The sequence below is a fragment of the Nyctereutes procyonoides genome, unplaced genomic scaffold (assembly GCF_905146905.1).
Source record: "Nyctereutes procyonoides isolate TBG_1078 unplaced genomic scaffold, NYPRO_anot_genome, whole genome shotgun sequence".
Taxonomy (NCBI): Eukaryota; Metazoa; Chordata; class Mammalia; order Carnivora; family Canidae; genus Nyctereutes; species Nyctereutes procyonoides.
This window is the reverse complement of record NW_026575033.1, coordinates 10319000-10463178: the sequence shown is the minus strand read 5'-3', so window position 1 is coordinate 10463178 and position 144179 is coordinate 10319000. Positions and strand designations below refer to the sequence as shown.

The following is a 144179-nucleotide window of genomic DNA, read 5'->3' as shown; positions in this document are numbered from 1 at the left end:
GGTAATCTCTCTGTTATGACTCCTTCTCCATGAGAACATCCTCCTGGAGCTGTCTTCCTCCTCCAAACTCAGTGCTGGTTCCTCCTGGGCCCATTGTACTTACCAATTTGAGAGCCTCGCTTCAGCATCATCCTGGGATTTCTCCTTCCTTCTTTTCTATGTTGGATCCCCTGTTCTCTGGAGCTCCTGTCTTCTATCTTGGTCAATCCTTGGAGCATATCTTCCAATAGCTTCCTGAAAAGGGCCTGTGGCAGGTAAAGGTTTGGAGACCTTATAAATGTCTTTATTCTGTTCTTACACTTGAAAACTTGTCTGGTTATATTACTTGACCTTGGAAGGAATTTTTCTTCATGTTTGAAGCTTCCCCCCAATGTCAGGCGATTTACTGCTGGCACTAAAAGGATGCGTGCATGGGTGAAGTTTGTTGACCAGTGGGCTCCCTGTCAGTGCTTATGCAGGAATTTGGATGTCTGGGGTGGGGTGGGGTGGGGGGAATCCTGCTGGGTCAGTCTCTGTAAGTCTTCTCTGTTGGAATGGTCGGCTTCTCTAGAGCTGAATCATCTGTTCTTCGCCTGTGGGGTGTAAGCCTCATGACCAATATTCTGGGAGCCAAGAGTGAAGGGGACCGTGGGATCTTGCAATCCAAAATGCAGACTCATTTAATCCTGTCTCAGTACTGTGTCACGTGCTAGCTGTCAGCTGTTGTACTGTCCAGATGATCTCAGATTTAACCTATTCTCCCAGGACTGGGTGGGGGTAGTGGCCTGGCTGCACAGGTGCAGGAAGAAACATGGGGAGTCTCACTGCCCCTTGCACAAATTTCAGCACACCTGCACCCACGTTCTGCCCAGAGGGAACCAATTTCAGTTTCTAAGGTTTTGTGGTGTAGCTTGTTTGCTTCTTATAGGCTTCCTTTTCTGTGGGCTAGGTTTTGGCTTTATCTTCTCTGCTAAATTATTTAGCTCTTATTCATCTGCTTCTTTAGTTTTGAGAATATTGTTGATGTTTTTTGTTTGCTGTTGTTTTTGTTCCTGTCTTCTCTTTGTCCTTATGGGTCTAGACAGGGTGTACTAGTAAATGTTTGGCAACTGGCTTTTGGGGGAAGCGGGAGCCCTGATTTGTAGCAGTCCACTTTCTGTGGTATAAATAACTCCTAATGTGGCTAATTGCAAGCTACCAAAAGGACATCACTGAACATGCAGATGGGAAGAAATGCAAAGTAGTGCATTCTTGTATAATACAGATCTTTCTTGACTTATCATTGGGTTACAGCCTGATAAACCCATTGTAAGTTGAAAATATTGTAAGTTGAAAATGCATTTAATACACCTAACCTGGGCAGCCCCGGTGACTTAACGGTTTAGCACCACCTTCGGCCCAGGGTGTGATCCTGGAGACCCGGGATCCAGTCTGCGTAGGGCTCCCTGCATGGAGCCTGCTTCTCTCTCTCTGTCTCAAATAAATAAATAAATAGATAAATAAATAAATAAATAAATAAATAAATAAATAAATAAATAAATAAAAATACACCTAACCTACTGATCCTCATAGCTTAGCTTAGCCTATCTTAAATGTGCTCAGAACTCTTACTTTAGCCTACAGTGGACAAAATCATTTAACACAGAGCCGATTTTATAATAAAGTATTGAATATCTCATGTAATTTGTTAAATATACTGATAGTGAAAATCAGAATGCTTGAATGGGGCAGAATGTTTGTCGGTTGTGCAGGTTGTTGCCCCTCTTGATCACGTGGTTGGCTGTGAGCGTCAGCTGCTGCCCAGCATCACAGACAGAATCACACTGTATGCATATCACTCCCTGGGAAAAGATCAAAATTCAAAATTTGAAGTCTCACTTCTATTAAATGAGAATTGCTTTCACACCATCATAAAGCCAGAAAATCTTAAATTGAAACATCCTCACTTGGGAACTACATTTCTACCATATAGATACAATAGCCATAAACAGTAGACATAAATGACCTCAAGAGAGTACATAATTGTAAAATTGTTACAAATGATAAGTTTTGAGAATTCATTAGCTTTGTTTTTAATATAATTTTAAAAATTTTAGGTGCATACAAGTTAATTTTTAAAATGGCTATATTTAGGGGCACCTGGCGGCTCTGTGGTTGAGCGTCTGCCTTTGGCTCAGATTGTGATCCTGGGATCCTGGGATACTGGGATCGAGTCCTGCATCAGGCTCCCCGCAGGGAGTCTGCTTCTTCCTCTGCCTATGTCTCTGCTTCTCTGTGTCTCTCATGAATAAATAGATAAAATCTTAAAAAAATAAATAAAATGGCTGTATTTAACAACTAGCTCAAAAAATTCCTAAAAATTTCACCATCGGTTTTCACAAGGCACTGTCAGCTTTCCCTAGTATACCACTGGGGAAATGCCTTTTTAATGATTTGTCATTTCAGTATAGTATTAAAAATCTGTTTTTCAGTTTGCTGCTCTACAGCATATAATTACCTTTCCTCATATTTTGGGGTTTCCTCTCAGTTTTATTGAGATATAATTGACATATAACTCATGCATTAACACAATGGTTATCCATCTAGAATTCACATTATGGATGACACTTCAGGGAAATGAGACGATACTTGATTTGAGGGGTAAAAAGAGTTTAGAGGGGCACCTAGGTATCTCAGTCAGTTAAGTGTCAGACTTTTCGTTTCAGCTGGGGTCATGATCTTGGGGCACTGGGATCAAGCCCTGTGTATGGCTGCCCACTTGCTGCAGAGTCTGCTTGTACCTCTCCTTCCTCCTCTGGGCCTCCCCTTGCTTGTGCTTGTGTGCACACACAAACGCGTGCGCGTGCACTCTCTCTCTCTCCCTCAAATAAAATCTTAAAAAAAAAAAAGATGATAAAATAAGGTGTGGGTAGGTCATCAGTACCCATGGGTGGTACTCAAAGGGAAGTGATGTCGACACCATTAGGCACGAGGTCTTACTAGGACAAGGCAGTAACTGGGCCAACCTTTCTGTTGTGATTTAATTTTAGTTTTGAAGAAGACCATTTAGTATATCTACATTTCTTAGCAGTTCTATGAAGTAGCGCCAAACAACTTATTCCAAATACACATGGCGTGAAGGGTCCATGTAATAATGTGAGCGCTTGCACAGAGCTTTCATTAGTTGAGCTTAAAACATCTTACCAACAGTACCTCATTAAATCCCACCACACCTCAGTGTGGGAGTAGAAGGGAAATATCATTATCCCCATTTTACAGATGGAAGAAACAGAGGCTTTAAAGCGAATCCACAATTGTGAAACTAGCTAGTCAGCCTGCATATCCAGTGTGAAATCTTTTCATGACAACGGGATTCAGGCACTAATTTATATTTCCTGCCTCTATCTAGCCAGGTGAGGGTACAGTTTTATTATCTAAAATATTAGAGTTCTTTTAAGTCTTAAATTATGATTCTGGTTTCAGCTTCTGTTGGCCCTCCACACCTTTGTGGATGCGTGGTTTTATAGTATGTTATGTACATTATTTGACACAACTCCATTCTGGCAGGAGAATGTTGGCAAGAATAGAAGACCAGGTATTGTGGTTTGGTCTCCACGTTGAGCAGATCACAGAGCATTGATGCTTGCCACATAGACAATGGACTTTTAGAATTCAGTATTTTATACACACCATCTCATTTAAATTATTTTAATCATCACAACAATTTGTGGTTGGTATTAATATTATCCCTGCTTTGCAGATGAGGGAAATGAAGCTTAGGAAATCTAAGTAAACAGAGCTGGGCTCTTGGCTATAATGATTGGTATAGAGAGGGACCTGTCACCTAAAAGAGTCCTAATGTAGGACACTCCTAGTAGGACCTAGCAGAAAAACCCTTTCTTCTCTGGACACAAATCATTTGACTGTGAATCCAGTGAGGTGGGCTCCCATGTCCACTGTTGTGTGAAGAAAGCTCTGGGCAGCCCTGGTGGCTCAGTGGTTTAGCGCCGCCTTCAGCTCAGGTCCTGATCCTGGTGACCCGAGATCGAGTCCCGCATCGGGCTCCCTGCATGGAGCCTGCTTCTCCCTCTGCCTGTGTCTCTGCCTCTCTGTGTGTGTGTGTGTGTGTCTCATGAATAAATAAATAAAATCTTAAAAAAAAAAAAAAAAGAAAGCTCTCTGTAGGAGGAGAGAATGAAATCCACACACAGAGAAAAGCAGATCCAAGGATGGGGAGAAAGAATTCTAATGACATTCAGATACTTGCCTCCCAGTCCCAGCCTCCCTTATTTAAGCTAATTTTTGAGTTCAGCTTTTGTTACTTGGCCACTGGGGGAGTCCTGGTCAATATAGTGTTTACACATCATGCTATCCTGCTGCTAGACATTGCCATGTTAACCCACATAGGATACCACTGAGTCCCTTGGACTTACCCAGAACAGTAAGCAGGTAAACTTTCTCCATTACACAAGTCTTCTTCCAATTCTAGATACATTCTGTATCTCATCCATAAGATTCTTCTTTCTTCTTATTTGTCTCAGACCTTCTGATGTGGATATGTTAGAGTTCAAATGCATTACTTGGTTTTCTGCCCTCAAGGGGCAAAAGAACAGTCTTGGTACCAACAATACAAACAATGATGGCTCTACTGGCCCCAACTATGGGTCTCTAGGCTGCACAATTTCACAGTCAGATTTTTTTGTTTTGTTTTGTTTTGATGGGGCAGAAGTAGGGGAAAACATCAAGAGTTGCTGACTTTGTATTCTGTCAAACTGGGACAAGTAGGCTAAAATGTATCCTCCAACTCTTAATTCATTTATTTGTTAATGAGGGTAGTAAATACTCTGCTGTAAGCCTTGAGGGTATATAGCAATCTTCTGTTCAATTCACTAGAAGACTCTAAAGGGTCACACTAATTTTTCTAAAAATTCTACTCTTCACTTTACTTGATACCTTTGATTGTGGTCTAGAATTTGGGGGTTGGTATGTGGGGATTGTGGCTTTTGTTGGCAATAATCTAAACAATGAGTTGGAAACAAGAAATGGAAAAGGAGGTGAAGAGGAAGCCATGACAGTAGAAGTGAATGTAGGGCAGCCTTGGGGCAGATGTGAAGAACAAGGCAGGGAAGGGGCACAGCCTGCGCTGCAGGGACCAGCAGCCCAGGGCACTTAGGGAGGTGTGAGGCCTTAGGCAGGTGAGGGTGATCTTCAGGCTTCCTAACCCTGATGTTAGGCCTTGAGGCACTGAAATCTCCCTCACCTCCCTGTAACTGACCGGTAAGCTACATTGGCCCAATGCTATGCCTTTAAGGTTATAACCAGAGCAAGACTCAGAGTAAATCAATGAGAGAGGCACTCACATTGCACATAGGATCAGACACAGAGGAAACAACCTTCTTGATGTGTGTAGTATCTGCAGCTGAGCAAAATAAATTTATAAAAATCTCCTTGAAATTGCTGGCAAAGAAAACTAAAAACCGTTTTTAGTAAAGCAAAGCATAAAGAAATGGAAATTAATTGTATGGTACCTGTTACCTCTAATTTAATGCCATTTTTAAAAAAATTTTTATTCATTTATTCATGAGAGACACAGAGACAGGCAGAGACACAGGCAGAGGGAGAAGCAGGCTCCCTGCAGTGAGCTCCATGAGGGACTCGATCCCCGCCAGGAGTCCCTAATTTAATGACATTGATAAGCTCTTTATTTACTGTATTGTCTGTTATTTTATTTGAATGAAAGTAAAAATTTATCTATTAGGACTCTGGTAGATTCATTTGTAAACCATGGTTCTCCAATTTTCTTGCTGAGGGGATTTCAGCAATGGCTGGGGAGGATGGTAGACTGCCTCCAAGATGACCCCTCCTGGTTCCTGCTACCTGGTGCTCTCAACTGTGCATAGTCCCCTCCCACACTGTCAGAGTTGGTCTGTGTGACCCACAGGAAACACCAGAAATGATTGGATTTTATTTCCAAGATTAGGTTTCAAAAGACACTGTGACTTCCACATCAGGTGCTTTATCTCTCACTCCATCTTGATCACTCATTCAGGAAATCAGCTGTCATGTCACAAGAACACACAGATAGTCTGTGGAGAGGCCCATGAGGCAAGCAGGTGAGGCTCCTGCCTGGTAGCCAGTGAAACCCCTACCCACTGTGTGGGTGTGCTTGAGATGGATCCTCCAGCCCCAGTCGAGCCTTCAGATGAATGTGGTCCTTACTTGACTGCAATCTCATGAGACACCTGAGTCAGAACCACCCAATAGAGTTGTTCCCAAAATCCCTGACCCACACCAACTGTGAGATCACACATGTTTGTTATTTTAAGCTACTCAGTCCTAGGGTAACTTATCATACAGCAATAGATAACTAATGCAGGGCAAGCAGCAGCTCTTCCTTGTCAGCCTTACTCTTTTCTCCCCCATTACTTCTGCAGGGAGAAGTGTCTAGGTCCTTGGTCAGAGGGGTTGAGTCACCCTCACTTCCTTTGCTGGACTGGGGGGTTGGGGTGGTACTGGAGTTTTGAATGAGATATAGAAGGATATTTCCCCTACATTCATCATCATACACTTCTAATCCGTTGTCTATGCGCTTGATATTTGCATGTATGGATGATAAAACACACATAGAATCTAGATGATGAGGCAGATACTGCTCTTTTTCTCTGTCCCAGCTGAGGGAGTAGGAAATTTTTTGTGTGCATGCAAGCTTTAGAAACTGGTCTAATTAAGGAAAAAAAAAAAAAAAACCCACCTTTTAAAAAAAATCAAAAAAGCAATAATATCTGTGGGATAAAAAATAAAAAGGCAAAACCATTCAACAACCAGATAGTAACCTTACTATCTGGATACAAATATTTTTAACAACTGGAGCATTTCTACAACTATTTCTATCTATTTTATACAAGTAAGTAATATAATAAGTGCTGTTTTGTGACTTGTTTCTTCATTAAGTATATCATGAGCCTGTGTTTATGTCATTAATGTGTTATATCACCTATAATTATAATTTTATTTATTTATTTATTTATTAAACATTTCTTTAAAGTTATCTCTACACCCAACATGGAGCTTAAACTTACAACCCTGAGATCAAGGGTTGCAGGCTCCACTGACTGAGCCAGCCAGGTGCCCTCATCTACAACTATAATTTTAAATGGTTGCATCATAGCTCATTATACAGATATGTCATAATTTTTTAAAGCCAATTCTGTTTTTTTTGACGTACATTTATTTCCCTTTTTGCCATAATAAGAAATGCTATAAAGAAATGCTATAGATTAGCAAGGAAACAATCAACAAAACTAAAAGGCAGCTTACCTAATGGGAGAAGGTATTTGCAAATGACATATCTGGTAAAGGGTAAGTATCCAAAATCAATAAAGAATTGATCAAACTTGGGACCCTTGGGTGGCTCAGTGGTTGAGCATCTACCTTTGGCTCAGGTTGTAATCCCAGGGTCCTGAGATTGAGTCCCACATTGAGCTCCCTGCAGGGAGTCTGCTTCTGCCCCTACCTCTTTCTGTGTGTCTCTCATGAATAAATAAATAAAATCTTTTTTTTTTTTCCTTTTTTTAAATTTTTTATTTATTTATGATAGTCACACAGAGAGAGACGGAGAGAGAGGCAGAGACACAGGCAGAGGGAGAAGCAGGCTCCATGCACCGGGAGCCCGACGTGGGATTCGATCCCGGGTCTCCAGGATCGCGCCCTGGGCCAAAGGCAGGCGCCACACCGCTGCGCCACCCAGGGATCCCTAAATAAATAAAATCTTAAAAAAAAAAACCACATCAAATTCAAGAGCCAAAACCCACAAAATCTGATTAAGAAATGGGCAGAAGACATGAAGATATTTTTCCGAAGAAGACATCCAGATGGCTAATAGACACATGAAAAGGTGCTCAGTATCACTTGTCATCAGGGAAATGCAAAATCAAAACCATGATGAGATATCACTTCACATGGGTCAGAATGGCTAAAATTAACAACACAGGAGACAACAGGTGTTGACAAGGATGTGGAGAAAGGGGAACCCTCTTATACTATTGGTGGGAATGTAAACTGGTGCAGCCACTCTGGAGAATAGTATGGTGGTTCCTCAAAAAGCTAAAAATAGAACCACCCTATGATCCTGGCAATTGCACTGCTAGGTATCTACCCAAAGGATACAAAGATACAGATTTTTTTAAAAATTTTTATTTATTTATGATAGTCACACACACACACACACACACACACACAGAGGCAGAGACATAGGCAGAGGGAGAAGCAGGCTCCATGCACCGGGAGCCCGACGTGGGATTCGATCCCGGGTCTCCAGGATCGCACCCTGGGCCAAAGGCAGGCGCTAAACCTCTGCGCCACCCAGGGATCCCTAAAGATACAGATTTGAAGGGGTACATGCACCCCAATGGTTATAGCAGCATTATCAAAAATAGGCAAATATGGAAAGAGCCCAAATGCTCATCCATAAATGGATAAAGAGGATGTGGGGTGTGTGTATGTGTGTGTGTGTATATATATGAATATTACTCAGCCATCAAAAGAATGAAATCTTGCCATTTGCAGTGATGATGTAGATGGAGCTAGAGTGTATTATGTTAAGTGAAATAAGTCAATCAGAGAAAGACAAATATATGATTTTACTCATATGTGGAATTTAAGAAACAAAACAGACTAACATTTGGGAGGGGGAAAAAGTGAGAGAGGAAAACAAATCATGATAAACTTTTCTTTTAAAGATTTTTATTTATTTATTTATTTGAGGGAGACAGGAGAAACTAGGGGAAGGGTAGAGGTAGAAGGAGAAGTGGACTCCCAGCTGTCAAGGAGCCCAATGTAGGGCTCAATTCCAGGGATCGATGACCTGAGCTGAAGGCAGGTGCTTAACCTACTGACCCACCCAGGTGCCCCTTATGATAGACTCTCTTTTTTTTTTTAAAGGAAAAGTTCTTTTTCTTTCTTTCTTTCTTTCTTTCTTTCTTTCTTTCTTTCTTTCTTTCTTTCTTTCTTTCTTTCTTTCTTTCTTTCTTTCTTTCTTTCAGATTTATTTATTTATTCATGAGAGACACACACAGAGAGAAGCAGAGACATAGGTACAGGGAGAAGCAGACTCCTCAAAGGGAGCTGGATGCAGGACTCTGATCCCGGATACTGGGATCACGCCCTGGGCTGAAGGCAGACGCTCAACCACTGAGCCACCCAGGAATCCCAATATGACAGACTGTTTAACGATAGAGAACAAACTGAGGGGATCCCTGGGTGGCGCAGCGGTTTGGCGCCTGCCTTTGGCTCAGGGCGCGATCCTGGAGACCCGGGATCGAATCCCATATTGGGCTCCCGGTTCATGGAGCCTGCTTCTCCCTCTGCCTGTGTCTCTGCCTCTCTCTCTTTGTCTCTCTGTGACTATCATAAATAAATAAATTAAAAAAAAAAACAGGGATGGTGGAGGGAGGTGGGTAGGGGATGGGCTAGACTGGTGATGGGTATTAAGTAGGACACTTGTTACAATGAGCACTGGGTGTTATATGTAAGTGATGAACCACTGGACTCTACTCCTGAAATCAATATTGAACTCTGTGTTAACTAAATAGAACTTATATAAGTAAAAAAAAATTTTTTAAAGATTTTGTTTATTTATTCATGAGAGACACAGAGACACAGGCAGCGGGAGAAGCTGGCTCCATGCAGGGAGCTGATGTGGGACTCGATCCTGGGATCCCAGGATCACACCCTGGGCCAAAGGCAGGTGCCAAACCGCTGAGCCACCCCCAGGTGTCCCTATATAAGTAAATTTACAAAAGAAATGCTATAGATTTAGCTTGCAGCTAAATGTTTATACCTATCACTGACTTTTCCCCTTTAGAATAAATTATTAAGATAGAATGGTTAGATTAGGAGATATATAGATTTTTAGAGCTTTTTCTATGTATTACCAAATTGCCTTCCAGAGAAGTTATACCAGTTTATACTCAGTGAAATTTATTAGTGTGTCCATTTCTTCATATCTCGCCAGCACAAGAATATGAAGTAATTATTTTTTATCTTTTTGGCCTAGTATCTGGATGGGAAACACAAGAATTTTTTAAGAAGTTCAGCTTACATTCAGAAATTGGCTGCAGCTTTGAGTGTGAGCAAGCTCCACTTTAACCCAATGCCCAATCAAATGTGAGGGAAATGAAGCTACAAATTGAATCTGACTTTCACAGATTATGCTTATAAGACAAGGAGAAGAAGGTTGAAAATCTTGTGTTCAAGATTTAGAAATAGGGGTCAAACATAAAACAGTCAAACCCTTTGGTCCTGCAATTATATTTTTGGGAATTTAGTCTAAAGAAAATTCCCAGTAAAAGGAAAAAGCATATATATGTGAAAAAAGTTTATTGTAGGGACACTTGGCTGACTCAGTTGGTGGAGTGTGTGACTCCTGATCTCCGGGTTACAGGTTCTAGCCTCATGTCTGGTGTAGAGATTACTTAAAAATAAAAATCTTTTTAAAAAAAAAGTTTATTGTGACATTACTTATATTAGGGAAACATTATCAACAATTTGACATAGGAGAAATGGTTTAAGAAGTTGAGGGGGTGCCTGGGTGGCTCAGTGATTGAGTGTCTGCCTTTGGCTCAGGTCGTGATCCTGGAGTCCTGGGATCGAGTCCCATGTCGGGCTTCCTGCATGGAGCCTGCTTCTCCCTCTGCCTATGTCTCTGCCTTTCTCTGTGTCTCTCATGAATAAATAAATGACATCTTTAAAAAAAAAAGAAATTGAGGTATGTCAACCTGATGGAATTTTATGTGCTTGTTAAATCAATAATTATAATGCTATATAAACACAGGAATACGTTCACAGTGTAACGTTGAATGCAAAAAGAAGGGTATATACAATTTTTAGCATTGATAACGATGTACTAGTTCAATCCCCAAGAATGAAGACTGGAAGAAAACACAAAAAACTTAAACTAGTTGTGAAAGAGAGTGACACCCCCAGCTTGAGAATTTCCTTTAAAGTCATCCTTGTGCAATTACAATGAAAAGTAACAATTTTGGAAGAGGTGGGAAGAGGTTCCTATAAAGAGGCAAATCAATGTGCTGGAGGGACAGTCACAGAAAATGCTCGGTCAGCCCCGGGTAGTTACTGAGGGAGGCGTTGTGGAAGAGTGGAAAGAACGAGGCGCTGGAGGCAAATAGAGCCGGGCTGGAAGCCAACCTCCACTTCATACCAGAAGTATGAGCCCAGACAAGTTATTTAACTTCCTGCAGTTTAGTTTACATAGCTGTAAAAATGGATGAATAATGCCTGCCTGTGCAGTTGTTGGGGGAGCAGAGGGAGTGTGCTTGGCAGCAGGTATGCAGTCGGTGCCTAATGAGCGGGAGGCTCATCTAAGCGATGCTGCTCTTTTCCTGTATTTATCTTTTCATAATTATGGATCTGACAGTAGAGAGAAGGACATTCAGCTAAGAGAAAATATTTGCAAGCGTGTTTCTCACAAATGTAAACCAAGCGATTCTGCCCAGGAAAGAAGGGAGTGAGTGAACGAAGACTCTTTTCTCAGCTGGATGGTTATTTGGGTATTGAGCCGGCTTAATGCATCTCTGCTGCCTTTCTGTTAGTAATTTATCTGGACATCTTGAATGATAATGACACAGCATAAAAAATATCATAGCTGCAAGACTCCTGCTGTACATGACAGAAACAAAATTGGACATCGAAAGGTGATAGCCAGAAAAAAATGTTGGAAAACGGAACATTTTACATAATATCTGTCCCTATGTTATTTTTAAAAATCAGTTATAAAGTATAATTGGGGGTGAAAATTCAGTGTTGGCTCTCGTTAATCCAGCGACTTGCACTCAGGCCAGGAAGAGCAAACGGCACCGATTCTTGCCCTCGGTGACATCAGCACAATTTGCCAGTTACACACAGATGTTGGGATTCTCTAGCACTAGGGAAAACTCAGCTAGAGAGGAAATGTCCTGACTTACAGGTCCTGAGCACAGAGACTCAGTGGCCACCCGATGCAGAGAAAACTGTGATCTAAAAAAGTCTGTGTCTCTTCAGGGTCTGCAGGCCAAGAGGATGGAGATAATTTCTCAGTTACACCCACCTCTTTCTTTTTTTTTTTTTAAATTTTTATTTTATTTTATTTATTTATGATAGGCACACAGTGAGAGAGAGAGAGAGGCAGAGACACAGGCAGAGGGAGAAGCAGGCTCCATGCACCAGGAGCCCGATGTGGGACTCGATCCCAGATCTCCAGGATCGCGCCCTGGGCCAAAGGCAGGCACTAAACCGCTGCACCACCCAGGGATCCCCCACCCACCTCTTTCATAGGGGAAAGCATCCGCACCTTGTTTGTGCCCAGTCCTTTCTGACACATTCCTTGTCATATTTAGAGGCGTTTTTCTTTTTCCTCTTCAAAAATCTTTTAGCAGGAAAGGCAGCTCAAACAACTGCAGTTATTTCAGCACTAAAATGCAGGTTCTGTGGACCTCTTCTGCAGGCAGATGTCATTTCAAAGGAAACTTCTTTTGCTGGATATTCAGTGTTACTTGGGGGGTTTGGGGAGTTAGTCTTCACTGACCCTGCTGTCAGAGAAAAGGAAAGAAGAGCTGCTCTTTCTAACCACTCTTCCTTGTGGGCATCTGTCTCCTTTTGTACCCTGGAATCATGGAGACGGAGGAAATTCCAAGTGGATATCCCACCTAGCTTCCAGAGGCGGGCTGAGCTCCCCTAAAACCTCTGAAACAGATGCTCATTGGTCATCGTTGCAAGGCTCTCAGGATAGGCATTCTGTGTCCCTTCTCGTTAACTGGTATCAGTGCTTAACCTTCTTTCATTTGAATAAAATTTTTTAAAAATTACACCAACAGTAGTAGAAATTTAAAAATGAATACTCCAAACACCCATGCAAAACCTCTGCATCCCAATAAATCATCTGTAACCTTGTTGCTACATTTTAAGTTTACTGCAGAAAGAGCTGGAATTTAGGAGACACCATTTTATAAAAATACAGTATTTTCAAGAGATAGTTACAAGTAAAATCAGTTCTGTTCCTCTCGGGGCAGGTGTGGCTTCATAAGGGTCTTGTCTTCAGAAACCCTAGCTAAGAAGCAGGCCTGGCCTTCTGCTCCCAGGTACTCCCAGCTTCCAGAAGAAAATACCTCCATTGCCCTCTCCCCACACTCTGTTCTACCCAGGACAGGATTGCAGTCCATGGTTCATCAGCTATGTCTCCCGAGGAGCGAGGTGTCACTGTTCCCTTTTGGCAGGTCCTTACAGTATCTGCAAGTGTCTCTCTTGGATTCTGGGTTGGCAAACTACAGACAAGAGGCCAAACCTGGCCTGCTGCCTGTTTTTGTACAGCTTGTGAGCTAAGAATTTTTTTTTTAACTCTTTTAAGTGGTTGAAAAAAATGAAAAAAAGATGTGAAAATCATATGGGTTTCAAATTTGTGTCCATAAATAGTTTTATTGGAACGCAGGCTTGCTCATTCATGTTATCGTCTATGGCCGCTTTCATGCCAGGATGGTTGTGTTCAGTGTTTGGGAGACACTGGACAGGCAGCAGATCCAATATTTACCATCTGGCCCTTGGCAGAGAAAGTTCACTAGCCTCTGTTGTAGAGCCTCCCATCACTTTGGAATCCATTTCTTCTCTTTCCCCACAAGGAGGGTTGGTAATCTCTACTCACAAATATTGCAGTCCTCACTCCCAAGGTGATAGACCCCAAAGACTGTTTTGTCTTCCTCAGTCTTCTTCATGTGGGGTGGGTCGAGATAGGGCTGGTTCAGGCAAGATCATATCTGGAGGTCAGGAGTAAGGGGCGGGAGAAGGCATGGGGCAGGAAGGAGGAAGGGGTCTTTTTGTTGTTTTTTGCTTTTTGTTGTTTGTTTGTTTTTAAAGATTTTATTTATTTATTCATGAGAGACACAGAGAGAGAGGCAGAGACATAGATCAAGGGAGAAGCAGGCTCCCTACAAGGAGCCCGATGTGGGACTCCATCCCATATCCCGGGATCACGCCCTGGGCCAAAGGCAGACACTCAACCGCTGAGCCACCCAGGTGTCCCAGAAGGGGTCTTTTTTGTTCCTGGTTGTTGGCAGTAGTCTTTGGAATGTGAAATAATTAGGTCCTGCTGTTTTTCAGCTGTGAGATCTAGTTCTAATTCTGGAGAATTAGAAGCAACGGGACATGGGATGCAGGAACCGAGGACAAGTCCTCTGTTTGGGCTGAGTTGGGTGCTGTGTACACAGATTGGAAAGACGGGAAGGGACAGATTTGGGCAGGACAGAGAAGACTCCAGATTCCACTTCCTATGAACCAAGTTTGTGATTTGTTGAGAAGACAAGTAGACGACTGGCCACCCAAGTCTGGGATGGAAGTCTGAATTGTGAGTCATCAGCAGATGGGTGGTATGGAAAGCCTTGGTACTGGATGACATCGCCAAAGGAGTGAGTACAGATGGAGAGAGAAGACGTCTAAGGACTCATAATAGAATCTTCAACATTTAGAAGTCAGGTAGAAGAAGAACTCCCGGGGGCAGGATCTGGATACAGTGCCTGGCACACACTGTGCGCTCTAGATAATTCCAATTACCTAAGATCTCCCACTCTGAACATAAATTACAGCAATTCTAACATCACGCTTGCCTATCATTTCTCCCTTTCTTTGTTTCTCATTCTGCCTGTCTGTCTCTTTTCTTCTGCCTTCTTCTGTCATTTGTTAAGCCCATCAGGGTCACTGAGGCACCCTTACCATGCTTGAGCATTGCTTACCTGCCTACACCTCTGGGTGAAACTGGTTGATAATCCTGTGAACTAGTCAATCTATAGCCTTCTTTCTGTCTATATAATTTGTTTCAAAATACATTACTCTTGTTCCTATCGCACCTTGCCCACATTATCAACTATTTCTTTTGTCAATTAATGGTATTTTGACTGCTATTCCTAATCCTTTTACCAATGCCTCACAACTCAGCATCATCTGTGATTTATTTAGGAAGTTCTCAGTTACATCACTGGGGTAAAGATAGAGATGCTCAGCATCAGCTCCAGCTCTGACACCAGTGAGATCACACAGGATACTTCCAGGTTAAGCTGAGTCATTGATAAGCCACCTTTTGGGTGATATTATTCAGTTCTTGGTACCTGCACCTAAGAAGTAAGAGTCTCTCTTCTTTCTTTCTGTCTCGTTGATGAAAAGTCACTGGCAGTGGAATCTGAGGTCATACTCCAGAAGAGCGAGATTATATCTCTTACTCATTCCTTATCGACGTGGCCTATCTATTCATCGAAGAAAATTAAATTGGTCTGCCAAGATTTGATCTTTACATACCGTTGAGGTGAGTGTAAATGGATTGTGGGCCACTGTTGGCCTCATTCTCTACCTGAGAAGTGGACTCATGCGATGGCTTGCTTGTGAGCTGTGTGGGGTGGGGCTGGGGAAATCAGAGACCTAGCAAGACTCTAGGCCACACATAGCACCAGGCAGTGTGCCAGGTGCTTTACCAAGATTTGCTTGCTTATTATTCGCACCAGTTCAGAGACGTTGGTGTGATAGTTCCTGTTATCCAGAGAAGGAAACTGAGGCTCAGGAGGTAGAGCATCTGGTACAAGGCCACATAGCTGATTGGCAGCAGAGGTGGGGCTTGAACTTTGGGTTGTTCGTGTGGACTCCCAGCAGTTATAAATGTGTGATACGTTGGACACTATGGCAATCTGGGAAAGACACTTCAACTCCTAAGGCTTCAAACATCGTATAAAGTACTTCAAAATTTGTAACTCTGCCCTCTGAGACCCAGTCTCCATCTCCAGCCTTCTCCTGGACATTTCTACTTGGACCTCAAGCCAAAAACTATAGGTCTGTGTGTAAATTCCAACAATCATCTTCCCTCAGGGACCCAGGATCCCCACTCCTCCCATCACTATCCCATGTTTCTCGTGGCACGACATTCTTTCAAACTTCTCAAAATCTTAGTTATGTTAAGTTGCTCAAAAATAATTCTCTGCCTCTCTCTGTGTGTCCTTATGAATAAATAAATAAAGTCTAAAAAAAATAGTTCTTGCCTCATCTCCCATTTTCTATCTCTGCCACCTTTAGTCTGTGTCACCTAGGGTGTAGATTACTGCAGCTAATAAATACATCTTTTGCTGACTGTCACTGTTTAGACACCACTTCTTCAAGTCAGCTCCTGAGATGTATGGCCCTCAGTTTTGTCCGCACATCAGAATTACCCGGGAATGTAAAAAGTACTAGCTAAAGTTTGGGGTCTCACTTTTCCAGCATTATAGGAGCCACAGCAGGATTGTTTATATCTCTGAGACCAGTGATGTTGTCCTAAGGCTCTGGGCATCAGATGCAGTCTCCAGGAATTAAGGAGGGGTGACTTTAGCCCTACTCCTGTTTTTTTTGGACTGGGCAAAGGCAAGCAGGCTTGACTGCCAATAAAAAGAGTTAGGTAGTAGAATTCAGCATTCCTGTACCCTCTGCTTCCCAAAAATTCACTGTGAAGGGATCTGCTCTATTTTCCAGTGACTAACTCAGGTGAATGGTGCTTCTAGGACTTCTTTGACCCCCCACCCCCTTGCTAAAGGGCCATTCTTCAGATTTACCAGTTTCACAGTTTACATATTTTCTGATCAACTTTTTCAAAATTCTCTTGCAGAGGACAGTTGGTTGGCACATCTGATTAATTAATCCAGAATAGAATGGTCTAATGCAGTGTTCTCAAACTTACATTCCATATAACACTAGTACCATAAGACATCAAACAAAAAAAGAGAATCGCATGGCCAAAAAATTTTTAACAAATCTCTTAAGATGCACTTTAGCATGTTAAAGCCTCTGAGAAGGCCTGCATTAAAAACTTCTGTTTAATTTAGTTTATTTGATTACTAGGTTTTCTTTTTTTAAAAGATTTTATTTCTTTATTCAAGAGAGACACAGAAAGAGAAGAGGAGACATAGGCAGAGGGGGAAGCAGTCTCCATGCAGGGAGCCCAATGTGGGACTTGATCCCAGGACCCTGGGATCATGACCTAAGCTGAAGGCAGACGCTCAACCACTGAGCCACCCAGGCATCCCCTGATTACTAAGTTTTCTAAACTTAGCTGACTATCGAACCAATATATTTCCAAGCACCTATTCCAACAAAACTAAAATGCCAGTACCTTTAAGTCATGTTATGATTTCAGAGATAGTAAAGTAAGAGAAAAATGGTCATTAAAAATGTGAAAAGATGTGCATCTTAGTTTTAATTAAATCCAGTAACTTCCTATAAGATTTTGTGTAACATCCAGTGGGGAACCACTGGGCGAGATAGCTGTGTTTGAACAGTGATGTTCTGATGCTCTCCACTGGTAGGAAATGAGCAAATGGCAGTAAGGAGAGGAGAAGGGATTCCAGGAGCTGCCACTGGTCTTTTTGGAGAGGAAGGGACAATGTCCTCATTGCCTGCAGCCGAGGCTCTGACTGGTTGAGAAATATGCTGATGTAGTACTGGGGAGAAGGCCAGACTCTGGAGAAGGAAAAGTGCTTATTCCACTGGGCGTTCCAATGCTGAGGAAAAGCCTGTGACTTGCTTGATGAGAGGTATCATGGAAGACTAAAAGATTCATGTATTTTGTAAGTAAGTGTCAGGGGACAAATATGTGTTCAATATCAGCTGTGCCCTATTCTGGCTGTGTGAAGTCAACTGAGTTTCTAACCTACCTGAACTTTAGTATCTTCATACATAAGTAGAATTACCATAATAATAACAACAACAGGGATCCCTGGGTGGCGCAGCGGTTTGGCGCCTGCCTTTGGCCCAGGGCGCGATCCTGGGGACCCGGGATCGAATCCCACGTCGGGCTCCCTGCATGGAGCCTGCTTTTCCCTCTGCCTGTGTCTCTGCCTCTCTCTCTCTCTCTCTCTCTGTGTGACTATCATAAATAAATAATAAAAAAAAAAATAAGAGCGTGGTTGCTGGGGCGGCGGCGCCACGTCGGGCCGGGCCGGGGCCGGGGCCCGGGCCGGGGCGGGCGGCGGGGGGCCCGGGAGGCGTGACCCCGCGTGCTGGGGGCGCCGCGTGTGCGCTCCGGGGGCAGCAGCGGGACGGCCCGACCCGAAGCTGACCCCCTTCGCGTCTCGGGCGCCTCCCCGAGGACCCGGAGCCCGGAGCCACCGGCGTGCGCCCCCCACCCCCCACCCCGACCTCCCAGACGGGGGCGCGCGGCGCTCCGGCAGCTCCGGGGTGCAGGGCCCGGCTCCCCGTCCTGCAAGCGCCAGCCCAGCGCCACGTCAGCTCTGTGCCCTGGGCCGCCAGGTGCCCCCGGAGGAGCGGGGCGGAGAGCAGGGACACAGACCCTGAAGCCAGGGGGCAGGACCCGCAGGGGGGCAGGGGGCAGGGGGGTCTCCGAAGGTGACAGCTGTCAGGCCACAGGCATGCACAGATAAGGCGCCTCCCCCGGGCGGAGGGAAGGACAAGTGCAAAGGCCCTGAGGCTGGAGCTCCGTGTTTAGGGAGCAGCAAAGGCCTCTACCTTCCTGTGTGTAAGGGGAGAAAGGTGCGAAGAAGAGCAAGGCCATGATGGGAATGAGGAGTTTGTTCTATGTGGCCTGAGAGCCCCTCCAGGAATCTGAATTCGGATTGCCATAATCTTGATTTGCATTCTAGACAGTTCTCTTGGGCCACTGTGCAGAGACTAGGGTCATAGGAGGGACAGGACCAGGAACAAGGAGGCTAGCCGAGTGGCTCTCACAGTGGCTACGGGGATGTGGACTTACACATCAGCTATGCTGGGAGCCTGGGTGGCTCGGTGGCTCAAGGCATGACCCCGGGGTCCTGGGATCCAGTCCCCCATGGGGCTCCCCGCAGGGAGCCTGCTTCTCCCTCTGCCTGGGTCTTTGCCTCTCTTGTGTGTCTCTCATGAATATATAAAATAAAATAAAATAAAAAATAAAATAAAATAAAAATAAAATAAAATAAAATAAGTAAATCTCTTTAAAAAAATAATAATAACAACTACCAGATAGACTATATTTGGACTGCATGTAACAGCTGATTATGATGGGCTAACCATGTAAGACTTTCTTTTTTCACACTTTTTGGGAATTCTAGAAGTAGGTATTGTGGGGAGGGTTAGTGACACCAGGAGGGTAACTTGTAAGTTCCTGCTGTGTGATCCCCAGTGTGAGGCTTTTGTCTTCGTGTTGGTCTCCTTGTGGTCACAAGATGGTTTCTCTGCCTCCCACTAAATTCTGCATTCTAGGCAGAAAGGCAAAGGAAGGAAAGGAAGAAAGAGAAACCCCAAATCTTTCCCAGAGGTCCTTAGCCAGCTTGCAGCTAGAACCCATTGGTGAGCATCATTCTGCATGGTCACTCTTAGCTATGAGGGAGTCCCAGTAGGCAAGTGTTAGCAGGTACTTGGCAACGGTGATCAAAACTGGGGTTCTGTTGGAGAAAACGAAGGAAAATGTAGATACTGGGTGAGAACCTAGGTACTCAGTGCTGTGAGGGCTATGAATGAGATAACACACAGGAATGTGCCCAGCTCTGTGTCTGGCAGAGACAGAGTAGTCGTGCAACAGTTTCCTTGTCTCTACACTTCCCACAGCAGATAATGACTGATCTCCCCCTTCTTCAGTGAGAAAATGTGTTGTTAACTTGTGGTCATACCAAGTGGCATGGAACCAAGAGGCAGCCAGAAATCTGGCAATGAAAGCTTTGGCCCAACACACAGTGGAGAAGAATGGACAGGACATCTTGTGACAGGAAGTCGGGCTGGACACAGGTAGATGCCAACTTGTAACTGGGAATACGTAGCAGTCATCCATATAATATTCTGTGTTTGGGTTAAAGTCCTTCCCTGACTGTCCCTGCTAATGGGTCTCTTCCGCTATGCACTCCCAGGGGGGTGCACCGCACAAGTCAGTTGTACAACATAATGACCCCTCTTTTATTGTTATTTTCATGTGTTTTCAACTCCCATGCTATGAACTCCTTTAGGACAAGTCTTGCACCTTGTTTATCTTTGTGATGTTACCAGGCCTAATCCTTCCAACGGTTCAGTGCCTTTGGGAGCCTGCCAAGTAAACTATGAAGTGTGGAGTGGGCCTGGGTAAAGATGAGGCAGCACCCCGCAATGTATGCAACACCTGCCTCAGGCACTCACATTTAAATAACACCCCAGCAAACACTGGCATACAAAGGATCTTAGTAATGATCACACAGTAGCTACTATCATTGTCAACTTTCTCTCTCTCTCTCTCACACACACACACACACACACACACACACACACACACACACACACACACTTTATCTTGTGCCTCCTGATAAAGTACGCACCCAAGAAGAACTATTGTCAAAAAGCAAACCCGAATCTGATCAAGCTTCTGGCTCTAATCACCAATTTACATGAGAGAAGGAGAGAGAGGAACATGTTAAATGATACCACAGGAATGCAATCAGCAAGATCCAAACTGCGGGAAACCCTAGTGGACAAAATGACCCAGTTCTTTCAACAAATCAATCATAAGGAAAAGAAAAAATTTGGAGGGCAAACCTATACGCTACAAGAGACTGAAACACCAGAATTACAAGTTGCAACATATGCTTTATTTGGTTCCTTATTCAAGCAAACTATAAAAACATATTTGAGACAACTAGAGAAATTTGAACTGACTTGATTTAGAGATTTATTATTTTAGGTGTAATAATGATATCGTGGTTCTGTTTTTGAAAGGGTCCTTATCTTTTAGGGATGCATACTGAAATATTTCAGAGATGAAATGATAGCAGAGATTTGCTTCAGGATATCACACAGTATGTGTGGAGGGGAGTGGACAGAGTAGAGGGTAAAACTCACCCAAGACTGATGTGAAAGCTGGGTGACAGGTGCAGAGAAGGTTGTGGAATAATCTTGAATTTTTGCTCATATTTAAAATGATCATAATAATATAAGAAGGGGAAATCACTGTGGTGCCCAAACTCAACCCGTGGCAGACAGAGAAGGGTTACCATGGAGCTGATGAAGTTCAAGCATCAGGACCTTTCACTACATAGACCTCTTCCAAGAGAATTTTGTATTCATGATTTTTCTTAAAAAGGGCTCCCAAATTGTAAAAGTTTCAGGCATCACAGAAATTGGATATAACCCTAATGTCAGGCAGAAGGCTGACTCCCACTTTAGGCACTAATATTTGTTAAAAACACTTTTTAAGGGATCCCTGGGTAGCGCAGCGGTTTGGCGCCTGCCTTTGGCCCAGGGCGCGATTCTGGAGACCCCGGATCGAATCCCACGTCGGGCTCCCAGTGCATGGAGCCTGCTTCTCCCTCTGCCTATGTCTCTGCCTCTTTCTCTCTCTCTCTCTCTCTCTCTCTCTGTGTGTGTGTGACTATCATAAAATAAATAAAAATTAAAAAAATTAAAAAAAAAACACTTTTTAAAAATGAAGATTTTTTTCAAGCTTACACAAAAGTAGACATAAAGTATAATGAATCTCATGTACCCTTCCCCCAGTTCAAGTTATGAATGTTTTGCAATATGTGGTTCATATTTTCCTTTTTCTTTCCTCCTCCTCCTCCTTTTTTACTCTGAAATGGTTTTATATGTTTCTCTATTTTCTTTCATAACCACAATATCATTATCAGATTAAATAAAATTAACAATAATTCTGGGCAGTCTGGGTGGCTCAGCGGTTTAGTGCTGCCTTCGGCCCAGGATGTGATCCTGGAGATCCGGGATCGAGTGCCACATTGGGCTCCCTGCATGGAACCTGCTTCTCCCTCTGCCTATGTCTCTGCCTCTCTCTCTCTCTCTCTCAAATAAATAAATAAATAAATAAATAAATATTTTAAAAATTAACCATAATTCTTCAACATTATCTAAGACACAACCAATTTCCCAAGTTTTCTCAAAATGACTGGTTCTTAAGCAAAAATCTCTAATCAATGCCAGGAAGTGGAAATCAGAGCCATTAATGGAGTGTGTGCCTTTTTGTGTTTAATGTTAAAGTCACATTTTCCCCACCATCACAGGTGGTACTTTATGAAAATATTGATTGAGCCTGCTCTTTTTGTAAAATGTACTTGTACTTGTAAAATTTAAGTCATTATTTTGGGGGCACCGAGAGGGCTCAGGCCATGATCTCAGGATCCTGGGATCAAACTCCACATTGGAATCTCTCTCAGCAGGGAGCCTACTTCTCCCTCTCCCTCTGCCCTTCCCCTGCTTATGTTCTCTTTCTCCAATAAATAAATAGATAATCTTTAAAAAAAAATCATTGTATTTCATGATGGCCACTGACAGGAGTAAACAAGATAGCAGCATGTTAGCCAGAATATATTTAAATATATTTAAAATATAAATAAAACAGGGTCACCTGGGTAGTTCAGTCTGTTAAGAGTCCGACTTGATTTCAGCTCAGGTTATGATCTCAGGGTCATTGAGAGCCTTGTGTCGAGCTCTGCACTCAACGGAAGTCTGCTTGGGAATCTCTATCTTCCCCTCCCTCTGCCCTTCCTCCCTCTGCTCCCCCCCTCAACTCAAGCACACAGTAAGTAAATTAAACCTGTGTATTTGCTATCTGCTCCTTGTTTCTACAGATAATAGCTAGCATTCTGCCATTAGCTATGACCTTTATTTTTAGCCTTGCCACTCCGTAATTATTTTATGTGTGTTTTGCATCCTATTGTTTTAAACCAAACTGTGTCTCTCTAAATTCATGTTTTAAAGTCCTAAACCCAAACGTGACTATATGTGGAGATGGGGCCTTGGGAGTAATGAGGGTTAAAAAAAGGTCATATAGGTGGAGCCCTAACTCTTATTGGACCCCAACCCTGCCGGCACCTTGATCTTCAACTTCTTGGTCTCCAGAACTGTGAGGAAATAAATTTCTATTGTATATGCCTCTAGTCTGTGGGTTTGTTGTTTTTTTTTTTTTTTAAGATTTTATTTATTTATTTGAGAGAGAGAGAGAAAGAGAGCACAAGCAGGAGGAGAGGCAGAGGGAGAGGGAGAAGCAGGCTCCACGCTGAACAGAGAGCCCCACACAGGGCCCTGGGATCATGACCTGAGCTGAAGGCAGACAGTTAACTGACTGAGCCACCCAGGTGCCCCTGTGGTTTTTTGGTATGGTAGCCCGAGAGGCTAATACACTAGGTAGACTATATTATGTACAATAGAACACATATTCTGCACAAACTGCTTTTTAGTAGTTTATTAGGTGTAAGAAGGTTAAGGGCCAATATATTGCATGTGGGTGCATTTGTGTATGTGGACACACACACACCCCCTCAGATAAATGAGGAAGAGGGAGGGGAAATACTCATCAGATTTGAAATGAGTGGGTCTTTAGGGACCATATTAACAACACTGCTTCTGTGGTCATACAGAGATAAAGTATATCTTGGAAATTATTTAGAAACAAATTTACTTGTACTAGACCCTTAGGAGGTTGTATTAGAAGGGGAAGGGGGTGCCTGGGTGGCCCAGTGATTAAGCATCTGCCTTCAGCTCAGGTTGTATCCCGGAGTCCTGGGATTGAGTCTCACATTGGGCTCCCCACGGGGAGCCTGCTTCTCCCTCTGCCTGTGTCTCTGCCTCTCTCTCTGGGTTTTTCATGAATAAATAAATAAAATCTTTAAAAAATATATAAGGGGAAGGACATGTAGAGTCAATGTCAATTTGGGGTGGTATGTGTCTATTCCAAGGGGAGTGAATAAATGAATGGGGACCACTGAATGATAGATACTGGATGTGGAAGGAATCTCACGAAATCGTCTGGTTCAGTGGTGGAAGATGAGAGTGAATGCAGATGAAACAGAGGGTCACTGAGTTCACAGTAGGGAAGGGGATTGTTCCCAACAGTGGGTGAAACTGGTTCTTCAGAGGAAGGTATAAGGGAAAGTCATGATTTTAGAGGTGAGGAAGTTGACATGACAATGGTAGTGGTTGTAGGGAGCACTCCTATGATTTCAATCATTTCCAAAGATGAGTTCAATGAAAAGTAACTAGAACATAGGTGAAGGTGACTTGTGGGCAGTGAGGGTTGTGATTAAAGAGGCCGAGAGTCTTCCTGAATTCTTTGGCTAGGATGACTAATTTACTCTCCAAATGGGGAGCAACAGGTATAAACCTGGCAAGTTGGAAATGAGGGTGCCTGCCTCTGACCTCTGCTTCTAGCTGGAGATTTACGGGTTCCCCAACCATTTGCTGTGTGGAGGGACCTTTGTCCTCCTTTCAGAAGACACGAGGACTTATGCACTCTTCAGGGCATCTGTGGGAGCCATAAGCCAGTCACCCTTGGACACTGAAGAAGTGGGAGAGCCCCCTTGGCCTTGGGCAATGCTAGTGATTTCAGCAGCTGAAGCTGAGTTTCATTCCCTTCTTTGCGATACAGAATCAGAGACGAAACTTTTAGTGTGTGGGTTCCTAGAATGGATTATCTTTTCCCAACTGGTGCTAGCAAAATAACTTTCTTTTCTTTTTTAAGATTTTATTTATTTATTTGAAGAGAGAGTACAAGTAGGGTGAGGAACAGAGGGAGAAGCAGACTCCTTGCTGAGCAAGGAGCCTGATGTAGGGCTCCATCCCAGGACTCCAGGTTCATGACCTGAGCAGACACTTAGCCCACTAAGCCACTCAAGTGCCGTGCAAAATAACTTTCTAAAAAGTAACAGAAAATACTTTCCCCAGAACCCCTAAGTTTAGAAAAAACATTTTTTAAAGATTTTATTTATTTATTCATGAGAGACCCAGAAAGAGAGGCAGAGATACAGGCAGAGAGAGAAGCAGGCTCCCTGTAGGGATCCCAGGACCCTGGGACCATGCCCTGAGCCGAAGGCAGATGCTCAATCATTGAGCCATCCAGGCGCCTCCCTAAGTTTAGAAATTAACAGCAAATTAAGAAATCCTTGGGGCGCCTGGGTGGTTCAGTTGGTTAGGCATCTGCCTTTAGCTCAGGTCATGATCCCAAGGTCCTGAGATTGAGCCCAGAGTTGGGCTTCCTGCTCAGTGGGGAGTCTGCTTCTCTCTCTCCCTCTGCCTGTTGCTCCCCCTGCTTGTGCTCTCTCAAATAAATAAGAAATAAATAAAACCTGTCAAGTAAATAAAATTTGTCAAAATCTTAAAACAAAGAAATCCTTGAATTTTTCTTTTTAAAAATTTTCGGATTTTAGAATTGATTCCCCTTGTTTATAAATTATGTTGGTTTTGTTTTATTTTGTTTTAGAGAGGGAGAGAGAAGTGGGGAGGGGCAGAGGGAGAGAGGGAATCCTAAGTGAAACTCAACTCAGGGCTTGATCTCACAACTCTGGGATCATGACCCGAGCTGATAGCAAAAGTCTGACACTTAGCTGACTGAGTTACCCAGGTGCCCCCCCCCCTTTTTATAAATGAAACTTTGGAAGTGTGGAGGAAGAATTTTTGCTACTGTTGTTCAAGAAGTTCACGTGCAATGATTAAGAATTTTGAAGGGACCGGGATGCCTGGATGGTTCAGTGGTTGAGTGTCTGCCTTTAGCTCAGGGCGTGATCCCGGGATCCCTTTTTATAAATGAAACTTTGGAAGTGTGGAGGAAGAATTTTTGCTACTGTTGTTCAAGAAGTTCACGTGCAATGATTAAGAATTTTGAAGGGACCGGGATGCCTGGATGGTTCAGTGGTTGAGTGTCTGCCTTTAGCTCAGGGCGTGATCCCGGGATCCAGAATCGAGTCCCACATCAGGCTCCCTGCATGGAGCCTGCTTCTCCCTCTGCCTATGTTTCTGTTTCTCTCTGTGTGTCTCTCATGAATAAGTAAGTAAGTAAGTAAATAAATAAATAAATCTTAAAAAAAGAATTTCGAAGGGACGAATATTTTATCCTATGTCACACTTAAAAGTTGACCTGCTACAGTTTCATGGCTACAGGTGAAGACATGAGTCTGCTGGGTCAGAGAAGGACAGTTATTACTCACAGCCATAGCAGTAGACAGATGATCAGCATTTTTTTTCGAACTGATTTCACAAACCTCAACTTCCAGAGGGCAATGCAAAGAAGGGTGGATTATACCCACACATGCAGCAAATCACATTTCAGGAGAGGAATCCTGAGTTTAGGAAACCCAAATCATTTATAAAGGACAATACACATATGTGCCTTTTGCCTCAGAGGTAGACATAATCTCTATCTTCCAAGAATGTAAGCAAATCTGCATGTTGCTCCAGAAGGAGGTACTGTCTCTTTTTTATAAAGGCTGGTCATTATATAAAAATTCTCCAAAAAAAAAGAATCCAAAATAAAGTGCAGTCAGTTTTTCTGCACAAGATGTGCAGAAATTTGAAAAATCTATGGAGAATTGTATCCCTACAGTAATATGTCCTTATAAGCTTAAATTCTTCATAAGTGGAGTTAAAAGGAGTAAAATGATACTGTGCCTTATTTTTACTTACAGCCCCAAATTGTCTATGCAATCACCCTCCTCCCACCACCTTTTTAAAGAAATGTTGAAGAGTTTTCTTAATATCTTGCCATCAGTGATGTCCTTGGACCTGATAAACTTGTTAAACAGTGTAGGAGTCTCTGTACACCATTGTACCTGCTTTAATTATTTCTAACCTTGGTCTCTCAGAGTCCCTCTGGCTTAAAAATCTCTTTTTCATTCCTCTGTCCAGATGATTGCCTGCAAGCACCTCTTCCCCATTCACTGGATTCAGTGCTGTCTTCTCTTTTTCTACTCCCAAGCTTTTAAATTCTGGCCATCCTGCGTTTTACCTCTTTGGCTTTTGCCTACTAGATATATACAGAAAAGGCAAAATGGCTCCACTTTTGAATGGCGTGGCTATTTTCTCATCACATAAAGTTAGGAGGAATCTGAAAAGTTGTCTAACCCTATCTGCTCATTTTACAGATGTTGTGCGAAGAGGGTGGATTCTGTGGTCAAATGAATACAGGAAGTACTAAGTTAAAAAAGTCAAACAGGTGCAATCACTTTAGAGAACTCTTTGGCAGTTTTTATAAAGTTAACTATGCCTGCCTGCCCTGTGGTTCAACAATTCCTTTCTTAGGTATTTATCCAAGAAAATGAAAACACATATCCATGAAAAGACTTGCACAAGAATGTTCATACCTGCCTTATTTATGATAGTCAAAACTTGGAAACAACCCAAATGGCCATTGCAAGGAGAATTGATAAACAAATCGTGAGATGTATACACACACATATACACATAAACAAAATGGAATACAGCTGGGCAATTTTTTAAAAATGAATGAACTACTGATATACACAAAAGCTCAAAAATCTTATACTGGGGACGCCTGGGTGGCTCAATCGGTTGGGTGTCTGCCTTCACCTCGGGTCATTATCCTGAAATCCTGGGACTGAGCCCTGCATGGGGCTCCCTGCTTGGTGGGGAGCCTGCTTCTCCCTCTACCTCTATCTGCTGCTCCCCCCTCCTTGTGCTCTCTGTTTCTCTCTGTCAAATAAATAAATAAATAAATAAATAAATAAATAAATAAAATCTTTAAAAAACCCTCACACTGAGCAAAAGAAGTCAGACACACCCCGCCTCCCAAAATCCATACAATATGATTCAGGCTTTTTGACGTCCAAGAAGTAGCAAAACCAAACTATAGTGATGAGAAATCAGGCACTGGTTGTTGCTGGACAGGGATGGGTATTCATAGGAATGGGGAAATTGCCTGGGGTTTTGGAAATGTTTTATATTTTCCTTGGCATGGCAGATAGCTTGGATATTCAACTCTCAATACTCAATGAACTGAACACTTAATGGACTGTGCATATGTTAATTATATCTCAATTAAATCTTTGAAAAAGTTAAGCATATTTCTTTACTATGGGACTTTTCAGAGGTGTTAATCAAGCAACTATACATGGTACATCTTTAAGCAGGAGACAATATATAATGTTTCTTAAACATATTTGAAGACAGGCCAGTCTTTGAAGGAACACCAGGGAACAGAAAATGTTTTAGAGAATGTTTTGGCTTGCACATTGACTTTAGTGCATTTCACTATGCTATTTCCTGTTGCTTATTTCCTTCCTTCTGATTGACATAGGGATGGACTGCTCATGCCAATCCATCCGGCAGGATGCTAAGCCACCTACAGTGGCCCAATTCTCCTGCCTTCCCATTGGCAGCTTGGGTCCCCCAGTTGGCATTCTTGTCCATCCTAAGCCATTGCATCACCACAGCCCATTGCCTTCAGTAGCAGGAGATACAGCTGAACAGGGGGGAGTGTGATCATCTTAAGTATTTGCTGGACTTTTTGCCTATATTAGTCACAGAGGTCAATTATTCAGCCATGAATGCATACATTCACTTGTTTGCAACCTACATTTATGTGACCACCTCTATGTGTCCATCACTGTGCAGGTCCCTGGAGACATAAAACTAAGTAAAGCACACTGCTTGCCTTAAGTGGAAGAGAGCCACATACACACTACTTTTAAACAATGCAAAACTGCTCAAAGTCTCGTGTTTATCTTATTCTTTCCCCTCTAGATGTGTGGATCCTTTTTCCTTCTATGGGTCAGCCAAAGGCAAAAATAGCAATAGTAAGCACTGGACACCAAAGGAGAATTATCACTTTGACCAAAGGCTATCTGTTATAACAGAAACAGTCTACAAGTCGGTCAAATGTTAGAGTGTTGCAGAGGCTCCAGGACCTGCTGGGGTTTGCTGCACTTTTGTGGGTGCAACAGCTAGGAAGGAAACTTGGAAGCTGGTGCTCTAATGATAGGGTGACATATAAATATCTAAGCCCTGCTTTTGATGAGTCCAATGGATTTTTTCTTGTTTGCAAGGAGGGCTTTACAGTTTTTGTAGAACAAGAGGGCTGTCACACAAAATGACTCCTCACTTTGTAGTCATTGTTCAGCTCAAGCGCATAATGTATTCTTTGCTTGAACTGGTAGTGGGGGGGTGAAGAGGGTGAATTCAGGGATTAGTTGCACTCAAGGGTAGCAGAAGCAGCCTGATATTGACTATGGCCGTGGCTCTAGTGATTGCTCTCACAAGCAGGCATCCAAGGAAGATGGTAAAACTTCACATGTTGTTCAAAGGCAAGAAATTTCTTTTTTTTTTTTTTAAAAAGACTTTATCCATTTATTCATGAGAGACACGGGGGGGGAGAGAGAGAGAGAGAGAGGCAGAGACAGAGACAGAGGCAGAAAGAGAAGCAGGCTCCATGCAAGGAGCCTGATGTGGGACTCGATCCAGGGACTCCAGGATCAGGCCCTGGGCTGAAGGCGGCGCTAAACTGCTGAGCCAGGGATCCCCAAAGGCAAGAAATTTCTTACGGACCAGCATCTCTGTTTGTCTACTTAAAAAAAAAAAAAATAGGTAGCAATTCTGACTTTGTGTATATGTCTGTAGTGTTCTATGCATTTTACTATATGCAGAGATTCGTAAAACCATCATCACAATCAGCATAGACATCTTCAACCCTCCAGAATTCTCTCATGCTATCCAACTTGACTCACATCATCATCCCACCTGTCTCCTAACAACTAGTGATCTGTTCTCCATCACCATTGTTCTATCTTTCTGCATCATATAAATGAAATTGTGATAGTACATAACTTTTTGAGTCTGGCTTCTTTCATGCAGGGTAATTTTATCTGAAGATTTTTTTTAAGTAACCTCTACACCTATGTGGGGCTCGAACTCACAACCCCGAGATCAAGAATCACACCCTCTCCTGACTGAGCCAGCAAGTGCCCCTGTCTGAAGATGTTTCTCTAGCAATTCTTCTAGCACATGTCTGCTGCCAAAAAAAAAAGAAAGAAAAAAAGAAAAGAAATCCTCTTATTTTAATTCACCTAGGAATGTTTTTATTTTACCTTTACTCCTGAAAGATATTTCCTTAGGATATAGGATTGTAGGATGCCAATTTTTTTCTTTTAGCACATTTACACTGTCGTTCAACTGCTTTCTCACCCTCAACTATTTTAGATGAAAATCCCACAGTCGTTTGACTGTGGCTCCCCCATAAATAATGTTATCTTTTTCTGATTATTTTCATGATTTTTGTTCATTTTTAGTCTTCAGCAGTTTGATTATGATGTGTTGAGGTATGGATTTTTTAGGTTTATCCTATTTGAAATTTGCTGGGCTTCTTGATTCTACAGGGTTATGCCTTTTGCTAAATTTGGGAAGTTTTTTTTTTTTTAAAGTTTTTATTTATAAAAAAAATAAATAAAATAAAGTTTTTATTTATCTATTCCTGAAAGACACACAGACACAGAGAGGCAGAGACATGGGCAGAGGGGGAAGCAGGCTTCATGTAGGAAGCCTGATGTGGGACTTGATCCCAGGACTCCGGGATCATGCCCTGGGCCAAAGTTTCAACCACTGAGCCACCCAGGCATCCCAAATTTGGGAAGTTTTTTAGTCTTTATTTTTCAAGTATTCTTCTACAGCCTGCTCTTTCTTTTGTCCTTCTGGGACTCTGATGACAGGAACGTTAGATTTTGTAGAATTGTTCCATAGGAGCCTGAGGTCATATTCTTTTTTTTTTTTTCCCAAACCTTTAATCTCTCTTCTTAAGATTAGATTCTTTCTTTCTTTCTTTCTTTCTTTCTTTCTTTCTTTCTTTCTTTTCTTTCTCTTTCTTCTTTCTTCTTTCGATTTCATTTATTCATGAGAGACACACAGAGAGAGGCAGAGACACAGGCAGAGGGAGAAGCAGGCTCCTCCTGCTCCTGTAGGGAGCGGGATGCGGGACTCAATGCCAGGAACCCTGGGATTACAACCTGATCACAGCCTGGTCCCAGCGGTTGAGCCAAAGGCAGACACTCAACCACCGAGCCACCCAGGCATCCCAAGATTGGATGATTTCTATTGTTCTATGTTCAAGTTGACTGACTCTTCTGTTGTCTCCATTTTGTTTTGAGCCCTGTGAGTTTTAAATTTTTATTATTGTATTTTCAGTTCTAAATTTTCTATTTGGTTTGTCTGGTATGTCTTCTGAATTTCTTTTAAAGATCCTTTCTAGAGTGTTTATTTTTACTTGAAACATTCTTTGTAATAATTGCTTTAAAGTGTTTTTCAGGTAACTTCCTGTCAGTATCATCTTGGCATTGACATCCTATTAATTGTATTTTCCATGTGAGATGAGATTTTCCTAGTTTATGCCATGCATGTTTTGATCATATCATGGACTTTTTTTTAATGGAACTGTTCACATATTAAATAGTTTTTTAAAAAAGATTTTATTTTTAAGTAATCTCTACATCCAACATGGGGCTTGAACTCACAACTCCAAGACCAACTCACAACTCCAAGAGTTGCATGTTCTAGGGACTGAACCAGTCAGGCATCCCTATTCAATGGGAGCTTTATTTAAAGATTTTTTTTTTCTTTATTCATGAGAGACACAGAAAGAGAGGCAGAGACACAAGCAGAGCAAGAAGCAGGCTCCATGCAGGGAGCCTGATGTGGGACTCCATCAGGGAATTCCAGGATCACACCCTGAGCCAAATGCAAATGCTCAACCGCTAAGCCACCTAGGCGTCCCTCAATGGGAACTTTAAAAGAAATATTACTACATTTAAAATGGTTCCAAACTGAATCTGTAAATGGTGATATAAATTTAAAAATACAATCTTAAAGCAAATAAGTTTAACATTACATATCATGGACATTTTGAATATTACGTTGTGAAATACTGGATCTTGTTTAAATCCTGTAGAAAATGTTGATTTTTTTTTTTTTAAACAGACAATTGACATAATTGTGCTTGGGCTGCAAGTTCTAAACAGATTTCTGCGGGTTGTGGTTCCAATGTCAGTTCCATTTTCAAAGTCTTTGCAGTGCTACTTAGATTTCTCCTGAATGCACACCATCATCTCATGGTTGGTCCAGATGGTGATGTATCTGTTAGCTCAGTTCTCATTCTCTTTGTATGCTGTTTGTGGTCAAATTTAAGCATACACAGCTTGGGGTGAGACCCCAAATTAGCAAAGAACTTTGTGGGCTTGTTTTCCCAACCTCCTTTCTACCCCTGATCTTTCTGGTGTTTTTCAGTTTTTCCTGGTGGTTCTCCTTTTCATTCATCCATCTAGAAGCCTAGGGTTTTTGTTTTAGAAGCCTAGGGTTTTATTTACCCTGCTTTTCTGTGTAATTCCTGTGACTCTGCCCATGTCCTGGCCCAAGTGGTAAGTGCACACAGAAAGGAAAAAAAGCATGGCCTTTGTATGAGCCTTTCCTTTAATTGGAGAGGAAGATTCCCTTTTCATGGCATTTCTATGCTGTGGAACTTCCATGCTGTTGCCATTACCACCAGAAGACTTCTTTCTCACATCTTGAGCCAGAACTAGCAGGCTTTTGCTAGAGCTCTCTATGTTCACACTGGTGCCCACTTCTGGGTTTCAGACTGCCTTGAGTCCTGTCCAGGGATCACCAAAGGGAAAAAAAATGGTAAATCCACAGCCAAGTTAAAGGTTCTTTGAATTCTTGTTTTCTTCCCCATTTGGCCTGCTACTTTTGACTTTTTAAAAAGTTCTCAAATAGCAGCTTTGTGCATTGTGCCCAGCTTTTATAGCTGTATTCAATGGGAGAAACAAGTAGAGTGTGTTTATTCCATCTTCCCCTGAAATAGAAACTGTACATTGACTTTCCCTGAACCACTTCTCCACTATCCTTTGGGCTCAGGACTTCAGACACTTTTCTAGTTACAAAGGTAAAATGGATATGTCATTATAGGATAGGCGTTTATGATGGCAATTGTCAAATATGTGAGTTTGTATGTTTGGGTGTATGTGGTGCTATTTGAGTGCTGAAAAAAAGTGTGGCTGGCTATCATAGGCAACACAAAAGGGGCCAAATCCTTATCTTAGACTGAAGTGGAGGTCACCATGCTCTTGTTCCCAGCCACTGCTGATGGGATCACAGTCCTCTTGTCCTGTTCAGCAATTATAGTATTGCAGGTAACAGTGGGTCTGCAGCCCTATTCCTAAATGGCCTTTGGGCACATCGACTATTCTAGAGGTGTTGCTGTTAGCCCCAAATTTCTTTGCAGGTCCTTTTTAAACTTCCTTTTCAACTTTTTTCCTTTTATCCGTTTCTTCTACCTGCCCCTTTTATGGAGTAATAAGACTTTAGGGAAAAAATGATTGGAGCCAAACAACAGAAGGAAATGGTAGAGCGTTTATATGATGAAATGAGATTCTTATACATTGTGCATGCTGTGATCTAGGCTGGGACAGTCTTTGGTGAGGAAAAAAGCTGCAGTGCAGAAAAGTCTTAGCTAATAAAGATATAGTTGTTCTTACCAATGTCACCCAAGGGATAAACAGCTTGCCTGCCATAAAATCTCATTAGTCCTGCCACGTGAATGAAGAAATGTAAAGATTTGTAGCCTCAGTCTAACTAAGCCATTATCCCAGGAATGTCTCAGCTATGTGTTATGGGTCTATTTGAGGATTTCAATTTACCTGTAGTAGGTTTGTTTTCTTTTCTTCTACTGGAGAAAAACATTCAGTTGGTTTTGTTTTGGATTTATTTTCAGGGGACTGAAACTGTCATAGCAGTCCCTCCAAAAAAGTAAAAAATACCAACCACTTGCCTATTGCCCCCGACTCCCACCCCCACCAACACACCACAGTCATAAAGATTTCTGCTTATGGAATGACAGGGGTCAGTTTGGTGAGCTCACAAGTTGAATGATATGGTTGAGGCGTTTGTGAATCCCTGTGGTTGAAAAACACACAAAGAATCTAAGAAAAACTCAGAGAGTCTCTGAAAAAGAGACATTGTATGTATTGTAATATTTCCCTTTTTATATATTTGATGAATCTAAGAAACATTAATTCACTCAACGAATGTTCCCTAAGTACTGCAGGGTATACAGTAAATGTAGTGAAAGGAACACACTAAGATCTTGCTGTCTCAGAGCTCTTGTAATCTGCCTCAGAGGACAAGATAACACTCGTGGGTGGTGGTGTCTGAGCCTTCACTCAGTCACCAGGTCGGAAAGCTTAGGTCAATCTTCAGCTGGAGGGGTTCCTCGTTCCCTACATTTGGTTGGTTGCCAAGTGCTCTTGATTCTATTTCCAAAATGCTTCTCAAGTTTCCTTTCTTTGTTTCACTGTTGCTGCTCTTTATCAGGCTATTACTATCATTGCCTGGACCACAGCAATTTCCTCCCAACCAAGCTCCAGTCAAGTTACATATCTGATCACATGCCTCCCCTATTCAGGGTTTCTTCATGGTCTTCGTTATGGCCAGAATCAGGCTTCAACTCCTCAGTACATTATCCTGGTCCTAGCAACAGCCCCAGCTTCTTCTCTATAACGTCTGTCTGCTACTGGACCTATGGTATTAGTTGCTCTCTAGGAAGGCCGTTTAATTTTCCCACCCTCATGACTTTGTTCATGCCATTCTTCTGTTTAGAATTCTTTTCTCCTCTTCCTTCCTAGTAAAATCAGATTTGGTCTTCAATACTCAGCTCAAGGGGCACCTGGATAGCTCAATGGTTGAGCATCTGCCTTCAGCTCAGGTCATGACCCTGGGGTCCTGGTATCAAGTCCTGCATCAGGCTCCCCCCAAGGAGTCTGTTTCTCTCTCTGCCTATGTCTCTGCCTCTCTCTGTGTGTCTCTCAGGAGTAAATAGCATCTCTAAATATATATATATACCCAGCTCAAATGCTATCTCTTTGATGTGGCTAGCTAGTGGGTAGAACTGCCATTTCCCTGCTTCTGTGGAACTTTGTTTAGATTTAATTCATTCATTCATTCACTCACTCATTCATTTGATTGTTTATGTGATGTATTCATTAAACAATACTTTGTTATGGGGCCGTAAACCAGCGGCTGAGAATGCAAAGGTAAGACATCATTCCTGTCCTTAAGGGACAGAGTCCAATGGAGAGTTGAATTTGAGTATAAACATATGCAACGAGAGAAAATATAGTGGCTATAATGGATTTGTGTACAAAGGGGTGCAAATATCTGTGTGCATGTGTGTAGTCCAGAAGAAGCCCTTAATCTGCCAGGGGGATTCTGGAAGAGCTTCCAGAAAGCAAAGCATCTGAGCTGACACTCAACAGAGGGGTAAGGTTTTGCCTAATAGACAAGTGGCAGGTAGGAATTTCAGGTAGAAGAAAGGCACTGAATTGTGATAGAGCAAGGCACCCATGGGGCAGGAGAGCCCTCATTAACAGAATGCACACTGTGAGATGTGGCCGGAGGTTTGGTTGAAAATGGGCTGCTAGGAAGGTAGTGTGCCTGACAATCACAGATACCAAAGCTGTGGCTGCAGGGTTCCTGCACTAGGTGGGGGGTGAGAGTATATGCCCTGATTAGATTCCAGGAGCAAAGTGTTTTAGGAAGATGTATGCTTTTTAAGAGGCAAATAAGAATGCCAATTCATGGTCAAGTCTGTTTAAGCCATCATTTTAAAGAATTATTTATTTTAGAGAGAGAAGGAGAGAGAGAGAGAGCACAAGTGGGGGGAGAGGCAGAGGGAGAGGGAGAAGCAGACTCCCCGCTGAGCAAGGAACCTGATGTGGGGCTTGATCCCAGGACCCCGGAATCATGACCTGAACCGAAGGCAGCTGCATAACCAACTGAGCCACCCAGGGACTCCTGTTTAAACCATTTTTAATCTGAAGTGTGCTCTCACTCCCTCAAGTGATTGCAGTGTTAGTAAGACAGTGAGGTATGTATTTCTCAGTCCTTGGACCAGTATATAATTAGATGTTCCCACTCACTTTCTCTTCTTCCTTGTCTTCCTGGAATTTGCCAGAAGATAGTACTTAAGGTATAAAAAGTGTTCTTGAATGTTGACTGGAAATAGTAAATTCTAGAATTTAAAAATAATTAAGGGCAGCCTGGGTGGCTCAGCAGTTTAGGGCCGCCTTTAGCCCAGGGCGTGATCCTGGAGTCCTGGGATCGAGTCCCACATCAGGCTCCCTGCATGGAGCCTGCTTCTCCCTCTGCCTGTGTCTCTGCCTCTCTCTCTCTCTCTCTCTGTGTCTCTCATGAATAAATAAATAAAATCTTTAAAAAATAAATAAAAAATAAAAATATTTGAAAGAATAATCTATAGAGATATATAACTATAAAACATATATCTATAATATATGTAAATGGTTATATAACTATATATAAAATATATTTTATAGTTATATAAGTATATATAACCATATGTTTATAGTTATAAAAATATACCTATGAAACAACTACATTTACTTTATATTTAGCCATGTGGCTCTTCATTATGTTTGTACTTCCCACCTGCTGTGTGGACCATGGCTCACACACACAAACACAAACAGCTTTCTCCCATTCCTTTTTTTATCTTTTTTTTTTTAAAGATTTTATTTATTCATTCATGAGAGACACAGAGAGAGAGAGAGGCAGAGACACAGGCAGAGGGAGAAGCAGGTTCCATGCAGGGAGCCCGATGTGGGACTTGATCCTGGGACTCCAGGAACACAACCTGGGCTGAAGGCGGCGCTAAACCGCTAAGCCACCTGGGCTGCCCGAGCTTTCCCATTCCTGATATAAAACATGGTTGCTGGATCTGGATGCCACCTGCACTGGCTCAGAAGGTGTTAGGTGGGGCTTGAGCTTCTGTACTTCTAGCCAGTTGTAACACAAGCCCCCAGGTGGACGCTGATGCTGCCCATCAGGAGATCACTCCGAGTGAGGCTGCTCCACATGTCCCTATCTCCATCATTAAATTCAACACAGAAAACACTAATCCACATGTTACTCACTGAGTTGAAAGGCATTTCAAGAGATTATCGAGACTAATCATCATTTTAAACTACTATCCAGGGCATGACTGTATCTCCTCCATTGAGGTGTTAAGCAAAAGCAGATGATTGCAATTTCATGTCCTGATACAGAAAAAAGAAATTGGATATTCTGGTTTTTACATTTTGTTAATCTTATATAAGAATGATTCCATAATACAATACAGGATATATGGCCCTACACATAACTAATGCACAACCTTCTAAACCAATAGTGAATGCTCTGGGACTAAAGTAACCAGTCAGTTAAGCTTTTTAACTTGACCTTCAATCTGTACTGTCACTGTTCTATTTGTTCAATAAGCTTATTGTTTTCCTTTAAACTTTATCAAGGAATAATTTAGGGATGATAAACTTCATTCATTTAAAAAGCATACTCTTCTAACCTTTTAAACTATGTACTAATTCATTAATTGAAAAATATTCAAATATGCAAATTAATTGAAAAATATGTGAATAAAAAATAGTCTAAAAAGCCCTACACAGTTGGGAATACTGTATGACTTTTGGAGGGAGCAAGAAAGGAATATGATTTTATCTTACTGCCTAAAATCTATTGCACACAGTATAGGAGGCAAGAGACTGCAAAAGGGAATCAGCATGGGAGGGTCCACCAGGACATTGGAATAGCTTCCTGGAGGCCGGTGGGGCCTCTGTCCTCTAGCACCTAAGAAATGCAGAGGAGGAAGCACCCAAGCCCAGACATCCTTGGAAACCTTGAGAATGCATCTGGTGCTCCTGAATTTGGCCTCATGTGCTCAGGTAACAAAGAGTTAGTCTAGGGACCATTTTGACAATGAGAATGGAGTGAAGGCGATGAATCCTTGTCATGCCTCTCCTGCTTGTCATTTCTTGTTCCCAATGTCCCCACCGTGGTCCAGGACTTCATCACCTCATACCTGGATTGTTACTAAAAGTCACCCAACTTTTCTCCTTTCTTCTGGTCTCTCCCTACATGAACCTGTTTTGCATGTAACTGTGTTGGTGCCAAACATCCAAACCTCAGGAACTCTCAGGGCAAAATAAAACTCTTGAGCCTGGCATTTGAAGCCCTTGACCACGTAATCTGTACCTCCTGGAGGAGCTTTGTTCATCTCTCTCATCTGATTTCAAACACAGATCATCTGTTCCAGATGAATGATCCTGCTTACTTGCCATACCTTCCTGTCTCCCCTACATGCCAGAACATTCCTTCGTTTAACTTAGCTGCATTTTGTGGTCTGTGTGCAGTTCTCTATCAACTTTATGTACACAGTAAAGACCTGATTTCCTCAGTTTTTGTAGCTTTTATGGTCTGAACTACTTACTTTATACATAATCATGAAGCTTTGGATTTGCAATTAATGTTTCGTGAACGTATATTCTGTCTCTCAAAGGCAGTATAAACAGGTTGAGGTCAGGGACCACATTGTAGAATACTTCCTGGTTGTAGGATTGGATGTAATAAAAAGCAATACCCTAAGTGTGTAACTCAATGGCTTTTGCACATAAACAAACACACAAATCTGAAAAACAATCCTTTGTTGGACCACGTGTCTTGTTTTTTATTTTTAAAATACACTAAGTATTTTAAAAGGCACTAAGGCAAATGCCATATGCATTGTTAGTTACCGTGGATATTTTTTGAGTTCTTACTGTGTGTCAGGCACAATGGGTCTGGCTGGTATTATTGTTATCCCCATTATACAGCAGAGGAAACCAAGGCACAAAGAGGGGAAGTCATAGCCAAGGTCAGACAGCTTGGGTCATGCAGCTGGGCCTGGTGCCCAAGAGCTTACCCACAGCACACACTACATGTCATTCATATAAGGAGCATGGAGCATGTGAGATGTAGGCTGTGTTGAGGAATAAATAGCAGAATTGTAATTAAAGGCCATAGAAAAAGATCTTGAAGATCATGTCAAGATTTATGCCTGACAGATGGTGAGATGGAACCTATCTTCTGTATAATGAAGGTGTTGTAGCCTAACGAACTCAGGAAAGAGAAGAGTTCATTATCTGCCGAGCCTATTTTTAGATGCTTCTTCATATGTCATTAGAAAGAAAATGTAAAGTCTCTAGTTTGATTACTCTGTCTATGATAGGTATGACCTTAATTATTATTTTTTAAGATCTTTACCCAAAGTCTGTACATTTTGCTGAGTGTTTCATTAAAAATCTTCTTTTTGGACTTAGCAAATGCTCAGTCTTTTCCACTTCAATAGTTGGAAATTCTCCCTTGGGGGTCTTAAGCTCTTTAAATATTTTTAGGCTGCCACTTTCTTCTGTTGGCTCTCCAGGAAGCCAATTTGGTTCCAAAGCCCCTGAGAGTAGCCCAGCCCCATGTTTTGCACACCCATTGCATCACAATAAAATGCCTCCTTATTACTGCCTTTGCGGGGTCCCAGAGGCTGGGTATCTTTCTACAGGCTATGCTGTGGACTATAAACTCTTCTCAGATGAGAGATAAACCTCTTCATTATTTAAATCTCCAGATTTTGTAACAAGAGTTTATTCCCACCAAATTGCTTTCCAGTCTTGGGAGCCAGCTGATCAAACGAGACAATGTGATTCATCATGAGATATTTTCTAAGGGAATGTCCCTTTCTATTGGCGCTCAGATCTAAAGAGGGATCCCAAAAATATCAAATCCTTTTATTTATCTTGTTTCTTCTTTTCTGGTATGAGAAGTTCAGAAGTGAATAGTTGAGAAAGTGTTACTTTGTTTCCTATGAAGAGTCAAAGTCAAAGGTCTAATCATAGTCCTACTCAGGACTGTTGCTGGATATTTTCTTCCTATAAAGACTTCTTTAAGAAATTTGAGGCAATAGCTAAACCTATGTTTTTACTGGAAACGAAATACTTTTAATAGACATGAAATATATCACACTGAAAAGGTAAGTTATGCTTCTTTGTTTAACCCTAAATGAAACAAATGGAGCATGATTTACAAAGGCACTGGAATTAAATGGAAGATTACTTCCTTATTATCAGTGGGAAAAATTATAGAATTGGCCTTTGGTAGATTCCATGTTTCTGAGTTTTTTTTATTTTTGTTTTTATAAAGGCATTCAGTTTGGAATGCCTATGATGTAGGAATTTACTGGGGAATGTTTTTGAGAAGCAGATTTTAGTAGATTAACAGTGACAAGGAACGGGGCTCTGTGCTGCTCAGGCTTCTCCACCATATTCACCATCTTTTCCATCATACACTTAGTGCTTGCAACTTCCTCTGATACTAGCTCCAGAAAGGAGGTTGTCTACATATGTGGTGGAAGGACTTTAGGATCTTTGTGATTCAAGGTCCAACGCCTGGACCTCTTTCCCAAGCGACCTCAAACATACTGGGCTTATGTACTGCCATCTCTGGAACAAATCTGTAGACTCTATAGCAGGAGTTCCCAATCTTAGCTGCACATTAGAACCTCTTGGAGAACATAAAAAAAATACTGATGCCCGGGCCCTTCCCTGTTTCCACCCACTCCCACTAAAATTTTAATTGGTCACGATGAGGGTCTAGGCAACTGTGTTTTTTTTTTTTTTTTTTTTTTGGCAACTGTGTTTTTAAAGTAAATCCAGGTGACGCTAACATGCTACAACATTGAGAATATGCTGCTCTAAGGTCACTCTGAGAAGAAAGAGCTTCCTCCTCCATCACAACAGGGGTATCACAAAGGCAATAATTTGCTGTAAAATTATTGAATGACTGCAGCAAAAGACACTGTCAAAGAGATGGTAACAAGCATTATTCTCATTATTTTGCTGAAAAAGATTGCTAAAATCAGACAGCTGTGTATTATCATCTCAGTTACAAAGGACTTTTGCCAATCAATACCCTTGGGTTCTGTCCCCATAAGCACCCTGAGGCAGATAGGGAAGGTATTACTATGCGCATTTTTTATAGGTGAGAAAATGTAGCTAAGAAAGGCTGAATGAAGGTCCAAGATGACACAGCTAAGTCATTAGCAGTGCTGGGGTTAGAATCCAGGTTTCTGATTGCTGTTCCCTTATGACAAATCAACAGTATTATAAATTAGAATCCCATACAAATCTAGTAGTTACTTACCGTATGACCCATAGGCAGTCACTTAAACTCTCAGTATCCTCATCTATAAAATGGGCATAGAGGTGCCTGAGTGGCTCAGTCTATTAGGCATCTGCCTTTGGCTCAAGTCATGATCCCAGGATCAAGCCCCACATGGGGATCCCTGATCAGCGGGGAGTCTGCTTCTTCTTCTGACCCTCCCTCCTCTACTGCTCTCTCTCTCACACTCATTCTTTCTCAAATAAATAAAATGTGGCTACCTCATGGGGCTGCTCTGGAATCAAATGACATAATGCTTCTTATAGAAGCAATAAAACAGTATCAATATAAGCCATTGCTATTATTATGAACAAGAGAGAGAAAGAAATAGTTTGAGAGAGGTTAGGTAATTTCTAATGCTGTTTTCCAGTATCTGGAATTTTAAATTATCACCAAAGTGTATGCTGTTGCCTTGTCATATTTTATTCTTTCCAATATCATCTGCATATGTCCTTGGCCTGATTTATTCATGAATTTATCAGCCAGGATTGCAGAATTGACCTGAGAAGATTAGGTTTCCCAGGGTCAAAGAAGTGTCTGAAAGTGAGACACTGAATCCATTTTGAATTCACACTTCCCTTTCTGCTGAACTCCTGAATTTCCTGGCTCATGATGGCATCTGAGCAGCTGCCATGCATACCCTTAACCACGCTTGAAGTCTGTAACATGTCATATTACTTCATTTTAGCCCCCTGGGCCCATTTTGGAAGGCCCTGAATCTGTCATGTGGGGTACTTGATCCAAAAATCAGTTGAACAGCTCTGTCCCTTTGCTCTATATTGGGCCTTGGTGCTGGAGAGTAGACCCAGGTTAGGAGAGAGATGTCTGAGGGATGTCTGAGGTTTTTCTCATAGGAGATGAAATAGGGGGACGCCTGGGTGGCTCAGTGGTTGAGCCTCTGCCTTCTGCTCAGGGCATGGTCCTGGAGTTCCGGGATCAAGTCCTGCATTGGGCTCCTTGCAGGGAGCCTGCTTCTCCCTCTGCCTATGTCTCTGCCTTCTCTCTGTGTCTCTCATGAATAAATAAAAAAAAAGAAAAGAAAAAGAAATGGGAAATCAGTTAAGAGAAGGGATGTAAGAAATGAGTTCTTTCAATCCCACTTAACATCATTTGGTACACTGTCAGTGAGACACCTCATGGTAGTTAGAGTTATAAAGACACTCCTTATTTATGAACACAGGTCATTTATACCTTTTTACAAAATTTATCACTGTCAACCTCTGCTTCTTATTTCATGATTCTCTCTACCACAATGCTCTACATACAATAGATTTTCAGTAAATGTTGTCAGGCACTCCTTTTCCTATGACATTCATTCATTTGTTTATTCATATAAGAAAAATTTATGAGGTTTTGACTTTATGTCAGGCACTCTGGAAGGGCTGAAAGTACACAACCTTAGTCGTGGTCCTAGTTCTCAGGGGAACTGATTTAGGGGAAAACAGGGATGCAAGAAGATGACTGGAATCAGCATAAATGTTATGATGGTTGGGGGTGGGGGTGCAGAGGCAGAGTTCCACAGAGCTCAAGGAGAGGGACTGGGGCCAGGGAATGGGTTCCAGAAGGAATGCTTGGGTTGATTCTTGAAAAACAAGGAGGAGGGCACCTGGGTGGCTCAATGGTTGAGCATCTGGCTTTGGCTCAGGTCTTGATCCTGGGGTCCTGGGATTGAGTCCTGCATTGGGTTCCCTGCATGGAGCCTACTTCTCCCTCTATGTCTCTGCCTCTCTTTGTGTGTCTCTCATCAATAAATGAATAATATGTTAAAAAAAAAAAGAAAATCAAGGAGTTGCTGGGGAGGTGAGAAGGACAATTGGGGAAGGTGGTTTTAGGCAGAAGGAGGAGTTATATAGGCACCAAGGTCTGGAAGCATGAGGAGGTTGGAGTCAAAAGAGGAAGCAAAAACAAGCACAACCAGGTCACCGTATACTCTGAACTGTTCTGTAGGCCAGTGTTTTCCCATATTCATTAGTACTTCATGAATTCAATGTAAAAGAAATCGGGAATATTAGAGTAGCAGTAAGAGTGAACTTTGTTTCATGAAACTTGCATGTGTTTGAGATCTGTGTTTGAGTGTGCATGTGTGTATGTGTATGTGATGTGTACATATATATAGGTCTGTACTGAGTATAGGGTTTTATGATTAAAAAAAAGTTTGAGAAACTGCTGTAGCCTGGGAATGTCACTGGTTTTCACTCTAAGGAGTGACACAATTAGATTTTCATCTTAGCACAATTATTTTGGCTGCAGTATGCAGAATGGATTTCAGTGACTGGAGTGCAGCATGGTGGCAAGCTCTGGAGCAGCCATCTTGTAGGATGAGAGGATCCACATGTTGTGAATGGCAGATAAACGAGATAGAAGGAGCATGAGTCACTTGTGACTATAAACTGCCATATCAGCCCTGCACCACCTATTCAGATTTCCAAATGAGGGAGAAATAGATCTTTAGTCTACTTGAGCCCACAATATTTGGGTTTGAAATGATAGGCTAACCAAAATCCTTAACTCTTATGCCTGTCTATGACAGATGGACTTAAGATGCCCCGTAATAATCCCTACTTCCCAATAGTCACACTTCTGGGTAATCCCCTCAAGTATGGGTGGAATCTGTGACTTGCTTCTAATTAGTAGAATATGCAAGATAAATAGATTACTAGACATTATCCATGAATAGATTACTGAAGATTTTGTCAAGTTTTGCTATCCAAGTCTTGCCTTTGCTGGTTTTGATGAAGCAAGTTGGCATGTTATGAGCTATCCTGTGAAGAGGTTCAGATAGCAGAGAACTGAAGGTAGACTCTGGCTGACAGCCAGTAAGGAACTAAGGCCCTCAGTACAACCATCTGCAAGACTTAAATCTTGCCAGTGACCATGTGAACTTGAAAGTGGGTCCTTCCCAATCAAGCTTTCAGATGAGACCCCAGACCTGGCCAACACCTTGACTGCAACCTTGTGAGACACCCTAAAGTAGAGGACCCTTCTGAACTGTGCCTGGATTCCTGACCCATTGAAACTGAGATAAGAAAAGTGTGTTGTCTTGAGCCCATAAGATTGTGGTAATTTGTTATAATAGATAACTAATATACTACCTAATTTATATCTGACTTCCTCTGCTTCTGTCTCATTTTCTTGACTTGACAATACTCATACAATGACATCCATATTAAACTCAAATACATCTTGTGCTTTTTGTACTTGTCAGACCAGCAAAAACTAAAATGTTGGATAATTCCAAGATATGGAGAAGTAGAAATTCTCTTGTTCTGTTTGGAGTATAAATGGATACAATCAGTTTAGGAAATACTTAGTAAAATCTAGGAAAATTGAAGATGAACATGTTTTGCTATTATTGTCCTTCTTGGCATAAATCCTATTAAGTCCTTTGCACATATGTACAAAGTAACATCCACGGATATTCATTGTACAACCTTTAGATTAGTGAAGTATCAGGAATGTGGAGCTGCTCAAATACTTAAAAATGTGGAATGGGGGGCACCTGGGTGGCTCAGTCTGTTGAGCATCTGACTCTTGGTTTTGGCTCAGGTCATGATCTTGTAGTCATGAGATTAAGCCCTGTGTCAGGCTCTGTGCTCAGTATAGAGTCTGCTTCAAATTCTTTCTTTCTCTCTCTCTCTCTCTCTCTCTCTCCCTCTCTCAAACAAGCAAAAAAATCTTTAAAAAATGTGGAATGGCTTTGGAACTGGGTAATGGGTAGAGGTTGGAAGCGTTTTGAGGTGCATGCTAGAAAAGGCTGACATTGCTGTGAACAGACCATTAAGGGTGATTCTGGTGAGAACTCAGAGGAGAGCTGTAGGGAAAGCCTCAATCTTCTTTTTTTTTTTTTTAATTTTTTTAAAAATTTTTTTATTTAGTTATGATAGTCACAGAGAGAGAGAGAGGCAGAGACACAGGCAGAGGGAGAAGCAGGCTCCATGCACCGGAAGCCCGACGTGGGACTCGATCCCGGGTCTCCAGGATTGCGCCCTGGGCCAAAGGCAGGCGCCAAACCACTGCGCCACCGAGGGATCCCCAGCCTCAATCTTCTTAATACTGAACAGAATGGTGGTAGAAAGGGAATGGTAAAGGCCATTCTGATGTGGTCTTAAATGGAAGTGAGGAACATTTTATTGGAGAATGGAGGAATGGCCATCATTTTTATAAACTGGCAAACAATTTTGCCATGAATTTTGTTCATGTTCTAGTGTTTTGTGGAAGTTAGAACTAGCAAGTGTCAGCCTCAATAAAGTGGTCAACTGAGGCTGTGGAGGCCGAGAAAAATTAAGGCCATCCCACCTAAAGTTTAGCATTAGCACAAGTACAGCCATCTTAGGCCCCTGTGAATAAGAGCTGAACTTTATGGGAAAAACTGCAGAATGTCCTCAATGTCCTCGGCAGGTAATCCCATATCAGAAAGACAACAGAGCTCAGAATTGCCTTCAGCAGAGAATCCCATATCAGAAAGACAACAGAGCCGACGCCCGTGGTAGAATGTCCCATATTAGAATGAGAACAGAGCTCAATGCCCTTGAAAGCACCACATCAGAATGTAAACAGAACTTGAGAAATTCCTCCACCCCTTCTGAAAATCCCCTAGACCAGCCTATAAAAAACCCAGCTGTAAACCACTTCGGGGTTCAAGTCCCTGCTCCGCTGTGTCAGGTATACTTGGACCCAAGCTCAAGCTTGCTAATAAACCCTCGTGCACTTGCATCCGTGTTGGCTCCTTGGTGGTTTCTCGGATTCGCAATCTTGGGCACAAGAAGGCAAGCTCAAATTACCTAAAGTTGAGTTTATTCAGGAATAGCAGAGGAATACAACTTGGGAAATGCAAGCTACAGGCCAGTTCATTCAGTGTCTAGGGTGTTTATGGGCAAGGAATGCAATGAAAGGCGGGGGGGGGGGGGGGGGTTGTTGAGCCAGAGTCCAAGCAGTGAGTTCATTGTTTTAAGGATGGGATGAGATTCGTTTTGGATGTTCATTGATCAGGCAGTAAATATGGGTTTTGGGTGAGTCAGGCATTTACTGGAAATTAGTCTTTTGAGGGTGCATTTTTTTTTTTAAGATTGTATTTATTTGAGAGAGAGAGAGAGCACAAGCAGGAGAAGGGAAAGAGGAAGAAGCGGACTCCTCACTGAGCAGGGAGCCTGAGGGTAGGGTGGGGGTGGGGTGGGGTGGGGGTGCTCAATCCCAGGATTCTGGGGCCATGACCTGAGTTGAAGGCAGCTGCTTAGCTGATTGAGTCTTGAAGGCACCCCTGGAGGCACATTCTTGAGATTCTCCGTTTCATATCCTTGGTTCCATTTGAGATTGAAATCCTTTCACACCAACAATGAAATTGGATATTTAGCTGAAGCAATTTCTAAGCAAAGTGTTGAAAGAGCAGCCCGGTTCTTCCTGACTCCTTATAGTAAAATTCAAGAAGAGAGAAATGACTTAAAGATGGAATTTTTAATCACAAAGGAACCAGAACTTAAATATTTGGAAAATTCTCAGTCTGTCTCCAATGAAAGGAAGGAGAAAGCCTATTTGGGAGAGAACACTAAGGGTGTGGCTAAGTGACCATCTGATAAGGAGATTAGTATGGATCAGTGACTTTGGCAGAAGCCAAGTGCTATTCTCCAAGACAATGGAGGAATGACCAAAGATTCCTCAGGGTGATTTAAAGATCATCAGGCCTACCATTCCCACATAGGCCCAGAGTGGGAAGGCAGGGAAGAGGAGTTTGAAGAGGGGTTGCTGGCACTTGCAGGAGCTCAGTGCGAACTGCTGGGCACTGCCTCACCTCACACCCCATGACTGCAACCACATACCCTAGCCATGCTCCTAGCCGGGCCCAAATGAGATGTCAGTGACCCAGGTACAGTGCGGGCTGCAGTGGTTGACCCCCGAGAGAGTGCAGGCAGCAAACTGGTGGTATCTGCATTGCCTACAGAGTATACAATCCCTGGGGACATGGCTTCCTTCACTTAAATTTCAAAGGATGGGACCTTGGAGCCTAAGAGTGGTGCCCAAGGGGAGTCACAGCAGTTGAGACCACCCAAAGCCATGGGGACAGGGCTGTTGGGAGCCCTAGGGCCTAATTTCTGCCTGACAAAGCTGGGAAAGCAAGACCACTACCCCAGTGTGTCTGGAAGGTGGAACGTCTACCCCAGTGCACCTGGAGGGCAGAGCATCGAGCCAAAGAGGATTAGTCTTCAGCCTTAAGGTCTAATGGAATTTGCCTTCTTGGGTTTGGGTCTTAACTTTGGACCTCACTCCTTTCTTTCCTGTTTCTAACTTTGGAATAGGAAAATTAGTCCTGTGCCTATCTCACCATTTTGTGTTTTGGAAGTACATGGCATGTTTTGTTTCACCAGCTTACAGCTGAAGAGGAATTTGCCTTAGAGTGAATATTGATTAACTAATTTAGATGAGATTTTGGATGTTAGAGTTGATGACATATGAAAAGGACATGGATTTTGAGGGGCCAAGGGTAGAATGCTGCAGACCAAATGATTGTGTACCCTCCAAATTCATATGTTCAAACTCTACCCCCCAATGCGATGGTATTTGGAAGTGGGATCTTTGGGATATTTGATTAGGTAATGAGGGTGGAGCTGTCATGAGTGGGAATTAGTGTTTTTATGAAAGACCTCAGAGAGTTCCCTCTTTCCTTCTGCCATGTGAGGGCATAGCAAGAAGACTACTGTCAATGAGGTAGGAAGCTGGCTCTTACCAGACATCGAATCTGCCAGTGACTTGACCTTGAACTGCTCAGGTTCCAGAAATGTGAGAAATAAATTTCTGTTTATAAGCCCTCCAGTCTATGTTTTTTTTTTTTTTTTTTTTTTGTTACAGTAGCCCAGACACACCAAGACATGAAGGTTGGAAAGAAACTGTACTTTATGGTTGCAGCAGTTAAAAATGAGTGAACTAACTTTCCAGGTATAAACTTGGGCAAACCTCACTGTTGTCTTGCTTTGAGAAATTGGCACAGCCACCCCAACCTCCAGCAACTACCACCCTGATCAGTCAACAGCCATCAACAGTGAGGCAAGATCCTTCACCAGCTGAAAACCCATCTTTTAGCAATAAAGGGTCTTTGTATTAAGGTATGTACATCATATTTATTAATTTATATTTTTAAGATTTTTTAAGGATTTTTCTTTTTAAGCAATCTCTACAACAGAACATGGGGCTCAAACTCACAACCCTGAGATCAAGAGTCACACTCTGGGACACCTGCATGGCTCAGTGGTTGAGCGTCTGCCGTTGACTCAGGGTGTGATCCCGGGGTCCTGGGATGGAGTCCCACATCAGGCTCCCTACAGGGAGCCTGCTTCTCTCTCTGCCGATATCTCTACCTCTCTCTGTGTCTCTCATGAATAAATAAGATCTTAAAAAAAAAAAAAAAAAGTCACACGCTCCACCAACTGGGCCAGCCAGATGCGCCAGTACATCGTTTTTTAGACATAATGCTATTACACAGTTAAAGGTTATAGTATAGTGTATACATAACTTTTATATGCACTGGGAAACCCAAAAATTCATTTGACTTGCTTCACTGTGATATTTGTTTAAAAAACAACATGCTTATTTGTTATGAAGGCATAATTCCATCCACAGAGCAAGGAGGAAGAAAAAGCACAAAACTTAGGAGATTGCTGTCCTTTATTTCATTGTGACTTCACTGTCAGATAATGACAACAGTTAACCGGAGAGCTGGGGGAAAGGGACAGAGACAAGGATGAATAAAGGCTGTTAGAAGTCTTCATTGTAGCTATCAGCAAGGGCTTCTTGAAGACGTGAAATTTGTGGTGGGATTTGAGAAAGGAGGAAGCAGCCTGGTGAACATAAGGCAAGGGTATCGCAGAGAACTGGATGATGAACAGTTTGCTTCAATAGTTAACCATTTAGGAATGATTCATGTAAGTCACATCATTTACACACATAAATCACAAAGAAGACCTAAAATGTAGCAGAAAAACCAGAGGGAAGAGAGGAAATGGAATTTACCTCTTAAACCCATCCCTTTCAATTCCCTACAGGTCAAACTAAAATAGGACACAGAAAAAAAACAGGCAAAGGATTCCGGTACCAGGAGTAGCCCCCTAGAGTGGCTTATATCTTCTTGGAAGGGGAAATGGGATCCCAGCCGTACCGCTCCTTTTTTCATTCAGACTTAAAATGTTTTGTGCTTGTGGTTGCTTGGCACAACACTGCCTTTTACAAATAGAAAACCTGATCACAAACTGCTTTTCCTCTGTGACATGCCACCTACATTGTAATGTGTTTCACTGGTGAAATCACAAGGTGACATGCTTTTCAGTTCGCTAGAAAATGTTCTACACGTCACAAATGAAGTAACTTGCCAACATTTGCCTGAGCAATTCACATTCAGTTATGTATTCCTCTACTAAATGTAAGGTCCTAAAACAGGTGAAAGATGTGTTGCTAATGTATTAGCAGCTTGCTGAATACACACGATGACTTACTGCAGTGCTCAATGAAAGTACTATTACTTCAGCTATCACAGAGGGCTGTACATTCATTCATTGAGTTACATACCCACAACACTCCAGACTGTTACAAATCCACTTAACAGCCCCGAGTCCTGGGTTTTCTGTTCATATTTCTAAATTAGCATAAAGAAATACAAAATCATAAGCAAGGAGAATCCCCACAGGCGACTGCCAAGAGGTTCTGTTGTTTATTTTGGCATACACAAGAAATATTTGGAATTCCCCAAATGTAAAGCAGTTCTTTTCATTAAGACTATGTGATTAAATGAGGCTGGCCTAATAGTTCTGGTCTTTAAAGAGTGTCTCCCTTCTAATGGGAGCATTGAAGCAGAAGCATAGTAAGTTCATGAATAAAATAGAGCAAAAGACTCATTTGGGCTGGATATGGCAGAAACATAGGGAAAAGGTTCTCCCCTTCCTTTTCTTGGCTATTACCTCCTCATATCACCTGTGAGAAAAGGCAGCATCAGAGAAAAATATGCACCCTGAAATCCTTTTCATCCTTCTCTTTGACTCACCAAGTCCCACTTAATGAGGTCTCTGGTACCACTTCTTTGCTTTTTTCTTTTCTTTTTTTTCCTTGTTTTTTCATCGTTAACTTTTGTTTTCCTTCACTTGCTAAAAAGTGTAGAAGGGCAACTTTAAAAAGCTGAGTTTTCGACATATCCAAGAGAGGTCAGACTCCAGATGAAGCATGGGGTTCCATCCAAACTGTGGTAGAGAACTGTAGGCTCACCAGCAGTGATTTTTATGGGCCAAGCTAGCTAGGCCTGGCATCCAATGGTGAGAGCTGCTATGGCAGGCCTGGGTCTCTGTGTCTCTGCTCTTCACATACCTGAGATGCAGAGCACCTGTGTGTGGTAGGACTGGCCCTTCAGCACTTAGGGCAACTGTCTATTGAAGAACTCTCCCCCTCATCTAAGGTAGTGTTTCTTAAACCTTTTGGACTGACATTCACAGCAGGAGCTATGTTTTATTTCACAATTCATATTTGTCAGGGTCCACCACTCAGGAAAAAAAAGAAACCAAGGCAAGTATTTCAGCAGAGAGAATTTAGCAGAGGGAATTGATTAAATAGATGTTGGAGCGGCTGTAAAATTTTAAAAAGAACACTGGAGTAACATGTCAACAATAATAGCAAGAAGCAGATAACTGCCTTTGGGGCGAGAGATCAATGAGTGGAGGGGAGGGTGGGTTCTCAGAACCCAGCAGCTTAGAAGAGAAGGAACATGGTTGTGGGACCCAGACCTCTCCAGAAACACACTGCCTGACTCATGCTGCTAAGTCTGGGGTGGAGGGAGAAGTGGTGCTGTGAGGCTGGTTCTGGAAGTGCCACTAGAAGCCTGAGACAGAAAAAAAAAAAAAAAAAAAAAAAAAAAAGTATGTTGGTAAATTGAACACCAATAAAAATTAATTTATATTAAAAAAAAAAAAAAAAAAGAAGCCTGAGACAGAAATTACTGCCTCCAGGCTAAAAGGCCATTGCTAGAGTGATGCTGATAGGAATAGCAAGCTAACAGGAAGTGACCATGTCAGCAAGTTGGCTTCCTCTTCTTCCAGCCTTGTGCTCTTCCCTACTATATCCAGGAGCTAGAAGACAAAGGAGATATGTGGGTTGCCTAGTTCCAGCTCTACCAATACCAGCGGTAGAGGGAGGGTAGATTTGAAGCCCAAAGTCCAATGACTGTTGTACTTGACTAGAACTATGTGCATACACTCTGCATTTCATTCCTATTGCTTCTGTTTGATTCTACCTTACCCCACTCTATCTTACCCTATCACATTTTAAACATTAAAAAGCTGGATAGGATGCATGAAATTGATTTCATGACCTATTAAACTTTGCTCTAGGACCTAGTAGTGACTTTGAGCATTGGAATTCAGTGTCCCTTACCTCCCAAACTCCTTCCACACCAAAAGTGACTTAGGGGAACTGCCTCTTAAGGTACTCACTCATCCACTGAACACATATGGGGGCCCACACTTTTCCACAGGCCTCAGGGATATTTATATTAGGAGTCTATGAATGTCCTCTATAGCATCAGAAGGGGGAAAGCAAGAGAGAGGAGGTTTAACTCAAGAGAGAAGGAGCCATGAATCAAAAATATTGTGTCCTTATATGAAAGGTATTATAAAGATGTATTGGAAATACCCAGAAATGTATGTCAGAGGAGTTTGAAATCCAGTGAGGAGAAAAGACAAAAACCAATGAGTAAACAATGCGTGAGCTGCCACTAGATGGTACGTTGTCTAAGTGGGTAATACAGGCAGGAAATTTTGTGAGTACAGAGCAGGAATAGGATTGTGAGCAGGAATGATCAGGAGAGGCTTCATGTAGAGGCCTGAGGCAGTTTTTGCATAATAGGTAGAATTTAGGGTAGGGGGATAGCATTCCAGGTGAAGAGATTATCATATAGAACAAGGTAAGGAAGTGCACAACATGCTTGAGGCAGTATTGGAGCTTGTGGATCAGAACTAGTAAGGGAAATCTGAGTGTCAACCAGAGCCAAGAGGTGAAACCCTATAAATGGAGAGGGTGTATTGATTCAATGTTGGGAGCTATTTCCACTTAAGAAGCTGGTAGAAGAGCTGGTGAATAACACAATGAAGCATGCTTTGAGGAGAACCAAGGTCATGAACGGCTAAGGAGGGTGGCCAGCAAAGTCAAATGCTATAGAGGCCAAGACTGAGAACTGAGGAAAAATGTCTGACTTTGAACCAGATGTGCTAAATCTTTTTTTAAGATTTTTATTTGAGAGAGAGCATGCACAAGCGGGGAGGAGGGGCAGAAGGTGAGTGAGGCAGACTCTTTCGCTGAGCAGGACCCTGAGATCATGACCCGGGTGAAGTAGATGCTTAACTGAGCCACCTAGTCGCCCCTAGATGTGCTAAGTCTCTTTAATGAGGGCAATGGCTCATGACCATATTGTCCATGTAGATTAATCCGTTATTACTTTCAGATTTGCACAGTGTGTTTAACTATTACTTGAACTAATCCAAAGTTTCCAGTGAAAAGAATATACTATTGTCAGTTCTCATTCCTTCCCAACTGTCCACAGCCATGCTAGGTTTTCTAAGGCTATGCTTCAGGAGCTCATGTTCTTCCTCTGTGACCATCCTCCTTCAGCTTACTTCAAGGCAGCTGCTGCCTTTCACTGCTGTCATCATTCTCCTTAAGTGGCTTGTCCTGCTGAGCTGCTTCTCTGGGGATTCTGACTTCAAAAAAAACAAGGAGGGTTATGCATTGGGGCCTTGCATTTGCAGACTTCTTCATGGCTGTAGACTGCACTACAACCCTGGCCAGCTGCCTTGTAAATGCAAGTGACTGGTCACAAGGGAAATCAGATGAGGGCTAGATGGATCAGGTGAACCTATCATCTCTACTACAAAAACATGTGTTCAGCTGATAGCAGATCAGTATCATCTTCTCCAGGAGTAAAGGAGACTCTATTTATATGTTCATTATATATGCAGAGTTGTGATCAAATTGCTAGAGGTGACAAGCCCAGGTGTTGCTTCTATAAGGATGTCATTATTGCTACTAAGCATTAACTCAGGTTTTGTTCTGGATTTTATTGCTTGAATGCTGTCATTACTTCTGCACAATATAAGCTATGATGATGGAGATTTTAGGTTCTTTTCTTTCTCTTCGACATCAGGTTCCAGCTACTATCAACTGCTTCCTCATTTACACTGAATAGTTTTCTTTCTTTCCTTTTTTTTAAAAGATTTTATTTATTCATGAGAGACACAGAGAGAAGGCAGAGACATAGACAGAGAGAGAAGCAAGCTCTTGGCAGGGAGCCCAATTTGGGACTCAATCCCAGAACTCTGGGATCACGCCCTGAGCCGAAGGCAGACGCTCAACTGCTGAGCCATCCAGGTGTCCCTGCATTGAAAAGTTTTCATAACTGAACCCCCTATGCAGGTAGCCTAGATAGGTCATGTGCATAAGCTTAATATTTACTGAGTATACTCTGGGCTGAATCAAATAGAATATGCAGATACATACCGAGTTGAAACACGATTTTGATAGCTGGCACTACAGTTCCTCTTGGGCCAAGTACTTTCTTTGTGTAGGAAAATACTTTGATAAACAGTTGAGGAGTGGAAGGTGGTCCTGAAGGTATAGGTTAGGAAACAGAGATAAGTAAAAGTATTATATAAAGAGAGAAGAGAGAGAGAGGGCCAGGGAGATGTTGGTTAGCGCAGGGTTGCAGTTTCTGCTGAAAAAGGATATGGGTTGGTGGATACCAATGCCATTAGGATACTGAGGTCCTTCCAAGACCAGGGAATTCTAACTTTAGGTTATCTGCATCCTTCATTTAAAACCCTTCAGCTGCTCCAAACCTTCAGCGGAACCTGTTATACAAATGAACAACCAAAGAAAAGGGCTTGATTTCCAAACTGCGTCAGCAGGAGAGAAAAGCGTTGCAGAAGGTGAGATGTGAGAGAGTCCATGTGTTCAGAGAGAGCAAGAACTCAGCCAGAAGTGACCCTGAGATTCTAAAACCCCCAGGGATTGTACAATCTTGGAGAGAACGTTGGCCTTTCCACACGAGGTGGGAAAGGGACTTGAGTCCATTTTAACAAAATTTCTGTGGACAAGGTGACCCCGACTGAGAACTGGATGACATGCACAGTAAGCAGCTTGCTATTTTCAATCATAATTTCTCAAGAGACATTTATTGGTAGAAAATGACAGGGTAATTCCGCCACCCCACTTCCTCCGTTTATTTAAATTACTAGGTCTCATTTTCCTCATCTGCAAAGTCTGGAGATTGGACAGAGACCATCTCCCTGGTCTCTATTAGAGTCTACAGCTCTAATAATGACCTTACAGATGCAGAGAACAGACTGGTGGTTGCCAGACGTGGGGATTGGCAGTAGTGGATCCAAATGGGTGAGGAGGGTGGTCAAAGGGTACAAATTTCCTATTGTAAAATAAGTCAGTCCTGGGGATGTAAGGTACAGCCTGGTGACCAAAGTTAACAACACTGTATTGTGTATTTGTAAGTTGCTAAGACTGATCTTAAATTATTTTTATGTTCTTTTTTTTTTTTTTTTGAGGTGCATTCACCTACAGTGAGATGTGCAGATTTTACGGGTACCATTCCATGAGTTTTGACAAAGGCATACGCCTCCGTAACCCAAAGCCTAAGGAAGATACAGAGCTTCTCCATCACTAGAGAATTCCGTCCAGCCGCACCCCAGCCTCCCCTCCGGCCACTCCTCTTCTGACTCTTACCACGAAGGGTTAAATAAGATTTAAAAATCGTTAAATGCCAGTCTTTGTTTCACGGTGGTCCATCGGTGTCGATGCCCTGATTTCTCAAAGGCTCTGTGCACTGGACAGCGTCTCCATTTTGCAGATTAAGGCGTTCCGCAGCCGGGAGTGAACTGCCCCCGGGTATCCGCTACCCGGGTCGGGGCAGGACGGGAACCGAGAAGCGGTTCTGCGGTTTCTACGGCCCCGGCCCCGCACCTCTGAGAAGGCTGTTGCAGAGTCCACAAACCATCACCTCAGAAATAGCATACGCCTCAAACGTTCAGCCCAAATCACGCCTCTTAGGAGTTCTCAGACCTTAACAATCCGAAAGGCCGTACGCTCTACACCTTACTAAGGGACCCTCTCACCCTGCTCCTCAGGAAGCGGCAGAAGGGTGTGCAAGATTGCAAATGCGACTTTGCGGGTGGAAAGGCCAGAGGGGGACCGGCCGGGCCCGGGCCCGACCACCTTTACGGACCAGCGTCCGGCCGAGGGATCGGCCGCTGCCGCGGCAGGGCTCGTCAGGCGGTACCCGAGCTCAGTCAGTCACTCGTCCTCGTCCGCGTCCTCGTCCATGTCACCGCCCGCCCCTCTCCGCCTCACCCTTGCGCCGCCCTTCCCCCGCACCCGGGCGGGGTTCTCAGGCTCCTCCCCCGAGTTGACCGTGAGCCGCTGTGCTCCCCCCACCGCTCGCCTCGCGGCTGCCATGGCAACCGTACGCCGCCGCCACCGCCGCCTCTTCACGCACGTCGGGAACTAACGGACTCGGCGGCCGCCCCCAACCGGGCCGCCTCGCCAACCGCCGGCCGGGCTGCGGCACCTAGGTAATGAATCCGAGGGAGACGGGCGCAAGCAGGAGAGCAGGTGGGGGGGTATCCGGGCTGACAGCCCCACCCAGTCTCCCGCCGCCTAGGCGGTGCTGCGGCGCGGCTGTCGGGGCGCCGTGAGGGGAGGTGGAGAACAGTGGGAGCTCGAGACTCGCGGGGCATTATGGGGATCGTAGTTTAGCGGCCCCGCAGGCTTGCGGCCTTGGCGGCGTGGCCTGGACCGGCGAACTACAAAGCCCGGCGGCCCTGACTGCTGGGAAAGACCGATAAACTTTGAGCCTACCGGGCGAGAGAAAATCTGTGTCTTTGTGGTGCTGGGGCTCTTGGGTGGTCGCCGAACTGCGCTCTGCGCTGGGGAAGGGAAGTGGAGGTGAGACTTGGGCTTCCCGTCCTGCCGTTTGGCCCGCCCCGGTTAACAGCGCTCAGCCCCACCCCGACTGGGCTGGGCCACCGCCCCCGGTAGTCTCGGGGATGAGCAGCCGCCCCAGCTGCAGGGCCTCGGGCCTGCGGCGCCTCTGACCCTCCCAGGTTGCTGCTGCCTCTCGGTGCCGAACCGTATGTATGGCACACATTTGATGTGAGACCCGAGAAACGATTTTTTTTTAACAGGCCTTTCTCCTTTCCCTGATACGTTTATTTTTAGATATTTAATCATGTTTATTCTGAAGTAGCTCGGAGGTGTTTGCATATTAAATCCATTAATAATTACTCAGAGGGCATTAATATTTAAAGGTCAAGTGTAGAAGTAGAGACCATGCTGTTATATAGTAATACCTTTAAAAAAAAAAAACCGTTCTGCCTTTTGCGTTTTATTTATTGAGGGTCAATATTGTAAAATGAGCCCCCCCACCCCTACTTAATACTAGCTTGAACATTGCCTACACATATTTTGAAGATTAATTTAGCTTTAAATTACTAGTGATTTTTAAAGCACAGACTGGTCTTTTTTTTTTTTTTTAAAGCAGTGAGTAGTAGTAATTATTTGATTATTTCAGTGTTCTTTAGAATTTCTCGGTAGCATGTTTTCAGAATGAAAAATGCCGTGTTCTACTTAAAAAAAACAAAAACAAAAACTGCAATACACCTTAGTCCTTAGAGTTGGCTCAGGCCTTGGTGGTAAGGAAGCCCACCAGATTTAAAAAACCTGCCTTGATTATCTTTTAAAATTTTTTCAACAGGTAGATAACGATCCTAGAAATTTGGTATTTTATAGAGTATGTGGAAAAAATTGTTGATAGTAGAGTGGTCTTATTTTGTGTGTTTTACATCATTTTTTAAAAAAGGAATTTATTGGCACAAGCAGGGGGAACAGCAGAGGGACAGGGAGAAGAAGGCTCCCAGCTTAGCAGAGCTTCTTGATTCCCAAGACCCTGAGATCATGACCTGAGCCAAAGGCAGACACTTGACCAACTGTGTTTTATTTATTTATTTTTAAACTTAAAAAAAAAAAAATTAGTTTTGAGAGAGAACAAGTGGGAAGGGGGAAGGGCAGAGGAGGAAACAGACTTCCCACTGAGCAGCAGGGAGTCTGATGCTGGACTGATCCCAGGACCCTGGGAGCATGACTTGAGCCAAAGGCAGATGTTTAACTGACTGAGTCACCCAGCTCTCCAGACTGTGTTTTAATCAAGAAAATAACACAGCGCCACTGCAAAATTCCCTTTTTCTCAAAATAAGACTGGCTTGTAAATTTTACTTAAAGTACCAATTTTTTACAAGGATATGGAAAGTAAATTTTGTAAGACGATTAGAAAAAAATTGAGGCCTTATTAGGGGTTGGAAGCATTTTTTTTTTGTTTATTCAAGATTTGTTAAGAACCTATTATATTGGGGGCACCTGGGTGCCTCAGTGGTTGAGCGTCTGCCTTTGGCTCAGGGCGTGATCCTGGAGTCCAGTGATCGAATCCCACATCGGGCTCCCTGCATGGAGCCTGCCTCTCCGTCCGCCTGTGTCTCTGCCTCTTTCTGTGTCTCCCATGAATAAATAAATAAAATCTACAAAAGAACCTATTATATTGTATATTATGCCTGGTAGTGGGAATAAAAAGATGATAGAAGATAATCTGTGTCTGTATAAGCAAACTGTTACGTCATCACAATAGTATGATAGAGGTAGGTGCAAGTTACTATAGGAGCCCAGAGTGGGAATAAATAGTCATATAACAGTTAACCGTTATTGAATACTTAATTTTAGTGAGGTTCCGTGCAGTATTTTGCATGTAGCCCATTATTTAATTCTCATAAAAATTTCTAGCTACTGTTATTTAGAAATGAGGAAGCAAACTAAGAGATCTTGTCCAGAGTCATAGGTGATAAAGTTTGAACCTGGGATTTCAACCCAGGTTGGGTATAACTCATTTAAGTCATGATCTCAGCCCTGATGCCATTCTCTGTACCCATTGGTAGAAAGATTCTGACCCTAAGGAGATTAGGGGAAGTTTCCAGTATGGTGTGACATTTGACTTGTGTTTAGAAGGTTGAGTAACCTTTCAACGGAAGAGAAGATGAGGAGAGTCATTTTAGGCAAATGGCAAAGGATAATTTCTAGTGGTTTGTGTTTGCAGAACCCTAGGTCTTTCTTATACCTCAGTCCCAGAGTACGAGTACTTGCAGTGTAGTGGGTGGAAGATGCTAAAGTACTTGGTACCATGATAAAGAGTTTGGAAGGTTTTTTTTTTCAACATGGGACAGCCATCAAATTTCGAATGGAGTAGTGGTGTTGTTGTCGGGTTTGTATTTTAGAAAGATAACTCCAGCTGAAGTGTGGAGAATGGACTTTGAAGAGGGGAGATCGTGTGGGGAAACTGGTTTTAGTGGGGGAGAAAGTACAATAGAAAAATGAGTCTGAACTAAGTAGTTGGAGTTATGTAAAGACAGGGATTGTAGAAGTATTTAAGGGTAAAATTGATAGCAGCACTTTTGGGGTGTGTACGTATGTATGTTAGGAGCGAGTGGGACCATGTTTGAAAGGAAGTGGGAGAAGTGCCCACGAATGAGACTGAGAGGTTGGGAGGCAGAGAAGAAAATTTAGAGTGAGTGTGCATAACGAATGACAAAGGAGAGGAAAGTAAGAAGCAGAAATGGTCCGGGTTATCATGTGTTTTGAAGAGCGCAAGTAAGGTAAAGATTGAAACTTTTTTTTTTTTAAGATTTTATTTATTTATTTATTCATGAGAGACAGAAAGAGAGAGAGAGAGAGAGAAAGAGAAAGAAAAAAAGAGGTGTGGAGACACAGGCAGAGGGAAGCAGGTTCCATGCAGGGATCCCGATGCCGGACTCAATCCTGGGTCTCCAGGATCACTCCCTGGGCTGAAGGCGGCGCTAAACCGCTGAGTCACCCGGGCTGCCCCATTGAAATATTTCTAATGGCACAAAATCCATTTTCCTCCTTTAGGAAAGTCTGTCTAAACTTCTTTGCAAAAATGAAAAGGAATGTGAGCATAGGCTACTTGAAAAATAAGTTTAAATTTTTCATGGTATTACATATACAAAAGAAAATAGAATAATGAACCCCCTATGTAGTTGTCACCTACCTTGAAGAGTGAACACATAACCAGTTTTGTTTCATCTAAAACTCCTGTCCCCAAATGGATTATTTTAAAGCTAAACTCAGATATCATATCTCTTTATCTGTAATTGTTTCAATAGATAGCCTTAAAATTAAGGGTTCTTGGAGTGCCTGGCTGGTTCAGTCAGTAGAGTGTGCAACTCTGGATCTTGGGGTTGTGAGTTCAAGCCTCATGTTTGGGTGTAGATTACTTAAGTAAATAAACTTTAAAAAAGAATCAAGGATTCTTAAAAAAAAACTTATTCTACTTACTTGACAGTACTTATTGATATGAAATTTCCAGACACACCTATCTTTAAAGAATTTTGACCCTGAAGAAATGAAAGAGATGAAGCAGTAACTAAAAATGGTTTGTAGATTTTTTCTTTCCTTTCTTACAAATATCGATAAACTATTTGGGAAAGAGCCAATAAAGAGGAAATGTTTGAAGATGTAGGAGATGAGAGAGGACATAGCTGACAGAGGTCTCTGAAAATGTAGGAAAGGATAGATGAGCAGGGTGGAAGAATTAGTTTAGAATTAGTTGCATTTTGTAAGTATCAACTAAGTACTAGCTGTGCTTCTAGGCAGTGTGCTAATGTAGACAGGAGGAGAGAGGCATTAAAAAAGAAAAGAAGTGAGAATAGAGGTGGATATTTATAGGTTGGGTGGCAAAAGGTTAGAGTAGTTCAAATTTATATTCTCTAAGAGGCAGATTAGGAATCAAGGCCAGTTGATGAGAGGAGAGTGGATTTAGGAAAGGAGAATGATGGACATGTGGAATAGCCACCGTGGAAAGCTAGGACAGACAGGTTAAAAATAGTTTCATTGAGCTGAGATTAGAATTCGGTAGTTTTCAATGACAGTGAAACAAGGTTGTGTGATTCCCCCCTCCCCTTAAATTTTGATTTACTGTGGGAGAACTTAAAATATTGAAACCAATAGCCTAATGTGTTACTAAAGAGAAGAGAATCTAGGCTAAGAACTTACGATTGTGTATTCCTCAACAACTTTAGATTTATTCTAAATTATTAACTGATAATTATTTTTTTATGTAAATACCACAGTAAAATTAGAAGGCTCTTACGGATTCTTTGGATTTATACTTTTTTACTTTATTTTCTCAACATGCACGGTAGTATTCTTTTATAGAGAACATTTCTCTATAAAAGGATTGTTTACTGAGTGTGGTATAGTGGAAGGGATCAGATATATCTGTTGTCCATTTTAGAACTACAACTTATTTTCTACGTAATCACGGACAAGTTTCCAAACCTGTCTCCTTACCAAAAAGATATTAATACTATTTATAAGATTTTTGGGAAGAATAGTTTAATGGAAGTAAACCCTAAGTGCCCAGTGACTGAAGGCCTTTCTTTTCACTTTCTCCCCCGAGCAACAATGTGCCAGGATTGTCATTTCTGTTTGACTAGAGGCCGTGTTCTGTGGCTTTACCTGACCATATTAAGCAGGTAGATCAGGGCAGTAGGTATGTTACAAAATGATTTGTTCTATAAAAGGATTCATCAGTTATTCTTTTTAAGTGAGCTTCCTTAAATGCTGCAAAATGTTATTTTATAGACCATTAATAATAATATCTTTGCCTTTCTTTCATCTTCAAAGAAATTTGGAATTCTGATGCATGATTTGAGATCCGAATAGCTCTAACATTCTTCGATTGACTATATCTTATTTCTAGACTGATATATATTATAATCTCACTAATTTTGATCATCAGTTTGTAAATGAAAATATGTATATTTTAATGTTCTGAGCATTATTTCAAACACTTTTTTCTCCTAGATAATTGAACTTACATATGGTAGACCTAATGAAATAAAATCTTAGAAAACTTAGTAAAAGTTAACTAGATAAATTTAAGGCATAGATTGTGAGAGTAATTTAAAACCAAAAGCAGTGTTTTCCAAAATGAGTTGTTCAGTGTCCACTAGATGTCTTTATGTTTCTTTTGCATGGTTTTATTATGGTCCTCTTTTAAAGTATGGAGATAGAATAAATGGCCTTTTAAGTCCCTTTCCAACTTTGTGATTCTTAATTAGTAATTGTCCATTAGTAATTATTTACTAAGAGTTCCTATTAAGTAACCTATTTAAAAGTGAGCTTTATTTTTTAAGTTTTTAAATTCGAGTTAGTTGTGTGATATTAGTTTCAGGTGTACAGTATAGTGATTCAACACTTCTGTACAACACCTGGTGTTCATCACGTGTGCACTCCTAAAATCCCCATCACTTGTTTCCCCCATGCTTCCATCCATATCCCCTCTGGTAGCCATCAGTTGTTCTCTGTACTTAAGAGTCTGTTTCTTGGTTTGCCACCTGCCTCCCCATTTTTCCTCTCTGTTTGTTTTTTTGTTTCTTAAATTCCACCTATGAGTGAAATCATATAGTATTTGCCTTTCTTTGACTTATTTCAGTCAGCATGATACTCTCATGTCATTTCAACGGGCAAGATTTCATTCTTTTTTAAGTGAGCTTTAGTTTGAAATTTTTATTCTTTTTAATATTTTTTTTTTGGTATGAGGATATTTTTTGTAAATGCTCCTGTAGTTTATAATCATGTCTGTGTAACTTTAGCCTCATTTATTTCAGTAGTATGTTCCTTCATTCTCTTTGTTTCTTCTGTACCCATGAGTGTCTTTATACTTCAGTATCCTCCCCCCTTTTTTTTTTTTTTACGATAGTCACACACACACACACACACACACACACAGAGAGGGAGGGAGAGAGAGAGAGAGAGAGAGAGAGAGAGAGAGAGAGGGAGAGAGAGAGAGAGAGAGGGAGAGAGGCAGAGGCAGAGGGAGAAGCAGGCTCCATGCACCGGGAGCCCGACGTGGGATTCGATCCCGGGTCTCCAGGATCGCGCCCTGGGCCAAAGGCAGGCGCCAAACCGCTGCGCCACCCAGGGATCCCTATCCTCCCCTTTCTGATGATTTTCCCGTCTTAATTTTTCTTGGTGATTAAGAGATAGGAGGGAAATGAATGAGAGGGAATCATTAAGTTCTGTTTTGTTTTTCCTATCCACTCACGGGAGAATATGGATGAAAGTGGTATTTAACATGTACTTCCTGGTGTGAATATGGATATTTTTATACCCCTCTTATTTTCTTTGCCTTTTATATATTCTTTGAAGTGAAGAATTATATGGGCCTTACATAGTTTTCTTACATATACATGGATGTTTGCTAAATGGGGTAGGTGTTTACTAAGTAGTGTAGAGTGGATGATAAATGTATGAGTGAATGGATAGGATAATAACATTAATTGTTTAAAGACTACTGAGGGATGCCTGGGTGGCTCAGGGTTGATCCCGAGATCTGGGATCGAGTCTCACATCAGGCTCCCTGCGAGGAGCCTGCTTCTCCCTCTGCCTATGTCTCTGCCTCTATCTCTCTCTGTCTCTCATGAATAAGTAAAAAAATCTTCTTTTTTAAAAAAAGACTATTTGATATAGTAATATGCAGACAGGGTTTTGGAAGATTTTATGTAATGCTCAAATACTAAGAGATTAAGGATAGTAGTCTTTAATTATAAGGGCAACTGGAATAAAATGATTATTTTATATCTACTAGTTAGCTTTTTATTTTTAACTTTTGGATTAGCTATATATCTTTGAAGGAATTAATATATTTTGAAGGAATTTGAGGCAGGAGAGTATAATGAGCCAACAGTGCAGACTGAGTTTAGACAGATGGGGTCTAAATCCAGGCTTTGGGCACGTTTAAACTTTTTAAAGCCTCAGCCTCCTCTTCTATTAAATGGGGGTAACCATTTTAATTTAGTAGTGTGATAAGGGTTAAATGAGATAATGACTAGACAGCCATTTTTATCACATTTCCTGATGTGGATGGAATAAGCATTCAGTGAATGTTACTATTGTTTTTATGTTAAAAGGGTACTTTACAGTTTAAGCTACTGTTTTAAAACAGAGTGACAGATGATAAACATCTGCTTCAGCGTTTTAAAGAGTTGAATACCTGGGCAGAAATTATTATAGTGGTTACTTTTGAGAAACATTTAAGCTCTTAGAATGATCTTTTTAAAAAAATGTATTTATTCATGGAGAGACACAAAGGTAGAGGCAGAAGCACAGACAGAGGGAGAAGTAGGCTCCCCGCAAGGAGCCCGATGGGAGACTCTTGATCCCATACAAGGATCACTCTCTGAGCCTGAGCCGAAGGCAGACTCAACCGCTGAGCCACCCAGGTGTTCCAGAATAATCTTTTTAGATTCTTTTATTTTGTATGGATGGTCATTTTTCTGTTTCCCACGTATTTGAGAAGTGAACATAGGTAAGGAAACAAAAAGGCTTTGTTGCTATAGACATTTTCCTCTTGTCTCCGAGTTTATGAAGTCCTATTCTCCATTACTCACGGTAAACTATAGTCCTTGAGCATGTAAATCCATCATAAAGAGATGGGAGGTATTGTGGCTTTCAAAGTAAACTGTTTTGGTGACTACTACTCATATAGTAGGGTAATTTATTTCTATTAAAACATACTTTAAGATGCAGTAATTTGAGCAGTTGTGGTTATGTGTTTTTTTTTGATTGCTTGGATTTATTTCAGTTGTTGCATGACATAGACTGGACTGGTCATTTCAGTAAACTCAAAAAAAAATATGTAGAGCTTGAACAGTGGTAGAATTCAGTGTGGTACACATGCTTAAAATCAAATTTGATTTGTTTTGCTACCACTGTTCTAAGTAGTAGTATTTTGTTCATGTTGCTGTAGTTGAGGCTACTTCAGTGTTTTTAAGATAAATGTCTCATTTCAGGAATTTGCAGCTTCTAGAGGGAAAAGGAGCATTCTGAGAGAATTATGGAAGTGTGAGAATGAAAATAATTTATAATTTTTTTTAAATTTTTATTTTATTTATGATAGTCACACACACACAGAGAGAGAGAGAGAGAGAGAGAGAGAGAGAGAGAGAGAGAGAGACAGGCAGAGGGAGAAGCAGGCTCCATACAGGGAGCCTGATGTGGTACTCCTGGGTCTCCAGGATCAGGCCCTGGGCTGAAGGTGGTGCTAAACCGCTGAGCCACCAGGGCTGCCCTATTTGTTAGGTTTAGATAAGAGTCCTGAAAGAGACAAGTCATAATTATCTAGGACCAAATGAAGTGGTATTGGTCTGAGCGTGAACTTGAGCTGAGCTCTTGTTCTCATTTGAGCATAGAACTCTCCTTGAGCAAAGAACTCTCCTTGAAGATATTACTTGGATCATTCTGTATAGGGTAACAATACTGGATCAGTTCAGTACATATAGCAAGAAGATGCTGAATTCAATTTTGAATATATGTAAACTCAAAATAAGAGCAGTATGTTCAAGCACTGGACATTGCTTAAAGCTGTTCGTACTTTCTTTAGATGTAACCCGACTTTTTTTTTTTTTAAAGATTTTATTTATTTGACAGCACAAGTAAGCAGAGTGGCAGGCAGAGGCACAGGGAGAGGGAGAAAGAAGCAGGCTTCCTGCTGAGCAGAGAGCCTGATGTGGGACTTGATCCCAGGGCCCTGGGATCATGACCTAGGCAGATATTCAACTGACTGAAGCCACCCAAGCACCCATAACCTGACATTTTAAAAGTCCTAGAAATTTCTGATTTATATTAAGAGGATTTTTAAAAAACCTGTATTTCAAGATTATGGCTAAGAGTAATCAAACTTGTGGTATAGCTTCTAGGAATTTATTTATTTTTTATAAACATTTTATTTACTTATTTGAGAGGGAGACAGCATGAGCATGGGGGAGAAGGAGCTCTATCCCAGGACTCTGGGATATGAACTGAGCCAACAGCAGACACATAACTGATTGAGTCACCCAAGTGCCCTGCTTCTAGGAATTTATAATGAAAACTGGGTCAGTTGATTTCTCTTTCTTTATTCTTTCTTTCTTTCTTTCTTTCTTTCTTTCTTTCTTTCTTTCTTTCTTTTTCTTTCTTTTTCTTTCTTTCTATTTCTTGTTATTTTTGAAGAAAAATTAGCTGCTCTGAACCTCTATATTAATGTTGAGTGTGGAGTAAAAGTAATAGCTTACATTGATTCAGTGCTCATTATTTACTAGGAAGGATGCTAACATATTATCACATTTAGTTTTTAACTTTATGATGATAAATATTATTTTCCCTATTGTATACATACAGAATTAAGGCCTGGAGAAATTACATGATTTACCTGAGGTCACAACTAAAAATATGTGGTGCCTGAACTTATACTCTGGTTTTTCTTTCTTTCTTTCTTTTCTGTTTTAAAGATTTTATTTATGTATTCATGAGAGACACAAAGAGAGAGGCAGAGACATAGACAGAGGGAGAAGCAGGCTCCTCATAGGGAGCCTGACGTGGGACTCCATCCCCAGACCCGGTATCACGCCCTGAGCCAAAGGCAGATGCCCAACCACTGAGCAACCCACGCATCACTATACACTGGTTTTTCTGTCTGAAATTTGTATATTGCCTCATGCTTGAATGGTTTAGTTTGATATATACCATTCTAGGTTGCAACCCCCCACTGCCCCTTTTAGTACTTAGAAGATACAATTTCATTCCAGGCTTCCATTGTTGCTTTTGAAAAGTTAACTGTCTTTTCTTTGTAGATATTATAGTATTTATCTCTATTGCCTTTAGCATTCTTCAGTTTTACTACATTGTCTCTAGGTGTGGACTTATTTTTATTTATTTTGAAATAGAGAGTTATTGTCTTTCATAGACTTTGGAAATTTCTTAGTTATTATAGCCTGAATATTAACTTTTTTTTCCTTCTGGAATTCATAATAGACATATCATGGACCGTTTCTTTTATTCTCTCATTTCTTTGCTTTTTTTTGTCTCTATAAGCTGCATTCTGGGCACTTTCTTCAGCTCTGTCTTCTGGTTTCTTTTTCTGTTTTTTTTTTTTTTTTTTTTTAAAGATTTTATTTATTTATTCATGAGAGACACAGAGAGAGGCAGAGACATAGGCAGAGGGAGAAGCAGGCTCCTTGCAGGGAGCCCAGTGTGGTACTCTAGATCCTGATACCCAGGATTACCTCCCTGAGCTGAAGGCAGAGGCTCAACCTCTGAGCCACCTAGGTGTCCGTATCTTCTGGTTTCTTGATTCTTTTTTCATCTGTGTCTAATGTGCTATTTCCATATTAGTCCATTGAGCTTTTAATTTCAATGATTATATACTTTTTATTTTATTTTATTTTCATTTTTTTATAAACTTATTTTTTATTGGTGTTCAATTTGCCAACATATAGAATAACACCCAGATTATATACTTTTTAAAGCTAGAAGTCTTTTTTATATCTGCTTGTTCATTTTTTAAAAGTGTCTTTTTCTGTGCTCTTAAGTAGATGTATTTTATAGTAAATAATAGATTAAGTGTTTTAGATAATATTAATTCTGTTGTATGTTGTAATATTTGACTCTCGTGGCAGACTATATTTTTTCTGTATTTTGAAGTTTTAGATAATAACTTCAGTGGAAATAGTACGAGGCTTGGGAAAAGAATATATGCTGTACTTTTTTTTTTTTTTTTCCCTGAGGAGTGCCTCTGGAGAACTGATGAATGAATAAACAGATTTTAGTATATCCATATAGTGAGATACTTACTCAGCAATAAACATATAATTACTGACATACAACAACACGGTTGAATCTCAGAAGCTTTATTCTAAATGAAAGAAGTCAACACCAGCATACATAGTGATTCTATTTATGTCACATTCTAAAACAGACATAACAATGATATATGAATGGAAGAATACATCATGGGGGTAAAGATTGACTGCAAAGTGACAGGAAGGTATTTTCTGGAGTGACGGAAATGTTCTATACGTCCACAGTGTTGGTAGATATGCAATTGTATACATTTTTCAAAAGAAGTCAAATTGTGAAAAAATTAGTGAATTTCATTGTAAAAAAGTTCTATCTCAATAAAACCGATTTTAAAAAAGCAGTTAAGGGGCACGTGAGTGGCACAATCAGTTAAGCATCTGACTCTTGGTTTCAGGTCAGGTCATGATCTCAGGGTTGTGAGATCTAGCCTTCTGTTGGGTTCCACTGTCAGCATGGAGTCTGCTTGAGAGTCTCTCTCCTTATCTCTCTGTCTCTCCCACTCATGCACATGCTTTCTCTCTCTCAAATAAATATGTAAATCTTAAAAAAAAAAATTGAAAAAGCAGGCAAAACTCATCAATGGTAACAGAAGTCAGAATAGTAATTGGCCTTGAGGGGAAGTACTGCCTAGGAGGGGACATGAAGGATCCTTCTAGGGTGCTGGAAATGTTATGTATTGTGATGTGGGTGTTACTTAGATGCATCAGTGTTAAAATTTATTGAGCTGTACATTTAAGACTTATATACTCGTATAAGTTATATACTTCAATTAGAAAATACAAAAGAAAAAATACTCTAGAAAAAGATTAAAGTGCAAAGTTGAGGAAATCTTGAAGGAAGTAGAGCCAGAGGACAAAGAGATGGAAAATAGGAGAGAAAAGGTAAGAAAATTAGAGGACCATCCTAGGAAGTCCAACATCTGAAAAAAAAGGTGTTTTAGAAAGAGAACAGAAAAAATGGAGAGAAATAATCAGTGAAATAATTCAGACATTTTCCTAAAATTACAGACATTAATTTCTAGATTGAAAGAGTCCCAAGTAGACCCATTTCACAAATATCACCAACAATTTTTGAAAGCTTGTATCAAAGAGAAGAACCTACAAAGTTTCAGAAAGGGGAAAAAACAGGTGATATATAAAGGATCAGGAATTTGAATGACATCAGTTTTCCAGTTAATTGAAACCTAGAAGATAATAGAGCAGTACCTTCAAAATTCTGAAGGAAAATTCTTTCCAACCTAGGACTCAGTAGTCAATCAAACTATCACTAAAGTATGAAGGTAAGATAAAGTGTTAAAACCTCTACCTCCCATATATGGGAAATGTATTCCATCAAAGTAAGGGAGCGAACCAAGAAAGAAAAAGACATACACAGAGAGTGGACACCCAGGACTCCAAGATGGCGTCGCCCGTACCAGTGAAGGAAAAGAAGCTCATGGAGGTGAAGCTAGGAGAGCTGCCAGGCTGGATACTGATGCGGGATTTCACCCCTAAGGGCATTGCTGGAGCATTTCAGAGAGGTTACTACCGGTATTACAACAAGTATATCAATGTGAAGAAAGGGGGCCTTGCTGGGATTTCTATGGTGCTGGCTGCTTATGTGCTTTTCAACTACTATCGTTCTTATAAGGAGCTCAAACATGAACGGCTACGCAAGTACCACTGAAGAGGGCCCAGTGTGGAAGCACATTTGGCATTCCTGACCATGACTTTTGCCTGGCATCCTTGAATCCTTCCATTGCTTAATTCACAATTAATATCCAATAAAAGTTGACTGGTACTGGGGGGGGGGTGGGAAGCAAAGGGACTCCTCAGGGTGAAAGTTGATACCAAGTTGAATAGCCTTGGAAAGTAGATACAGTGTCTTCTTTAGAGCAAAGGTTAGGCTTGCTTACAGCCTTGGAAGAAAGCGATTGTATCTTCCTTTGGAACAAAGTTCCTTTGGTTCAATACGATAGCTTGGGTTTCCTAAACTAAGAATTCCTCTCCTGTAATGCAAGCTACTGTATGTGCAGATGTCAGGTGGCCCATTATGTAATGCTTTGTGGGAACTGGGACTTGGGGAACTGGTGCCCCTTCCTTCCCTATACCTTGGGTTGTCTTCTGAAAGTTTTATAGTTTTAACTTATGTTTTGGTCAGTAATTCATTTTGAGATAATTTTTTGTATATGATGTGATGTAAGAGTTGAGATTCAGGTTTTTTTTTTTCTTCATATGGCTATCTGGTTGTTTCAGCACCCTTTTTTGAAAAAAAAAAAAAGAAAGTTGACCTTGTTGACCTGCCTTGACAACTTTGTCAGAAATTAATTGGCCATATATGTGTGGATCTGTTTCTGGACTAATTTGTTCCATTGGTTTGTGGGTCTGTCTGTATGCGAATCCCATGCTGTCTTGATTGCTGCAACTTTATAGTAAATCTTGGAATCAGAATGAGTTGTCTTTTGCTAAACCATTTGACTATTCTACGCCCTTTATATTTCAAAGAAATTTTGAAACCATTTATACAGGGAAGGATGTTGGAATTTTGATTGGGATTGTATTGACTCTCTAGATCACTTTCAAGAGAATTGATATCTTACTCATATTGAATGTGTCAGTTCATAAATGTGTGCACACACATGTATATCAATTAATTTAGGTCATCTTTAACTTCTCTTAGCAGTTTTTGGTAGTTTTCAGTGTTCAGATCTTGTATGTATTTGGTTAAATTTATTCCTGAGTATTTAATGTTTTTTAGTGATTTCATTGTTTTGATTTTTGTTTTCAATTGTTTATTATTAGTATGTAGAAATGCAATTTATTTTTTTTTGCAATTGATTTTTTATATTGACTTTGTGTCCTACAACATAATAACTTTTGAATAACAAAATTTTGAGTTACAAAACTCACTTACTAGTTCTAGTAGCTATTGTAGATTCCCTGGGATTTTCTCCATTAACAATCATGTTGTATAATAATAAAAGCAACTTCTTTTCCAATCTGTATGCTTTTTATTTTTTTTTCTTTATCGCACTAGTTAGAACTTCTACTTCTAATGTTGAATAGGGGCGATGAAAGCAAATATATTGGTCTTGTTCTTTCTTGATATTGGGGGTGAGCATTTACTCTTTTACAGTAAATAAGATTTTAGCTAGGGTGTTTTAGGTACCCTTTAATGGGTTGAGGAAATTGTCTTCTATTATTAGTTTGCTAAGAGTTCTTATGAATGGAGTTGACATTTTGTCAGTTTTTTATGTATCTTTTGAGATGATCATATATTTCAGTCTTTAAAAATCTGTTTTTAATTTTTTTTTAATTTTTATTTTTTTAATTTTTAATTTTTTAAAGATTTATTTATTAGAGAGTGCACAAGAGAGAGCATGTGAGAGAGTACCAGCGGAGGTTGGGGTGGGATGGGCAGAGGAAGAGGGAGAACCAAGTCTTTGTTGAGCAGGGAGCCGATACAGGGCTTGATCCTGGGACTCCAGGATTATGATGTGAGTCCAAGGCAGATACTTAACAGACTGACCACCCAAGTGCCCCTGATGGGAAGATTTTAAATTACAAGTTGAGTATCACTGATATAAGACTATTCAGATTAATCAGTCTATTTCTTCTTGAGTAAGCTTTGATGTTTTGTGATCTTTATATAATTTGCCCATTTCATTAAGTCCTCTTTGACTTTTAGTATCTCTAACGTTTGTAGTGCTAACTTCTCATTCATTACTGATTTTGTTAATTTGTGTTTTCTCTTTCCCTTTCCCGGTCAATATTACTAGAGGTTATTTTATTATTTTATTTTTATTTATTTTTAGTTTAAATATTTTATTTATTCATGAGAACACAGAAAGAGAGAGGCAGAGGCCTAGGCAGAGAGAGAAGCAGGCTCCATGCAGGGAGCCCGACGCAGGACTCGATCCCAAATCCTAGGATCATCACCTGAGCCAAGGAGGGGCAGGTGCTCAACCACTGAGCCACCCAGGTGTCCCAGGGTGTTTTTATTTTAATGATGTTTCTAAAGAGCCAGTTTGGCTATTGAAAATTTCTCTTCTGTTTCTACTTCATTGATTTTTTTTTCCTCTTTATTATGTTCTACTCTTTGGGGTTTAATTTGTATTTTCCCAGGTTTTTTAAAAAGAGTTTTAAAGAAGATTTTATATATGCATTTGAGAGAGAGAGCATAAGCAGAGGGGAGAGGCAGAAGGAGAGGGAGAAGCATACTCCCCACTGAGCAGGGAGCCCTACTCTGGCAATCCCAGGACCTGGAGATCATGACCTGAGCCAAAGACAGATGCTCAACCATCTGAACCACACGGGCAACCTTTCTCAGATTCTTATGCTAGGAGCTGAAAGCAGGAGTCAGCAAATGATAATCTGGGGACCACATCTAGCCTGCTACTTGTTTTGGAGTGGCCCATGAACTGAGAACAGTTTTTGCATTCTTTAAATGGTTAAAAAAGTCAAAAGAAGGGACGCCTTGGTGGCTCAGCGGTTGAGCACCTGCCCCTGGCTCAGGGTGTGATCCATGGTCTCAGGATCGAGTCCCACATCGAGCTCTCTCCCTGGAGCGTGCTTCTCCTTCTGCCTACGTCTCTGCCTTTCTCTTTCAGTGTCTTTCATTAATAAATAAGTAAAATCTTAAAAAAAAAAGTCAAAAGAATACTATTTTGTGACGTGGAAATTAAATGAAATTCATTTATCAGTGTCCATAAATAAAGGTTTATTGGAACATAGCCATACTCATTTGTTTACATATTATTTATGGCTACTTTTGTGAGTTTGCATAGTTGGGACTGAGATGTGGCATTCTTAGTGTTCTGCACTGCTGCTTGGTGCAGTATAATCACTGTTTTAAGTATCTTTGACATCATTATCCTGTGAGATTTTCCTTTATTACCAGCATATACCCATCATGTTGAAACAAGAAAAGCTGAGAAAAATGGACTTGACATATTATAGTTCTAAAGTACATTAGAGTTTGAATTATCAAATTAGATGATAGCATTGATTATTATTCAATGATACTATAGTTGTGCTAAAGAAATACAGTATACACAGACATTACCAGACTAATCATTCATCACAGTATTCCCAACACATGGGAAAACAATGGTTAGAAAAATCAGAAAATTTAAAAAGGAATATCTTATAGCAGAATTTCTTCACAAAATTATTAACAGTGAAAATCAAGCTGCACCCAGGTTAAGTTTCTGAATGTCTCATTTGTTAGTTAAGTAAGGAAGTTGTTTACTGATGGTGCCTTAACTAAATCGTGTTTGATTGTAGTAGCCAAAGAAATGTGTCTGGAGAAAATAAACTTGTTTAAAGCTATTAGTCTTTTCGGGATGCCTGGGTGGCTCAGTGGTTGGGCGCCTGCCTTTGGCTCAGGTTGTGATCCCGGGGTCAAGTCCCTCATAGGGCTCTCTGCAGGGTGTCTGCTTCTCCCTCTGCCTGTGTCTCTGCCTCTTTCTCTAAGCCTGTGTTTTTCATGAATAAATAAATAAATCTTTAAAAAAAAAAAGCCATTAGCCTTTTGGCGAGAACAGTTGCTGGAAGAGTTGAGAACATTAATAATCAATTAAAAAACAAAGCAAATGATTTTGAGTGGTTTTCCTTGGCTTTTGTGGATTGACAGAAGTTACCACTACAGCTCATTTGGTGTTATTCATGAAGTCAATTCTAAGTTTGACGTTTTTGAAGAATTAGTTTTAAAAACAATGCTCATGGAATAACTACAGGGAAAAATATTTTCAAAAAGTTCAGAAAATACTGATTTTGTATAACCTGAGGTGGGATCTGCTCAGATTTAGTATAACTGATGGTGGTAAAAATAGGTGTAGAGGAGAAAAAGGCTTAGGTGAACAAATTTACAAAACTGTGAAATTGTAAAGTGAAATTACAATTGTGAATTGTAAGTACTTATTTATCAGGTTTTTTACAGAGAATATTTGAATATATCATGCAATATAGAACTAGTTGGTAGCTTCTCAAGACTCAAAGAGTATTGCTCTTGTGGACTTAATCTTTGTCAGTTCCTTGAATTTTTGTCAGAAATAGAAGCTGAATATCCTGACTTGACCTACCACACTGAAGTGGCTTAGTAGTGGTATACTTTTATTTTAGTCTTTTTAGCTTACGGCTGAATTGAGATTTTTGAATGAGAGGAACTCTTCTTAGCCACTGTTAGTGAGCCCTGAATGGCTTTGGAAATCAGTTTTTGCTTCAGACTTGTTAATGTATCTTAATGTATTAAACCTAACATTACAAGCAAAACATTGGTTATATGTAAAACTAAAAGTTATTTTGATGTTTGAATCACAAGTAATAAATATTAAGCTGTTTTATGTAGCTTTCCTTCCAGTTGTCCGAAGTGAAGGTAAAGAAGGGACATCCCTGTTCCCACTCAGATTTGCAGTATTGTTTCTGAGCTCCATTTCAGCAGCCTTTCGGAGACTTTGGTGTAAATGGAAAGGAAATTACCATAATTCAAAATCTGTTTAACTGTGCATTTGAGGCACTTGCTCCTTAACCTTTAATTGGAAGTGATTAATCCGCAGTGTAAGGACGTGCCAAAAGACAAATATTAAGAGAAGAATAAAGTCTGTAGGTATCTTCCAAATAATAAATAATGCTGAATCAAAATCATGTACGTGATGGCACCTTTCTGGGTGAAGACATTTTCAAACATGAAATACATAAAATCTTATTAAAAAGCAGTGCTACCCTATGAATGTTTGCAATTAATTTTGATGATAGGGAACACTAATTTTGAATCTTAACTAAGTGAAATATTATTAGCCCTTCCTCCCAAAAGAGCTTTGTTCGTACCAGGAGACAAGCTTTACAAAAAGTTTTACTCAGTGATTATTATTAGAATGTTTTGAATTTTATCAATGAAAATTATTAAAATTTTTGTCTTCTCATATAAGTACTTATGTAATATCCTCAATTTGGTCTGTTTGCCCTTAAAGCCTAAAATATTTACTGTATGATCCTTTGTAGAAAGAGTTTTCTGACCCCTGTTTTACATTAAGATATTTTTATCTGCATAGTTGTGTAGCTGCACATATTAGCAGAATTAATGCTTTAAGGTCACACTGACTTTAAAAGAAAATAATATATGGAACAGCTTTGTTTCTACTGGATTTATTAATTACAGCTCATTCACTGTAATAAGACTTTATTGCTTGGTTTGGTTATGTTCTGATTTGAACAAGAGGTTTTCCGTGGTTTCCATGTGGATAAATCTACTGAAGTTTCTAAGTGTGCAAAAGTAGTGTACACTTGCTGTGATATGATTCTCAAATAACATAGACACTGCCTTCAAGGAACTAATGCTAGGTGAAAAGACAAACAATATGTCAGAACACCTAAAGGAAACTGCTTTATTTTCAAGGATCTACTGGAGTCCTTTGAAATGCCTAGAACTAGATGTGCTTAATTTTGAGGAAGAGTTTTTGAACCCTTTAAGAATAGAGAAGAGGTAGAGAGGAAGGGCGAAGCAACACCAAAATTTAATTCCCTTTAGACAGGCATGGAGAAATATTTTTTAAAATTTAAATTCAATTAATATATAGTATATAGTTTCAGAGATAGAGTTTAGTGATTCATCCGTTGTATATAACACCCAGTGCTCATTACATCACATGTCCTCCTTAATGCCCATCACTCTGTTTCCCCATCCTCCCACCACTACCCCCCCGCCCTTCTAGTAACCCTCAGTTTGTCTCCTTTGGTTAAGCTTCTTATGGTTTGTCTCCCTTTCTGATTGTATCTTGTTTTATTTTTCCCTCCCTCTGTGCTCCTTGTTTTGTTTTTTAAATTCCAAATATGAGTGAAGTCATATAATTGTCTTTCTCTGACTGACTTATTTTGCTTAGCACAATACCCTCTAGTTAATACCGATGTCGTTGCAAATGGCAAGATTTCATTTTTTAAAATAAGATTTTATTTATTCATTCATGAGAAAGAGAGAGAGAGAGAGAGGCAGAGACACAGGCAGAGGGAGAAGCTCCCCGGTCTCCAGGATCATGCCCTGGGCTGAAGGTGGCGCTAAACCGCTGAGCCACCCGGGCTGCCTGATTGCATTTTTTTTGATGGTGAAGTGATGGTCCATTGTGTGTGTGGAATACCACATCTTCTTTATCTATTCATCTGTCAGTGGACATCTGGGCCTTTTCCATAGTTTGGCTATTATGGACATTGCTGCTATCAACACTGGGTTGCAGGTGCCCCTTCGGATCACTACATTTGTATCTTTGTGGTATATACCTAGTAGTGCAATTGCTGGGTTATAGGGTAGTTCTGTTTTTTTACTTTTTGAGGAACTTTGATATTGTTTTCCAGAGTGGCTGTACCACCTTGCATTCCCACCAACAGTGTATGAGGGTTCCCCTTTCTTTGCATCCTCATCAACATTTGTTTCCTGTTTTGTTAATTTTAGCCATTCTGACTGCTGTAAAGTGGTATCTCATTGTGGTTTTGATTTGTATTTCCTTGATGCCAAGTGGTGTTGAGCAGTCTTTCATGTGTCTGTTGGCCATTTGTATGTCTTCTTTGGAGAAGTGTCTGCTCATGTCTGCTGTGTGTTTCTTGACTGGATTAAGCATGGAGAAATATTTTAATTTTCTTTACTAAGTAGATTTATTGGTTTACTGTTCTGGGAAATAAGAGTAGAGCAGTTTGGCCTCTTCTTGGATGTCATTCTTCTATATCTCTGAACTTCCTACTCTTTATAGTCTTGGATGGAACGTATCTTTGCATAGAAGCCTTGGGTGATTCTTAGATGAGTTTGGGAAGCCAGGAAGAAAAGCCAGAATTACTGAGCTGGAGGGCTTTGGTGGAAACCAGAGGTCAGATGATACTCTTCATAGCATCTGTGGAAGGGAAAAGATCAATGATAGTATTTGCATAGATGGAAAGCTATAGAGAATGACAAAATCATAGAAGATTACAAGTTGAACAAAAAGGGCTCAGGTAGTTGAATTCACAGAATTTTGCTTAGATTTAACTTGTATGAGACAAATATATATAAATGATGCACGGACAACTATAGGCTGTTCCTTTAAAATGTATTCCTTAAGTATGACTTTTGGTTTGGGGGGCCAAAATGTTTTAGAACTAATTTCTCCATTTTTTTTCCAGTGGAAAAAATAGAATATGATATTCATATATTTCTACATTGTTAAGAATAAATTGAATAAATTGAATTTTATTCAAGTTTATCATTATTACAGCTTATGGTAATTATAAATGAGCAAGGAAAACTAGTGTCCAATTTATATACCTTTAACATAAACCAATAGTTCAGAGTTGTGTAATTTTCCTTAGGTGTTCTTTTGTGATCTCTGTACTTCCAGAATTAGAAACTTTGTTCAGTATTATAAGATGCATTCAGATAACCTCAAAGAAAGAACCATTTTGACTCTGAAAGTAGTTTTAAGCAGATATTTTAAAGAATAAAAAAATGTTCTAAAGTTGGTGCTGAAAACTTAATAAGGCATTATGTATTCAGTGTAGGTCTCTGCAAGAAGATGAATTTGGCTGAGATTTGTGACAATGCAAAGAAAGGAAGAGAATATGCACTTCTTGGGAACTATGACTCATCAATGGTATATTACCAGGGGGTGATACAGCAGATTCAGAGACATTGCCAGTCAGTCAGAGACCCAGCTGTCAAAGGCAAATGGCAACAGGTAAGACACAGTCAAGTATTCAGTGATTGAGGGCAGTAATTTATTATACTTGAGAGACTAGAGTTGGAAAATTACTTAGAGATTATGTAAATAGTTCTTATTTGTCCAAATACTGAAATGTATTTAAAATGTACTCTGAATATTTTGTCTTGCCCAGTTAATATTTTATATATTTTTGATAGCTTTCATGAGACATATTTTGAGATATTTAATTATAATTGTAATTTACTTTAAATTTTTAAAATTTTCATGATCAGCCCAGTTGTATATAATGACAGATTTTTGATATAAGGTATTTCTACTCACCCTTTCCCTTTTCAGTGTTACATGTAATTTTGACCTATTTCATAAAACTTTTAAGAAAGTTTCCTCTTCTTTTGAAAGACTCCCTACAAATACAAAGGTCAATAATCTAATAAAACTAATATATTTGCTGTGTCTTTTGACTGTACAACTTGATTATATAATAGTACAGTTAATAAAAATATGAATTAGAATTTCCCCACTTATTAAAACTTAAAATCCTTTTAAAATTAAAAGTACAAAGTGAAGCATTTCTTTGAAGTTTCCATTTAATGTACTAATGCCTTTCAAGTGTTTCTTTTAATTTTTCCATGTCAGAAATTGATGTTTCACTTAAGTTTTCAGGGTAAATTTGGCTTATTTTCTGACTTAAGCATTACCAAATTATGTTGAGTGAGGACAGTATACTTGCTTTCACTCAAGTTGAATTTTTAGTTGTGTTTTTCTATATTGTATACTAGCCATAGGCAATAGTGGTTTATTATTCTAGCATGGAAATATTTTTGACAATTTCTTAATTGTGTTAAATAGTGACCATTTGTATTCAGATATTTCTACTATGTTTATTTTTAGTAGGTTCTATAATTTCATTTCTCCAAGTATATAATTGCATATATTAGCAGTTGAATTTTACCTAGGTTTTTCCTTTCTCTGCTTTACAATAAAGTGTGCTTTCTGGTTAAAAACAAATTAAAATTGTTAAAGTGAATTTATAAATGTAATTTTCAATCTGTTATCTGTTTGCCTTTAAAATTAGTTTGATCTCAAAGTTTAAAAACAGGATTTCTATATAGTAGGTACTCAGTGAGGTTTTTTATTTTTTATTTTATTTTTAAGATTTTATTTATTTATCCATGAGAGACACACAGAGAGAGGCAGAGACATAGGCAGGAGGGAGAAGCAGACTCCCTGTAGGGAGCCCGATGTGGGACTTAATCCCAGGACCCGAGGATCTTGACCTGAGCCAAAGGCAGATGCTCAACCACTGAGTCACCCAGGTGCCCCTCAGTGAAGTTTTTTAAATATGGGAAAAATCTTGCCTTTGAACTCAAAGAGAACTTTATTCAGCAACTGAAAGAATTTAAGTCCAGAAAAATTCAGATTTTAGGTGAAGGAGAATTTAAATAAAAATTGGAAGTGGGTAAAGCTTAGTAATCTGCCACTTCAGATTTTCAGATGCTCATGACAGGCATTTCATACTTAGTGATATGAGAAGTAGAAAATTCTGGTGAAAATTTTGGCTGATAAGTTTCTGAAAGCTATTTACAAATATGTTAAAAGGGTTTAGCATAATATTTTAGATATCTGTGAATGGTTAACTTGTTATTGAACTTGTTTTAAATACATTAATGATCATCACATTCATTGGTAGAAATGAGTTCATTATGAAAATATATTAACTACTTCCCCTAAAAAAAGGTATGTAATGTATTTTTTCAATCTAGTTCCCGCCCTCCTATATTACTTTAAATAGTACTTTTTTTTTTTTTAAGATTTTATTTATTTATTCATGAGAATATACAGAGAGGAGAGAGAGAGGGGCAGAGACACAGGCAGAGGGAGAAGCACGCTCCATGCAGGGAGCACGATACGGGACTCAATCCCAGGTTTCCAGGATCAGGCCCTGGGCCGAAGGCTGTGCTAAACTGCTGAGCCACCTGGGCTGCCCCAGTACTTTGTTTTTTAATGTTTTAATGACTCACTTTGCATACTTTGAGAAAATGTGCATTATTATTATTTTTTTTAATTTAAGACTTAGCACAAGCCAGGTGGGCAGAGGCAGAGGGAGAGGGAGAGAGAGAATCTCAAGCAGACTCCCTATTGACCACAAGCCTGACATAGGGCTCCTGCTCATGACCCTGAGATCAGGACCTGAGCTGAAACCACGAATGGGATGCTCAGCCTATGGCGCCACCCAGGCACTGCTAGAAAACTTGCTTTCTATACCAATTTGTTATTTGCCATTCGTATAAACTTTAAACAGTTTCCAGCATAAGGTTATTTTCTTTTAAGGTTCGGCAGGAATTATTGGAAGAATATGAACAAGTTAAAAACATTGTCAGCACTTTGGAGAGTTTTAAAATGGACAAGCCCCCAGATTTCCCTGTGTCCTGTCAAGATGAACCATTTAGAGATCCTGCTGTTTGGCCACCCCCTGTACCTGCAGAACACAGGTAAATGGGACTTTATATTCTCTTTAGGTACTTTTATAGTTAATTGATATTCAGAGTGAAGAGAGTGAAGCTTTATTTGAATGAAGTATGAAAAATTTGAGGGAGTGTATAAATTTAATACTTGTTTACAGTTTTCACACCTATAGGTTTACAGAGTTTAGTTTGATATAGAAGTAAATCATTTGTCATATATCTTTTAGAATGTTACTATAAATCATAGCAATAGAAATCTGCTAGTCCTAAAATTTATCAGTTAAGTGAGGTCTTTAAGATTTTCTATCAGCGTCAAAACTTGTATGACTTTTTTGCTTTAAAACTTTCTGCTTTAAAAGATTTTAACTTTAGATGAAATGGTGGAGAAATTGGATTCATCTAGTTGGGCTTACAACCACTTTCCAGAGTCATACTGTAGAAGGAACCTTAGCATTTTGTATTCTACAGTCATACTGTAGAAGGAACCTTATTCCAAAAGTTAAAGGTCGGATTCCCTAATGTGGCATATAAAGCTCTAAGTTTATCTCTCTGATGTGCAGCCTATGCATCACCTACATTAAACTTGTCTCTTGTTCTTTCCTGTCTTTTTGTCTTTGCATGATCTATTCTTTCCTCAGGATTCCCATCATTCCCATCTGAGCAACTCATGTTCATTGTTGGACTCTCAGCTCAACTGTATTTTCTCTCTGCAGCCTGTCTCAGTGTGCCCAAACACAGCAGTTTGTTCATAGCAGTTACCTTGTTGCGTTTCTTCACAAAATGAGGAATTTTGCTAGGTCAGGGGCCATGTTTTTATTTTCTCAAAACACATTACAAATAACAAAATTTTACTGCTATACAGTGTTTGGCACATCGTAGGCATTCAACCTACATTGAATGAATAATTCCATTATTTTTACAAGGGAGGAAACTGAGGCCTGAGCGACCCTGACCTTGAAGTTAGGCTAGTTCAACCAGGATCTGAGTTTAGGCCTCTCTGGCTTTCAGTCCCCTTGATTGTGAAGTGGTATTGTGGCCAGAGTGTTGCATCATAGTAAATAATTTTGCCTTTAGTCAATAGCTGTGATCATGTGTTTAACTTGTTGATCTCTTGAAATTTTCTAAGAGCATTTAAAGAACTGTGAAAAGTGGTTAATTTATTCCTTCAGGGTTTTTTCCACTGAGTTACAGATAATTTTATGATTCCTATTATAAAAACACTAGATGATTCTTTTCTGAGGTCTACAACAATATAGCTCTTTTCGCAGATATAACCACTTTCAGGTGATTTGCGTTAAGGTAACCATTATCTTCTCAAAAGGCAACATTTCAGGAATCATAGAGTTGTTACCATGGAAGTTTCACACTAAATACTAAGAAAAAGAAATAATGGCATTTTGATTTATCAGAACTTGAAAATTTTGTGTATGTACCTTAGTTTTTTCCTGAAAGTCATTAATTCAGAAATATACGTCTAGTTTATAGCTAAAAGCTGACGATAACTTCGTTTAGATATAGTTGACATATAACATTATGTCAGTTAAGGTGTGCAATGTATTGATTTGAGATAATCTATATATAGATTTATGACAGTTTGATTACCATGGTAGCATTAGTTAACACCTCCATCATGTCATGTAATTATCCCTCTCTTCTTTCTTTCTTTCTTTCTTTCTTTCTTTCTTTCTTTCTTTCTTTCTTTCTTTCTTTCTTTCTTTCTTTCTTTCTTTCATTATTTTCTTCTTCTTTTTGGTGGGAACAATTAAGATCTAGTTTCTTAGCACCTTTGAAAGTTATAATACAGTATTGTTGTATATTATCTTTATGCTGTGCATTAGATTTCCAGGATTTAATTATCTACTAGTTGCAACTTTATACCCTTAAACATCTTCCCAATTCTTCTCAGCCCCTGGTATTTAACTCTCTATTGTTACAATTTTGTTTTTTTTTTTAGATTTCACATATTAATGAGATCATATAGGATTTGTCTTTTGACTTAGCATAATGCCCTGAAAGTCCATCCTTGTTGCAGATGGCAGGATTTCCTTCTTTTTTATGGCTGAACAATATTCCATTATATATATGTGTGTGTGTGAACATATATATATATTTCATATACATATATTTCACCTCTTTATTCATTCATCTATTGACAGATATTTAGATTGTTTCCATATCTTGGCTATTGCACATAATGCTGCAGTGAACATGGGAGTGCATGTATCTCTTCCATATCATGTTTTCATTTCCTTTGGGCATATACCCAGCAGTGGAATTGATAGATCATTTGGTAGTTCTGTTTTTACTTTTTTTTAAAAGATTTATTTTACGACTTATTTATTTATTCATGAGAGACACAGAGAGAGAGAGAGGCAGGGACATAGGCAGAGGGAGAAACAGGCTCCTTGCAGGGAGCCCGATGCGGGACTCGATCCTGGAACTTGGGATCACAACTTGAGCCAAAGACAGGTGCCCAACCGCTGAGCCACCTAGGCATCCCAATTTTTTTAAAAAGATTGTATTTACTTATTCATGAAATACAAATTTTTTTTTAAATTTTTATTTATTTTATGATAGTCACACACAGAGAGAGAGAGAGAGAGAGAGAGAGAGGGAGAGGCAGAGACATAGGCAGAGGGAGAAGCAGGCTCCATGCACCGGGAGCCCGACGTGGGATTCGATCCGGAGTCTCCAGATCGCGCCCTGGGCCAAAGGCAGGCGCCAAACCGCTGCGCCACCCAGGGATCCCTTATTCATGAGATACAGAGAGAGGCAGAGACATATGCAGAGGGAGAAGCAGGCTCCCTAAAGGGAGCCCAATGCAGGACTTGATCCCAGGACTCTGGGATCATGCCCTGAACGAAGGCAGGTGCTTAACTACTGAGCCACTCAGGCATCCCTATTTTTAATTTTTTGGGGGAACCTCCATACTGTTTTCCATAGTGTCTGAACCAATTTGCATTCCCATTAACAGTGAACAGGCCTCTCTTATTTCTATATTCTTTTTTTTTTCTTTCTATATTCTTGCCAACACTTTCCTCATCTTCTTGATGATAGCCATTCAACAGGTGTGAAGTGCAATCTATCTTTTTTTTTTAATTTTTTTTATTTATTTATGATAGAGAGAGAGAGAGAGAGAGAGAGAGAGGCAGAGACACAGGCAGAGGGAGAAGCAGGCTCCATGCACCGGGAGCCCGACGTGGGATTCGATCCCGGGTCTCCAGGATTGCGCCCTGGGCCAAAGGCAGGCGCCAAACCGCTGTGCCACCCAGGGATCCCATGAAGTGCAATCTAATAGTGGTTTTGATTTGAATTTTCCTGATGATTAGTAATGTTGAGAGTTTTTTTTTTCTGTACCTGTGGGCCATTTTGGATTTCTTTCTTTCTTTCTTTCTTTCTTTCTTTCTTTCTTTCTTTCTTTCGTTCGTTCGTTCGTTCGTTCGTTCTTTCTTTCTTTCTTTCTTTTCTTTCTTTCAAAATATTTTATTTATTTATTCATGTGACACACACACACACACACACACACACACACATACATACAGAGGCAGAGACACAGGCAGAGAAAGGAGAAGCAGGCTCCATGCAGGGAGCTTGATGCAGGACTCGATCTCAGGACTCTGGGATCATGCCCTGAGCCAAAGGCAGGCGCTCAACCACTGAACCACCCAGGGATCTCTAGATGTTTCTTTTAGAAAAATATCATTTGGTTCCTCTGCACATTTTTAAATTAGATTTTGTTGTTGTTGTTGAGTTGTATGAATTCTTTATATATTTTGGATATTAACCCCTTTATATATGGTTTGCAAATATTTTTTCCCATTCAGGAGGTTGTCTTTTCATTTTTGATTGTTTTTTTGCTATGCAGAAGCTTTTTATTTTGATGTAGACTCATTTGATATTTGCTTTTGTTGCTTCTGCTTTTGATGTCATATCCAACATATCATTGCCAACACGAATGTCAAGGTGTTTCTTCCCATGTTTTCTTCTAGAAGTCTTATGATATCAGGCCTTATGTTTAAGTCTTTTAAATCAAATCCAGTTCATTTTTGTGACTGGTGTTAAGATAGGGGTCCAATTTTATTTTTCTGCTTGTGGTTATCCAATTTTCTAAATGCTCTTTGTGGAAAAGATTAATCTTTGCCCACTGAATATTCTTGGCTCTCTTGTCAAATATCAGTTGACCATAAATGCAGGGGTTTATTTCTGCACTCTCTGTTTTGTTCCATTGGTGTCCATGTGTATTTTTATGCCAGTACTGTACTGTTTTAATTACTAAAGCTTTGTATTCTAGTTTGAAATCAGGAAGTGTGATGCCTCTGGCTGTGTTCTTATGATTGCTTTGGCTCTTTGGGATTTTTTTTGTGGTTCCATACAAATTTTAGAGTTTTTTTTTTTTTTTCTATTTCTGTGAAGAATGCAGTTGGAATTTTGATAGGGATAGTTGGGTTGAATGTTTAGATGGCTTTGGGTAGTATAGACATTTCAACAATATTAATCTTCTGATCCATGAACTTGGGATATCTTTCCATCTGTGTTCTCTCCAATTTCTCTCATTAAAGTTTTGTAGTTTTCATTGTGCAGATCTTTCACTTCTTTAGTTAAATGTTTTCCTACATATTTCATTGTTTTTGATGCTATTGTAAATGGGATTGTTGTCTTTCAGATATTTCCTTGTTAGTGTATAGAAACTCAACTGATTTCTGTAAGTTGATTTTATATCCTGCAATTTTACTGAGTTTGTTGATTAGTTCTAAGAGACTTTTGGTTGAGTCTCTAGGGCTTTTTATGTATAAGATCATATCATCTGCAAATAATGACAACTTTTACATCTCATTTCTGATTTCATTGCCTTTATTTTTTGGTTTTGCCTAATTGTGCTAGCTAGTACTTCTAGTACTAAGTTGAGTAAGAATAATGACAGTGGGCACCCTTGTCTTATTCCTGATCTTAAAGCAGAAGCTTTCCATATTCACTTTGAAGTATGATGTTAGTTGTGGGCTTAATTATATATGGCCTTTGTTATGTTGAGGTATGTTCCTTCTATACCCAATTTGTGGAAATTTTGTTTTTTAAATCATGAAAGACTGTCATATTTTGTCAAGTGCCTTTTTTTTTTTTGCATCCATTGAGATGTTCGTATGATTTTTATTTTTCATTCTGTTAATGCATTGTGTCACATTTGTTGATTTGTGTATGTTGAATCATTCTGATGTCCCAGGTATAAATCCTGTTTGGTCATGGTGTATAATCTTCTCAGTATATTGTTGAATTCATATTCAATGGAATATTTTGCTAATACTTTATTAAGACTTTTTGTATTTCTGGGGTACCTGGGTGGCTCAGTGGGCTAAGTGTCTGCCACTTAGGTCATGATCCCAGGGTCCTGGGATCAAGTCCCACATCAGGCTCCTTGCTCAGTGGGGAGTCTGCTTCTCACTCTCCCTTTGCCTGCTCCTTTCTCTGCTTGTATGTGTGCTCTGTTAAATAAATAAATAAAATATTAAAAAAAGAATTTTTGTATTCCTTAGGGATATTGGTCTATAGTTTTCTTGTAGTATCCTTATCAGGCTTTAATATTAGAGTAATGCTCCCTTATAGAATGAATTTGGAAGTGTCCCCTCTTTTTGATTTTTTGAAAGAGTATGAAGATTCATGTAAACTGTACTTTAAATGTTTGGTAGAATTTGCCAGTGAAGTCACTTAGTCCTGGGAATAATTTACAGTATAGAGAATACCTGTTTTGAATTGCTAGAGCACCGTGATGTAGCATTGGCTACAGATATTAACTCTAATATTTGTGGCTCAAACTGAATAAAAAAGTGTGGCTGGCATTTGCCCATTGATGAACACTTACCTGAAAACCTATTAGAGAAGTATTAGCTCATCATTTCCTTTTATTTGTCCTCCCTTAACTCCCCATAATGCAGATCTTATTTTTATGCTTGTGTTTTAATCCTTACTTTTAATGAAAGTGACAGATGAATGGACCAGAATGTATTTCTCTGAACCTCCTTTCAACATATTAAAAGAATTTTTCCCTATATGTAGCCATTGTAGATAATGTGTCTTTTCCTGTATGGATCAGAATAAAAAGCAAATCCATGACTCTATACTGTCTGGGGAGAGAAAAAGATTCTTATTCCCATGTGTGTCATCACCAACAATAGAAAAATATCCAACAACTTCACAAGATTCTACTAGTGAATGAATTCTGTATAATATTTGAGTATTCATGGGCTAATAATAAATAATAAGTTTATAAGTTTAGATTTGAAAGTTTTGAGAGGTTAGAGTTTTTATTTATTTATTTTTAAAGATTTTATTTATTTATTTGAGAGAGTGCGAAAGGGAGGCCGGGGGAGGGAGAAACAGACTCCTCACTGAGCAGGGAGACTGCCGCAGGGCTCTCTCCAAGGACCCTGGGATCATGAGCTGAGCTGAAGGTAGACACTTAACCAACTGGGCCACCCAGGTGCCCTGGGAGGTTAGAGTTCTATGTTTTTCTCCTTTTACAATTTGGTTTCTTCTACAGATCACAGAAAACAAAATGTAATGAAATTTCCATCTAGAGATAGTGAGTAATGGTTATATTCCTTAGATAGTCTTGTGGTAATGGGAAGACACTTGACTTAAGTCCATGAGATCTGAATTTGAATTCTTTTCTTGCAACTTACTTGCTTTCAGACCTTGAGTGAGTTATTTAATCTCTCCAAATGTTAGTTTCGTTATCTGTAAGACGGGAATTTCTACCTCATGGAATTAATTGGAAGAGTTTAATGTCTAAGACAGTAACTGACATGTAATCAATTATTAAAATGAATGGTCAACTCTGGAATAAAGTAATACCATTTTTTTTTTCCAGATAAAAAGAGAATGATCATTCTACATAAATCCTTTGTTTTCTGAAATATTTTGAATAACTCTGGCAGAGAAGATAATCTTTTTTTTTTTTTTTATGATAGTCAGAGAGAGAGAGAGAGAGAGAGAGGCAGAGACACAGGCAGAGGGAGAAGGAGGCTCCATGCACCGGGAGCCTGATGTGGGATTCGACCCCGGGTCTCCAGGATCGCACCCTGGGCTAAAGGCAGGCGCCAAACCGCTGCGCCACCCAGGGATCCCGATAATCGTTTTTTTATGTCCAAGTCTTGTGAAGTTTGTGATCATTATTAAAGAAGGGATGACGACTAATTATTGGTCACTTACTATATGTTTTATAAGCATTATCTTATTTAAACCTCCAATAATCCCATGAAATAGCTACTATTATTGTTTGCCCATATTACTATTGCTAACTTCTTATTATGAACCCTATTGAGAGCTGAGGAAATTGAAGCTCACAGAGTTTGTTATTTTCTCAAAGTCATCTGAATAAGTGAGTGCCAGAACAGGATTTGAACTCAAATCTTCTCAACTTATTTATATCCATTTTATTGTGTGTTTTTTTTTTACAGATATTTAGTGGTATCTGTAGGCTTTAATATACATCTATATATCCTAATGCGTATATAGATCTATTATCTATTTGATTAAATTCTTATTAGAGGTTGTAAGAGAATAAAGAAGCTGAAAATACTTAATGAAATAAATATTGGTATTTTACATATAGTTAATTTTTTTTCTGTGGGAACACCACACTGAAATTACAGTATGAGTCAGTAGGAAAATATAACTTACCTTGTTTTGTATCAAGTGTTTCTGGGATGCATCTGATGTTTTTGGCATTAGTTACTAATCTGGTAACCCTGCTTGTGGGTCTGTCCTTTTTACTTAATGGAATTTTAGCACAAAACTTCTCTATCCATGTTTCTGCACACCAAGGTAATCTGTATCTTGTGGTTTCCAGCTCTGGTTTGCCACATTGTTCAAGTTATACCTTAAAAGTCATGTGTCTGCTGAATTTAATCAGGATCTTGTTTTTTTTTTTTTTTTTAAATTTTTTTTTTTTATTTATTTACGATAGTCACAGAGAGACAGAGAGAGAGAGAGAGAGAGAGGCAGAGACACAGGCAGATGGAGAAGCAGGCTCCATGCACCGGGAGCCCGACGTGGGATTCGATCCTGGGTCTCCAGGATCGCGCCCCGGGCCAAAGGCAGGCGCCAAACCGCTGCGCCACCCAGGGATCCCAATCAGGATCTTGTTTTAAATCACCAGCAGCTGCTTGGAAAAATCAAAACAATCTTTGAAAATGAGTTAAATTCATTGCCTTAAACGTGGGGAAATTGAGCTACAAGCAGTTTATGATGGGGGAGAGTGGCAATATTAGAACTAAACTCCAGAGAGACGAAGCCTCCCCATCATTCTTAGTGTCATAAGTTACAGGGTATTTTTGTATTAATTAAATTACTTATAAGAATTTCCATGTAAGTTTATTAAATGCATTCTCTTTAATGAGACTATTTGAAAATGGTCTCTCCAGGTGAGATCTGAAGCAATGGAACATATTTTCTGCATTGGAGCAATATTTTGTATAGCATACATTCAATAAACTATTGAATGTGTTAGGGCTTTTTAAGTTACAGCTTTTGGAATAGATGGCAGTAAGAATAGGATCCACAAGCCTGAAATTAATCATTGGCTTATTCTGTATAGGTAAAATAGAACTCTAATAGGCCTTCCAATGTTGTTTCATCTGGAACCAAAGAAAATGACACAATATGTTTCTGTGTACATAGAAATAGTAAGATTGTTTTTTATCCAGTTTGTGTTATTCCTCTTTGAGGAAATTCTTACTGACTTGGTATAAAGTTGTTGCTTTGTTTCTTTGGGTACCCAAATAGATTAAGTTACTGCCAGTGTTTTAAATCTCAATTTGCAGTGGGAAAAGATCAAGTAGGGCCGATGTTGAGTACCCATAGAGCATAGACTGTTATCTCATCCTTACAGGCATTTCATCCAGACTCTCGTTCAGTTATTTTTCTGGGATTATGAGGCAGGAGAGCAAGTTTTGTGTGTGTGTGTTTTTTTTTGTTTTTAACAGTTCCACCACTAATTGAGTAGTCCTCCAAGTTAAGTTCCCTTCTCCTTGCCTCATTGTTTCCTTGTAAAATGTATATTATGATGAGATTGTTTTGTAAAATCATTTTGAAGTCATAGGAAGAAACATACTATATCATTGATATATCCAACATTTATTTTATGAACATTTGTCATATGCTAGGCATGATCTTTAGCCTTGTGGAAAGTATAAAGCTCAGGGACACCTCCACAGATCTTGGCCTCCAGAAACCAATAAGAGAAAATAACCCAGGCATCCTGGAAAGCTTGAGCTAGGATGCTGGCACCTATTACATGCCAAGTACTGTGTCACATGCTGGTACTATGCTGGGGATATGGGGGGATTCAGAAACAGACACAGTCCTTGCCTTTTTAAGCATACGGTCTTGTAAAGTGAGTGTGAGAGCCATTAGTGAAGTAGAATGGACAGGATTTGATGATTAATGAAATACAGAGAATTGAGAGAAAAATTGGAGTAGGTGATGAAATTTTTAGATCATGCTGTTTAATAGGAGTTGGAAATGAGAAGCAGAACTTAAGAGAGATGGGATTAGTGTTTAGTTATTTAGGAATCATCAGCAGGTGAGAAATTTTAAGAAGGAAAATTTAATGTCATGTCATGTGTCATATGTGGAATAGATTATTTGTCTAATGATTTGCAGGTTGAGATTATACTCATTTTAAAAAAACATTCTAGAGTCCTATTCTCTTCCCAAATTCTATTTCTGGAGGACGGAGTGGACTTATTTTTAGACTGTGGGTAGCTAGCAGTGTTGATTAACCACAGTAACTGACATTTGTGGAATTCCTAATTGTGAATCAGGTACTGTGCTAACAAACTCTTTACATGCTTTATTTCTTAATTCTCACAATCATCTTCTAAAATAGATCCTTTTATTATCATCTTTCAAGAAGAAATTGAGGTTTAATGATTCTGTTAAATAACTTCACCTAATTCTGCATGTAGGTAAAGTAAGGTAAGGAATTGAAAATTTTACTGGATTTAGCAGCATGGAGCTCATTGGTGTCTGTGATGAATAGTTCTTGTGGAATGGTAGCAAATAATGGAGTTGGTTCAGAGAATGGGCAGAGAGGAATGGAAAACAATGAGTAGTATATATAATTCTTCACTGAATCTTGCTGACGAGGGGAGCAGAGAAATTAAGTGGTAGTTGGGGAAGATACAGAGTCAGGATTTGTTGTTTTAAGAGAGGAGGGGGTTAGCAAGATGTTTGTAGGCTGGTGAGAAAGCTGCAGGGGAGGGGGAGACCAGGATGATACCAGGAATGGAGGGAACTAAATCAGAGGCAGGGTAATGGGGTGGACAAGGGGAGATGGGGCTTAGTGTACAAGAGCAACTGAGTCAGAGTAACTGAAGGGAAGTCCTGTAGTTACAGGAGCATGGATGTAGAATTTGGGGAAGTTCTTTTCTGGTTATTTCAATGAGGGATAAAAAGCAAGCAAGATCATCTGAGAGTGAAGACAGAAGGAGATGTTTTCCAGGGTCTAAATTCTCATCAAAAGCATCCTAAGAGTGGAGAGTCATTTAATTTGGCTATATTATTTTATTTTTGTGTAAGTTTTTTCTCAGGAGCATTTGTTTTATTTTGTAGAACTCATTTGAAATCTTTATTTTGGAATTCGAGATATTTATTCAATAAGTGCCTAAAAACTTGGTATTTCTACCTTTTTTTATGTTACAGAAAAGACAACTGAAAGATAGAAATTTTAATTCATTAGAGATAAACTAAGGAATGGGAACAAGATAGTGGTAAGTCAGAACAAACTCCTAACACATTACTTTTCAATTTTTATTGGAAAAGAATCTTTGCCTTGCTGCATTTGAGCTACTGTCAGTCCCCCTCTTTGCTCCTTTGGCAAACTGCTGTCATGTGTAGTGTGCCTGTAATGCCTTGCACGGCTGTGCTTTCCTGAATAACTGGAAATCTTGGATCTCCATCATTGAGGTATTGGGACTGAATTCTTGAAGATCACTTCTTGCTTGAATAATGGAATGCATATTCTCAAGACTCACTGTATTTAACTTTTATACTATTTGATAATGTTTACCATCTTTCTTCCTTGGAACTTTCTTCTTTAGGGCTTCTGTGACATTACAGTATTCTCCTTTTCTTCTTCCTTTTTTTCTTTTTTAATTGCGGCCTCTTCTCTTTCTCTTATAGCCACCTTTTGTTCACTAGTCCTCATCCCTCTGCTCTTTATTCAGTTCTGCTCAACATACCCAGCACCCGCTGTGTACTAGGTAGTATGGATGCAAAGAACAGGAGGAAGGAAGATTTCTGCCCTTTAGGAGCTCAGATTTTAGGAAGGTTGTTTGCTATGCTAGGTACTTGATAATTAGCGAGGCTTTGAGAGTTCATCCTAACTCTGTCACTTAGTGTCTGTGAGGACAAGTCATTCAGTCTTTCCCTCATTATCCTCCTCTGTAAATTGGGGATCAATGCTGCAGTTACCTCGTGGGGTTATTTTGAGAGCTGTATGATTGGATACAAGCAAAGTGCAAAGAACAGCCAGGCACACAGAATGTGCTCGAGAAATATTTGTGGTTTTCATCACCCATTCCTCTAGCCTTCACCCCAGTCCCACTAGATATTTAGATGACTAATGTCCTCACCTTATTTAGGTCTTTGTTCAGATGTCACCTAGAAGGTCTTACCCTGACCACCTTATTTATAATATTTATCCCCCTGGGGGGATGGGCAAGACGGTGGAAGGGCAGTTAGAGGTATAGGCTTCCATTTATAGAGTGAGTAAGTCATGAGAATGAAATGTAAAGCCTAGGGAATATATTTTTTTTAAGATTTTACTTATTCATGAGAGATACAGATAGCAGAGACACAGACAGAGGGAGAAGCAGGTTCCCCACAGGGAGCCTGATGTGGGACTTGATCTCAGAACCCTGGGATTATGACCTGAGCCAAAGGCAGACACTCAAGCACTGAGCCACCCAGGTACCCCAAGCATAGGGAATATAATCAATGGTATTGTAACAGCTTTGTATGGTGACAGATGGAAGCTATACTTGTGAGCACCCCATAATGTGTATAGATGTTGAATCACTATGTTGTACCCTTGAAACTAATGTAATATTATGTTGTCAACTGTACTCAAGAAATTAAAAAATAATTTTACCGCCTCACTTGTCATCACTCTGTCCCCTTACTCTGCTCTATTTTTCTTCATAGTACTTATTGCTACCTGATATTATAGCCTGTGTCTGTTGTTTATAATCTCTACTATATTGGAAGCTTTATAAGATCAGGTCCTTTGACTTTTTCACTGCTGTACCCTCAACACCAAGAGTAGTGCTCAGCACAGTGTAGGCATTCAATAAATATTTGTTGAATGGATGAGTAAGATACTTAGATTTATCTATGTGTTTACTAATTGTTTTGTTCATCACTCCTTGCATTTCAATCTTTTTAGATGCAGTTTCTTCTTTGCTGAAGTATATCCTTTAGTAGTTCTTACACACATCTCAGTTGAGGGTAAGCCCTCAATTTTTGTCTCAAAATATCATTATTTCCCTGTCACTTTTAAATGATAGTTTAGTATAGAACACCAGATTGGCAGTTATTTATTCTCTGTGTTTTGAAGATGACATTAGTAATAGTATTATTTTTGTTTTCTGGATGATGTCATTATTCTAACTGTAGATAACTTGTTTTTTGTTTCCCATTGTCCTCCTGATTTTGTTTTTGTCTTTTATGTTAAACAGTTTTTGTGATGACTTATCTAAGTGTGGATTTATTTTTACTTACACTACTTAAGACCTGTGTTTTTTTTTTGTTTAAAATTCTTCGTGCCTTTAAAAAACATTTTAAACATCATTTAATACTCTATAACTGATGATTCTATTATCAGAAGTTATTGGGAGTTTTATCTTTTTTTTTTTTTTAACTTCTGATGGTTCGTTTGTGGTAAAGTTAAGAATGTCTCTTCAAGGTTTTCATCATTCTAAGGTCCTATTAGAGGGACATCACACATCGGATTTGTGTGTGGGGAAAAGGGATATCCAATATAATTCTTAAAATATGGATATGTATTTAGCTAAATTTTAAGCTGCTTGGATGCAGGGGCTATCTCGTTTTTTGTGTCTGCACCTTTTAAAAAGAAGAACAATCTTAGAACTTGACTAAAAGAGAGAACTGTGAGATATCTAAAGTCCAACTGATATTATTTTAATATCTGTAGAAGTTGTGTAGCCCTTATACCCTCCTTGTAAGAATGCCAAATTAAGTAAATAAATATTTTAAGTTTTTCAAGTTTAAAGGTCTTTAGAGTTACATGGAAAACACAAGGCTTATCTATCTTTTTAGATAAGGAAGAGCAAATTACAATTGAGTAATTACCTTCCTGATAGTGGTGGAATTCTACCATTAGACTAATGAATTAGTGATGTAATCATCCCCTCTTCCCCAGCTTTTGATGACTGGTATAGCAGCTTTAAATAAGATTAGTGAGTGTGTCCCATCAAAATTGGTGACAAAAATTTCGTTACTATCCCGGCTGTGGATAATGTCAAAATGTTAAGAAAGAAACCCCTATGATATTAACTGGGTTTGTATAATGTTTGGTGTGAGAATATCTATAGCTCCAAGTGTTATACTAGCTGACATTTCTGGTTAAATGTTACCTTTGTTAATGTGGATGATAATTGTCTTCTGTAGTGGCTAAGCATCTTTCAACTCTAGGAAGATTTAAAATTAAGAATAGAAATGTCTCACAGAATCAAAGCCACAGAAATAATATTTTTCTGTTAAGGAATATGTACATATTTGTTATGGCTAGTGAGAGTGATAAGCATGCAATTCCAACGTAAAACGTATTAAGGAATAACGGGATATCTGTGTCTTTTTTTTAACATAATTTATGTTAAGGACTTTGGGGAACATTAGGAGAAGTTTAGGCTTATAAGTCTAATTTACTAGACTTATGAAAGTATTTATATGTAAATTATTATGCTTTATTGAGTAAGACAGTTGAGGAACTAAGAAGGAAATAAAGTATATTACATTTGTAAATGTAGGTGAAAAATTTTGGTAGAATTTAATTAACCAGGTGGAAGTGGGACAAAACATTTATTCAGAAGCATCTCAAAAATGACTTCTAAACTCTGCCACTCTTATACATAGGAAAAGATATATAAGCTGAATCTAAAAGCTTTAAGGAATAACTGAATTTTTGCATTTTTTACTTTAGTAAGTTGAATATTTTAAAAATCAAAGAAAGCTTCTGAAGATCACAAAAATTACCCTTGCAGATACAAAACAACTCATATCAGCATGACTTATAGTATTCAATGTATTTCTGGATGTGATTAATTTGTTAGATAATGAGGGAAGACTTAATGTGGACTTTCATATTATATAGCATATATATTGTCTTGCATTCATTAAGATTTCAGATAGTTATTGAAAAAACTAATATTTTAAACAGACTCCTGAATATATCATAATAAAATATTTATTTTTAATCTGATAGCACAAACAACTAAAATTTCTAAAATTCTTTTTGGAACTGGAATTTATCATTAAAGGTTAACTTTTGTGAAGTCACTTGATTTATGCAGGAGATGTCACTGCAATTCAGTAGGGAAAGGTGAGTCTTGTCACTAAATGCTTCTGGGTTAATTGAATATTTATGGGAGGGGAATACCTCACACCATATAGAAAAATTAAATTGAAATAGATCATTACCAAAAATGTAAAAGGTAGTAAGAATATGCTTCCAGAAGAAAACATGGAAGGATATTATCATGATCTAGGCGTAGCAAGGATTTATTAAACTGGACACTAAAGTATTAAAGACAAAAGATTGATAAATCAGAATTCTAAAACTATGAACTTTTCTTTGTAAGAAGACACACCATTAAGAGAGTGAAAAGACAAGCCATATACTAAAAGATATTTGCATTGTGTATATCTGACAAAGGACTTCTATCTAGAATATATAAGGTATGACAGTCAATAAGTAAAGGTCAGACAACTGATCGAAAAAAAAAAAGTAGACTAAAGACTGGAATAGTTACTCTGCACAAGATCATGTTTACGTGGCCAATAAGCATATTGTTGAAAAGGTGCCCAATCCATAGTCCTTCAGAAAAGGCAAAGTAAAGCCACAATGAGATACCATTACACCCCCACCAGAATGGCTAGGATGGATCAACTGGTATACATTGTTGATGTGAATATAAAATGGCATCACCACTTTGGAAAACCGTTTGGTTATTGGGTATATTTACTAATGCTAATCTTACATATACCCTATGATCCAATATTCTATTCCTGGGTACATACCCCAAAGAAATGAATGCTTATATTTACCATGAACATAATTCCCATATTCATGGAAGCTTAAATAATAACCTCAAATGGAAAACAGCTCAAATGCTCGTCAATAGTAGAATAAGTAAGTTAAAATTATATTTACATAATAGAATACCACACAACATTGAAGAAAGATAAACTCATGCTACATGCAGGAACACAGATGAATTTCATAGGTAATGTTGAAAAAAAGAAAAAACACAAAGTATGTACTGTAGGATTCATTTCTCTGAAACTGAAATAGGCAATCCTAATCTATGATAATAAGGTCAGAATAGTGCTTACCTCACTGGCTGATACTAACTAAAGAGGAACCATGAAAAAATTTTCTGGGATGTTGGGAAATGTTATCTTCATCTACTGGTGGTTATATAATATTAAAATTTATTGAGTTGTGTGATATATGGACATTTTACTGAACATATGTTAATATCAATGAAAAATAGATTTACAAATTTTATGAAGTATTATCTCCACTTAGGAAGAATGTGAGGCTTACAGATGTTAAGTGATATGCTCATATAATCAGTAACTGGTGGACCTGGGAGTAAAAAGAAACGCAGGTTTTAGTATTCTAAGTCTAATGCTGACTTCAGCTCACCATACTGTTTCTCTGTGAAGGTAGGACTAGTGTTTGCAATGTTTTTATGTCAATATAACATCCAGCATAGTTCCTGTACTTATTAGGTAAAGAACTATTTACTGATTCAAATAGCAGTCATGTATTTGATGAGACTGAACATTAAAATCCTTAATCATTAATGCCTAACTTCAAATCATAGGTCCTCTAATTTCTATATGAGCTTTGTTTTTTGCCTCCTGATTTCTTAACTATTTCTCTTGGACTCAGAAGTCTCGTATATTGACTCCTAGTTTTTATGTCAACAATATCATTATGAACTACTTGGAAGTTATATTTCTTATTTTTTTTTATTAGATAGGGAAAGAGATGTTTTCCTGTTTACTTAATTCTGGAGTTATTTAGATTAATATAATAGCAAAATAAGATTATTTTTCTTTCTTTTCCAGACGTTAACTTTGAGCAATCTGGCTTATGTTCTTGGGCAAATCTAGAACCTGTTCTAAATTACTTATATCAGAATTCTAACAATGTATGAACAAAAAAATTAGAATAATTATTAAGCAGAATGCTAGAAGAAATAGAGTTCAATAGATAGGAATCAAGAAGGAGCCTATATAACAATTGGAGAAAATTGTGTTAGTATTTTAGATCATGTTTCTTAATATGGTGTAGAATGAAGGGCTTTTTTGAAAAAAGTCTCTTTCCCTTTGACTTTTGGAACCAGGGAAGGGTGGTGCTATAATTCAGACAATTCTCTTTCTGTTGCCTGATATTTTATGGAGACTTGCCAGATAGAAATCTAGTAGGTCAATTAAGAATGTGAACTCTGGGGATCCCTGGGTGGCGCAGTGGTTTGGTGCCTGCCTTTGGCCCAGGGCGCAATCCTGGAGACCCGGGATCGAATCCCATGTCGGGCTCCCGGTGCATGGAGCCTGCTTCTCCCTCTGCCTGTGTCTCTGCCTCTCTCTCTCTCTCTCTCTCTCTCTCTGTAACTATCATAAAAAAAAAAAAAAAAAAGAATGTGAACTCTGAGCCTATGTCACTAGGATATGTGTACTTCTGGAACATGCCAATAACTTTGTAGCAACTCTGTAATTTCACTTTTTAGGTGCTCAGATCTTTTACTTTGTGTTGTTGTAGTATAATCACATTTAAAGTTTTATTAACTACTGAGTAGGTGATATGAATAATTGAAATTTATGCAAGGCATAAGGGGTCACAATACAATAGCTTCCATGTACCCACCAGGGAATTTAAGATAAAGAACTGTACTATTACCTTTGAAGGCACCCATAAGCTCTTTTGCATCCTATTCCCCTCCCTCTCCTTCAGAGTAAGACACTGTACTGAACCTGGGATTTATTGTTGCCTTGCCTCTCTTTTAGTCCATATATTTGTACCCCAAATGAAATCCTATGTTGCTCACTCTGTGTGTCCTTTGAATTTACTTTTTAACATAACGGTCCTGAGATTTATCTGTTGTTGTTGCATGTGGTTATAATTCATGTTCACGTGTATATTGTATCCAGTATGTGAATATATAATAATTTATGTATCTGTTCTGATATTGGACATTGGGTTGTTTTCAGATGTTTGCTAGAACAAGCAATGTTGATAAGAACATTTACATATAATATTGATAGGTAATATGGCTTAGAAAGGAAATACTGGATTTTGGGGGAAATTAGGCTTATTTGCATATGATAGAAAAAGGCACATTTCTTCCCATTTTTAGAGGGAAATAAATATAGGAGAAATGAACAGAGTGTAGACCATCTAGTCTTTTATCTGCAGATCTCCAGTTCTCTACATTTGGAATACTATAAGCTAGTACAGTGTCATCTTTTCTTTGACCATTAGGGCAGAAGTTGATGATGCTGTGTAACCCTACTGAAGTCTCTTTTTAAAAAGAGGCCAATGAAAGATGCCTTGAGACATTTTTTACACAGCCTGGAAGCTGTCACTGAGTCCTGAAATTGAAGCATGACATTGTGCAGTGATGCGCTAATGGAGGAAGTACAGAACAGAATCAAGGATGTCCTTTGGGAAGCCAACAGAGTCTGTTACAAATGTAAAATCAAACTGCAGTGAGATGGAACTGAAGACTCACAGCACAGGCACACTTTCAATGAGATGTGCAACTTGCCACAAACAGCACATCTGGCTTCCCAAGCAGTTTCATTCAGACCATTTATGAGCCCATCAGAACATTGAGTGGCAGGACAAGGTCAGCAGCAACAAGCATTTGGAATGCAGCCTGTGTAAGAGCTTTGAAATAATTCTTCTCCCAACACAGCTTTCCTGAGCTGGATGCGTGTGCAAAATGGACTACAGCAGGATTCCTAAGCAACTGTTAAATAGCAAGCCGAGGTGGGGAAGGCACAAACTGAGAAGGTAGAAGTGTTTCAAGATTCACCACCATTCAGTCAGTCTAAGCAATGAGGGCTGGTGGGGCATGCTCAGCAGCTGACGAGCAGCCTGGGATGCAGCTGTAAGGGACAGACTTTCTGTTTGGGAGCAAAAGCTTCAGGCCGGCTGTGCATCTAAAAAGCAGGCCCACAAACAATGATGGACTATTTGAATAACAGGCGCAGCTGCTAATAGAAGGGTAAACTTGACATCTGTGGGGAAGAGATTGTTGCTCTCGTTTTATTGTCTTTGGCCTTACCCCTGGGTCTGATTCAGGAAAGACATTTATGCACACACAAGTATATAAAAATAAAAGTAAAGTTCTGCTCTACTACTTTCCACTCCTTCACCAAAACAGAACGAAAATTTCGTCAGAGTAGTGGTGGCAATGAAACTCTAGGAGGAGAGAGTGTGACATTTTTAGTTTTTGATCAGTCTCATCACATTTTTAATTTATTGGCAGATGCTCAAAAGACTAATCATGCACTAGAACCAATACCACAATTATATCTTTATATTTGAAAATGCCTCGTAGCCATTGTACTATATGGTATTTTCCAATTACTTTCTGTGATTTCTTTCTTCTTCCGGGGCCTAGCATACTAGTGGCTGTATATCTCCTAGTAGGTGATCAATAAATACTTGTTTAGCTGGACTGAACTCCAAGGATTCCTATGTCAGTAGGTAATAAACTGATGTCCAGTTTTCACCAGGTTCTCTTATCCTTAGCAGTTCCATGAGGTGGTCTAATTCTAACAGTCTGAAGATGCTCTGTTAGACTTGCAGTATATCAACAGTGTTTTACCTTTGTTGCCTCAAGTTTGCATCCTTCTTGGCTTTTTGTCTTATTTTCTTGTTTTGCTAGGTTCTCAGTTATATACATATGTCAGTTCTGATGTCAGGAAGAGAAAGTCCATGATGAATTAGATGAATTAAAAGCATGAAGTTGGAAAGGGATAATAATAAGTATGGCAAATGGGTAAAAAAAAGGACTACCCATATATACAAATATAAAGGCAGAGTGGTAGAGAGAGAAAAGATAGGAAAACAGAGGCACAGACAGTCCAAGGAAGAAGAATTAAGAGATTAGGCACAGAGTGGATAGTGTCCCCCAGCACCTAAAAGAGACACTAAATACTGTGCTAGTTTAAAATCTCAGAATTTTCCAATTGACATGTTTCGTGTTACATGAAATAAAATGTGCCATTTGTGTGTATTGTTATGTTTACGTATTTATCAAAACTCTTAAAATTGAGGTATACTTGGCATTCAACATTATATTAGCTTCAGGTATACAAACATAATGATTCAGTATTTTTATGTATTGTGAAGTGATCACCACAGGTCTAGTTAACATCCTTCATCATATATAGTTATCAAAGTTCTTAATTCACATGTGGGAGCCTGTATAATTTGATTTTTTTTCCTTTGGCACCTTCAAAGCGTGAATAACGTTTTCACACATAAATTAATCTGTATTTAAAAAGATTTCATTGTTTAGCCCTACCACTTATAATTTGATGAATGAAATGTTGGATTTTTCTAGTATAGAAGCAGAGGAAATCATCTTGATTGTCAGTAAATTAGTCAGCTGTGCAAATAGACATATTTTGAATTCCTGTCCTTTCAACTTTTAATGCTTTTGTAAAAATCGAAGTGTGTAATTGACATTTAATATACTAGTTTCAAATGCTTTACTTTTTTCAAAGTTACTTAGTTTTGGCTTAGGACAGTAATGAATAAAGTAATTGGCTTTCCATTACACTATTATTAGATGGAAATAGTCTGTATTGCCCTCTATTGGTGATTAAGTTATTTTTTGACAAAATAATTGCTGTTACACATATTTATGTGTTTAAAAATTGTGAAAATTGTGTCAACTGATATATCTTTACAGAGAAGCACCTTTTTTTTTTTTTTTTTTTTAATGAAAAGCACTTTTAAAAACCGACCTAATTGTGGTAGCCATGAATTGGCAAAAGGGGGACAATTGAGATTTGGGGCTTCTTGATTTAATAGTTTTATTGACTGAAGTAGTTTGAAATACTTTTGCCTTTGATTAATTTTCATTTTAATTTTTTCTTACCAGAGCTCCACCTCAGATAAGGCGTCCCAATCGAGAAGTAAGACCTCTGAGGAAAGAAATGCCAGGAGTAGGAGCCCGGGGACCTGTAGGCCGAGCACATCCTATATCAAAGGGTGAAAAACCCTCTACAAGTAGAGACAAGGATTATAGAGCAAAAGGAAGAGATGATAAGGCAAGACTCTCTTTGTAACTCATTCCCTCGAAGCCCATGACTTTTGGTATATATTATAATTTTTTTGGCTTTTCAGGGTACCTCGGTTTTGATGTGGAAGAGATAAGTAAAACAGTCTGATTAAAAAACCTAAGCAGTCTTTGCATTTTGAAGACCATTCTGCAATGTTAATGACCTTAGAAGTATACTAAAAAAGAACACACAGATTTTTAGTAAGATGGATCGTGGAAGAAATATTCAAAATAAAGTTTTAAAACTTAAAATATATTTTAACATGTATTCTAAATTAAAATGAACAATAAATGAAAATAGTTGTAGGGGAAAGACTTATAAGGATGTAGATTTTTTTCTCTTAATGAATTTTCCTTGGTTGGAGTTCACTGTATATATTTACTTTATCTGGGAAATTGTTGGGTGAATGAACATAGTACTAGGTGGAAATTCTGTCCTGCCCTTAAGATGGATTGGAGGTAATCTTACAGAGTAGGGAAGCCAGGCAGGATGACCTGACACATTTTTAGCCTTAATTTTAGTGATGCCATTTCCTGTTTCCATTGTGACATCAGACATGAATGATAATGATTATTGGATTGCCACCAAGAAGTTTTAAATTCCTGTAGCTAGAGATTCAGGATATGTTCTCATGTTGATGCTGTGATATATATAATGAAAATATAACTTCAGGGGCACCTGGGTGACTTAGTAGTTGAGCATCTGCCTTTGGCAGAAGAGGGAGGAGGGAAGGAGCCTGCTTCTTTCTCTGCCTATGTCTCTGCCTTTCTCTGTCTCTCATGAATAAATAAATCTTAAAAAAAAAAAAAACAGAAAAGAAAAAATATAACTTCTCACTTAATAGCAAGTTGTTATCCTTCAAAATAAGATGGCTGTTTGAATTATTTTTATGATGTATAATTTCAATCAGTAGATAAGGCCTCTGCACAAACAACTTTCCCAGGCCTTGTGCATATTTAATCTGTGGTTTGAATAAAACTTTTTTTTTTTTTTTTTAGTATTTCTATTCATGATATGTAGATTCAAAGATAGATTCTATTTGATTTTTGTATTTTGTCAGAGCTATTATACCGTAGAACAGTAAGTGATTCCAACTCTGATCCTTTTTGGGATTCGTGAGGGCGCACTAATTACTTACTTACTCCTGCTGGTTTTCCCTCATTATCAAAAACCACCTGAATGGATACTTAAAAATCTCTGTCTTATGTGTCATCTTTGCTTCCCTTGTTTTTCACTTTTGTTGGCTAATCTTGGTTTGCATTTTAGAGCATAAAGTATGGGCTGAAGTCCAACTCTTGCTCTGCTAGGAGCTTTTAGGTAAACTTTTAGAATTAGGTGGGGAACTTTCAGTCTTTACCTTCATTTCACATTAACACAAGAGAATAACCTTAGTCATGGCTTACTGGATGCCTCCCTGCTAGGCACCATTTCCAGTGATTGGACAGTAATTCAGGAAACAATCCCATGAAGTAGGTACTCATCTTGTAAATGAAGAAACTGAGGTAGAGAGCCGAGGCCTTAGCCCAAGGTCATAGAGTCAAAGCATGGAGCTTGGAATGGAATCTGTGAAGTCACAGATCTTTTTCTTCTTTATTTTAGGATTTTTTTCATATTATGTAGTTATCCGTACCTAACTAGATTAAAAATGGGATTAGATTTGAAAGGAGTCCGAGAACAATTAAATAAATGTTGATTATTAAATGTGATTTGTAAGCAAAGAACAAAGCAATGAGGCAGCATTTGTTGAATGTCAGATTCTTCTGGAGATTGCAAATTGTCTCTTAAAAATTTCCAAATAATTTTCTAAATCTTATTCTTTCATTGACATGTCAGTACTCAGAATGTCACTGGAAAGTAAGCCCTTTATTAAAAAAAAAAGAACTCTACAGTTGTTTGAAGATAAAAGATGGTTTTTGAGTCACTCTGGACACAAAGGGGACTACAATTTGTAAAAACAAACTCATGCAGAGTTTATTAGAATTTGAAAAGTGTACTTGGTTCAGTTATGGTTCTTATGAGCACTCAATGTCCTTTAGAATTTTAGTGTCCTTAAAACTTACTGGAGGCTGTGGTAGGGTTTGAGAATGCTTAGGTGAAACTGACATACCCACTGCCTTTGAATATGCTATTTTGACAGTGAGTACTTTGTATTGGAGGGCTCCTCAGAGGTACAGTGGTCCCCAGTATCGTTGGTTCTGTGTATTGCAATCAGATTAAGAAAAAAAAAAACAGATTAGAAAATTCAGAAGGCATTAATGAGAGTAAGGACACTGTAATTTTTAGAAAAAATATTTAATTATATCAATATATAGAAAAACTTTAATTATGTGATTATATATTGGTGTATAGTAGCTCATGATCTCAAATGAACTTATTATTTTGTGTCGTGGTCAAAAGTTTGAAAGCTGCCATCATTGTACTTCAGCCAGCCACTTAACTTTATAGATGTAAAAAAAAAAAAAAAAAGTGAGGACAAGAGAAATTATATATCTTACCCAAGATTCTCAGTATCTGGATTTTTAAAAAAAAATTATTTATTCATGGGAGACAGAGAGAGGCAGAGACCTAGGCAGAGGAAAAAGCAGGCTCCCTCTGGGGATCCTGATGCGGGACTCTATCCTAGAACTCCGGGATCATGACCTGAGCCAAAGGCGGAGGCTCAACCACTGAGCCACCCAGGAGCCTAGTAGCTAGAATTTTTTTTTTTTTTTTTTTTTTTTTTTTAGTATCTAGATTTTTTAATTTAGTGTTGCAAACTGGGTGATGGGGCAACTAATAATAATAGCAGTAGCAGATGTTAATCTTCCTTGAGTACACTTAACCTGTACTAGCCCCTTTTTGAAGTTTTATATATATATTGATTGGCTTATTTAATTCCTATAAATACTTCTTGTGACCTCAGCATAATTTTCCCTGTTCTACATATGAAGAAATTGAGGCACCAGAGTCGTACCTGCAAGTGTGTGGGGGGACTAGGAGTCGAACTCTTTATCACCTGAGCTTTTAATCAGTATGCTAGACAGCCTTTTGTTTCAAAATGCTTATTACTATCATATTTTAATATATCATGAATACTTGTTTCTTGTAAAAGAGTTCCCTTTCATTTTCTGGGAATGATTAAATCTTCCCTACCCCTCTCTCTCTCTCTCTTTTTTTTTTAAACTGTTGACAAGCTTCAGATGAGGTCCAAGCTTAAAAATACTGTTTTTCAGCAAGTAACAATCACTTTGTATAGCAATCTATTGCTCAGCCCTTACAATTTTTCTCTCCATGAGGTCCTCAGAGTCATCACAAAGCCAGTTTCTTACCCTGTTTACTTGACACACTTTTGATTGATTGATTTTAATTTAAATTCAGTTAGCCAACATATAGTGTATTATTAGTTTCAGATATACTTTTTAATAATTCATCAGTTGTAATACCCAGTGCTCATCCCATCACATTAACATACTTTTATTATGTGTGTGCTTTGTTTTAGTCATACTTGCAGGGACTAGGAATACAGACTAACAAAATGTGACTCTTGGCCGCACGTTGAATATTTTCTTATTGATGAGAGGGAGTGAGATGAATCAATTGACCTTGACAGCTATATTTTTCAGTCTTATTTGAATGTACCTGAGAAAATTTGATGTATTATTTTTTAAACTATTGGAGCCTAGAGTTAGTATAGAAATATAATGGAAATAATAAATGCATTTTTTATTAAAAAAAAGATGGTCTAAAAATATTAGGTAGCAGAGGAAATGTTTTTGTATTGTAACCAAAAATAAATTTAATTCACAAAGCTCTGATTCGCAAGTATTTTTAAGACTATGACTTTATGGTTAATTAACTTTTAGTGAAATGAGCAGTGCTTCTATTATGATCTCATGATTAAAGCTGTGTATACTTTTAAATAGAATTCAGATTAAAGTATGGTAAATTATATTCATAGAATTGATTTAAGGTTGTTAAACTTAAAGGACTTCATTTCATTGAGTTAAATGTAACAAATGGCCCTTTTTGAATACTTTCCTTCTCATTACTGAGTAAATGTAGGGATGTCTGATGTGAAGAGATACTGTAAACTGAATTGAGAAGTGTTGATAGGTGATTCTACAAATCAACAGTGACTTGAGAAAAACTTTTCTTTTTCTTATGAAGAAAAGGATACTGTCATATGGGTAAACTATTTGATGAATGATGATCATCCAACTAGTAGTGTACTGGTAAATGTTGAATAGTTTTAGAAAAAAGTGTGTGTATATACACATTCACACATTTATTATAAATCTGATATAAATGATGCATAGTACATAATTTATAAATAAATATATTGTACTCTTTATTGTAAATTTTGTAGAACTAATGGACTCTCACAGAATACCTTTGCTGATTTTTGCTCATCTCTTATATCTGTAGCCAACCTATGGTTGCAGTTAATAGATGACTAAAAGTATAGTTCTTTTTTTTTTTAAAAGACTTTATTTATTCATGAGAGACACAGAGAGAGAGAGAGAGAGAGACAGAGACAGAGACACAGGCAGAGGGAGAAGCAGGCTCCACACAGGGATCCTGACGTGGGACTCGATCCTGGGTCTCCAGGATCAGGCCCTGGGCTGAAGGCGGCACTAAACCACTGAGCTACCCGGGCTGCCCTAAAAGTGTAGTTCTGACCTGAATGCTGGTGTTGGTATTCTTTTTAATTAATGAGATGAAAGTGAAATAATAGAAATGTATGTTGGTAGTTCACTCATTTGTCAATTATTTGAGCAACTTTGATGAATCAGGTAATAGTTTCAAATCCTGGAAAAATATTTTCTTAATTTTTGTGCAATTTATAATGTAAGAGCTGCAGAAATGACATACTTTTAAGTTTCATCTGCATTATTAACATATTCCCTATTATTAAGTCTAGGCCATTAACAAAACAATAAATCAAGCCCTGGTCTGTAGCATCAGCTGATTTCTGTGGTGTAAATACTTCTACTTTGACTATTTCAAGTTACCAGCATAATGTCACTGACCTCAGAGTTGAGCTGAGCTTGGACATCCCTGTGACTGTGGGCCAGTGATTTTTTTCTTTTTATTTATTACTAATTAGTAATTCTGATGTTGGGTAGCTCACTACCTAGCAAGAGCAGTGACCACTTTGTTAAACAGATCTCATTGTTAGAAAATTGTTTTGCTGATCTGAAATTTATGTCTTTTGTTACTTTTTATTGGTCCTGGTTCTTTCCTTTGGAATAATATAGAGGAAATAGAGGTAGATAGGTCAGTTGGTCATGTGGCTCCACTAGTGTTTTCTTCTTCAGCTTACATGTCTCTAGTGTCCTTGATCTTCCTCTGTATGATGTAGTTTTGAATCATTCATTGCCCTGGATATTCTTCTCTGGGTGCAAGTCACTTGTCATTTGAAATGCAAGACCCAGAGCTAGTAACTGACCGTCTTTCACTTAATCTGCCTGTGTGAGAAGACATACAATAAAATGCAAAAACCGTTATTTGTGCTTTAGGCCAACTTGTGTCATTGACTTTATATGATATTGGGTTAGTCACTAATTTTAGCCTCATTTTTTTCACATAGAATGATTAGTCAATACTAATGAAAGCTCATTAACAAAGCTTTCTTGATAAGGGTAATTTAGACGTTAGTAAAAAGATGCTAAAATATTTTCTTTAATGAGGAAAAAGGTCAGACTGCATGCTAAATATCAAATTCTTGCTAATGTTTTTTTTTTTTTTAATTCTTGCTAATGTTGACCTTCGTCAGTTAATGTGGCAATCTAAAGAAAGACTTCTAAGATCATTTCAGTGTTACTGCAGCTTTTATTATTATTATAAATTGTTCAGGTACTATCTTGGGTGAGGTTATCTTTTATTGCCTGAAAACTAAGTCTCTTTTAGGTATTAGTATTACAGTTAATCTAGCTCATTAACTGAAACCACAGTTACTTATGTTTGATGCCCTATTGTAGTTTATCTGAGTATTTTTTTTTTACATTGTTTTATTTAAATTCAATTTGTCAACATATAGTATATCACCCGGTACTCATTCCATCAAGTGCCCTCAGTGTATGTGAGTATTTGTTTTTTTTTTTTTAAGATTTTATTTATTTATTCATAGACACAGAGAGAGGCAGAGACACAGGCAGAGGGAGAAGCAGGCTCCATGCAGGGAGCCCGATGTGGGACTCGATCCCAGGTCTTCCAGGATCACACCCCAGGCTGCAGGCGGCACCAAACCGCTGCGCCACCGGGGCTGCCCTGTATGTATTTGTTATGAAGGATGATGGTCACCTTTTTTGTTGGTTTCCCAATGTAACCAAATTAATTATTTATTTTTAGTTTCCCTAAATCTGTTGTTTAATAATCTCACCATTTTGACTTGGAAGAGTTCCCAGAATCTTTTTTGGAGTACTTAATTTGTATTCAAATCTTATCTCTATCTTTGATAAACTTTGGATCCTAGGACAAGTCATTTGACTGATTTAACACCCATATTTCCTCTTCTGTGAATTGAGAAGCTTGACCTTGAGTATTACTAGAATGCAGACTTTCTGTCTCTGCTTCTAGTTCTCTACCCTATCCTTTTTCCACACAGTAGGCAGAAGGGTCATTTAAAAATGTAAATCAGATCCTGCCATTTCCCGATTCATTTAGAATAAAGTCCAAGCTTCTCCCTCTGGCCTTTTGGGCCCTAGGTGAGCTGGCCTCTGCCTGTCTCTCCAATCTGTGTTTTGTTTGCTCAATACCTTTTAATGACATGGACCACTCAGTTTTTTCATAGCATTTCACAGTTTATGATTATGTATGTTTTTGTATTGTTTACTTGTTACTGTTTCCCCTATTAGACTAGATGGTCAATTGAGGGCAGGTAGTGTATTTTTATTCACTAATAAAACCTACTGAAATGTATTAGATATGCTCACATATTTATTATTCTTTTAAATCCTCTGATTCTTACTACTTTCAGATAAGTGTACAGCTCTTTCTTTCCCTTGGCAGTGTTTATCATGTCTTTTCTACCACTGGGCATTCCTATTAAAATGGATGTCTACTTATTTTTTTTAATAATTATTTTTTGGTAAGTCTCAGATTATAATGGCGTTTGAATCAAGTTAGGCTAAGTCTTAGATATATCAGTTTCTGTTGCATTCTTTAGTTGATTTATTTCCAGAAGAGTTTTAAAAATGATTAGAGAATTTCCAGTGATTTGTTTGAATGTGATTTTTAGCCTTTCCTACCTGTATTATAAAGTGTGATTTTAGGCTGAGCTTATTTTAAATTTGTAGATACTATGTTTGTTGTGTAGATATGACACAAACTTACTCTTTTTAATATTGTCAATATTGGTATCTATCATCTGAAACATAAGAATCTTATTGAAAATTGAACTAATATTGTCCCTGTGCCACCCAGAAACAGTAAAATATTCATTTTTTATGTCAAGTCACCAAGAGCACTGTTTGGTCATTTACCTAGTTAGTTAATGAGTTCGAGCATTTGCCCAAGGGGAGCCATTTTAGTTCTCTGTCAGCACTTATGATCAAGCCTACGGTTTATCTCAGATGAAGTGTGGTAAGAGAGGTTCATTCTGTTTTCTCTCTTTAGACTTAAGCTTAGGAAATTCATGCATTTTTTTTTTTTACTATTTTCTCTTTCATTTTAGTATTAGGCAGTAACTGTGGGACTGAAGCTCTAGGGAGATATTTGGCCCTGTCCCTTGAAGTAGTTCTAGTGGTTAACTATCTCTAGCAACTGAGCGCATTTCATTTAAAGCTTGAGTAAATCTTGGCAGTACCCATAGAAACCAGAGCATGTAATTGTTTTTTAAAGCTACCATATTATTAAATAAAGAATTTAGGATAAAGTATATTGCTTTAGTGGTCTTAATAATACTATTTAAAAAGATCCTTTTACCATGATCATTACAGTCACTTTATGATGTGGTCCAAGGACTTTACTAGGAAGAAACCCTGAATCCTGGGGGGTGAAAACAGGGAAAAGGCTTTGCAAGATGCAGTTCAGAGTCCCAAGGCCTTCCTCCTCTGTAGCCTCTTTCTTAGCTTTGGCGAATCATAGTTTGTAAAGCATTTAAGCTTTAAAAAGTTAGTCATGAAGTGGTCTGATGTTATGCAAAGGCCATGGGCTCAGGGAGCCAGGAAAAGCTGCATTAAAATCTCTACTCAGACATTTAATAATTATGAACTTGCTTAAATTACTTCACCTGAATCCTAGTTCCTTATTTGTAAAAATAAGGATAACAATACATACCTTGTGGGTATTAAATGAGATAATATATGTGAGATTTATTGCCGTGTAGTAGGTTCTCAGTAAATTAATGTTGTTTCTGTATATTCTGTATATTGTCTGGTGGTGGTGGAAATTCCCTGCACCCACAAATCCAGAAGTATCTAGTAAGGATCATTTTAGTCTTACTTGAAACTATACCCCCAAAGATATAAATTTGATGTGTATAATACAGTTGGCCAATTTATTGGTTTCTGATGAAATCAACAGGGGAGGGTGGCATTTGAGTAATCAGAAAACACATTCTTAAAAAAAAAATCACTTTTAAGATAATTACATTATAATATTTCAAAAGCTCAGTGATGTTAACTAAAATTATCTTGTTATTGACCAGTGCTTTTTTTATACCTGTCTCTAGGGAAGGAAGAATATGCACGATGGTGCGAGCGATGGTGAAATTCCTAAATTTGACGGTGCTGGGTATGACAAGGATCTGGTGGAAGCCCTGGAGAGAGACATTGTATCCAGGAATCCCAGCATTCATTGGTAAGTCTATCAGTCCTTGAATTAAAGTAACAACATTAATGGTTGGCTTGGTGTGAGCCTTATTATCCATGTTTGTGACTTCTTCCTTAATACATGTATAGAATTGACAGGACAGTTCTTCTTTCAGAATATAACCAAGACATTTTACATGTTTACTTGATGTTGACATAACTGACAAAGGTTGTTAATTGAATAACGTGTCCTATTTAATCACTGCAGTATATTTTCACTCATTTTATGCAGTATTAATTAAATAGTGCTCTTACTATGATAATTTCATGAATAAAAAAACTTAAAAAAAGTAGTATTGACCACAAGTCACAGGTGTCCGTGAATAAGCATGAAACTTTGCTATTCTTGTAAAGGGATGACATAGCAGATCTGGAAGAAGCTAAGAAGTTGCTAAGGGAAGCTGTTGTTCTTCCAATGTGGATGCCTGACTTTTTCAAAGGGATTAGAAGGCCATGGAAGGTGAGCATTTATTAAAATAAAATAGGTATAAAAATGATGCTTGCATGATAATGAATGACAACATTGGGGCTTCTTTATGCATTTGTTACACAGTAGTGAAGGTTGGGGGAGGTCTGTGTACTACACCCTAAATACCTGGATTTGAATTTGTAGTTGAGGTGTGTCTCCTCTGCATGGCAAGAGAGGAACAGAGTGTTGAAACTGCAGTCTTTAGTAAAGTCACTTGCCTTCAGTTTGCCAGGCTAGGGATTAGCTTTAAGAATTTTCTAGGTATCTGTTTCTGTAAATAAGTTAACAAGCAAATTAAATAGTAGATAGTCTTGTAGAATAAATATTTGATCAAATAAATACTTTCTAAAAGTTGGCACTAATTATTTTGATCACTTCATTTAGGCTTGGTATAATTCTCAGACATTGCCCTCCACTTTAGAATAAAAAGCCTGCTCAGGACTAGTTCCTAAGTCTACTGTTTTTATTTTAGCATATTAAAAAAACCCTTCCAACAATGGCTGCATGGAACTTTTTTTGGTATTCGTCCTAGGCAAAGGCTTCCTTGAGTCCGATCCATAGAGTGAAATAAAACACTCTTCTGAATTAGCTAGGAAGGTCTGTTTCTCTTTTCAATATCTCTTCCTTTTTTTACATGCCTAAAAGTTAAGATGAGGAGAAATTGTGTATCTATTTACTCAAATAGCTTGGAATACTCATAGCGTTTTGATTGTCTTCTACAACTTAAAAACTTTTATGGACTCTTATAGATTTACCTAATTTTGGTAACATTCCCTTTTTATTATAACTTTTAGAACAATATTTATTAGAGAAAAAAGTCTTAAAATAGGTATTGAAAGAAGTTTTAAGACAGGCATGGTAGGTATAACCAACCTATCTTAATGAGCCTTGTAAGCCTTTACCAAGAAGGTGATTTGCACATGTAGAAAAATCATCTTGTGAAGGATGGACTGGAGATGGTCATAAATGGATGCTGATGAAGAATCTGAGGAAGAGGCTGTTGTAATAGTCGATCTGAACAATGAGGATCTGAACAAAGGCATTTGTAATTGGCTAGTGAAAAATGGGTGGGTTTATGAGAGATGTTTAAAAGGTAATGATAACATTATGACGGATGGTTTATAGGGAGAGGTACAAATTATGTTACTCCCAAATTCCAGGCTTGAACTGAAGGAGTATGCAATTACTTCTGACACCAGCTACCCCTAATTGGGCCAAATCTTACAGGTTGAAGGTACTTCTCCATGTGATTGTCCTTATTTCAGATGCCAAGTGCAAACTTGGGCATCCCAAGGTCACCCTCACTTCTGGCCAGCTGGCTATAAATTTGGGGGTTCTTACTACCCCCCTTAGGTTTGGTAATTTTCTAGAATGACTCAGATAACTTAAGAAAGCATTCTACTTACAATTACAGTTTTATCATAGCAAAAGGAGGCAAATCAGAAGTAGCCAAAGGAAGAAATGCATAGGGTAAGATCTGTGAGGATGCTGAAAATGAAACTTCTGTTGTTTTCTGCACACAGAATCATGATGCTTTACCCTCCTAGCACCTGGGTGTGTGACAATCCATAGAGTATTGCAACAGGGAAGCTTACTCAAGCTTCAGTTTCCAGGGTTTTTACTGGATTTCATTACATAGTCATGATTGGTTAAATCATTGCCTGTGTGTCTCAGTTTCCAGTCTCCCTTCTTTCTCTACGTCTTGTTGATATCCTATGGCTCAAAGCCCCAATTCTTTAATGCCATGGTTGGCTTTTCTGGCAAGGCTAGCCACCATCCTGAATCATCTCATTAGCATAAACTGTATAGGGGCCCACCATGAGTCACCTCAACATAAAATTTCAGGATTCAAATGAACAACAGAAGCACTCCTGTCACTTTGGAAATTCCGAGGATTTATAGTTTTCTTCCCAGGAACTGGGGAAAAAGACCAGTCAAATTCTTTATTATATAAGGTGCATACACTATGAATTGGTACTGAAAATTGGGAAGAGGGGCAGATTTAAATAGAAACAAAATATGTTTAGGTAAATACTCAGTAAGTAATTGGAAACAGGTCTGGAGCTTAGAACAGAGTTTGAATTTAAATTAAAATCGTGATAATATGGGTGTGGATGAGATTGTTCAAGGAAGTCTATAAAGGAAAAAGAGCAAACGGTTTGGAATTGCTTCAAGAATATAAAGGGCAGGGGGAGGAGGAAACCTGAAAGGCAGTGAAGAGAGTCATGAGTAGGAGGAGCATCAGGGAAGAACTGTGTCATAGAACTAACATAGGGAGGAAGCACTTCAGGAAGAAGGGAATGAACATCAGGTAACAGCACCAACAGAGGTCAGGGAGAAGGAAAGAAGATATGAGATGAAAAGTGACCACTGGATTAGTAAATTAGGTAGTTTTAATGAATTAGTGGAGGCAGAACTCAGATTGTAGCTCAAAAAGAAAAACTAGTAAGCATGAAATTTTTAAAGAAGGTTGGCTGAGAAGGTAAAAAGTGGATAGTATCAAGGGGATTCGGAGGGTTGAGCAAAGGATTTTTTTTTTTTTTTTAAACAGGACAGATTTAAGTATGTTTATATACTGGGGGAAAGAGCCAATAGAGAAGGAGATATAGGAAATAGAGGAGATAATTGAAAGAATAATTCATGAGGAGCTGAAATTTATAAATATTGTACTGTGTGATTCTATCTATGTACAGAGACTGATGTTGGAAATTAACTCCTATTGGAGGTGCCCACATGAAAGACATTACAGGAACAGAGAGGGCATTCAAAGGGGACATTAGAGAAATAATGAATTTTGCTATAGCTGTGCTTATACTATTAGTTGTTTTTAGTTTTCAAAAATCCATCTCATGCAGTTATAAGCTCCTTGCAGAGCAAAAAAACAGTTACTAAAGTAGTGTTTCAAATCTTCTTTCTGGGTGTCAGAATTCTATAGGTAGTGTTAACCTTAAAAATAAAGCTGTCATCACGCTCCCTGCATGGAGCCTCCTTCTCCCTCTGCCTATGTCTCTGCCTCTCTATCTGTGTGTCTCTCATGAATAAATAAAAAATCTTAAAACAAAACGGGACGCCTGGGTGGCTTAGCGGTTGAGCGTCTGCCTTTGGCTCAGGATCTAGTCCCACATTGGGTTCCTGTATGGAGCCTGCTTCTCCCTCTGCCTATGTCTCTGCCTCTATGTCTCTCTGTGTCTCATGAATAAATAAAATCTTAAAAAAAAAAGCTGTCAGTTATTTTATCAGCAAAAAATGGGCTTATTTGAGAATAGCAGAGAATTACAATTTGGGACAAACAAGCTATAGCAATAGCCAAGTCTGGAGAACAGAGGAGAGGAATACTCTTTTTTATAGAGAAAAGGGAAAATTGGGAGGGTTGTTAGTAAAAGCCTATTTGAGTAAAGTGTGAGGTTACAGTGTAATGGTTTTTCATTGGCTGGGTTATGATACTCTTTCATTGACTAGGCTGTTGCGAGGGGGAGGGTAGGGGGTGGCGATAGTAGCTAACACAGATAGACTTGCAAGACAGGTCTCTTCCAGTTGGGTCTGCAGTTGACTAAGAGTTGTAGAGCATGAGAGCTCCCCCTTGTGGCTTCGTAGCTCTATTTTAAAGGAGTCTTCCATTAATTTTCACACTAGAAAAGAGTTTGGACAGTTTCTGAATTTGTGAAACTTTATATGTGCATAATTTTCAAAATTTAAATCTCCAGAAACCTATTAAATAAATAGGACAGAATTCTTCTTAAGATTACCAACTACTATACAAAAGAAATGTGATGTTCACTGGTTATCTGAACTCCCATTGAAAGTGTGAGAAGAAAATCCAGTAGTCTTCAATAGTAGAGGATTGGTGTTATTGAATAATTTTTACTTCTAGTTGATTTATTTTTACAGAAGTGTTTGTGTTTGTTTTCAAAGATAGTAAGTAAAATTTAGTTTTTAGTCTATATTTAGTGGCTCTTTCATCACTAACACTGTTTTATATGAACATTAATTGTCTAGCATATTAATCTGATAAAGTGCTAGCTAAATTGAATATTCTTGAATTGCCACTGGATTTTAGTTACCTTCTTAACTAATAAGTGGATCTCTACTTTGTTTAAGAACTGTAGCATGTTTTGTGGAAGACAGGTTTTGTCTCTTTGAAGGGCAAGGAATGTATAATTCTACTAGATGTGGTAGGAAATGTCTTAATTTCATTATGTTTAAACAGAGCAGTCACTCTTAAGCCATGCTCAAGACTATACATACTTACCTTCTTCCAGGTAGAAAATTGGGTAGGTTCTTTTAAAACGTATCAGAAGATTTCTTACTGTCTGGGCCTTTTGTTAGCCCATCCCTGAGTACCTCTCATTTGAGGCATTTTGTGAAATCAGTCTGCATTTTTTTTAATCTGTGAAATGATACTCATGTCAAATGCACCATGAGTGACATGGTGACAGTTGAGTTTCTTTTTTGATGGGGAAATTTTTTATGTACATCAATAGCTGATGATATTTTATAAGAATACATTTTAATTTGATAAAACATTTAATACAGATTTTGAAATTTCAGGGTGTACTGATGGTTGGACCCCCGGGCACTGGTAAGACTATGCTAGCTAAAGCTGTTGCCACTGAATGTGGCACAACATTCTTCAATGTTTCATCTTCTACACTGACATCTAAATATAGAGGTGAATCTGAGAAGTTAGTCCGTCTGTTGTTTGAAATGGTGAGTGTTATATTCAGATTTCAAAGTACTGTTTCTGTAGGCGAATGATATCCCTTTTATATCCATTTACCTAGGGATCTGTTTTTGTTTTTGTTTTTTTAAGATTTTATTTATTTATTCATGAGACACACAACACACACACACACACACACACACAGGCAGAGACACAGGCAGAGGGAGAAGCAGGCTCCATGCAGGGAGCCTAATGTGGGACTCGATCCTGGGACTCCAGGATCATGCCCTGAGCCTAAGGCAGACGCTCAACTGCTAAGCCACCCAGGTGTCCTGGGATCTGTTTTTAAAAGGACAAATGGAGTTGTAGTTGAACAGTTCTTGACACATGAGTAAGGTATGGGGTGGTGGCTTTTTTGGAGGGTTGATGTGTCTTCAGTGTTTCTTCCTCTCTGAGATAAGGGCAGCTTATCCAGTGAGGGTGGAAGACACTTTGGAAGTAATATGTATGGTTTGATATTTCAGGATTTCTAATGAGCTGGTTGGGCTGAGTATATTTTAGTATATATTTTAAAAATCAGAAATTAGGCACCTGGGTGGCTCAGATGGTTAAGCATCTGTCTTTGGCTCAGGTCATGATCCCTGGGTCCTGGGATCAAGTCACATATCAGGCTCCCGGCTCAGTGGGGAGCCTGCTTCTCCCTCTCCCTCCTGCTTATGCTCTCTCTCTCAGTCTCTGTCTCAAATGAATAAACAAAATCTTTAAAAAAATATATAAAAATCAGAAATTGACCTATCGTTAAAGTTTTCCTTTTTCATTAGGGACTTGCAGTAGTTATTTAAGAATATATATTTGAAGATGGAGATTGATAATTTATCTTTAAGAAGATTTATATTAGGAAATTTTCAAACACAAAAGTAGAAATAATAGTACTATGAATCCCCATGTATCTGTCACCCACCTTCACCAACCATCTAACTTTTATTTTTAGAAATATCCATTTTCTGATATAAATGATTTAATCTCTGTCAGTAATCAAATGGTGGCATAAAGCAGTGAGAAATTTCTGCCTTTTTTTTTTTTTACCATTATTTTAGGAGGAGGAAATGGCATGAAAAAAATTCAGATTATTTTATGAGCTTATTGAATGGTTTCTTTAAAATGTTTTTTTACAAAGGCTAGATTTTATGCGCCCACTACGATCTTCATCGATGAAATAGATTCTATCTGTAGTCGAAGAGGGACCTCAGATGAACATGAGGCAAGTCGCAGAGTCAAGTCTGAACTACTCATTCAGATGGATGGTAATTGATATTTAATTACTGTCCACAAGCTGTTATATTTCCTTTTTGAATTTTGTGTAGATTCATATTGGTGGAAATTCTCAGTGAGTGGACTAAAAGGCAGCCTGAATTTATTTGTAATCATTTGTTCATCCACCCACTTGTTCAGTTTGTTCATGCACTGAGATAGCATTTATTGCATACATGTTGTGAATCATGTACCATTCTAAGTTCTGAGGTTACAAAGAAAAGGAATGTCATGGCTGGTAAGGGGTTTACTAGGCCTGCAGAGGTTCCAAAGATGTGGTCCAGGGCCCCAGGGATCTTTAAGGCCCTTTTAAAAGGTCTGCAAGGGTAAATCATTTTCATGATAATAGCAAGACTTTATTTGCCCTTTTTCATTCTCATTCTCTCATGAGAATACAGTGAAGTGTTTCAGAGGCCACAAGACATTTGGGATGCCATAATAGATGGAAAGCAGAAGCAGATAGGAGAATCTAGCTATTCTCTGTTGAGTCCGACATTAAAGAGATTTACAAAAATGTAAGAAAATGCCACTGTTTTTACTAATTATTTTTGGTTTTGAAAAATATTTTCCACAAAATGTTATTTATATTAATAATAGATTTATTACTTTAAAGTGAATTAAAAATTCTCAGTTTTAATTTCTAATGGTAAATATTGATTGATCTATTCCATACACACAAAAGCTCTGTGGAGCTCAGTCATTCTTAAGAGTATAAAAGGATCATGAACCAAAAAGTAGAACTACTGATGTAGTTGGGAAGCAGGCCACTTAACAATACGTCATAAATTGTATGGTAGAACTAAACTCTGGGTGTGGTAAAAACACAGTAGGAAAGGCACCACCCAGACTAAGGGAGTCTTGGAAGGAAACAGCCAAGTTGGGCTTTGAAGCTTTGGTACTTAATCAGACAAAGAAGTGGCATTGAAGGAAGAGAGTAATGGGCCAGAGCTGCCTTTAGAGCTTTATTACTGTGGTCGTTGTGTGGCAAACGTAAAATGTGTTTAAAAAAAAAAAATCTAGAATGTGTTGCTTCAAAACCGCTATGGTTATACAGAAACTGTGGATACTTACCGAATACTTCAGTGTGTGTCATATATAGTGCCAGGCACGGTAAGGATACATAAATAAGTGTAGTATGAGTCCCTTCCCTTAATGAGTTTATCATTTTAATTTCTGCTAAAGTATGAGAGAAAGAAGTGACTATGTTATATGTTGAGGGAAGGATCTAGAGGAGAAACACATTAGTTTTAAAAATATCACTGAATATAAATTTAGTCAGCTGAATTTCATCAAGGGGCATTTGTGACTACTGTTGATTATTAATTGGATAGCTTGATTCTTTGTGATAGTGATTAAAACAGGAGTTTAGTAATAATTTATTAGGCAAATACCATATTGAACTGAGTTGCTTTAAAGTCACTACTTTGTTGTGCCAGGTCACAAATACAAACTTTTAGCAATAAAGTTTGTTAGTTTTTGATGTTTTGGGATTTTTTTTGTTTTGTTTTGTTTTGTTTTGCTGCACATTTTCCAGAGTTTCCATTGGGTAACCTGAAGCTTTTTATTCTAAAACTTTGGTTCTGAAAAAGTAGACTCAAGATACATATGTTTGATTTGGTATAAAAAAAAATGGTATTTTCAGTACTATTAGGTTCATTCTCAAATTTTTTGTTTATTTTTTTCAAGTCACTTAGAAGTTTGAAGGAGAAAAATGTTTGCAGTATATTATGATTGCATGCTAGTACATTAGTAAATGTGAACCTTCTTCTGTTCTTGAGAAAATAAATTAAACTAACAACTAAAATAAATTTTTTTTGAGGGACTTCATGATTTAAAAAAGGGATAGAACAGCATAATCTCCCATGCCTTTTCAGAGCAACTACATATTCATTTTCTTCAGAAAAAGATGGGTTTTCTTATTGGATTAGAATCCTGTAATAGATTATATGAATTCTATTACCTCTTTGTTTTGTAGTTAACTGTTGATGCATCAGGTTCTGGCATCATACTGAGGTCAGAAGGATGGCATTATTTTCGTCATTGAGACCATTACAAATTCTCTGGCTGATGCTTAGAAATGTTAGTTGAATGAGAGAATAAGGTACTATAAGAAAAACACCTTTTCCCCTTATTGTGTATAGGAGTTGGAGGAGCTTTAGAGAATGATGATCCTTCCAAAATGGTTATGGTATTGGCCGCTACTAATTTCCCATGGGACATTGATGAAGCTTTGAGAAGGAGATTAGAAAAGAGGATATATATACCTCTCCCAACAGGTATGATGCCTTCCTTTTAATATATTTTTCTTTTCTTTTCTTTTCTTTTCTTTTCTTTTCTTTTCTTTTCTTTTCTTTTCTTTTTTCTTTTCTTTTCTTTTTTTTTCTCTTCCTATTACCTTTTTCTGTTTCTCTTTAAGTCTTTAGTCCATTGGCATTCTGCTTAAAGTTTCTAGCATCACAAAATTAATTTGTAGTAGATGGAAAGTGAGGCCCACAGTAGTACTCTGTTGAAGTTCCTGACATTTCATTTCAGAGCAGTTCTTACATTCGGAGCAATATTCATGTTAATAAATTTGAAAGGATATCTAAAGTTTTACTTTTAAATGTAAAGTCCTCATTAAATCTTAAGGGATTAAAGTCCTCTTGGGATTTTTTTTTTTTTCCCTCTTGGGATTTTCTTAAAAATATGCTTCTTTGAAAAATACAACTTCATCCTATTAATGACTTAAAATTTTCATAAGTGGACTTTTTTTCTTCTTATAGTGAGATAAAATTTACATGGAATGAAGTGTATAAACCTTACGTATGTAATTTGCTGAGTTTTGACAAACGAATAATCCTGTTTAATCAGTACCCTGCTCAAGATGTAGTATATTTCTGTCACCTCAGGAAGGAACTGTGTGTCGTCTACCAGTTAATTCCAACCGTCAATAGGTATTAAGTTTCCTGATTTTTATCACCATAGATTAGTTTTATCTATTACTAAGCTTCATGTAAATGGAATCATAACATGGGTACTCTGGTATATCTGTTACTTTCACTCAACATAATGTTTTGAGATTCATACATATGGTTACATGTATTGATAGTTTATTCTTGATATGATTATACCAGTGTTTATTTCCTTTTCTGATGGACATTGGAGTTATTTCTAGTTTGGGGCTATTAGGAATGAAACTATAAATACTCCTTATACAAATCTTTTTATGGATGAATGTTTTTGATTCTTTGGGGGAACATAGCTAAGAATGGAATAGGTGGGTTCTAGGTTAGATATGTTTGTATTTAACTTTATAATACCCAAATTGTTTTCCTAAAAAGTGATCTACCGTTTTACACTTTCACCATCAATGAATGAGAATTCCAGTATTTCCATATCTTTACCAACATTTGGTATGGTCAGTATTTTAATTTTAATCATCCTACCAAGTCTGAAATACTATCTCACATCTTTAATTTGCATTTTTCTAATGACTAATGATGTGGAGTGCCTTTTTGTGTGCCTCTTGGTCCTTGGTTTATCTTTTGTGCAGTGTCTTTTCAAGTCCTTTGCTCAGGTTTTTTTCTTTTCCTTTTCCTTTTCCTTTTCTTTTTCCTTTTCCTTTTCTTTTTCTTTTTCCTTTTTCTTTTCTCTTTCTTTCTTTCTTTCTTTCTTTTTTAGTATTATGTGCTGCTGAAGCGAGCACTTTTGCTCAGTTTTTGATTTATTTGTTGTTTTATTAATGCTGTATAGTTCTTTACCAGGTACGTGCATTTTGAGTATTTTCTTCTATTTTGCCTCTCAGTTTTCTTTATAGTGTCTATTGATAAGCAGAAGTTTTAATTTTGACGAAGTCCTCTTGTCAAGTTTTTATTTTATGGATCATGTGTTTTGTGTCTTAAGAAATCTTTGCTTATGCCAAAGGGCAAAGGTTTTCTCCTATTTTTCTTTCAGAAACTAGTTAAATGTATGATCCATATTGAAGTAATTTTGTGTATATATAGTGTCAGAGATTGAGTTACATAGTTTTATATATATATATATATAAAACTATGTATATATATATATATATATAGTTATTCTAGCACCACTTGTTAAAAGTTTTCTTTTCATTGAGTTATTTTGGCACCTTTGTTGAAAATTATTTTGCTACGTATGTGTGAATCTATTTCTCAGCTCCGTTCCATTGATATAAAAATAAGTGTAGGGGTATCTAATCAGTTATCTATTTTTCTTTTCTAAAGGTTTATTTACTTATTTGAGAGAGAGAGAGAGAGAGAGAGAGAGAGCAAGAGTGCACTAGTGGGTTGGGGGGAGTGGCAGAAGGAGAGGGACAGAGAAACTCTAAGCAGACTCCCTGCTGAGCACAGAGCCTGACTTGGTACTTGCTCTCACCACCCTGAGATTAGGACCTGAGCCAAAACAAAGAATCAAATACTTAACCAACTGCACCACCCAGGTGCAGTTTTTTTCTATTTTTTCTTAAGTAAGCTTTGGTAGCTTGTCCTTCAAAAAATTTGTCCATTTCTTCTAAATTGTCAAACTGGGATTTGACCTAATACAAATGTGCAAGCTGACTAAGGGATTCATGTGAGGCTGTTGATTTCATGTCTAGTTCTGGAGACTGAAGTCAATAGTGAAGGCAATTCAGGAAGAAAAGATGAAGTGGTGGAAACAAGGACAAATTATAACCTGTGAGGATGAGCTAGAACCCCATGAGGATAGACTGGAACCCATGGTGGGCTCTCATTGCTTCTAAGACTTACAGCTTTGATTACTGAGGTGCTCTATTGTAACAATATTAAATATACACCTGGTTGGGAGTCAGAAAAGCCGAAGGAGGAAATCTAGCAGGAACTGCTCCATACTAGCAGGTGAGCCGGAAGATAAGTGACAGTATGCTTGAGCTGCAAATGCACTTCATGCCCTGAACCAACTTCCTGAGTTGACTTACTTCTGCCTTTCAAATAGCACCCATAATGACTCAACCAGAGCTGTGCTCTGTGAATGCTGGGAAATGAAATTACAGCTTTGCTTAAGTTCATGTGATACAAATCTATATACCTTATTTTCCCCTTATTATCAGTAGAATGTATACTAATAGGCTCTGTTTTCATTCTTAAAATTGGTCATTTGTATTTTATCTCTCTTTTTCATGATCATCTTGCTGGAGATTTATCAAAATTATATTTTTGAAAATCCAATTTTTTGCTTTGTAATTTTTCTGTTTCCTATTTCATTGACTTTCTCTTATTTCTCCATTATACTTTGAGTTTAGTCTGTTTTTTTCCCTGAAGTTAGAAACTTAACACTATTGAGTTTAAACCTTTCTTCTGTTTCTAAATATAAACATTTAAAGCTTAAATTTCTCTTTATGCACTGCTTTGGCTTTATCCTACAAATTTTGCGATAGCATGTTTTCTTTACTATTCAATTAGAAATACTTTCTATTTTTCCTTTTTTAAATTTCTAACTTAATTCCAGTATAGTCAGGTACTACTCAGTAGAATGTCAATTTTTAATTTTATTGAATTTATTTTATGATTCAGCACAAAGTCTTTCTTGGTGAATGTTTCAGTTGCAGTTAAATAGAGTATTCTGTACTTGTTGATTATAATATTCTATAATTATTGGTCAGATCAAGTTAGTGTAATAGTACTGTTCAAATCTTTTAGATCCTTACTGATTTTTTTACTCTGTTTTTTCTACCACTTACTGAGAGTGGGGTGTTGAACTCCAAGTATTATTGTGAATTTGTTTATTGTTTGCTTTAATTCTGTGAATTTTTGCTTTGTACATTTAAAAAAAATTTTTTTAATGCAGAGAGAGAGAGAGAGAGAGGGGCAGAGACACAGGCAGAGGGAGGAGCAGGCTCCATGCAGAGAGCCTGATGTGGGACTCGATCCTGGGACTTCAGGATCATGCCCTGGGCTGCAGGCGGTGCTAAACCGCTGCGCCACCGGGGCTGCCCTGCTTTATACATTTTGAAGTTCTGTCATTAGTACATAAACAGTTATCATTGTTATATCTTCTTTGTCCTTCTACCATTATGAAATATCTTTCACTATCTCTGGTTAGACCCTTTGATTTGTTGCTTACTTTGCTACTAATATAGCCTTTCTTTTGCTTATTGTTTGCATGATATATCTACTTTCTTCCTTTAGTTTTCACTGTGTCCTTATATTTATAGTTTAGTTCTTATAGACAGCATATATTTTAGTCTTGCTATTTATCCAGTTTATTTCTACTTTTTTAATTGGAGTATTTAGGGGCTTCTGGGTGGCTCAGTAGGTTAAGTATCTGCCTTCAGCTCAGGTCATGATCTCTCAGGGTCCTAGGATCATGCCCTGCATTGGGCTCCCTGCTCAGTGGGGAATCTCTTGTTCCTCTCTTTCCGTCCCCACCCCTGCTTGTGCACTCTCTTTCTCTCATACTCTCTCAAATAAATAAAATCTTAAAAAAAATTAATTGTAGTCCATTTAAATATAATATAATCATTGGTATGGCTGTGTTTATGTCATCTTGTTATTTTCCCTTTTGTTTCTCTGTACCTCTCTTCTTAATTTCTTTCGATAATTAATTGATTGTTTTAGTATCTACTTTAATTCCTTTATTGAATTTTTACCTATCCCTGTTTTTTTAAGCAGTTAATCTAGGGATTATAGTATGCATCTGTAACTCTTCACAGTTGACTTAGTTGTACCTTCATGTAAAATGTAAGAACTATTTGCCTCCCCACCCAGTCTTTGTGCTATTTTGTCATGTATTTTATACCTACATTCAGTATAGATTCCATGATCTAATGAAATATAAATTGTCAGTTTAAACTTAGCTTAAGGGCAGCTCAGGTGGCTCAGCGGTTTAGTGCCACGTTCAGCCCAGGGCCTGATCCTGGAGACCTGGGATCGAGTCCCACGTCAGGCTCTCTCATGGAGCTTGCTTCTCCCTCTGTCTGTTTCTCTGCCTCTCTCTCTCTCTCTCTCTCTCCCTCTCTGTGTCTCTAATGAATAAATAAATAAAATCTTAAAAAAAATAAACTTAAGAGGAGCACAAAAAGCAGATTTTCTATTTGCCTACATATTTAACATCCCCACTACTCTGCTTTTCTTTTTTAAGGTCCAGATTTCCATATAGGTTCATCTCCCATTTGTCTAGAAAACTTCCCTTAACATTTCTGTTTAGGGTCTGCCAGCATTAAGTTCAGTTTTTGTTATCTGAGATGTCTTTCACCCTTATTTCTGAAGGGTATTTTTGATTGATAAATAATTCTGGGTTGAGAGAAGTTTTTTGTTTGTTTTGTTTTTTTCTTTCGTTACTTATAAAGATGTCATTTTGTCATTTTTTGGCCTGGCCTGGTTTCTCTTGTGAAGTCTGTCATTCATAACATTGTTTGTAATGTATCTTTTCCCCTCTGGCTATTGTTCTTTAAAATCAACTCTATTGAAGAATGATTTATATATAATCAATTTCATCCATTTAAAATGTGATGATCTTGACAGTTGTATACAGCCATGAAACTATACCACAATCAGGATGCAGAACATATCTTTCATCCTCAAAGGATTTCTTGTGTTTCTTTGCAGCCTAACCTTCTCTCCTCAGTACCTTCTACCCGAGGCAACCATCGATCTGATCTTTGCCACCATAGATTATTTGAATTTCATAAGTAGGATCATACAGTATGAATTATTTTGAGACTGTTTTTCATTCAGCATAATTATTTTGAGGTTTGTCAATGTTATTTTTTTTACTGGTGGGTAGCATTTCATTATATGGCTATATTACAGTTTATCCGTTCTCTTATTGATGGATATTCAAGTGGTTTCTGTTTTGGGACTGTTGTAAATAAAGCTATGCTTTATGTCATATGTCATATGGTAGTATATGTTTAGCTATAGAAAACAGGTTGGAATTTTCTTTAGTGGTTGTCCTTTATGTTTTTTTTCGAGGGAGGTAGTGAGGAGCAGAGGGAGAAGGAGAGAGAGAATCTTAAGCTGTGGAGCCCAGAGTGGGGCTCAATCTCACGACCTTGAGATCATGACCTAAGCTGAATTCAAGAGTTGGATGCTTAACTGACTGAGCCATGTAGGTGTCCCTGTCTATGGTTGTTAAGGTACTCTGTTTATCTTTTTGTTTTCAGCAATTTTACTATGATTTATTCTGTAGAGTTTTCCTTTTATTTATCCTGCGTGTATATTGGACTTTGATATTGTTGCACAGGTCACTGGAACTTTTAAAGTTTTTTATTTAAATTATTTACAAACTAGTTCGTTTCGGTATAATGTAAATCCCAGTACATTGTAATATTAGTTTCAGGTGTATAATATAGTGATTCAACACTTAGATATGACACCCAGTGCTCATCACAACTAGTACACTCCTTAATCCCAATCACCTATTTTCCTGCATCACCTCCTCACCTCTCCTCTGCTCCGTGGTACTTTGGAGTGGAGAATGAGGAATAATGAATTCTGACCAAAGGCTTTGGGGAGACTTCATGGAAGAAGTTGCATTTTCACTTATTTTCATAGAGGAAAACAGAAACAAAGGTGTGGTTGCTTGAAAATGAATAGACAGCTCTTGTGGCTGGAGCATCTGATAGAAGGATCTGGAATAGACAAAACAATAACATTTGGAAAGCTGAGAGACCTGAAAGAACGATTTAGAAATCTAGGGTAAAATTAATGGAAAGAAAAGATTATATGAAAGTAAAAAAAAAAAAAAAAAGTTGAAGGGCATTTTATGAACAAAAGCAACCCATGAAAATAAATTTTTAGTTGGAGAAGGAAAGAACGTAAACATGAGAATACATGAAACAAAAGCCACCTCTGAGGCCTCAGCTGGAGCTTGTCTTTCTGGAACACTTCCTTCTTACCTTGTGGCCATTCCATGTGGCCTGGGCTGCTTCAGGTATTTGCTTTTTTAACCTAGTCTTAGAGGTCGTATAGTGTCACTTCTGCTGTACCCTGGGTTGAAGTATTTACAACCCTACCCATTTTCAAGTTAGGCTACCTCTGGGTGGCACAGCAGCAAGACCACATTGTCTTAGCATGTGTTGCAGTCATCCTGGTAAATGCAATCTGCCATAGTTAACTAAAAGCACAATGACAGGCACAGCTGGAGCTTGGCCTTATGCTAAATCTCTTCTTTTTTATGCATCTGAATTATGGCAGCAACCCCCTGGTCTGCTTTATGAACTTTTTTTTCAGTCCCTTTCATTTAATTATATTTTGCTTTTGGAATAACCTCCCTAAATCACTAAAGTATTCTAGAGTCTCTTAGACTCTGAGTCTAATTTCCTATCACATTAAGTTTTTTTTTTTTTTTAAACTGCAGGTTCTTAACCTTATCTGTTTTACTTGCGTCCTTTTGCATTTCTCAGTCCTCTTTTGTACTTTTTTTTTTTTTAAGACTTTATTTATTCATGAGAGACAGAGAGAGAGGCAGAGACATAGGCAGAGGGAGAAGCAGACTCCCCCCAGGGAGCCCAATGCAGGACTTGATCCTAGGACCCTGAGATCATGCCCTGAGCCAAAGGCAGACACTCAGCTGCTGAGCCACCCAGGCATCCCTCTTTTGTACTTTTCTACTTCCCTTCCTCACCCTCCCCTGAACTCTGGTATATGCTTGCTTCTTCTTACTTCTGTGTCATTATTTATGGTGCTCCCATTTCCTAGATTGTTGTCTCTCTTTGCCTCTATTTAAATTTTATTGGGGCCCCTGTCTGGCTCAGTCCCTAGAGCAAGCGACTCTTAATCTTGAAGTCGTGAGTTTAAGTCCCAAGTTGGGCATGGAGCCTACTTAAAAAAAAAAAAAAAAAGAACAAGAAATCCATTGGGGTGCCTGGCTGGCTTTGTCAAAAGAGGATATGTGACTCTCGATCTTGAGGTTGTTTGAGCCCCACATTGAGTATAGAGATTACTTAAATAAATAAAACTTTAAAAAAAGTTTATTGATTTTTCAAAGTCGACATTAAAGCATGCTAATTCTGTGGAGGCTTCTTTGGCCTGGCCTATCTACCTTCTCTGGATTGTCTGTGTCTCAGATGGTCCTTAATAGAAAGGATCTGGGTTTTCTGTGTCTCCCTCTAATGTTGTTTGTTGATTGATCAATGATGGTGGAGGAGGTGATGGTGGTGGGGGACAATGAATATTTTTTGAGTGCTGTGGGCCAGGCTTTACATGTATTAACTTATTTAACCCTCACAAGCCTTATGCAGTAGATTCTGTTCTTATCTTTATTTGACATGTGAGGAAACTGAGGTACCAAGGGGTTAAGTATCCTATCCAGTGAGATGGAGCAGGGCTGTGAGCCCAGATAGTCTGGCCCCAGAGCACATACTTGCTATCTGCTATGCTGGCCTGTCAAGCATGTTCAAGAAGAATTGTTAGTACAAGAACAGTTGTTAGTACAAGAAGTGTATGATTCTTTTAACAATGTTTATTTAAATTTAGAATGTATACTGACTTGGTTATGTGGCATTGGCAGTTCTTTATTATTAACTTAATTATTTCTAGTTAAATCCTCTACAATATTATTTAGATTTATAGAGCTGATAAATTCTACTTGGAATCTTTTAACAAATCACTGATTAAACAATTAAAGTTATTTTCCCCAAATTATAGTTACCAGAGAAAAGGATGCTTCCTCTAGGCTTCAGTACCACCAGGCCCTCACTTTGAGCATGTTCCAGAGTTCATGTAAGATGACTGTCTAGAACCTGGTTTCTGTGGGATAATGCATTATATTGAACTTGGTGTTTGAGTTCTTAGGGCAGGCTGCAGTAAAACATTTTGATTTACAAATATAGTGATATTCTAGCATATCACTAAGAGAGCAAAGTGATAATTTGTTCACTAACATTCACCTGATATGCATGGAGCACTATGAAATCACAGTAGATTTAATTCAGAGTTCTTACTGAGGCATCAGGAGCACAACCACTTCCTGAGGCAGCAGACCTAGGAAGGAGCTCCCTGCCCTTCCCTCTTTTTTTCCCTTCTTGCTGGCCACCTGAGTGTAGGACTTCTTTGGCTCTCTACCATAGTGAACTATAAGGTAGGCCTATTGGCTGGGGATGATTACGGATAAGGAGTTCTGAAGATTAAGGAATTCTGGAGGTAAAGATTTCCTACTCATACTCTTCCTTTTTTCCTGGCAATCCCAGATAAAGCCTGCATGCTTCTCTTCCACTGTGGCTGTCCTTTGCATTGCTTTGCTTTGCCTCACTTTGTACGTGTGAATGAGAAATGTAACTCATCATGGAACTGTGTATTAAAATTTAGTTCAGGGGGATCCCTGGGTGGCTTAGCGGTTTGGCGCCTGCCTTCGGCCCAGGGCATGATCCTGGAGTCCCGGGATCGAATCCCACATCAGGCTCCCTGCATGGAGCCTGCTTCTCCCTCTGCCTGTGTCTCTGCCTCTCTCTCTCTCTCTCTCATTAATAAATAAAATAAAATAAATAAAATCTTAAAAAAAAAACAAAATAAAATTTAGTTCAGTCTACCCAGTAATTGGCAAACAACCACTTAACTACTTTCTAGGACAAGAAATGGAGCATTATCAGACCTCAGAAGTTCCCAGTATGTTCTTCTAGTATATTCTTTCCCTAGCACAGCTCCCTTCCCGCCCCCTGGTGGTAATCACTGTTGGAAATAATTTGTTTTTATCATATAATTTTCTCACATAATAATGTATCCTCGAACAAAGTTTTATCTTTTTTAAAACTGAAATTGAATCCCACTAATTGTGTTTGTTTATTTTGCTTCTTTTGTTCAAGTACATTTTTAAGATTCATCCATATTATATCTAGATGCTGTTCACTTTTGTCCACTAGGGCTGCCATTACAAGGTACCATGGACTAGGTCGCTTATACAACAGAAATTTATTTTCTTAGCCTAGAAGTCCAAGATCAAGCAAAGTATTGTTTCATTCTGGGGCCTCTTTCCTTGGCTTATAGATAGCCATTTTTCCCCCCAGTGTCTTTATGTGGTCTTCCTTCGTGTGTGTGTGTGTGTGTGTGTGTGTCTCTTGTAATCTCTTCTTTTAAAGACACCAGTGAGACTGGATTAGGGCCTACCCATTTGACCTCATTTTACTTTAATTACCCCTTTAAAGGCCCTATTTTCAAATATAGTCACATTCTGAAGTATTGGATGTTAAGACTTCAGTGTAAAACTCCAGGGGTGGGGGAGACACTATTTCAGCCTATAACATCCATTATATAATTATACCACAGTTATCCATCATATTATTTGATGGACATTTTCATTGTTTCCAAATTTAGGCAGTTATGATAGTATTATTATGAATATTTTTATACTTGTATAATGATGAAAATGCCAAAGTTTCTTTAGGTTGAGATGGAGCATTCCATCTTTGCAGTGAATTGCTGGTGATGTTGGATAGCTAGAACAAAAATAGATAAATCCAATCTATCTTCCCAAGTGGTTGTTCCAAAGTGGTTTTTACACTTGGAGTTTTTACACTTTGGAGTTCCCGTTACTTCACATTTTTCCAAAACCTTAGACTTTTAAATTTATATCTCTTGGTGTTCAGTGCTATCTCATTGTGGTTTAATTTTTATTTTGTTCTTTAAATAGTTTGAGTATCTTTTCCTTTATTAGCCATTGGAATTTTGTTTATATCTGTTCAAATATTTTGCCCATGTTTATGTTAGGTGGTTGACTTTTCTTTATATTTGTAGGAGTTCTTTAAATATTCTGGATATAAGTAATTTGTTACTTACATATGTTGTAAATATTTTCCCAAACCCTGTAGCTTCTGTGCTTTCACTCTATTTACAGGGTCTTTTGGTGAACTAGTGGAAAAGATGGAAGCTTTACCACTTGAACGGACTAATTTTAATGTAGTCAGTTTTTTTAGTCTTTTCCTTTGTGCAACTTTTTGAATATATACGTGTGTGTATGTATATACATGTGTGTGTGTATGTGTATGTATAAATATATATCAAGAATAGGGGATCCCTGGGTGGCTCAGCAGTTTAGCGCCTGCCTTTGGCCCAGGGCGCGATCCTGGAGTCCCGAGATCGAGTCCCACGCCGGGCTCCCGGTATGGAGCCTGCTTCTCCCTCTGCCTGTGTCTCTGCCTCTCTCTCTCTCTCTCTCTCTCTATGTCTATCATAAATAAATAAATCTTTTAAAAAAATAAAAATTCTCTTTGAAGTCATTAAGGTATTTCCTGCTTTATCTTCTAAAATGACTTGTAATTTTACATCTTATGTTTAGAGTAGTAATCTATCTGGCACCGATTTTTATGTATGGTATGAGGTAGGATATTTTTTTACTCTGTAGATAGTAGCTGTTCTGGCATCCTTTCTCCTACTGCTTAAACCAGCATTGTCATAAATCAGGTGTCCATAGCATATGCTTTACTCTGCTTCTAGGCTTCCTATTCTGTATCGTTGATCTATTTGTTTATCTCTGCAAGAGTATTGCACTGATTTGAATCCTGTTGCTTTGTAATAAGTCTTCAATGCTGATAGAGCAGTTCCTCCCGCCTTTTTGTTTTTCCAGTGTGTCTTGGTTGTTCTTGATTCTTTCCATTTCCATAAACATTTTAGTATCTGCCTATTCAGATCCACAGACCTGTTGAGATCTTTACTGGAATGCTTTGACTCTGTATGATCATTTGGGGAATTGTTAATGTCATGAAAAACAAAAACAAACATTGGGGAACTATTTTTAAGAAGACTAAAGAGATATGATAACTAAATGCAACGCGTGATGGTTTTTAAGAAAGTTATAAAGAAAGGCCTGGGGAAAATGAGGACATTTTAATCTGGATTGTGTATTAGATGATTCTAATGTACCAGTGTGTAGTAATGTACCATAGTGATAAGTGTGATAATTGTATGGATACATAGTGGCAAAATATTGACAGTTGATGAGTCTAGATGAAAGGTTAATGGGTGTTCACTGATTTTTTTTTTGTAACCTGTAGATTTAAAATTTTTCAAAATAAAAGTTGGGGAAAATTATATTTCATTTTATATATCAGGAAATAGTAGAAAGCCAGATGCAGTCTCTGTTTGCTGTATTAAATAGCAAATTTGCCATTAAAACTGATAGTAAAACAGCAAGCATGATTGGTTATTTTAAGTAATTCTGTAACTCATTTGAACTTACACAGTACAATACACATTTCAGTCATACTGAAAGAGCAAATGTATGAGAGCTGGTTCCCCAAGTTAAAAACACATTAGTAAGTGTTTCGTGTCAATTGCTGATTTCTTATAGCCTAGGAAATCTTTTTCTATATCACAGTAAAGATGAGCAAAGTGATTCACGAGAGTTACACTCCATGCAGTCTAGCTTTATAAAACTAAACTAAATGTTATTTTCTACTAAAAATGTATCTTGTACTTGAATATTAATTTTATTATTCATAAAAGGTCTCAGATCCTTGGTTTTCACAGCAAGTATCTTCACAATTTATAAGTAAAACTTTGAGTTTTGTTTCAATTATTATTGCTACCAAGGCACATAGGAAATTCAGTAATTCTAAGTCATGCAGTAAGTTGGTAATAGTAGGTGGACTCAAATTACTTACTACTCTTTCTTTTCCTGAATCTTAATATATAATTTCTCATCAAATGATTTGTAAAGTAAAACATCCTACAGTAACAAAAAAAAAAATCTTCTGACAGCAAAAGGAAGAACTGAGCTGCTGAAGATTAATCTTCGTGAAGTTGAACTGGATCCTGACATTCAACTGGAAGATATAGCAGAGAAGATTGAGGGCTATTCTGGTGCTGATATAACTAATGTTTGCAGGTATGTTGTGTGTGTGTGTGTGTGTGTGTGTGTGTGTGTGTGTGTGTGTGTGTTTTAATCTGTGACTTAGATATTAGGTATAGATTTGGCAGGAGGTTTGGTCTTGAAGTTAATATTGTTATTAGCTCTTACATGAAAGTAAAGTAGCAACTGATTTCCTTGAAATGATTTCTCATTTGTCCTGTTTTTTTTTTTTTTCTACATCACTTCATCACTGTTAGATGAATAATTGTATAACAATATGGTCACCTTTTCTATGTTTTCATTTTTAAGGCATTGTACTTAACTTGATATAATGACTTTGACAAGCTAAGGTCGTTTTAGCTCTAAATTGGATCCTAGTTGAGTCAACCAACATAAAATTTAGTTTTGGTTGACATTATTTTACTACATGCAGATAAGCAAGCAAGTTGACCAGTTTAAGCTGGGAAATATATATTTTATAAAATACATCAAATATTTCCCTTTCAATTTAGTGATACCATATTTTGTAGACAATTCACTCATTGAAGAGGATTTTCTTTTAGTTCTGAGCATCTTAACTATCCTTAAATTGACATCAGCAGCAGTTTTTTTAAAACTTTAATATCTGTTTCTCACTTTTTGTACTAGTATTTTTCCTATGTGCATGTAAGTTTAGTGGCATATAAGCTCCCACTAGTTTCTGGTATCACTGTAGTAAAATATATAAAAATTTGAAGTTTGGTTTAGGTTGGCTTCCTAATAGCTTTCTTACAGGCATTAATTGTCCACTTCTTCCAAACCGTCATAATTATTTACAGCTGATCAGAATGGAACTGAAAATAGGATCTGGAGTAGCCAGGTTTTATCCCTTTAGTTGCCCACCAATGCCCCACATGGAATTCCACATCCACTATATGTAGATACATTCATGTTCCAGAGAAAGAATTTCTTGGCTTTTCCTCCTCTAATTAGGTTGTACACAAACTGGTATAAGATTTGAATTATCTTAACATTAGCTTGTGTGTTCATTTTTAAGTGTGCAGTTTAGTATTTCAAAACTCTCCTTCTGTTTCCTAACTCTTTTGGCTGTCTCTGAAGAGCAAGTGGGGAAAAGAAAATTCCGTAATATCTGAGCCCAAACTAGACTTTTAGGATTCATTAATAGTATATTTTATGTTTAAGTCATTTGCATCCTGTTTTAACCTTTTCTGAACCCTCAGAATATCTCTAAAATGGGAAGTTGTGAGCAGCATCAGAAAAACATAAAATGATCTTTTGAGTGTTTTCCTTTAACTTTGTAACAGTTAACAGTGTTTAAAACATTTTGATCAGTATGTATTCACTGATTTTGTATGTTTTTAGGGATGCCTCTTTAATGGCAATGAGACGGCGAATCAATGGCTTAGGTCCAGAAGAGATCCGTGCACTTTCTAAAGAGGAACTTCAGATGCCTGTTACCAAAGGAGACTTTGAATTGGCTCTTAAGAAAATTGCTAAGTCTGTCTCTGCTGCAGACTTGGAGAAGTATGAAAAATGGATGGTCGAATTTGGATCTGCTTGAATTTCTGTCAGCTCTTTCATTTCTGGTATTTTTATTTATAAAATGTGAAGAAATTCCCTGCAGTTTTTTTTTAAGAAACAAGTTTAGAACTTTTCATTGGAGAGACTTTTCCCTTAAAGGAAAAAACCTAAAACCACAAAGGATATAAATATAGCTGGGAAAGAAGAAAAGCTTACATAGGGAGCCTGATAGTCTCCATCACCTGGCTTTGTGCTGGTACTCCATGCGTTAATATTGCACATACAAAGCAGTATGTCAGGGAGGCTGAAGAGTGATCAGTATGCTCTTGGAGAAGCTTGTTTACAAAGGGTTTTGAAGGACCTCTCTTTTGTACTTGTACTTGTTGGTTTTTGTTTTTTTCTATTCTTGGCTCTGAGCATGAGGGACCTATCTATGTCAACTTTTAACATCAAAACTGGGTTTGTGTCAAATTCATTGTTAAAAATGATAGTTTTGAATTAAATACGGAATTTGTTAGTTAGACCTTTAGAATTCCACTCTTACTGTCACAGTCTATCATATAGTTGAATTTTTAACCCTCTCCTCCCCTACCATTTCTTCTATTAGCTATCTAATCATTTATTCAGTTTTACGATAACCTCATGCCTTGTGGTCTTTGAAGTGTTTTGTCAGATTGTTTCTCTGGTCTTTAGTATTTTTTGCTGGTACTTATGTGGGAAGGGTGGGATTGCATAAGATGCACTTCTCCATTCTAGAATTCTGGATTTATTTTCACTTTTCTTTCAATACATTCAGATAAGTCCTTTATTTTCCTCAGCTCTAACATTGATTTTTGCTGAACTTGACTTTCATATTCTAAATAAATACTTTGGTATTCTAAAGAAGTCCACTCTCTGTGGCTAATGCAAAACAAACAAAACAAAATCTTTATAGTTTTCCAGACAGCTAGTTTAACAAAATAGCATTGTATTTAATGAGTGACATTCATTTGAAATTTTAAAATTTCTTGTCTAGGTTGAGAACTTAGACACTACATATAGTAAGATTAGAATAGAAATCTGACATGCACATTCAGTTCAGCAGGGGTTAGATGATAACAAGAGGCCAAAAATAGTAGATGGTGTGTATCTAATCACAAGTAGAATATCCTGTTGTTTATTTTTTTAAAGTTACATTTATCCCATTTAGGTTGGGCAACCTGTGCTTTAATGGTGATGCTTTTTAAAGTTTATACTTGATGTTGTCTTGAATTCTCCATTTTGGAGAGTACCCACTGGTTTAAAACTAAAAATAATAGAACTTTTTAGACACAACAAAAAAACTCCTAGTATCTTGGTTTAAGAGAATTTTTTTCCCTGTTAAGAATTATATAATTTTCAGATAACTTAAGTCTGATTCAAAACTCCAGTATTTTATGCAATGCTGTAAGTTACCCCCTTTCCTCTGAGGCATAGTTTATAAGAGTTAAAATTATAAGACATCATGATTTTATTTTAATTGAATTAATTTATTTTAAAAAATTGAAATAAGTTTTATTTATGAACTTTTAAAATAAAGAAATAAATGATCACACTAAGATGACCTTGCAAACTGTTGCTATCCAGTAACATTTTTTTTTTTCCTGAAGTCCTAGGGGCAGCCATTAAAACATATCTGTTTTGATTGCTAAAACTTGTTAGACTGTTTTTCTAGGTCTTGTGTTATTTGTCTTGGCATGTATTTCATCTTTTTAAAATCCTTCATGGATAATGATATGGTAATTATGATTTTAAAAAATTACCAGTTAAGTAGTATTTGGACACTCAAGCTTCCTAGAAGCTTATCTTTGCTATGATGGTGAATCAGGTGTACTTTTTTATTTCCCTCTTTCTCATTTTGTTCTGTCAATGGATGGGGAATGCTTTGTATTTCTTAACCCCCTTCAAGGATCTTGAGGAGATGGCTCAGGTGTTCTATCCAGCCATTACTGTACACAGTATGTATGCTGTCTTTATCACAAGATGGTATGTTGCCTTACTCAGAATGAGAAAATTTTGGTGTTTTGCTTTCTTTTTTCTATGTTGCATTATCAAATTAGAACGATTTGGTTCCTTTACATCATCTAAAAACCTGATATCTTGGGCTCTGCAACACAATTATCTTAGGACTGGGTTTTGTACTATTCCGTCTTGCAGATATCTGATCAGATAGTTCCTTTGTTCAGCGGACTTGCATTGGTTGCTTACTGTGTACAAGACCCTTGGGTGAAAGCTTTGTGGCTTACAAAGTTGGACCAGGCTGTGCAGTTCTGACTGGGCACTTCCTATAATTACACTGTGTTGCTTCTGGCTCCAACTAATTAAATGAGTTCAAATCTTAAAAGGAGAGGCACAGTAATCTATATATGCTTTGGAAAGATAATATATACAGGTTTTTCTCTTTTTCTCCTTTAAATCTGCTTTAAAACAAAAAGTTTGTTTGAACAATGTATCATAGATCTATTTTCATGAGCCATTTCCCAAAGTTCATGTATATTATAAACATGTACACTTGTAATTATGGCACATGTGTAATTATGATAAACATGTATGCATGTTACATGTTTATGGTAAATGTTTTGCTCTCATAATCATTTTATTTTTTAAAGGAACTTAGTGTTGATGAAATTACCAGACAAATGACTTTTAAATACAGGCTGAAGCCTTCTAGAAATCCACACAGGAAAATAACGATGCACAGGCTTTTATCTTCTAGTCAGTGGCAGTGTAGAGATTCTAGAATGATCAAAACACAGTTTGGGCTTGGGCCTCTGTCTCCAGAAAAAGCAAGACTGCTTGGAAGAGGAAACATGTTGTGGTCTAGCTGCATAATTAGGGGCTTTAGTTGAGCTCTTGAGATTGCAGGTTTTATGATGTGATATTTGACTGAAAAGTATAGGCTGAAACCACTAATTACTCAAAAAGTGAGCAAGCAGTATCTACTATGAACAAACATACAGGTATTTAAGAGAAAAAAAATATGTGCATACAGCTCCAGTGTACAATATAATTGTCACTCATTCTCTTGGCTCTATGTAGCCTGACTCTACTGAACACAAAGTTACTGATATTCTTTAGGTTTTGCACAGCTTGAGTTTGTGTGAGCTCCTGCATTGGAAGTTTCTTATATAGTGTTAAATCTATGATGAGAATTGTAAAATGACATAGTTATGTTTCCCTCTACTCCACCCTAACTGGAGTTAAAGTGAAGGACTTAGGCAGGTATTTCATGTTGTGTGGGCTTTGGCTCCTTCAGTATTATCTTGATTATTGAGTCCTTTTTGTGTATCAGTAGATCCCCACTCTTTCTTTTATCTTAGTTAATAAATCACCTTAACCTGTATCCTGTGTGATAGGTATAAAATATTAAAGATATCTGCTGGCCTTTTCCAAGAAAGGGCCACATTAACTTGAAGGAAACAATAGTAATTTTTCTTCTGACATTTTTCTGTGTCTTTTGTTCCTTAATTGTTTGATTGTATGGTATTTTTTACATATCACTTAATCTGTGATGCACATAATATTTATGTGGACCTAAAAGTTTGTCACAATAGAAAGAGTAGAACTACATTTGGAGGGCTTGTTAGGAAATAAAAATATTTGAACCTCATATGTTATATTCTCATTTCCACTAATTATTTTTGTAGAAAAGGGTAAAAACTCTGTTATAATTACTATATTTACTTATTTATACTTTTAAATTGGACTTTCCATACTTATTTAATTTTTAAAGGAAATTTGCTTTTAGTATTGTTTCTTGATGTAGAAACTGTATAAGTACTTTAAAAATAAAATCTCTAAGATAATAGATACATTTTTAATAATTCACAAATTAACAGTAGTTCTTGAAATGTTTATTCTGGCTCCAGACAACTCTTTAACTGGATGGTATTTCTAAATTTCCAAGTGACTTGTTTGTTAATTAAAAAAAAAAAAAAAAGAAAGGATAATTATTAAGGTAATGGCATTTATTTTTATTTTACCATTCTCATTTCTTGATCAACCTTATTTCATATATGTCTATAAATAACGTGGATATTGCTTTGTCACTGCCAATATGTAGGTTTTATACATTTGGAAGTTTGGCATAACAAATATGGAATTAGTATGAAGGTGTTTTCTTCCCGTAAAAGGGCTCCTATTTAATTTTGTGTTCATAAAACACACTTTTTGTTTTACCACCTCTGAAATGACTATATATTGCCCTTTGGAAAACCTGAATCTTTGCACTTGTTTTTTTCAGAGTCTACCTCAGTTAACCAGGCATAGTTTTAGGAAGGAATGAACTGAAACCATATTTATATTTTCTTCATCATCTATGCAGATTTGTTTGTTTAAGCACTTCCTTCTCTCTCCTCTTGCCCTCCTCCCACTACATTTTTTTTAATCTTGAAATTTTTATTTAAAATAATTTGCCTTTGCAAAGCCATCTATTCCAAATTAAGCCTCTGTGAAATGTCTGGAGGACTCTTTCCTTTTTTGGTGTGTTTCTTTATTCAGATGTGTTTTGTTTCAAGGAGTCATTTCAAACAAGACACACATTCACTTCACTTCTCTTAGCTTCATAAATGCAAACTTAATGTAAAAATCTTGGAACCCAGTTATTCTTGTGTCCATTCTCTAAGAACCCACGTATTTTATGAAAACACAAAATAGATACATTTTGTGTATAAACAGACATAGGTCTGTTCATGTATTGGTACAGTAGCAGGGAGTTGCCTTCAGTTATCATCGTGTGGATAGTTTCCAGTAGATCATTACATGTTAAGATGGTTTGTGTCTGGTTAAGATTCTTGTTTCAGTGTTTGTCTCTCAGTGTTTCGAACCTAATTAAAGAAAAAGATGTTTCTAAATTGTTATCCCTTAAACAGTGCTTTTCCTTACATTTTGAGCTGCTACTTTGCTAGTCCCATGAGCTTAGTTGTCTGTGTATAGGTTCTGATTTGGTAATAAATTCCTAGAGTGTTGCTTGTTGTTTTCTTTGTGGTTTCTATTTGATCTACAATCACTGGTCCACTTAATGCCACCAGTGAAAGTAACAAACCCCTCACCAGTAAGGAGTGACTTTTCCCAGAGTTTATGTTCTTAAAAACCACATATTGTAAAACTGACTTCTTTTGTTTGCCGTACATTATACTGATAATTTCAGTGTTGATGCAGATAAGGTAAGAGTGGCTTTTCAGTTAATTCTAACTGGTTTAATAAATATACTTGGCCTTATTTGTGTAACATCATTGCAAAATGGATGTTCCATATGGTGAATTTTCCAGATGACTGTATCTTATTTTATAGATCTCCCAAAACTATTTTTTAAAATTTGTACTGTATTTTTTGAGCAGTGTAGATTTGCGGAGAATCTCAACAGTGAGGTGAATTCTTCCTCCCTTCTCCCCCCCCCCCCCCAATGCTCCAAGCCCCTTTCTGATATCTTGACATCTCACCTTGGTATATATACTCTTGTTATGCTTGAATCACTATGATACATTATTACTAAAGTACATAGTTTACCTTAAGGTTCACTCTGTGTTGTACAGTTCAGTGGGTTTTGATAAAAGTATAATGTCCTATATCTACCATTACAAGATCATACAGAATAGTCCCCGGCAGTGATTTTTTTTTTTTACACTGCCTCTGTAGTTTGCCATTTCCAGAATGTTATATAGTGAGAATCCTACAGTTACTTAACAATTTGCACTTCAGGTTCCCCCATGTCTTTTTGAGGCTTAATGGTTCATTTCTTTTTGTCTGTTACATGGATGTTCACATCTGTTTGAGGGACATTTTGGTTGCTTAAAAGTTTTAGAAATTGCTATAAACTGCTGTGAACATTCATGGGCAGTTTTTTGTGTGGACATAAGTTTTCAACTCATTTGAGTAAATACCTAGGAGTGTGCTTTCTGGACTATATGTTAAGAGTATGTTGGACTTTTGTAAGACACCACCAAACCATATTCCATAGGAGCTCTACCATCTAGCATTCCCACCAACAATTGAATGAGGGTTCCGGTTGCCCCACGTCCTCTCCAGTATTTGGTGGTGTCAGTGATTTTGCTACTGATTTTGCTACTCTAATAAGTGTGTACTGGTATAACATTTCTGTTTTAATTTCCGGGTCTGTAATGACATGTTGAGCATCTTTTTTCATATTCTAATCTATTTTTAATTGGCTTTTATTGAAACTTTGCTGAAATGTATCATACTTGTTCTCTGACTTTGTACAATGGAGAACTTGAACTTACCCTTTTCTTAGTGATTCAGAGTTATCCTTAAGTTATGCTCCCCTCAGCAGCTAGCAGATGGGGTAGCAGGGCTTTTCTGCCTGTCACTAAATGGTCTTTGAGTTTTGGTTGTTTCCTCTTATTTGAAGCATTTTTACTCTTCTGTTTTCAGGCTGACAACTTTTTATTCCTCTTCTGGTTCCTCTCTCCAGTTTGTAGTGAATCCAGTGAAACAGTCATTAAAGACTTGTTAGGATTATGGATAAGTTAGGAGGACAGCCCTTTGGGGATGAGGAGTAAGTAGTAGGGAGTTGGCAGTCTTTGAGCTTTAGTGCTTTGTGTCATTTCTCTAGGCTGTGGTCTTTTTAGCTTTATCTTTGGTTGCCAGAAGTGTTCCTAGTAGATCCAAGTGTAAAGTAGATGTTTATGCATGATTATGTTGTGTAGTTGTATAATATTTATAGCTGGAAAGCACCTAGCATCAGTTTAATTCCACGGCCCCACCCTTCTGCCATGACTGTTATTAAGGATCTGATCTATTTTTTTAAAGGATTTGATCTATTAAAACCTATTAAGGAAAAAAGTTCAATAAATGGGACAAAAAATAGGAAACATTTGTGGCTAGAGTCTTCCCACTCCCTTCAGTCCTTGCCACTTTCTCCAGTGCATGTCTCCAGTGCTGCCTAGTGATGTGACATGGTGACTGCTTATATGGAGGAGCGTACTTGAATGTTGAGGTGTTTGCCCAGAGAAGTCAGGAATGTAGTTGGAAACTGTGGGGTTAAGTATGGCCAGCATCAGCTGCTGCCTTGCTAATGGATAGCCAGAAAGGGCTGTGTGGGCTCTCAGTTCAGGCTTGGATATGGAGGCTAGGGTTAGCATGCTTTCCTTCCTCCCTGGTTGGACTTGACCTCAGGCAGATGCAGCTGCCTGCATCTATGCAGCCGAGATAGACACAGACACTCACCCAAGATGTGTCCAGCTCCTTGCTCACCACCGTTTGTCCTATTACAAGAGGGCAGGTGGGAAAGGAATCAAGGGAGAGGAGCAGTGTGTTCAGTGACTACTTCCTATCCTTTATGATCAGAAAAGTTTTATGGCCAACACTTCTCTTATTTTTTTCTAAGGTCTTCTCTGGACCTTTCATGTAAGTTTTGAGAGGTGCTTAGCAGCAACCTAAAGCAAATGAAATTGGGAGCAAATGACTTGGTCCAGTCCTCTTTATCTTACAGTGAAAGACCCAAACCCAGAGAAATTTTACAATCTGTATTCAGGACCACATTTTGAAGTGGGAAATAGGACTTGTATCTGTTTTGGATCTTGATGGATGCTGCAGATAAGCTTTAGAGAAAGTAAGCCAGGCAGTAGAAACATTTCTTAAGAACCTTTAAGCATCTGAAGCACGATGCCAATACAGACTATTCACCCAAGTTAGTGGTAGTTATTAAGAAGTATAAGATAAATTGACATTATAGATTTGAACTAACATTTATAATATTTGCTATGTGCTAGATACTTTTATTGTTTTATTAAATCTGTACATTGGCTGTAAGCTATACCATTATTTTCTTTTTGGAGAAGAGGAAACTGAAGTTTATAGAATGACTTATTCTAGTAATCAGGCCCCTGAGAAGTGGAAGAAGGAATAGAATTAGGTCAGTTTAGTTCTAGAGCCTATTCCTTTGCCATATTCCAGGATTACTTTTAACAGTGTAAATGCAAAAGTACTCAATTCTTGAAATAAATGTTATGTCCACTCATTTTTCTGATGTAATTAATTACTCTTACCTTCTCTTTCCTGTAATTTTTTTTTAAGATTTATTTGTTTACTTTAGAGAGAGAGAGTGAGCACAGAACAAGGGAGGAGCAGAGGAAGAGAGAGAGAACCCCCAAGCAGACTCCCTGCTGAGTGTGGAGCCTGATGTGGGCACCATCCAGTAACCCTGAGATCATGACACGAGCTAAAACCAAGAACCAACTGCTCAAGTGACTGAGCCACCTAGGCGCCTTACCTGAAATGCCTTTTTTTTTTTTAAAAAAAAAAAAAAAAACCAGGAGACTTTTAGGCCTTTGTGTTGTGGGATTGAAATGAATTGGGGAATGTCACTGTCAGAGCTATATCAGAGTATAAATATACACCTACTTGTTTTTCAGGAAAGTCTTTATTATATGAATCATTCTGAAAGTTTCCATGTATTATATTTAGACCCAACTTAAAACAACATAAAGCTCTATCAGTTATTTTTATTAATAAGATCCCCGACAGTGCTCTGCCCACTAGATGACAGTTCCAGAGTCATTAGCTGTATGTATGATCACTGTCAGTTACCAGGAGAACTGCCTCTGTGTACTTGGCCCTGGGTTCGGTGTCTGTAGCACTACCCCAGAGCTATCCCAGAGCTGAGTTTGGTTCTGAATGTTCAAAATGCTTTCAATTAGCACATCTTGAATGTCTTTTTTAGACAAATAGCTAATCATGGTGTATGACTACTGTAATACAGAACATAAATCCTAAACTATAGTGTTAGTAATTATTATGTAATTAGAGATGGATGAATCAAGCTTCATTTGCAATTTGTTAAAATACCTCAAGCTATTTTTCAAACATTTTGAAATATGTTTTGTAACATTTTTCAGATGTACTTTACCAAGCATATTTGCTCTAATTTTTAAACCCTTGTGTATTTTAAGGGAAATTTAATCCATATGTTTGATTCATTTGCACTTAACTCATCAGAGATATTTTTTTAAGAACAGTTTGGTTTCCAAGCAGCCTTAGAAACCCTTGTCATGAATTCCATCAGCCTTTTTTAAAAAAGCCTTTTCTCCAGTCAAAAACTTTTTTCCTCTAAAGGTAAATGTGGATGAAATATTTTAGTTGGGGGGATCCCTGGGTGGCGCAGCGGTTTGGCGCCTGCCTTTGGCCCAGGGCGCAATCCTGGAGACCCGGGATCGAATCCCACGTCAGGCTCCCGGTGCATGGAGCCTGCTTCTCCCTCTGCCTGTGTCTCTGCCTCTCTCTCTCTCTCTCCCTGTGTGACTATCATAAAAAAACATTAAAATAAAAAAAAATCTTTAAAAAAAAAAAAAGAAAGAAATATTTTAGTTGGGTTAACAATGCAGAGCCCATATTTCAAATTCTAAGATAGTTCTGAATTTAGTGTATTAAGTTATTCTGCCTTTACTGAAAGCCCTCACTTCATTTGTTTCTCTTCAAAATGGGTCTCTGCAAAAAGCTTGTAATAAATAACAGTGTGCTCTCTTGAAAACACAGTGCATTGGCGTTTTCTGTACTGCCTCCCTAAATTCATAGGTGACAGATGTGGGTTGATCAGACATATCAAATGAAATTAACTGTTTTGGGGGATCCATCACATGTGATGAATATGTATATACATTCAAATATACATGTATACATTCATAAACTGCTTAAATTCTTACAGATTATTTTTTTTTTTTACCTGTAGTTACACATTCTAGCAAGACATTGTATTCTGGATTAAATTAATAATTAATTGGGAAATGACTATAATTGTTCTCCTCTCTCTTCAGGAATATTTCTCACCTCAGATTTAGTTCAACAGGTTTGTGTTGCCTAGGAGTTGGTCTGTGAGTACAGCTTTTCATGCCGTTTTAATTCAGTGGGGTGATTGTATGAAATCCTCCTAGAAAGAGTAAGGTCATTTCAGTGAAGGTAAAAGGAAAATATGTTGCCAGCTAATTGGACAGTGTGTCATATACCAGAGTGACTCTGGGAGAGATTTGCTGAGACATAGCAACAAAGGAATGGAGCTAGAAATACATGAAAAGAATGGCACCAATTTCTTGGGTTCTCATTAGAGAATTGTGTGCAATACATATTTGCTAATCAAAAGAAATAACTTCTTTAGTTCCAGTTCTTGGTGGAGACTCATTTTTTTTTTCTCCAAATTCTTTAATGTGGGATAAAAGCAAGGAAAACATATTTTCTGTACTTTTCAAAGCATACCAATTTGTTACATATTTTTCCTAGTTTGTATGTAAATGAACTCAATATTTTAGGAAAATTTTTATGATTAATGAATGTCTTTTAAGAATTAACACCTATTTTTTTTAATTCAAATCAAAATGAAAAACCTCTTGCATGAGGGGATACTTTCCTTTTTACCTTGTGTTTTTCCACAAGGTAAATTGTGGAAATTAAATTATTTTACTTTACAAAGGAAATATGCTTACAAGATTTTTTTTTTTTAATTTTTATTTATTTATGATAGTCACAGAGAGAGAGGCAGAGACACAGGCAGAGGGAGAAGCAGGCTCCATGCACCGGGAGCCTGACGTGGGATTCGATCCCGGGTCTCCAGGATCGCGCCCTGGGCCAAAGGCAGGCGCCAAACTGCTGCGCCACCCAGGGATCCCTGCTTACAAGATTTTTAAGGTAAATTTTAAAAAGCAGTATTTATAGAAAACAAGTAAATGCCTGCCCTTCTGTCTCCCAAAAGCCCTGGGCCTGTAAGTCCGTCATAACTGGACCTCCTCATTCAACTTCTAGGGCATGATTATCCTGGTCACTGTCACTGGTAGTCTGGAACAGTGTTCTGCAGACTTCTGTGATGATGCCTCTCCATCAATAAGATATTTGTGAACTTTCTGCTCTATGTTGTTAGTTTGCAGAATATTTGTAATTTGCAGTAGTATTTGTGTGTAATTTATAACCATATTCATAAAATTAGAAAATTTAGACTGTAAACATGAAAACACGGGCAAATAATTTTATTGGTACAAAATGCACTCAAAATTATGAAGAATATTTGTACTGAGAGCCATGAGATTAAATATACTTTCTTCTTTTTTTTGAACTATGGCCTCATGGGGTGCAGTGATTCAGTGTATGTCAGTGCTTTGTTTAATTACAGTTGTAGTTGAAAAGTTACTTCATAAAAGTACATAGATCCAAGTGAAAGAAATAAGTCAGTGGCTGCAATTTTAAGTCATGAGCTCCATTAAAAAACGATGTAAAGAATCATGCTCACTGGGGCACCTGGGTAGCTCAGTCAGTTGTCTGCCTTCAGGTCATAATCTCGGATCCTAGAATGGAGTCCCCTGTCCGACTCCCTGCTCAGTCTGCCTCTCCCTCTGCCCCTGTCCTTGCTTGTGCTCTCTCTCTCCCTCTCTCTCAAATAAATAAAATCCTTAAAAAAAAAAATCTTGCTGACTAATTATGCAGAAGTTTTCATTTACCTTTGGCTAAAACCTGTGAAGTGCTTCATGTGGAAGATTTTTAAAGAAATTGGAAATTTATTTCAAGTGTAAGTTGCAGACATTAGAGTTTTTAGTCAGAGACTCACTGTTTTTGGCAAGAAAACCATGGAGCGGTGGAAACATCTTCTCAAGGTTAGGAACTAGGTCTTCCTTTTGCCTGCCTCCCTGATCCGCATGTGCCCAGGAATTCCAGTTCTCAGGGGGTCCCACCAATGGTTTTCTCAATTCTCCATCTGGACATGATCGTCCTTGAATGCCTTGGGACAAGTGTAATTCTGTTGTGAGTTTTCCTTTTCTCAGTCTTAAAGTAATTCCTGACTTGGAGATGTGATATGAATGTCACTGTCCATTTCTTCCTTTTCATTTGTCAGGGGTCCCTGTGCCAACGTCCACAGCAGCTTCTGTGGCTTATGTTCAGAACTTCCCCTACAGAAGTGCCTGTTGTGGTCCTTCTCTATCGGCTGTCGGCTGATGAAGGTGATGCTGCTCCTGGCTGGCCTCTCCTCGCTTGTGAAGGAGGAAGGAGTAGGAGGACTCTTCAGTTAAATGTGAATGGAACTGTCGAAGGGAGAAATAAGAGTAGAGCAGAGATTCTTAGTTACTAACTGGAAAGTGTTAAGGTATGAGAGTCAGACTAGAAGGGAGACTCGAGGAAGGAGAATATGGAGTTTTCAAAGGGAAGGAATCCCGCTGTATTCTGTGACTATATAAAGCCTGCCATGTACCACAGATGTTTGGTCGTATTTGCACTGTGTATACTCTGGTCAAAACCTCACTTTTGCTGTCTGGCTAGAGATCTGTTAGCCATTTACACAAGGGGCCAGTTGATTGGATCATGAGAGGCCTTATGGTATTGTGAGAACGTCAGCTCTGGCGTCAGAAACCTGGATTCTAGCCCCAGCCCCACCACTTCCAAATTTTGTGACCATGGGCAGTTTACTTATTCTCTCTGTGCCTCCGTTATCCCACCTGAAAATGGAGATAATAATAAGATAGAACTGCTGGGGAGATGAAATGAGATACTGCATTTAAAGTGCTTATCAGCTTCTGACACTGCAATAAACTCTCAGTAAATGTGTGCTAAGCTGGCACATGACAGGCTTTCCCAGAGCCAGTTGCTGAATATTAAGGAATTCTGCAAGTCTTCTAATCATCAATAGCTTGGAATTGACCTCAGTGGGTGTATTTATACCATGGAAATCAGTAAACACTACTACAAATTGAGGCTTCCTCTGCACACTCCATTCGAGAGCCAGTTTACTAGCACACCACTGGTTAGCTGTTTTTATTTTGTGTTTCTTCTTTTTTCTCTGCAAGTAAAGCAGCCCTGCATGCCTAGTCTAGCTTTTTGTCAGTCCAGTCCCTTTGAAATAAGTGGATGCAATGATGAATAATATTCCTAACCCTTGCCAGGCATAGTGAATAAGGTCAGATTGATTTGCCTTGAGCCATTTTTGACTTGGGGTAAATGGCTGTTTGGGATCTGCCAAAATTAGGCCACTCTCTTTTCTGAGCTAGACTTTACTCCACTACTTTTATTGCAGTATAGTAGAAATCTGAGGACACCAGAAATAGACCAAAGTGTTGCACTACCCTTTTATTCTCTGAGGCATACAGTCTGAGCTCTATCTAGGCAGTGTGCACACTGCTTTACCCTTTTGCCAAAGATGAGATTCTCTTAATTGTCCAAAAGGTTCTGAACCCCAGAACTGGCGTGGCCTACCTAGTGGTTGTAGACATGTATACATAGAAACATTTTGCCAGGCATTTGTGGGGACTGTTTGGCTATTTTCTAGCAAAGGTGGTAGGGGCAAGAGGAAGAGGGGGTTCTGTTCTCACTTCTTTTAATACCTTTCCTCTAAAAACTGGAGTTTAGTGGTAGCACTCAATTAGAACTCTCTTGCCTCAGCACATGATCACATTTCTCCTTACTTATGATAGAAAAGCAA

General features: G+C 38.6%; 2 protein-coding genes and 1 long non-coding RNA gene across 4 annotated transcripts; 2 read left to right on the top strand and 1 right to left on the bottom strand.

Moving 5' to 3' along the window:
* Positions 1 to 48424: 48424 nt before the first annotated feature.
* LOC129504457 (uncharacterized) lies at positions 48425 to 55097 on the bottom strand. The gene is made up of 4 exons (XR_008663371.1): positions 54520 to 55097; positions 53543 to 53633; positions 53284 to 53337; positions 48425 to 50614 (listed from the first exon to the last, which is right to left on the bottom strand). It is a non-coding gene; the product is annotated as an uncharacterized LOC129504457 (long non-coding RNA).
* A 136-nt stretch (positions 55098 to 55233) lies between these two features.
* On the top strand, positions 55234 to 134559 carry KATNAL1 (katanin catalytic subunit A1 like 1). Of its 2 annotated transcripts, none has more exons than XM_055317321.1 (11): positions 55234 to 55364; positions 76024 to 76204; positions 78521 to 78681; positions 99081 to 99249; positions 107915 to 108042; positions 108408 to 108513; positions 113071 to 113229; positions 114360 to 114486; positions 116635 to 116769; positions 129142 to 129268; positions 130595 to 134558. In XM_055317321.1, the coding sequence occupies exons 2-11, from the start codon at positions 76043 to 76045 to the stop codon at positions 130791 to 130793; spliced, it is 1473 nt and encodes a 490-aa protein (XP_055173296.1). In that variant the 5' UTR covers positions 55234 to 55364; positions 76024 to 76042; the 3' UTR covers positions 130794 to 134558. The 2 variants fall into 2 exon arrangements, with proteins under 2 accessions (XP_055173296.1, XP_055173294.1); XM_055317319.1 differs by lacking the exon at positions 55234 to 55364 and adding an exon at positions 55666 to 55737 and having other exon boundaries at positions 113056 to 113229; positions 130595 to 134559.
* On the top strand, positions 67922 to 68310 carry LOC129504564 (ATP synthase subunit f, mitochondrial-like). The gene has a single exon (XM_055317322.1). The coding sequence runs from the start codon at positions 67930 to 67932 to the stop codon at positions 68194 to 68196; it is 267 nt and encodes an 88-aa protein (XP_055173297.1). The 5' UTR covers positions 67922 to 67929; the 3' UTR covers positions 68197 to 68310.
* Positions 134560 to 144179: the final 9620 nt, after the last annotated feature.

Excerpts from the sequence above, each read along its gene's own strand:
- LOC129504564 (XM_055317322.1), top strand. The coding sequence starts at position 67,930 with ATGGCGTCGCCCGTACCAGTGAAGGAAAAGAAGCTCATGGAGGTGAAG.
- KATNAL1 (XM_055317319.1), top strand. The coding sequence starts at position 76,043 with ATGAATTTGGCTGAGATTTGTGACAATGCAAAGAAAGGAAGAGAATAT. Across the intron at positions 116,770-129,141 it reads ATATATACCTCTCCCAACAG|CAAAAGGAAGAACTGAGCTG; the intron begins GTATGATGCCTT and ends ATCTTCTGACAG. Across the intron at positions 129,269-130,594 it reads GATATAACTAATGTTTGCAG|GGATGCCTCTTTAATGGCAA; the intron begins GTATGTTGTGTG and ends GTATGTTTTTAG.